The sequence below is a fragment of the Macaca mulatta genome, chromosome 6 (genome assembly GCF_049350105.2).
Source record: "Macaca mulatta isolate MMU2019108-1 chromosome 6, T2T-MMU8v2.0, whole genome shotgun sequence".
Taxonomy (NCBI): Eukaryota; Metazoa; Chordata; class Mammalia; order Primates; family Cercopithecidae; genus Macaca; species Macaca mulatta.
Genome location: NC_133411.1, coordinates 41,341,063 through 41,485,241, shown reverse-complemented (window position 1 = coordinate 41,485,241; position 144,179 = coordinate 41,341,063). Strand labels below are relative to the sequence as shown.

At 38.3% G+C, this 144,179-nt stretch overlaps 1 protein-coding gene and 1 long non-coding RNA gene across 2 annotated transcripts; one reads left to right on the top strand and one right to left on the bottom strand.

Moving 5' to 3' along the window:
* Positions 1-41,813: 41,813 nt before the first annotated feature.
* On the top strand, positions 41,814-132,514 carry LOC144341313 (uncharacterized). The gene is made up of 3 exons (XR_013418170.1): positions 41,814-41,883; positions 105,354-105,442; positions 132,029-132,514. It is a non-coding gene; the product is annotated as an uncharacterized LOC144341313 (long non-coding RNA).
* On the bottom strand, positions 105,978-113,993 carry LOC144341343 (uncharacterized). Its single transcript, XM_078004526.1, has 3 exons — positions 113,940-113,993; positions 113,626-113,856; positions 105,978-108,249 (listed from the first exon to the last, which is right to left on the bottom strand). The coding sequence occupies exons 1-3, from the start codon at positions 113,991-113,993 to the stop codon at positions 107,404-107,406; spliced, it is 1,131 nt and encodes a 376-aa protein (XP_077860652.1). The 3' UTR covers positions 105,978-107,403.
* Positions 132,515-144,179: the final 11,665 nt, after the last annotated feature.

The window sequence follows — 144,179 nt, the reverse complement described above, 5'->3', positions numbered from 1 at the left end:
AAGGAGGCATGTCTTACATGGCCAGAGTAGGAGGAAGAGAGCAAAGTGGGAGGTGCAACACACTATTAAACAAGCAGATGCTGTGGCTGGGCATGGTGGGTAATGCCTGTAATCTCAGCACTTTGGGAGGCAGACGTGGGCAGATTACGAGTTCAGGAGTTCAAGACCAGCCTGGCCAACACAGCGAAACCCAGTCTCTACTAAAAACTCAAAAAGTTAGCCAGGTGTGGTGGCAGGCGCCTGTAATCCCAGCTACTGAGGAGACTGAGGCAGTAGAATCATTTGAACTTGGGAGGCAGAGGTTGCAGTGAGCCAAGATCATGGCATTGCACTCCAGTGGGGGGGAAGTGCGAGACTCTGTCTCAAAACAAACAAACAAACAAAAACACAACCAAGCAGACCTTGTAAGAACTCACTCACTGTCATGAGAACAGCAAGGGGGAAGTCTGTTCCCATGATCCAATCATATCTCACCAGGCCCTTTTTCCAACACCGGAGGATGCGACATGAGGTTTGGGTGAGGACACAGATCCAAACTATATGAGGCTCTTACTGTTGTTCTTTCCTCAATGCATTAAAAGACTTGAGTTACAAATCCAAGCTAAGATTTTCCCTCAGAAAATTTGTGCATACTCAGACATGTGGACTATGTTTTTTCTCATTGTACCAGTCTATCCAGGGGTAGCTTAACCCCCCATCCCCCCCGGTTTGTATAAGTCCTAGTTTTGGGTATTTACAGTATCCTGTCAGTTTAGCAAAATATTATTTTTTCCTAATATGGTTTCTTCTTTGCCTACAAAATTCTCAACTGCTCTAAATCAATTGCAACCAGTCTTAGTCTGGTAGGAATGAAAAACCATTGCTTACCTTTAAACACCCAGAAAAAACAAAAAACCAAAACAAAAAACCCCCCGCCTTCTTCTTTTGTTTAGCTAATTCTCCTTCTCATTTTTAAAAAAATCTATTACCCATTAAATCCTATTTCTTAACCCTTTCTTCACCACTCACTTTAAAGATCTCCACATATACCTTAATGCAGAGATTTAGGCTGAATTTCAAACTCCTAACATCTTACGTCTTACAGTGGCAAGATTACACATGTGAGCTGCCTTTTCCTGGCCTTATTGTTCATTGACCCACAGAAGTGGTCTCCCGTGTCTGATACTCCTTTGACCGTCATCTGTAAACAAGGCAATCACCTTTGGGATTCATCAGTTCCCTAATGTTGCAGAATTTGACTTTAGGTCCAGGATCTTTGCCATCTCTGGGGAAGAATACTGAAAAAGGCATTTTACATCAGGGGTCTACTAAAATTGTCAGCTTTCTCAACCTCAATTCATCTCTTCAGGTTTGTAATTCAGTTGCTTTAACAAACAGCAACACAAAAACAAAAGCAAGACAAAAAAAGAAACAAGCTCCCTACCTTCTTACAAATAGACACCCTTGTGAAATCTGGTCTGGTCTCTGCACGGGCAGCACTATGTTTGTGAGCCATTATCTCTTACCAGTCTTTCAATCTCAATATGATTAATTTTATTCTTAAGAATAGAAAACTACAGCTATATGTATATGTGTGCATGTATACTATGTGTATTTTATATATATATATTATATATGTGTGTATATTTTTTCCACAACACAATTTTAAAAATTGATTCTTCCCACGACATTGTTATCATTATCATCCTCATTAAATACTTGTGAAATATCTACCATATGCATTGTGATAGGCATTTAGGCATGATGGTGAGTGCAAGGAATTATGTAAATTTATATGCACTCAGGGCCTTGAATTTAGGTTGCTCAGGCAGATGTATTATTCACAAAGAGATGAATGACTATCCAGATAGGACACTGTGAGTGCCCAAGTATCTGGAGAAGACTGGAGTTCATTCCATGCCTGTGGATGTGCTGATGCTCTGAAGGGGTCTTAGCTTCTCTGAAGTGAAGTGATTGAGGGGTAGGGTAGATTTGTGGTAGAGAACAGAACTGAAGCACAGGGGTCTGAGGCAGATGGGGGGATGGGGAGATGACTGCTTGACAGATTCTGTTTTTTTTCAGAGAAGCAAAGAAAAGATGAATCACCCCGCCATAACGCAAGTAGCCTAGGAGGAGTTCTGTCTGTGGCCATGAATTGTGTAGCCTCAGGCAAGTCATTTAATGTCTTGGAGTCTTAGTTGCTATCTTTGTAAAATGAGGGTTGGTTTACTCTTTGAAATGGGGACAAGTTCTGAGGTGGAAGCTTAGCGGGAAAAGTCTAAGCAATTAATTTGTGAGACAGAAACTATACAGATTGCTTCCTGCTCAGCAATAAAACTATCAAAAAATCATCATTCTAAGGTACTGCCAGTTTGTAATCATGATTGGAGGAGAGTCTTGGTGAGAGGCTGTAACATATGTGCTAAGAAACACAGTGAAATGGAATTAATGAAACAGGTAAGATTAATAATGGCAGGTCTTAGGTAGTTGGGGAAATGTCTGAGAGCTTAATCAGTGAAGTGATAGAATCTAAAGTTTAAATTTATGATTTAGTTATCTTCTGAATGTTCTCATTATGATACAGTGAGTCTCCCAGACTGTGGCTTTTACGCTAAGCAATGTTATGCGTTATTAAGGGACACGAGGGATTTGACTGTGTCAGGTTTCAGTAATGATGATTCTGAGAGCTCCATTAAACATCTCTGCTTTCCCCACCAGTGAGCTAAAGGCAAATGAGGCAGCGGTGAGTGAGGCTTGAAGGAAATAGAAATGAGCAGCAATGGTCACAGCAAAAGTGAGATGAGGCCGTGCACACGCAGGCTTACAGGGAATGAGAAGTCATTTGAAAATGTGACTGGGAGGAAATGCATTGTGAGAGGAGCCTTGGAGGAGAGAGATGTGTGCCTCATGGCCAAAAATCAGCTCAGTGGGAACCTAAAAATACATGACGTACGAAACTCAAGGAGCTCAATTCTGCTTCAGCATTACCTGGAGGAGAAGATTTGAAATGTTCCCAACACAAAGAAATGATAAGTGTTTGAGGTGATGGATATACTAACTACACTGACTTGATCACTATACATTGCACCACATACATATGTACTTTTTTTTAAAACTCTACATAAAACTGTATAATACATAATGATACATATATGTACACAATATATAATGATATGTATATGATACATATGTATAATGACACGTGTATATACTGTACCCCATACATATGTACAGTTTTAAAAAAAAAAAAAAGGTAAAGGAAAGTCTAACAAGGATTCTGGCCATGAAAATGCTATAACTAAATCTTTAATTCTCACCTTTAATTCACCTGGAAGAGTTTACCCTGCTCCCCCATTCCATCCCATCCCATTCCAATACACACCTATTTTAGGTAAACTGAGTGAAATTTTTTTTCTATTATGGAAGTTGGTTGTCTCAGGCCAAGAAAATAACCTACCCTAAAACTGTATTTAAATGCTTGAAAACTTGAGTCTCAAAAAGGGATGCAAATATGAAGTTAGGTCCTAAATTCCCACTAACTAGAGAATGTAAATGAAAACAACATTGAGATAGCAACATTTTGCTGATCAGATTGGGGACAGATAATCACGTATAGATGGTATTGGCATGCCTACCTCCAGATCCTTTTGGCCAATCCCAGAGTTTGTCTGCAGACATTTCTCAGACATGACAACAAATTCCTGCACCTTTCCTCCAGTGGGCTATCTTGGGACACAGGACAATGCTTTGTCCCTGCACAGGTCAGATGGGAAATAACTGAGCCAGAATGCCTTGGAGTATCTCCCAACCACTAAGGGCTGGTGAATAAATACTTCACATCTTTGCCTTTGGTTGGAACAATCCTAAATTGCGTTCCATATGGCCTCTCCAAGGGTCTCTGGAATAATTGAGCCCAATAGCCCACACAGTAGGGTAACCAACTTACCTCTGTTTTACTAGAACTGTCCCGGTTTTAGCATTGGAAATTCTGTGTCCTGGGTCACCCCATTGATTCCATGCAAACTGTGAGAGTTGACCACACTACCAGTAGAGGTAACTGGTTCGTCAGTGTTCTGTCTATTGGTTCCCCACTTCTTGTCTTACTTCCTTACAACCTCATAGTGATTCCTGGAATTATCTTCAAAATAAACTACAGATGCTCCCCAATTCACAATGAGGTTATGTCCTGATAAAGCATTGTAAATTGAAAATGTGATTAAGTCAAAAATGCATTTAATATACTTAACCTACCAAATACCATAACTTAACTTAGCCCACCTTAAACGTGCTTGCAACACTTACATTGGCCTATAGTTGGGCAAAATCATCTGGCAACACAATGTACTGTACAGTATTGGTGTTTTTACCCTTGTGTGGCTGAGTGAGAGCTGCAGCTCACTGCCATGGCCCAGCATCATGTGAGAGAATCACACTGTTTTCTACTGAATGTCTATAGTATGTGTACCATCGTAAAGTTGAAAAAGTATAAGTGGAATCATTGGAAGTCAGTGACCATCTGTATTGCATTCACATTTTTGTCTCGACCTGCTTTCAGGGGAATTCAAGTGAAGCCAGTTGATGATATTCACGCTTGTGAGGGTGTAGAGAAATAAGGCGACTCATACATTGTGTGGAAAGCAGAAATTTTCATAGCCCTTTGGAGGGTGATTGAACAGGCTTATGAAGTAGGAAAGTAATATTAACTTCTGTCAGTGTGACTCCAAAGCCCATGACTTGCATTTCAAAATTGCATACACTTTGAATCAGGAATTCTTTGTTTAAGACTTTCTTCAGTAGTAATGCCCAAATGAGCACAAAGATGTAAACATGAAGATGCTCTCTGTGGATTGTCACACAATAAAAAAAATTAAAAATATCTGTCAATGTCTGTCAAAATATCACTGATAGGGGAATGATTTAGCAAATTTGTAGTATAAGCATTCTATAAAACACTATGAAGCTATTAAAAAGCATGAGGTCATAAACGTCTATGATATACTGGTAAGCAAAGAAAATCAAATTAAAAATGTGTATCATGCTCTCTATATATCTGCATTTTTTCTCTCTCTTCCTGGAAACACATGTATACACGCATGCACACACACACGCACAAACACACAAATTATTAACATAATACCACTGGAGAGAGAGTTGGGTTGGGGGTGAAGGTGGAACAGAAGAGGTTATGAAGGAAATTGCCTCTATTTATTTAATGATGATGATGATGATGAAGTTTTTTTTTTATAATGGGTGCATATTATTTTTAAAATGGAAAAAATAAAAAGAAATGCATTGTGTTTAGAAATGAACACCTGAAGCATTCTTCACCATTTTAATTTTTCATAAACTCCATCAATATTGGCAGCAAGGGAACTCGAGATTTGAGCTGCTTGTTCTTCTGTCTTACATATAAGAGTGTAAAAGTGTGTTGTAACCAAATTTAAGTATGTAGGTGACCTAAAAGATAATTCATTAGAGAAATTGTCATATTGGATAATTGGTAGATATCTAATGGCTGTTGACACCATTGTTTTACAATGAATTTCTTGCTCTTTTAAAGATGAGAAAGACTACATAGACAGAAAATATATTCGGCTGGTGCAAAAGTAATTGCAGTTTTTGCAATTGAAAGTAATTGTAATACTTCAAACACTCATTATAGTTTTCAAAAGCAAAGAAGAAAAACCGTAATTACAAGGGCAAACAGGAAATTAAAATCAACTCTAGCTGTATACCTAAACCTCTTCCATTTTTTTGTTTCTTTATTCAGGAAATTAAACAATGTTGAATGACAAAGATCTGCAATCTCTCAAGTGGTTGAGAGGAAGTATGACATTGACTTAGGAGAAGACTATGGCAAATGATGCTGTAGTCAGGAAGAATAAATAGATTTGAAAAAAAAATACAGAGAAAAACTAACCACAGAGAGAGCCAACTCATTGTTGCTTTTGGGTGTTTTTGTCTCCAGTTTGTTTTCCATAGACTTCAATGAGTGTGGATGGATTTGAGAGATTACATACTCCCTAGTTACAGTGAATCTAACAATGAAGTAAGAAAGACATGTGGTTGCTGTTGAGAAACATGGTCTCTGCTTGGCCATGTGACTATGAGCAAAGCATCCTCAGCTTAACTTTCTGTAGACTGGGAATAATTATGTTAACTACAAGTTGCTCTGAAGATTAAATGAGGACATGTACACCAAATCACTTGGTTTAGATAGCATTACTCATGTGTTGATTTTTATTATTATTCTCTTTCTATTTTTTAAAATTCTTGTGTTGGGGTGAATAATAAGATAACCAAAAGATTTGTAAAAAGCTTTAGTAATACAAGATTTTTGTAAAACTACTCCTCATAACCTTTAACATGATCAATGTGGCTTGTGGATATCCATGGATACTCAAGAGGAACAATTAAGTGACATTGATAAGCAGCAGCAAATAGTGTCTACTAAACCTGCTTGGTTAATAACATAGGGTTCATTCATTCAACTGATATTTCTTAAGTATGAACTATGGTTCATGCACTGTTTTAGATGCTATGGACAGACAATATTGAGTACAACAGGGATTCCACCTCAACAACTTAGAATCTAGTGTAATCTAAAGACATTAAACATACTAATCATAATTCCAAGTAGAATACCAACAGCTGGAATCAGCCAGTCCTTTTTCCTACTAAAATCTCTTTAATCATGCCTCCAAAACATGGACTTTAACTACAAAAAGATAGAGATTTTGTCCAGTTCTAAAGTTCTATGAGTGATTACCCTCAACTTGGGTTTAGCAGTGAAGGCTTCACAGAAAACTACTTTTGAATTGATCTTTGAAGAATGGGTAAGATTTCCCTAGAGAGGGGAGAGGAACATGGCTTTTCAGGCTGTGGGAAGTATGCAATTTATCCAGCAAGTAGTCAAACGTGGAAGGATGGAATGGGGGTTGAAAGTGGAAATTTGTAATCACATGTTGTCACTAGCCAAATCCTCTGTCTCAATTGTCTTTATCCTTTCTCCACCCAGCACTAACTGAAGTTGGAGATGCTGGAAGAGCTGATTCTTCTTACTCTTAGGTGACATCTCACAAGCTAATGTGAATGGAGGACCATTGAAAGATCCTCCTAACCTCCAAATTCTGGGACCTCAAATCTGCTGAAATGTTCAAAATTTCCATCATGAGGATTAGGGCTCCAAGTTAATTCATCGAGGGCATTCTTTTAAAGATATTCATAAAATTGGTAGTGGTGGCTTGGTTAGTGACCAAGATGATAACACTTTTCTATGAAATCACTCATCAAAGTTAGAAGGACATAGGGATTTCCTAGATATGAAAGAGAAGAAGAGGAATGGGCTGGGGCAGTGGTCCTTGCCTTGAAATTCCTGAATTCACTGGGGTTTAAGAAACTTAACATCAATTGGTATAATGATAATAATGCCAATAATTACCATAGCAGCAAAAGCAACAGCAAAAACAATAAAAAATTTGTTTTCATTGGGTGCTTATGTTGTACCTGTGTTTTACACACTTTCTTTATTGTCTCCATACCCTATGGGCTTGATTTATTATTATCACCTTCTAGATAAAGGAACTGAGAATTGAAGAGGTTAAATAATTTATTAAAAATCACAGAACCAGTTAGTGGCATAACTAGAACATGAACTTCTGTCAGTGCGACTCCAAAGCCCATGACTTAAGAACATCAAGTCACCAAGGGGACAATCAAAACAAACACTGTTTACACCATACCTTTATGTACATTCAGACCTGGGTACATAAGAGGATCATGCCAAATAAGGGATAGGTAGTGGTAGAGCCATGGCTCCAGTCCCCTTCTTTGGTCACCCTTGGTTATGGATACATTATGGATACTAGGAAGCACTTTGAATCAATTCCAGTGTGTTTTCACTCTGAGGTTTCTGTGGTAGATTGTGATTGTGGTCGTCTTCTCCTGCTCGTGTGTACCCTCTTTATGACAGCTACTAATAGCTTGCCTTTCTTTGTCTGAGTATTGCTATGTTTAAACAACAGTATAGGGAGAGCAATATGGTACTAATTAGGGTATTCCAGGAATGGGTAAATTCCACTCTATACTGGGCTACTTTAAAGCAGGTTATGTGATTACCACCATGGACTATTATTCTAACCAGAGGTCATTTTGCCGTCATGGACAATGTCTGGAGGCATTTTTGATCATCACGTTGAGGATGGGAATGCTTTTGTCATGCTGTGTGCAGAGGCTAAAGATGCTGCTAAACATCTGACAATGCACAGAACAGCCCCCAAAGCAATTATCTGGCCTGGAATGTCAGTGGTGCCAAGGTTGAGAAACCCTGTACTAATAAGACACATTGGAAATTAATGTCATTTTTACAAAAATTTCTACATGGCAGTTAGAGGAAAATGAGCATATTTTTATTCCTCCTTCCAAAGTTATTGTTCTTCTTTCACAACAGTCATGCTATTGTATGTGAAATGGGGTTTACTCACATTGAAGGTATTGTTATTGTTATGTTTTTCGTTTTTTGGAACTTGCTGGGGCTGCATGTGTTTCCTGGAAACAGAAGTATAAGATTCTGTATCTTCGTTATCGTGGTTTAAGAACATCAAGAATAGCTGATTCTTGTCTTGTTATAATGGCAAATATACACTGGTAATGCAAATGTATGCTTTATGATGTTTCAATAGACACATATGTGCTTTATTTTAATTCTTACTGTGGCAACTCTTAAAAGATACACTTTATTGTAAAGTATTTGCTTCAAGTCAATCCTCTTTTAGGCATGATGTCCTTACAGCAATTTCCAGCATCATTAGGCCTAGAAATATAAAGTACAGTTGCTTGGTGTGTGTGGAAGAAATAGGACAGATTCATAAACCATCAAATTGTCCTTCAGCTCTCTGCATAAGAGGAACTGAAGAGAGTGCCTCAGGATAGAGAGACAATTGGGACAATTTCACCATGTTTTTATAATGCTACGCAGTCTTGATTTAGAGAGACCGAGACTTTGACATTTTCTAATTCTACATTCCAGGCACCCGTAACTCAAGCTACAATAATGGCCCTGGGATCTGTATCTAAACTTGGTATAAGATTTCAAGATCTTGGTGTATTGAGATTCAGGGCTGAACAGATGAAATGTTCTGATAAAAAAGGACCCAAGGACGGGAGAGATGTTTCTGCTTCTCATTAATGTTTTGCTCTTACTTGAAGTACCTTTTTGGTTGCTTTTACTTTTTCAAAGTAAATTTTCAAATTATCAAACTATCTTTGTCTTGATAATTTGAAGACCTAATTAATTATTGTACATTGAACATAATGTATGCATTGTGAGCACACATAAAGGAATGTTAAGGAGAATTCTATGTTGTCTAGGCACTGATATGTATAGAAGGAAACTGACTTAACCACGGCCCCCAGGATCACCTTGGGTCTAGAAGCCATCACTGCTCCTGGAACTTTGCCCCCGCCTGGCTGAACAGGGTAATGCCCTGAAGACACACACTGTCCTAATCCCTACTGAATGATGTTGAAAGTGAGAATTCAGTCATGGAATCTGCCTTCCTTGAACATCAAATGAAGTCTGAAATGGGAACTGACTTTCCGAGAGCCTAACTCATGGAGAATACAGAGGCACAATCCTTCTAGGTATTAGTATTAGTTCAGTGGGGATAAGGATATTTGGAAAGACCCTGAAGGACCACTCAGGGCCGGCTGGTATAGATGAGCTAGATAGTACATATTAGTCAGTATTTGAATGCATTTAGCAAGGAGACCAGTAAGAATGACAATAAATATTAAAAATGCCACACTGACTGCTTCCTGATGGCCACTGGCACCACCCTCACCATTGCCGAGGATACTGTACGCTAATCATGAAGAAGGTAACTGAACTTTTATCATGTGGTAACTTTTTTCAAGCCTCACAGAAATCCTTGTTAGTTTTCTACTAACTTCCCCCTTTAAAACATGAAGAAATTGAGGTTGAGCGATGTTAACTCTTCTAAGATCACACAGAATCAGGCTGGGCCCGATTCTGACCCAGGCTGTCCAATTTCAGTTTGTGCTCCTACTGCAATGTTTGATGCTGTCTTAGGGAGACGATCTGCAGAAACTGGCAAGCACAGAAATGGGAATGAGCTGTTCTAATTGTGTTTGTGGGATTAAGAAAGAGTTGACTGTCATTATTTAGGAACTGGCAACCGGGAGTTCAGGACCCTAAAATCTTCCCCAAAACTTCTAGAATCTTTTATTTGCAGCTAGAGAAGGCAAGTTGCATTGTGAAACACTCTATTCCTTCACTATTCCAGAGCTAAACACACAGGTAATGTTTATTCATTTGATTCTCAGATGGCTAGAATGATCCCAATAACTTTCTGATATTCTATTATTTGGCATTTTGCCATGTCCTGCCTGATCTGTTGCATATTTCTGTGTGGGGCCTGTCTGGGTCCTGTCTACTGGGTAAGAAATGCAATGGGAATAAACTTATCTTATATCAGAGATGTCCTGATCCTTATGCAGGAGAGTGCTCATCTACGATAATGCCATGGCTGACTTCTCCAGTGGATGCTCCAATACACTTCAGACTCAGGCTGGCATTTATCCATTTCCTCACATTCTACCTACTTGTCATTTGTTCTAGACAGAAGCTTGCCTTTCCTTGATTATCTATTTCCTGCTTAGCCATAAGGAAATTACTGCTTGTATTTCCTATTCAATCCCTGAAACTTAGATTTAGTGTTTTAAAACAATGTTTACATTTCCTGTTTGTTTATTTTCCTCCTAAATCAGCCCTGTATAATTATATATTTAGCCTTTGCCTGACTGTGAGGGCTGTGGGACATCTGCCCCAGCTAAACATGGATGTTTTTATTTTCATTTCCTAATCTACCCATCGCTTTGAGAACAAACTCTGTCTAGACTTTCTTCCCTAAGTTCTAAACTGGGTTTGGAATATGTAAAAACATTATTTATCTCTGAATTCCTGATGTTTCAAACCCTACGTGGGAGATTCTTAATACATATTTATGAAAAAAAAATGAGCTTAAAATGGATTAGAAGATTAGATTCTTCAGGTAAAGAACTTCATAATCAACTACCCATGGGGACTTTCATATTACTCAGTGTTTTGCTCTGTCTTGGAGGTCTACTATGGTGCTGCATTCCATGTATTGTTTCATGATGTTGATTTGCACAGGCTTGTACTGTGCAGTGGAGTCTGAGTGGTAATGTTTGGCAAATAGGAGGGATCTTTAATTTGCTTTCAGTGATTCAAACATATTTCCATAACAACTGTTTTGTTTGCTTCCTCATTTTATTTTTAGTAATTCAGGCTTGCTTAATCACAGACTGGCCTGTTATATCTTGCATATTTGAATTTTTGTACAGCTTCTCTTTTAGTGTATGTTATTTGGTCATTTGACTGTAGAAGTGGAAGAACCAACTTTGTAATTACTTACATATATCTAAATCCCATAGATTTTACTTTTCTGACAATTTTTTTTTTTTTTTTTTGAGACGGAGTCTGGCTCTGTCGCCCGGGCTGGAGTGCAGTGGCCAGATCTCAGCTCACTGCAAGCTCCGCCTCCCGGGTTTACGCCATTCTCCTGCCTCAGCCTCCCGAGTAGCTGGGACTACAGGCGCCCGCCACCTCGCCCGGCTAATTTTTTGTATTTTTAGTAGAGACAGGGTTTCACCGTGTTAGCCAGGATGGTCTCGATCTCCTGACCTCGTGATCCTCCCATCTCAGCCTCCCAAAGTGCTGGGATTACAGGCTTGAGCCACCGCGCCCGGCCTTCTGACACTTTTAAACAACATTCTGGGAAAAAAAATCAGCCAAGATGGTTGACAACATTCGTTAACAAATTTCAATCCAAATATGCAATTATAGGTATAGCCTATAATATCTAAAATCACTATCCTAAGTTTGAAAAATCTCTGCAACAATTCCTTGATGGACTTACCTTTGCTCGTTTTGGATCTTCTATATAACTTTATAAAGGACTTTAGTGTTCTTACAGGGTATAAGCAGGGTTTATATAAGGTTTATTTGTGTGCAGATCATTAATTATGAATTACATCGATGATGGGCATGTTTTGGCAGAGGCTACTGAATGCTGGAGAGGCACCCTGGGTCCCTCGCAGACATGATCTCAATTATCTTCTACTTCTCTATGCTAACTTTGTATAGGGTGAAAACTTTGGAACTTTTTACAACAGTTTCCATGCTGAATGAAGTGGAAAGAATGTTGGCCTGGGAATCTAAAAGCCTGGATTTCAGGTTCTACTCTACACTAACAAGCGATGTGACTTTTAATCTCTTTGCCTCAGGCCTTCCTTACCTGTTAAAGTAATATAAAGGTTCAGCTAAATGACCTCGCACAATGCTTTTAGCACAGACATGCTGTGAGGTAAATGTGTTTTATTCATATCCCTGAGTTTGGGACAATATTATCTTCTGGGGTAATGGAAAATTGAGCTGGCCTGGGAATCTAAAAGCCTGGATTTCAGGTTCTACTCTACACTAACAAGCAATGTGACTTTTAATCTCTTTGCCTCAGGCCTTCCTTACCTGTTAAAGTAATATAAAGTTTCAACTAAATGACCTCTCACAATGTTTTTGGCACAGACATGCTGTGAGGTAAATGTGTTTTATTCATATCTCTGAGTTTGGAACGATATTATCTTCTTGAGCAATGGAAAATTGAGCTAGTCTTTATGCAGCCAAAGAGAACCTGGGGCTGCCTGTTGCCTTTAATCCAATCAGGAAGCAGTTGGACACCAATTGCTGGGAGCACCAAAGATAAAGGAGCTAATAATGATGTGACAACCATAGTGAATGACCAATTACTAAGTGCCAGGTGATATACGGTGTTCAGATATTATCTTATTTATTCTCATCACAACCCTGTGAAGCAGATTTTACATGTGAAAAAATTGAGGTCTAGAGAGTTTAATAACTTGCCAAAGATCACGAACCTGGTAATTGTCTGAACCAGAATTCAAACTCAGGTTTGGCCTGAGTCTAACAGCCAACTTTGATCTCTTAAACTCCACTGCCTCTACCTTCAAAACTCTCTTCTTCAATTAAAAAATATTTATTGTGGATGTATAATGTATCAGGCATTGCTCTGGAGTAGATGCTTGGGATAGATCAGAGAACAAATAAGAAGTCTTTCCTCATGGAGCTTCTATTTTAGCCAGGGGGGAGTATAGTATCAGTAGATATAATAAATAAATAAGTTATATGGTTGTTTAGCAGGTTGTAAGTAATACGGAAAAAGCAAAGCAAAGCTAGGTGAAGGGAGTTGGGAATGTGGTGAACGCAGTGAGGTGGATTATAATTTTCAGTAGATTGTTCAGGTGGGCATCATTGGGATGGCAAATCTTGATAAAAGTCTTGAAGGAGGAGCAGGAATTAATTACATGGCTACCTGGTGGAAGAGCATTTGGGGCAGAGAGAACAGCGGGGCACTAAGTAGGGGAGTGTGCCTGGTTTTAGCAAGTCAGTTACGTATGACAAAGAAAAAGTCACAATGAAGAGGACATTGAGATCCAGATTTAGACCCTGATATTCCTTCTCATGGTGTGTTTATTTGTTTTAGAAGCAGGTTGACTCTTCTTTCTTCTTGTCATTTCTTTCTTCTCATCAGTACATTCCATCCTGCTTACCCAAAAGCCTACTCAAAAAGTTTCTTGTTTCCCGCAAGAGGCTTCATTTTACTTTGATCTAATGTGGCAGTTCTCAAGCTTTCTGATCCGTGGACACTTTTATGCTCTTAGCCAAGGATAGAAGTCACTGCCATAGGCAGTGGGTCAACATGTAGTCCAGACTATGGAAAGAAAGAATTTTCTCATCCAATCCTCCCCAATATTGTCCTTGCAGAGCTATAAGTGAGGGGCTCAATCAATATTCTATACCTTAGGACAGTGCTGCTTCATCTTTAACCTGGAGATCTTGTTAAAATGCAGATTCCAGTTTGGTAAGTCTGGCATGGGGCCTGGGATTCTGCATGTCTTATGAACCCACAGACAACACTTCAGTTAGTGAGGATCTAGGGGTGAAATTTAGCACCCCGAAGATGGTTTGACCCTACACTTCTAGCTAGTGCTCTACTATCGAGCACAACCAAGCTTGTTAAATTATTCATCATCAGGAGATGAGGGACATTGAATTAAAAAAAAATGAACAATGGACAATGCCACCCTCAGAGCAATCCAGTGGGCCTTATCAACCATATTCTATGATGCTCAGTGTCTTCATCTACCTCCACCTAAAACTTTCAGTAGCTTCCTAATTACCTGAAAACATAATTCAGACTCCTTGCCCTGGCTCACAGGACCCTCAGTAGCCTGATTTCTGTGTATTTTTTTTGACCTTCACTGTAATCATTTCACCTCATTCACCACAATGCAGCTACTGGGACATCATTTGAGTTCCAGAAGCTGCTTGAATCCTCAGTGTAATTGGCTATGGCTGTCAAATAGGCATTCTAATCACTTGCTCAGTGTATAGCAAAGATACTTTAAAAGAACTCTAAAAATAATTTTGCGAAGAATTTATTTAACAAATGCAATAAACTTGTGAGAAAAAGGAAAGATTTTTAGATTTTTAAAAACACCTATTCAATTAGAAATTTTTTGTTACAGACCTGAGTGCCAGGTGTCCTGTTAGACATTTGAGAAATGTAAATGAACAAAAAGATTGCTAGGATTCCAGCATGGGAGAAAGACAGTAAACAATAAACAGAATAAGTAAATCAGGTGGTACTTTAAAAATATAGTAAGTACTATGAAAAAACCAGTGAGGCAGAGAGAAGAAGGTTGAGAAAGAGGAACCCAGATGGGAGGGAGCAGATAACATCTGGGCAAAGACCAGGGGAGACAAGAGTGAGGAAGTTATACATTCAGATGATGTTGGGGAAAGGGTCTTAGTGTGAAGGGCCTAAGGCTGTCAGCTGGACTGGAGCAAAGTAGGTGATGCGTTCATGAAGATAATAGTGTGTGTGTGCACGTGTGTGTGAGAGAGAGATCATGTAGGGCCAACTATTTTAGATTTACGTAGATATATATTTTTCAAAAGTTAACTATGAAGGCAGAGGCACTGTAAAATATTTAAAGCCCAAATTTCTCTGGTTTCTACTTTCTTAGGGGATTAGTTTTAGGGAGAACTTATTTTACTTTTGAGTTGGAGTCTAGCCCTGTTGCCCAGGCTGGAGTGCAATGGTGCCATCTTGCCTCATTGCAAACTCTACCTCCTGGTTTCAAATGGTTTTCCTGCCTCAGCCTCCTGAGTAGCTGGGATTACAGGCGCGCACCACCACACCCAGCTAATTTTTGTATTTTTAGTAGAGACAAGGTTTCACCATGTTGACCAGGCTGGTCTTGAACTCCTGATCTCGTGATCTGCTTGCCTCGGCCTCCCGAAGTGCTGGGATAACAGGCATGAGCCACCGTGCCTGGCTGAGAAGTTGTCTTAATCTATGCCATTTTATAATCTGTACAAATTTATTTTAAAGTGATTTAAGTTATATATTGGTAAAAATTAAATGGTTGAATGAAACAGATTTCCCTAAGATGATCCAGTAACAGAAATGTTTGTTTCCTGCTTGGAGTGCAAACAGAAAGGACTTAGTGTGTGACTCCTTTAACCATCCCCCCATGCACTTGATAAAAGAGCTGCTTCTACCTCAGCTAAATGGGAAATCATTTTGATAGAGTCTGGAAGGGGAATCACTGGTGGGACTGTCTTCTCTTGAGTGGGAAACAACTGTCCAGGTCTGGTGAGGCTCCCTGGGCCATCTGGAGAGTTGAAGTGTGTAGCGTTATGTTGAATGGGATATAAAATTCTCCAGAGGAAACCAGAGCATCAGCTTCAGCATCACCTGGACACTTGTTGGAAATGCCAATTCCCAGGTATGCAGGTGATGAGTGTTGGCAGCACAGAGACGAACGAACGAGGGGCCTCTGTCCTTCCCCCTAGAAGAAGAGGTTCTTGACCCTAGAAGCACCTTATAATCCACAGGGAACTTAAAACAAAATGAACAACCAATGCCACGGCTTCTGTACCAGAGATTCCAATTTAATTAATCTGGGGATAAGCCAAGGGCATCAGTATTTTTAACTCTCCTGAAGTGTTTCTAATGAGCAGAATCAGTGTAATAGAACAGATTTCTTAACTTTGACACTATTGATACTTTGGACTGGAGAATCTTTTGTTGTAGCAAGCTGCCCTGTGCATTATAGGATGTTTAGCAGCAGCCTGGCCTTTACTTACAGAACCCCTGACTCCATCTGTAAAAATCAAAAAGGTCTTCAGATGTTGCCAAATGTCCCTTAGGGGGCAAAATTGCCACACTTGAAAATCATTGCTCTACAGCAATAATTCTGAAAGGTTAGTGTAACATTACCCAGTAGAAATATAATGCTAACCATTACGAGCATGTGTAATTAAAACATTTTTAGTAGCCACATTAAAATAGGCAAAATGAAACAGGTGAAACTCATCTTAATAATGTGATTTAACTTCTATCCAAGATAGTATTTCAACATGCATTTAATATAAAAAATATTATTATAAGGGATTTTTATATTTTCAAGTCCTTGAAATCTAGCATATCATTTATCCTAACAGCATATTTCAATTCAAACTAGCCACATTTTGAGTGCTCAGTTGCCACCTGTGGCTCATGACTACTATTGGATGAATGGGGTTTAGCAGGCATCATAATCACCTTTAGAGTTTGTTAAAATATAGATTGTTGGTGTCCTTGCCTCCCTGTCTCCCTCTCCAGCTTTTGATTCGGTAGGTCTGGGGTGAGGCTTGAGAATTTGCATTTCTAAGAAGTTTCCCAGTTACACTGTAGCTAGCTGGTCTGGTGACCACACTTAGAGAACTAGAACTGCAGATGTAGAGAAACCCTAGAGGCTTGTTATTAAAAAATGTGGTTTGTGGAGCAGCAGCAGCAGTGTCTGGGAGCCTGTAAAAAAATGCATAATACCAGACTCTCCCCAAGATATATCAAATCTGCATTTAGTATTTGGAATCTATTTTTTTTAAAACAGGATCCCCAAGTGATCGCATTAAAATTAGAACATAGGACCACCTTGAGTAAAACTTCCCCTGTTAGTGTCCATCCTAGTGTTTTCTTCTTAGGACTTTTCTCAGTTCTCTATTTTTCCCATGAGAATCAAGAATGTAGAATCTTGGTTGCTTTTTAATTTTTCTGCTAACCATTCTCTATCAAGGGCCTAGCACAGTGCATTCACATAAAAGGCACTTACATAACTATGGAATTAGTGATACTATAAAAGAAGAGAAGGCCGGGACAATGGTTAGATACCTTCTTTGGCTTTAAAGATTTAAACAAAAATGTGTTTCGAGATGAGTTGAATACGGGAGTTCAGGAGCTGATTGTGCAGCTCCTGCAGGCTGGAAGTGTGAATGGTCCATTCCTTGAGCTTCACCTGTACCCAGGGGATATGGGTGACTCACTTGGCAAGAATTGCCTTGTGTGCAGCTTGTTCTCAGCCTGCTTGTCAGATTCCTCTTCCTGGCAAGCTAGGGCCCCATTCTCTTTCCTTTTGAGGAGTGGAAATGGTCTGGTGATTGCGGATCACCAGCACCCAGGAAGTGCTCCCGGGATGGCCCTACTTCAGAACTGTGAGTGATGTTTAAAGTGTTGGTGACCACACAAGTTTCTTCACACTTCTGCAGCCAGCTGGCATTCCAAAGTCATCATGCTCAAAGTGACTCAGTCCTAAATAACCAAACACTGTGACAGGGTGGAAATTTGGTTTCCAAAGGGAGTTACTGAAGTTACAAATCCTAGCTAAAGAATATATTTTTCACATATAAAAACAGTGTCTGGGCTCTTGGATCAGTTTCATTTTTTTTTCTTATGCTTTTAATCATAGAAAATAGTCTCTCCATACTTCTTTTGGGAAACATAGTAAGTTTCTTTTTCCTCCTCTGTTGATATTTAGGGCTAAGAGTGAATTTACCAAAGGGTTTGTGAATTCTGTCTGTATATCTTAATGTGCACCCACGACTTCTTTGTAGACAGATGGAAAGAAGAAATAATTCAGAGGTTCAAAAGAAAAAAAAAAGCAGAAATGAGCAACATTTCACAATCTTCTTTGCAATTGACTTTATTGACCTTTCTCTTACTTAGCTTCCTTCCCTTCGTGGCAAGCTTTTGAAAAAAATGGGGACAATGTAAGAGTGAAATGACTATTCTATGTCTTACAGGAAGATTTAAATGAGAAATAACGGCATTGACTAAATTAATGAGCTAGATTGTAGTAGGGCAAAGGTTGCCTGGGGTGTATGCACGGGGAGGGCAGGAGGGACTCAGCTGAATGAAGTGACAGCCCTGTTTGTTAACTTCAGACCTGGAGGTGTGCTACAGTGTTTTGTCATTGAAGGGTGTATCATCTTAAGGGCATGTAATTTGCTATTTGTTCTCAGTTTCAAGCTATTTCCCTCTTAAATCTGAAAGAGTACCAATCTGGGGAGATTATGCCAGGTATATACTGAGTGAATGCTTCACAGGTGAGGCTCATCCAGCATTACGGTGAAAATTACTATTTAGTCGATATAAAATTATATCAGAAAGTGAGAAGTATAGATGAGATTTGCTCCAATTCACTCAATGAATCTGGCAGGTTGGAAATAAGCTATTATACTAGACTTCCTGATGGTTTAGTGGGAATTCCTTTGCTTATGAAGCATCCATTATTACCTGATGCATTGCTAGTGATTTGAAGGGAAATATTTCTGCTTCAACGCCTTTTGCTTCAGCAACCATAGTTTAGCCACTCACAGGGGAACCACCTTTGCTCTGGTTTCTTGTCCTAGTGTGAAAAGTCCCTGACCAGCAGCCTACCTCTCCCTTCTCCTCATATTTAATCAGTGAACACTGACGGGGTAGCTTCAAAAGTAAGTACTGTAGTAAAGCAAAGGCTGCTGGTTATGTTGGCAAAATAGAAAATGAAAATAAAGGAAATCCTACACAGTAAGTCCTCACTTAATGTTGTTGATAGGTTTTTGGAAACTGTGACTTGAAGCAAAACAACATAGAATGAAACCAATGGTTTATTCTTATCAAGGATGTTGAAAGAAATGATATTATTCAAAGACCTGTTGTATGTCATTTCACTTTAAGTCACAGTTTCCAAGAACCTATCAACAGCATTAAGTGGACTCATTGTACATCATAAACTGGAAAGTTTGAAGGGAAATATTTCTGCTCCAATGCCTTTTGCTTTGGCAACCATAGTTTAGCCACTCACGGGGGAATCACTTTTGCTCTGGTTTCTTGTCTCAGTGTGAAAGTCCCTGACCAGCAGCCTACCTCTCCCTTCTCCTCAAATTTAATCAGTGAACACAGTATTTACAAAGGGCAAGAGATGAGAAATATGAGTCTAAATTAAACAAGGGCTAAAATTTTAGATGCTATTTAGCAGAAAAGTTATGGTAAAGGAAATATGATTTGGGATTGTGCTTCTTCTATACATTACCTCATTCATCTCCATGGTAACCCTAAAGACACATTGCACAGGCATTCTTCCCAATGAATGCATGAGGAATCTGAGGCATAAGACATTTAGTTACATAACTGATTCTCCAGCTCAGTTAAGGCTGGAGATAAAGTGAGAGCCAGAACTCTGATTCTGAATTTTCTCTGAAAGCTTTTCTGGGATCTCTTCTAGCTGTGTGATTGTTATGTGTAGTGTTAAGCATTTATGAGCATCTTACCACCATTCCCAAGAAAATGATCCATGAAGAAAATTGTCTTAATCAGCTCAGGCTGCTACAACAAAATACCATAGACTATGACAAAATACTATGCAATTTGAAGGCTGGGAAGTCTAAGATGAGAGCACTGGTAGATCTGGTATATGGTGAGCGCACTCTTCCTAGTTTGCAGACAGCTGTTTTTTTCTTGTATCTTAACATGGCAGAGAGAAATGATCTCTTGTTTGCCTCTTATGACAGAGGCACTAATCTCATTCATGGTGGAGGATGAATGAAATTAGGGGACGGCTCCACCATCATGACCTAGTAACTTCCCAAAAGTCCAATCCCCCAATACCATCACATTGGGGATATAGGCTTTAATATGAATTTTGGGATGACACAAATATTCAGTCCATAGCAGTTGTGATGTACAACATCTCTTCATATCATTCTAAAAAGGAACAACAGATAGGCTTTTAAATTTATGTCTTAGCTGTCTTTCATCTAAAATTACCAGTTCTCAAGTACTCTGCAATTTAACTGCTTTGAGAATTTAACTGTCTATCTATTGATGGCATTTTAACTTTTTGGAGTCTGGAAGCCACAGTCACTTAACTAAAAACATATTTGTTTTATTAATGAAGTAGTTACCATTATTTATTATTCAATTTTCAAAATATGGTTGATAATGAATACTCATGTTGAAGCAGGTAAATTGGGAAGAAGATCAAGTCTGTCTGAGTTAAATCGACCTTATAATCAGCCTGAAAGCAAAATAAACAATATGGTGTTCAAGTGTTTGAAGGACATGCCATCATTTGCTAAGAAAACATTTAGGTTTTTGAAGATTTTGTAAAACAGTTTGAGCTCTATATTGCATATTGTGTTACACACATTTTTTTTCGCTCTAGTCACTAGTAGCGGGGGAGATGTTTATTGGGCTAAATGTAAGGAACTTCAATCACATTGGAAAAAGGAAATGAACAAATAGCAACAAATCCTCCACACAGGCTGATTGGCTTGGACACAGTCTCTTCAGTTTACTTGTGACAGTGTCACCATAGGTCATCCTGCAGGCATCTGTTTATCCTCCTTCTGTCAACCTTCAAGTAAAGGCTGTATCTGGAATGTCCTACATTTTCCCATTTATAACCTTTCAGCACAGATTTATCTTAAATCAACTGAGGTTTTCAGACTACATAACCTTTAGAGATAATAAGATCTGGAAGTTTGTCACCTTGTAACCAAAGTAGTACTTTATAATTTAATCAATAGACTTGATTGCTTTCTCTAAGCAATTCAGTCTGAATTTCATCTAGTTACAGAGTCATGAGTCTGTTTCTCTGAAGGAGGTACAAGAGGATTCATCCAGCCAGTTGTGACTCTCAGGTAAGAAATTTACTTAAGTAATCCACGTGTACTCTCCACCTGTGAGTCTTTAGGTGGCAGTTATAATTAGGTATGTAGATGACCTTTTAGTTTGTTTTAGTCATAGATACTTTACATAAATGTAAGTATAACAGAGGATATTTATTCATCATAAAGTAATGTTCTTCTGTTGGCCACACCTTTAAGGAACATAATAAAGCACAGCTTTAGAATGAAATAGTTACCAGATGACATCTGTAAGTGACTCATTGTTTTTTGAAGATCTTGGGACTAAAAGTTCAAATGATATAACTTTCAGGTAAGGGCAATTTCTTGATTATGAAAAGATTAAGAAAAATAAGTTATTGGATTGGAAGTCTCAAATTTTATCTTCTCACATATTTTTGTAGGTTGTATTGTGCATATTGTCAACTTAGTCTCTAATGTTTTACATAAACTTCCAGGAGGAAGGGAGCTACATGAGTGGGAAGGATTTGCTGTGAGTCATTTGTAGCAATGGTAATGATATAGACGTACTATCTGGCATAATGAAACTGGTGATGGGAGGTAGAGTTCTCTTGTGTGCACCAAATTCCATTGCTCAACGCGGAATTTCTCAATTTCTCACTATTTCATTCGCTCTTTGATTGCGCCTGTTTTTGGTCAAAACCTGAGGAGTTGTTGGTGGAGTTGGATCGATTAACAACATCATATCTGTAAAATGCAGGTGACACAATTATAAGGGTCATTTAGGGGTGCTTATTACATATATTGTACATACATATATAGTTCCCCCAGACTACTAAACCGAAATTCCCAATGATAGGACCCAAGAATATGTACGTTTTAATAAGAACCTTAGACTATTCGTATAATCACAAATTCAGAAACTGAACTGGATACTATAGGAAAAGCATCTACGTTCTTTTAATTACAGCTAGCACTTTCATCATATTTCAAGTTTTCAAAGCACATCTCATCTCAATTTGTTGTGTAAAGTAGGCAGGGCAAGCATTTTTACCTTGATTTTACAGATATGATATTGTTAACTGACCAAACTTAGCCAACAACTCTTCAGGTTTTAGTTGAAAACAGGAGCAATCAAAGAGTGAGTCGTTGAGGATTAGCCACTCCCCATAACTGCAAGGCCAGGTTGTAATGACAGCATATCTCAGATAATGGTCTATGATACATATGGACATTTATTAGAGGAGCAGGCACCAAATGAGTTTGTGAGCCTGATGAAGTTCAAGTGAACTATCGTTGGAGGTTCTTTAACAACACAGAAGAAACATTCACCCAAAGCACACATGTCGACCTTCAGAGGTTGGCTCTTGTGCCGTCCTAAACTATTGTCTGGACACTGACTGATTAGTGACTAAAGTCAGTGCTTTCACTAAGGAACTCAGGGTATAGGACTCAGTGGTTTCTTATGAAGACAAAGGTGGAAACTATTTCTAAAATATTTAGTTATTCCAAATGTCTCAAACACTATTAATTTCACCAGAGAGGAAGCCCAATTCTAACATTCTTCATGCTAATTTTCAAGTCACTAGAATTTGTTACTTCAAGACTGGTCCATGGATCAGCACCATTGATATAACTTGGGAGTTTGTTAGAAATGCAGATTCTCAGCCCTGCTCAAGACCTATGGAACCAGTGTCTTCATTTTAACAAGATTTTTTTGTGATTCAGAAGCATGATAAAGTTTGAGGAACACTGTTCTATAAGTCAGTTGCCCCTTGTTTATGCCTTCTAATATATGATAAAGCTGTGATCTGCCTCTACTAGAGCATTTACCATATTGAATTACAGAATTCACACATCTTGCCAGTTCTACTAGGTCAATTATTATATCTTACTCATTTCTGCATTTCTATCACATGGCATATATTAGATGCTCAATTCATGTTGAATGAATGAATAAGAAAACTTTCACATGTTAAATTTAGTTTTTCAGATCTAACTGCAGTTTTTTCAGATTTATAACTGGCTATGCATCCTCATACACTTGAAGTCAAAATGTGATTAGAAGACAGGGTAGTGGCCAGCTTTCCAGGGCTACCAGCGAGAAAGAAGCAGGTATTGGACCTAGGAACCAGAAAGTAATGGCATGATAGGAGATTCATGAGGGATGACTTTAGTCCATAGGTAAGTGGATATTGGGAGAGGGTAGAGTTACTTAAGGGGACTGCTATGGTTTAAATGTTTGTGTCCCTCCAAGATTCATGTTAGACCTTAAACCTCAAGGTAATGGCATTAAGAGGTAAAATCTGTGGGATGTGATTAGGCCATGAGCACTCTACCCTCATGAATGAGATTAATGTCCTTATAAAAGAGACTTCAAAGAGCTGTCCAGCCCTTCCATCCCATACACACTGCCAGGTGTAAACACGCAATTGTTCCTTTGGTTTTCTCTACCATTTGAGAACACCATGAGAAAATACCATCTACAGAAAAGGCCCTCACCAGACACAAAATCTGCTGGTGCTGTGCTTTTGGACTTCCCATCCTCCAGAACTGTGAGAAATAAATTTCTACTGTTTATAAATTACTCAGTCTGTGGTATTTTTTTATAGCAGCAAGAATGGACTAAAACAAGAATCATATATGGCAGGGATTCTGAATATGTTTTCTGTCTCAAGTCACCCAAGAGATCAGGCAGTTTTCCAGCAGTAAGAATAACTAACTATAACAGAGTTTTCACTGGAAGTTCTCCCTCAACCATATATCATTCTGCTACAGCTCACACCCATCTTTTCTGCTAGACTCAATGAGATATACTGTCGGCTCAGTGTCCGGTGTTTTGAATGGCGCAGGAGGGCACTGAGAGGTAACAGTTACCAAGAGCAAATACTGTGTTTGGAATCAAGTGTTCGTTATGGGTGGATGGATTCTGGTGTCTAACCTGGCAGATTAGGCCTAGGCGTCTAGGAATTCAACATCAGGAAAGAGCAGGTTACAAGAGGACTCATCAGATGAGGTTTAGTCCAAATCCAGGGACCCCAGTCATGTAACACCTGAGCTGTACCCATTTTATATTTTCTTTCTCTACTGAGTCTCCTTTGCGGTGAACAGTGTTAACTAAAGGCCTAATAATGGCTACAGGTGGAGAGAGAATTTGAGGCCACCACGGAAGTGTGAAACAGTATTGCCACCTACCCAGAATCCAGTGGTTAGAGAAAAAATAATGCCCACCCTGTAATTAGGAAGAAAATATTTCTCCTCCTTTACTTTGGATGGCCCTTAGGGGTAATCACAATCCTGGGCTAGGGGTGGGGCTGGTGTATAACTTTTAGAGAGTGGGGAAAGGGTTATGAAGCTGATTGACCTGAGGCTGGATATTTAAAATAGCACGCCAAGGAGGGCAGGCAGGCACTATTCAAAACCGAAACCGAGTGGAGGAGACAGTGGGAAAACGAAGGGCAGATTCCCTGTGTGAAGGGTCAGCTCCTACTGATAGTGCCAGGTGGGAATCTGTGCTTGTTTCTCAAACATAGAAAATAAAAATCTATATTTTAAAATAAAACGTCTCTACTTTTAAACCTTGGCAAATAATTTCAAAGATATATGAAAGGTATTGATGCTGTGAAGACTAGAGTCAGTCTGATGGCTGCCAGTTGGTGACATCTGGCCTTAGAAAACTTTTTGGATGTAGGAACTTCAGGACTTTGGTCTTGTGAGTGCTTTGGGGTCTCTCTCTCTCTGTGCCTTAGAGAACCACAAAGTGTTGACTAGAAACCAAAGAAAAGGAAATGAAGTTGGTTAGTTAATGCTAACTCACCAAAATAAAAAGCAACCCAATGTAAGTGAAACCAAATGAAAGCCAAAATCAACAGCCAAAAACCTCAGCTTCTTTCTCAGTGCCTCCATAGATGGCACCAATTATCTCCTTCGTTACCCTATTGGGAAATCTGATACTCTTTTTTTAAAAATTATTTTGACTTTTTTTTTCCTCCCTCAGGCTTGTCATCCTATCATTACTCAGGTCCAATAGATTTCACCCCCGAAACATCCACAATTCATCCTCTTCCTTCTTCCTCTCTATTGCCATCGTCCTATATTCAGTTCTACCATACTTTGCCTAGAATACTCCAAAGGTCTTCGTATTGCTATGTCTAACATATTTCAGGAGGAAATGAGATAAACAGATTCAATAAATTTTCTTCCAGGACACTATGTGGCCAGGGACTGTGGTGGAATCCATAGATAGGACTAAGTAGGTTCTTCTCACCTGGAATAGGCGAGACACAAGACCAGAATGTTTTTAGCAATGGATGGATCTGCTGGAGTAATTCCTGACTTCAGAATTAGAATAGAATACCACGCAGGTCAATTCTGTCTGGGAAGTTTCTCGTTCCCTTGTAATTATCTTAACACTGGCTATATTCATATATTTATGAAAATAAATCATAAAATAGATGAGTTTATGAAAAATATACAATAATGAGATGAACTAGGTCAAGTGATGATAGTTTTATATCATCTGTCTTGCCAATCCCAGTGGCCTGTTAGAAACTTACATGTTCATTGGTTAGGTGGCTTTGAGGTCCATAGATCAAATAATTTTAGGGAAAACATGAAACACAAAACATGGGGAAAGAGACCGTCCCTCAACATTAGTCCATCCTTTGGCCTGAGGGTTAACCTGGTGAGCATCCCTTGGAGCCTACTTGCTTCAGGTCTGATCTAGACCCATCCAAGCAAGATGACAGTCACCGAGGTAAATTTTCCTAACGCTAACTTGAAGGGCAATGAATGATACCAAAGCATTAATTGGCACCTATCAGTTAATGTCACAGAAAAGGAGGGCTCAGATTGGGAGATGTCTACTAACTTGGTTATATTTTCGAGGACCTATAGTTAGACTGTCTGGGTGATGGCAACATTTTATACCAGTTACTTACTAGCTGTGAAATCTCAGATAAGCTGCTTATCCATAATAAACATTAATTACCTTATTTGTACAATGGGGAAAAGGTCATTGCATACCCCATATTTTGTGGTGAGGATTAAATAAGAAAGCACCTAAATCTCTTAGCAAAATAGCTATCATGTAATAAGCAACTGATGAATTATGATATCATTATACTTATTCCTCAATAAAAGTTTATTCTAACCTCTATCTGTATCAATATAAACCATTTTAAGCATGTTCCCCTAAACCAAAATTCAGATATTCGGGGGAATTTCAAAAGGACAAAACACTCTTAATAACTATAGAATATATAATATATTCTTATGCTTTAAAATTCAAAAAGCAGACCGGGCACAGTGGCTCAGACCTGTAATCCTAGCACTTTGAGAGGCTGAGGCAGATGGATCACTTTGAACTTATGAGTTCAAGACCAGCATGGGCAACATGGTGAAATCCCGTCTCTACTAAATAAATAAATAATAAAATTCAAAAAGCAAAAAAAGGAAGTAACAGCTGAAAGTCTTTGTATCTCTCAGTTTTCTCAACTACAAAGTTTGCCTCTCACAGGTAACTAAAGTTACCATTTCCTCAAATATCTTAGAGAAAATTGATGTACCCACCAGCACAAGCAAAAAGACATTTCCCCCATATTGCACTTAAAAGTGTTTTTAAGTCTGAGTCTCTCTCATCTATACTGCTAAGAAGAATTATTATTTTTCACCAGGACCTGAGGTTCTGCCACTTTGATACATATATGTCTGTTGTTAGTTTCCTAAGACCGCAGCTAAAATTTGTCTTCCATCTAGGCTTAGTACTGTGAGACATATTTTATGGCTCTAGTATTTGTGCCAAACATTACCTTGTTACATATTAAATTTATATGGCAGTTCAATATGGTTAAACCTAGATGATAAAGAACTTGCTGTACTTAATGGAATTTATTGGGTATGTGCGTATCCTGATGCAAATATATTTTCCTTATAAAGTCTATTCTGCCCTTTGCAAGGCATAAAAAGTCTGAAATTAGCTCTGACTTTTTCTGTGAGTTTCAAAATGTGATCTTTAAAATAAGACAGCAAAATACTGTGGTGGAACTGCAGTTTTGGGAGGAGTCTTTAGAAACGTCTTCCTTTTTTCTCTATCCACTCCTTCTAGACTACATGTTATGTTTCCATACTATGAAGAGGGTATTGACTATTGAAAAGTTGACAGTAAACTCTAGGGCAAACGTGAGATTTGGAAAACCTAATTGTTCCTTTTAATATCATTCCCAGGGCCACATTCACCATGTAGACAGGGTTAATGTGCAGAGTTTGCAATGGGAATATGAAATCTGGAAACTCTAGTTAATTCTGTATGTCCCCATTTCGTCCTCATTACTAGCTATTGCATTTCCCCACTTTCACTCTAGATATTGTGAGTACTTCGTAAAAGCTTGCAGCTACCCTCTTCTCTGGGTAAGTGCCTCAACCAGCAGCCACATCATGGGAGGTTATAACCCCTGCCCCTAGGAGCAGTTTTCAGCCGACAACTGACTGACACAGGGTTTCTTAAAGCCAATCCCCACACCTCAAGGTGGAATAACTCTGTGAACAACTCAGGCCCCAGTGCTCCTTATGGGATCAGTCTGAAGCTAGATGGAGTCCAGTTGAGATCATGTCATTGTTTACATGTGCAGGGGGAAACAACAGGGGAGTAGGAGGGCAGATAGTAAGGACATCCTTTAGAATAGGATGGGGCCATGATAATTAAGACAGAGCTCTTCTGAGCAAGAGTGAAAGGGATGCTCCCTGGTCATTCTGCTTCTGCTTCAGCCTTTTAAATTAAAATGTGATGAACCAACTTCCAGTTTGATTCTACTGGGGTCCACCTTGTCAGCAATGTTCTGGCACTGCCCATGGAATTGCTAAAGGTGCTTCTCTCACCATTAGAATCTTGATATTTCCTGTTCATAAATAACTCAGGGTCAAGGATAGAGCTAAAATGCTATGCTTTGTCGTTTTCCCTTTACTTTTATCTAAAATTCAACAAGAGAAATTGAAAGAAGGGGCTGCCAGCAATAATAGGAAGATAGGGACTCCTGTTTTCTTCCTAATTTATTTCCTTTTAAAGTCCTCACTTCCTTTTCACAAGTTGATTAGATTGCCAAGATTTAGTCCTGTGCTATTCATGTGCATTTGTAAAGCAATAACTTCTACAACAGAGGAAAGGAAGTAAAGGTAAACAGGCTTTAAAGTGACTTGGTCAAATTCACATAACTTGGCACAGCTTTAGGAACAGACTGTTTCCTCATTCCCCAAATGTGTAGTCACCTCTAGACCCTAAAAGAGAGTGAGTGATTATTTTTAGCACTTAATAAAACCTTGGAAAACAAACAAAAAAGACATTCAATATGATACTGCAGAGTGATCTATTGGCTCACGCCTGTAATCCCAGCACTTTGGGAGGTCAAGGCAGGCGGATCATGAGGTCAGGAGATCGAGACCATCCTGGCCAACATGGTGAAATCCCGTTTCTACTAAAAATATGACGATTAGCTGGACGTGATGGCTCATGCCTGTAATCCCAGCTATTTGGGAGGCTGAGATCGGAGAATCACTTGAACCAGGGAGTCGAACATTGCGGTGAGCAAAGATCTCGACACTGTACTCCAGCCTGGAAACAGAGTGAGACTCCATCACCAAAAAAAAGAAGATAAGTCATCAATCATATGTTTAAAAAGCTCAGAGCTGCACCAAGTTGCGTTCCTCAGCTTGATAACCTTGAAGATGAGCAAGCTAAGACAGGCTAAGTGACTTGACTATAATTCCATAGCTCGATGGGGAAGAAGCTGAGACTGGAGTGTAGATCTCTTGATAATGTAACTTGCAGTCTGGGAACATGGCAAACAATTCCTGGAAACATCCCCACTTCAAATGCCTAGAAACATTGGATAAAATACAAGAAACAGTCTTGTAAATGCATGGCTGAACTTGCAAGAAGATAGGATCTGAAGGAATTATGAAAAACACACCACTAGAAGGCAAAGAATTTAACAATATTGTGCCTCCTCCAATCTATTCTGAAAGGGAAGTTCAGGAACATGGAGAAAACTAAAAGATCTAACATACATATACCAGGAAACTATAAGAGGGAATTGGAGGAATTGTAATATTTGAAGAGAAAGGCAGGGGGTAAATGGGAAAAAGCTGAAAGAATTAAAATACAGAATAAAATGGTAGAAATAATTTCAATCACATCAGTAATTGTAATAAATACAAATGTTCTAAATTCAACAGTTAACAATGATTGGCAGGCTGGATTTTAGGATGCAAAATATATGACCAACAAATATTAAATAAAAAAGCTGGTGTCAGTTATAAATCAATAGTATTTTCAGACAAAATAAACTTTAAGGCAAAGCGTGTTTAGAAATTAAAGGGGTTACTTCATAATACTGAAATATGTATTTCAACAGAAAGATCTAACAGTTCTAAATTCTAGACATCTAATAGCATAGTATTAAAATATGTGAAGTAAAAGTTTGCAAAATTGAAAGGAAAACTTGACAAGATTTTCATAAATGTCTCTCAGATCTGAGAAACGATGTACAAAAATTAGAGAGCATATGAACATTGGAACATTAAATTTTTATGAGTTCAATAAGATTTTGGTATAAAAAACAGACAAAATATGAGCAAGGAGAATTTATAAATCAATCTCACTCATGAACATAGATTTTAAAACCCTGAGAAAATAATAAATTAAATGTAGGAGTGTTTATTCTATGTTCGTATACATATATGTTCATATGCATACATATTATATAGAAATATAAAATTAATATATGAATACATAAACATATGCATCTTGACCAAGTTGGATTTATCCCATTTTTTTCCAAATTATCTGTGTGGATTTCTAAGTTGAAATACTAAAATGATTTATGTTAATTAGCACAACAGTAGATTAAAGGAAAAAATCTTGTGATTGCTTCAATAGATTCTGAAGTATTAGCATTCAATCATCACTCATGACAACAGACAAAACTCATAGCAGACCAAGAATAGCAAGAAACTTCCTTATTCTATTAAAAGCAATCCACTAAAAACCTATTATAAACATTATTCTTCTTGGTGATGTATTAAAAATCTTCCCTTGAAAATTAGGAATAAAGTAATAATGTTTGCTATCAGTGTATGAGTTCATCTGTAGGTACATCTATACAGATTCATATGATAGTAGGTACTATAGGGATAGTTGTACATCAGAAACAAAGTAGATACATAAGAATTGAAAAGAAACAAAACAACAATTTGCATGCCACATGATTCTCCACATAGAAAATTAGAGAGTTTTTTTTTTTTTATATGATTGTTGGATTAATATAAGAATATCAGGGTTCAGTGTGGTTGCTCACAGCTGTAATCCCAGCACTTTGGGAGGCTGAGGCAGAGGATCGCTTAAGCCTAGGAGTTTGAGACCACCCTGGGCAACATAGTGAGACTTCATCTTTACAAATAATAATAATAATAATAATCAGCCAGGAATGGTGGTGTGCACCTGTAGTCCCAATGACTGGGGAGGCTGGGGCAGGAGGATCACTTCAGCCCAGGACACTGAGGCTGCAGCGAGCTATGATTGTGCCACTGCACTCCAGGCTGGGTGACAGAGCAAGACTGTGTCTGAAATAAAGAAAAAGTAAAGAAAAAGAAAATAAAAAAATCATGTGCATACTTATACACCAACAATGTGTAGGTATAAATTTCTAGTTGGAGCTGATCAGTAGTCACTCTCTGGAGTTGGAGAGAGGCATCCCTTGCTACAGATCAAGGAAACTCTTTTTAGCTCCTGAACAAAGAAACAGGCTCATCTAATAAGGAATTGAGACAGACACTGCATTGGGCAGGCAAGAGGCAGCGCTTGCCATACTTTTCCAGAATAATCTATGTGAATGGTCAGGTTTTATACGTATTCTTTGTATGCTTGGAAAAAAAGGCTTAATGTCTAATTGTTGGATGCAAGTTTTCAAAAGAATGAACCATATTTAGCCATTAGATCAAATTCCTAACCTGTAGTGTCTATATTAATTTTTTGATTGCCATTCTCTCCAATTTTTCTAAGAGTTCGAGTTTATAACATTAAAATATACTACTAGGTTTGTGGGTTTGTCAGTTAAAACTGTTTGTGTTTATTGTGTAATGTGTTTACTGATATGCTTGGATATATTCCTACCATCATGTTTTCTTCTTATGACCCCCCTTTTTGTTGCTTTATACCTTCCTCCTTTCTTGTTTCATGTTGAATAAAGTTTTCTTTTCTCATCCTCTACATCTTGGGAAATTACACAGTCTACTAGATCAATGATTATCTGAAATGTTTGGCGTATGAACTTAACCAAAGTTTCAAGTTAATAAGTATATTTACCATCCTCCAAAATGATATAAAAATGTTAGAGAAATTATTTCTATTTATTTTCCTACAATCCATATAATATTTTTCTAGTACTTTACTTCCAACTTGTTTTTTTATATCTTGTTTCACATTAATCTTTTGCACCATTACTTTTTAGACTTACCTAATCTGTATTACTTTATTTTCCCACTGCTATTTTTTGCAGCTTACTCCCTTATTAGAGGTTTAATTTATTTTTAAACAGAAATATATCTTCCTCTGATTCTTTTAGTAAGAGTCTCAAAGAATAAGCTCAATCTTTCCTCATATCAACATGTTTTATTTCTCAACTTCTAAATGATAGTTCATCTGGGAATAGGGTTCTAGATTGACACTTATTTTCTCTTAGCACACTTTAGCAGATATCTCCTGTGTCTCTTTTTTTGAAAATTTTAACTTTTACTTTAGATACAGGAGTACATGCACAGATTTGTTATTAATACACGAGAATATTGTGTCATGCTGAAATTTGCGGTATGGATACTGTCACCCTGGTAGTGAGCATAGTTCCAGATAGGTAGTTTTTTAACCCACCCTACCTTTATCCTCTGGTAGTCTGCAGTGTCTGTTGTTCTAATATTTATGTCCATGTGTGCTCAATGCTTAGCTCCAACTTATAAGTGAGAATATGCGGTATTTGGTTTTCTTTTCCTGTGTTAATTTGCTTAGCATTATGGCTTCCAACTCCGTACGTATTGCTAAAGATGACATGATTTCATTCTTTTCATGGCTGTGTAATATATGTACCACATTTTCTTTATCCAGTCTACTGTTGATAGGTACCAGGGCTAATTCCATGTCTATGCTATTGCGAATAGCACAGCAATAAACATACAAGTGCATGTGCCTTTTTGGTAGAATTATTTATTTTCTATTGGATATATACCCAGTAATGGGATTGCTGGGTCAAATGGTAGCTCCGTTTTAAGTTCTTTGAGAAACCTCTAGACTCCTTTCCATAGTGGCTGAACTAATTTACATTCCCACCAGCAGTGTATAAGCATTCCCCTTTTCTTCATAGCCTTACCAATATCTGTTGTTTTTTGACTTTTTAATAATGGTCATTTTGACTGGTGTGAGATGTTATCTCATTGAGGTTTTTATTTGCGTTTCTCTGATAATTAGTGATGCTGGGCATTTCTTTGTTTGTTGGTCACTTGTCTGCCTTCTTTTGAGAAGTGTCTGTTCATGTACTTTGCCCATTTATTAATGGTATTATTTGGTTTTTGCTCATTGATTTGTTTAAGTTCCCTGTAGATTCTGGATATGAGGACTCTGTTGGATGCATAGTTTGTGAAAATCTTCTGTCATTTTGTAGGATGTCTGTTTACTCTGTTGATAGTTTCTTCTGCTGCACAGAAATTCTTTAGTTAAATTAGGTCCCATTTGTCTATTTTTGTTTTTGCTGCAATTGCTTTTGGGGACTCAGCCAAAAATTCCTTGCCAAGGCCAATGTTGAGAAGAGTATTTCCTAGGTTTTCTTCTATTATTTTTATAGTTTGGGGTCATACATTTAAAGCTTTAATCCATTTTGAGTTAATTTTTGCATATGGTGAAATTGTCCAGCTTTAGTCTTCTGCATATTTAAACAGTTGTTCTAGCAACATTTATTGAAATAGCAGTCCTTTCCCCATAGCTTGTTTTTGTTAGCCTTGTTGAGGATTAGATGGTTGTGTGTGACTTTATTTCTGAGTTTTGTATTCTGTTCCATCAGTCTATTTGTCTGTTTTTGTACCAGTACCAACCTGTTTTGGTTACTGTGGCTTTAAACTATAGTTTGAAGTCAGGTAGTATGATGTCTTTGTTCTCTTTGTTTAGGATTGCTTTGGCTATTCAGGGTCTTTTTCGGTTGCACATGAATTTTAGATTTTTTTTTTCTAATTCTGTGATGAATGACATCGGTAGTTTGATAGGAATAGCACTGAGTCTGTAAATTGCTTTGGGCAGTATGGCCGTTTTTACAATATTGATTCTTCTAATCCATGAGCGTAGAATGCTTTTCCATTTATTTGTGTGGTCTCTGATTTCTTACAGCAATGTTTTGCAGTTCTCTTTGTAGAGATATTTTACATGAATACCGAGCTGTATTTCTAGGTATTTCATTTTCTTTGTGGCTATTGTAAGTGGAATTGTATTCTTGATTTCACTCTCAGCCTGGATGTTGTTTGTGTATAGAAATGCTACTAATTTTTGTACATAGATTTTGTACCTTGAAATTTTACTAAAGTTGTTAATAAATTCTAGGAGCTTTTTGGCAGTCTTTAGGATTTTCTAGGTATAGAATCATGTCTCTTTCCGATGTAAAATCTCTTGTACATCTAATTGTTTTCTTTTTGTTTCCTTTAAGACTTCATTTACTATAGTTTCTTTCAGTATTTGATATTTGGTCTGATCGTGTCTTCCAGATCATGTATTTTAAACTCGATCCCCAGCACAGCAGTGTTGAGAGGCAGGGCCTTTCGGGAGGTGTTTAGGTGATGAGGGCTTCACCCTGATGAATGGATTAATGCTGCTATAGAAAGGGCTTGTGGGCATGGGTTCATTCTCTTTTGGCCTTCTGCCTTCTTCCATGTCAGGGCACCACAAGAAGGCCCTCACCAGCTGCTGGTGCCATGATCCTCAACTTCCCAGCCTCAAGAACTGTGAGAAATGAATTTTTGTTCTTTATAGATTACCCAGTCTCAAGTATTCTGTTATAGCAACACCAAACAAACTAAGGCAAAAATCGGAACCAGAATAGTGAGGCTTTGTTACAACCAATATCTAAAAATGTGGAATCAGCATTTAAACTATGTAGTGAGCAGAGGCTGAGACAGTTTTGAACTGAGTGCTGAAAAAGCCTGCATTTCCATAAATGGAGCCTTAAGGGCAATTCTTGTGAAGTCTTAAGAGAAGAACTGTAAGCCAACACCTCTATCTTCTTAGCGATTACTTAAGTGACTATGAACAGAATGTAGAAATATGGACAGTAAAGCCCATTTCAATGAGGTCTCAGATTGAAAGGAGGAACAAGGTAGTACGAACTAGAGAAAAGGTGATCCTTGCTATGAAGCGGCAAAGAACTTGACTGAATTGTGTTTTTGTCCTAAGACTTTGTGAAAGACAGGACTTAACAATGAACCAGGATATCTGGCAGAAGAAATCTCCAGGTAGCAAAAATGTAGGATGCTGTGTGGCATTTCTTAACTGCTTATAGTAAAATGTGAAAAGAGATAAAATATTTAAAGATAGAATTTATAATCAAAAGGGAAGCAGAATGTAAAGATTTGGAAAATTCTTAGCCTGGCCATGTCAAGAACAAAAAAGCATCTTTAGGAAAAACAACCAAGGGTGTGGCCAAGTAATTGTCTGATAAGGAAATTAGTACGAATAGATGGAAGTCAGGTGCTATTCATCAAGACAATGGGAAAGTAGCCGTAAAGTCATTTTGGAGATCTTTGAGCCTGCTTCTCTCATCACTGGCCCAGAGAGCAAGAGCTATGGAGGCATAGCTACCTCCACCTAGATTTCAATGGATGTCTCAGGCAGTCTTGGAGCGCAGGCAGAGACCTGCTGCAGAATTAGAGTGATCACAGAGAGCCTCCATTAGAGCAATATCCAGCAGAACTGTGGGGTGGGGGCTGCCATAGAGAGTCCCCACTAGGATAATGCCTAGGGCAGCCATGGGAGCAAGGCTCCTCCCAAGACCCCACAACTGCTGAGCTACCAGTATGCAGCACAAGCCTGAGAAAACCATAAGCTTTTGACTTAAATGTGTGAGGGCTGACACATGGGCTGCCTGAGGCCTTGAAACCCAACTCCAATCTTCAGTGTGCTAGAAGGCAGCACATGGAGTCCAAGAAGACTATTCTCAAGCCTTGAGATTCAATGTCATTTGCCCTGCTGGAATTTTTACTTACTTGAAACTCGTTATTCTTTTCTTTTCTATTTCTCTTTTTTGGAATGAGAATGTCTATCATTTGTGTGAGACACCATTATATTTTAAAAGTACATAACTTGTTTGATTTTATAGGCTCACAGCTGGAGAGCATTTTGTCTCAGTATGAATTACGACTTGAGTCTCACACATATTTGATGTAGATGAGACTCTGGACTTCAACTTTAAAGTTGGTGCTGGAGTGAGCTAAGACTTAGGGCTACTGGGTTGGAATTAATGTATTTTGCATGTGAGAAGGAAATGAAATTTGAGGACCCAGGGTGAAATGCTATCATCTGAATGTGTCCCCCAAATTTGTGTGTTGGCAACTTGATCCCCGTGCAACGGTGTTTAGAGGTAGGGCCTTGAGGGAGGTGTTTAAGTCATGAGGGATCTGCACTTATGAAAGGATTAATGATGCTCTAAAAAGGGCTTAAGGAAGTGAGTTCCTTTTTGATATGGTTTGACAGTGTCCAGACCCAAATCTCATCTTGAACTGTAGTTCCCGTAATCCACAGGTGTCATAGGACCCAGGGGGAGGTAAGTGAATCATGGGGGCAGTTACCTTTATGCTCTTCTCATGATTGTGAGTGAATTCTCATGAGATCTGCTGGTTTTATAAGGGGTTTTTCACCCTTTTGCTCAGCACTTCTCTTTGCTGCCACCATGTGAAGAAGGACATGTTTGCTTCCCCTTTCCACCGTGATTGTAAGTTTCTTGAGGCCTCTACAGCAATGCTAAACTGTGAGTCAATTAAACCTCTTTCCTGTATAAATTACCCAGTCTTAGGTATGTCTTTATTAGCAGCATAAGAACGGACTAATACAATTCTCTTTTGCCTTTCTGCCTTCTGCCATGTGGGAACAAGCAAGAAGGCCCACCAGATGCTAGTGCCATAATCATCACCTTCTCAGGCTCCAGAACTGTGAGACATACATTTCTGTTTTTTTGTAAATTACTCAGTCTTAAGTATTCTGTCATTGCAGCACCAAATAGAATGTTATTCTACATATATGTTTATTTGTATTTATTTTATTAATCCTGCTTCTTCTGCTTATTTTATATGAGCATCTATCAGTCATGATCTTCTTAAATATTTCCCCTTGGCCATTAATTATATGTTATCCTTTCATAATTCTTACTCGAGCTTGACTTTCTCATTCTCTTGTTTCTGTTTCTTAATCTCTCATATTTTACATTTGTTTATCTTCTGATATATTTTGGATAATTTTTTACACGTATGTTTTAGTTTGCTATTTTCATCTTCAGCTGGTAGTCTATTTTATACTTCCAGAGTTAAATTTGTGTGTGTGTACATGTGTGATATTCAGTATTCATTCAGAAAAATGTGTTAAACCTATATAGAGGTAATATAAAATGCATGTACCTCTACTTTGGTAACAAAATAGAATATTACCAATACCTAAGACTCCTTCTGTGTGTCTCTCTCAATCATACTTTCTTCCACTGGTAACCATTGTCCTGACTTTTTGTTAACCACTTGCATTAGCCAGCATTCTCCAGAGAAACGTCACCAATAGGATATGTGTAGGGATAGCTAGATAGAGATACAGACAGATAAATAGACAGATAGATAGTCCTTTGTTCTATGTAAGCCTTCAATTTATTGGATGAGGCCCACTCACATTATGGAGGGCAATATGCTTTACTCAAAATCCACTGATTTCAATGTTAATTTCATCTGGAAGACCCTCACCAAAACATTCAGAATAATGTTTGACCAAACATCTGGGCACTACAGCCCAGCCAAATTGACACATAAAATTAGCTATCACAATTCTACTCGTTATTAATCTGGCACCCATATGCATCTCTTTAAACTATCCTTAATCTCCAAATAAAGACAATAAAAAAGTCATAATTCAACCTAACATGATACAACTGTCTTAAGTGCAAGCAAAAACACACTAACCCTCTCCTCAGAAGAGGATACAAAGTCTCTGGGTGGTGTTTACCCTTTTCCTTGGTATTCCATAAGGTAAATACTATGATATAAAGTTACCAATACTTAAATACTTAAATAAACTTATCTTAAATGTAAAGTCAATACTTCTTATGTTACATTGTAATGGGCTAAGAAAGGGAAGAAAACAAAGACATTTGCTATGTATACACACACACAAACATACTCATAACAAAATAAGGAAGAAATACTCATGACAATGACAGTCCTTCTTTCATAACTGATCCTCTGAGCATAGTTGGTATTTATAACAAGCTTCTTTCACTACTCCTTTTGTATTGCCTTTGCCTTTAGCAAGCACCTAAGCTGGCATGGTTTTTTACCTGGTGGGGTAACCCAAACTTTCATTCTTGAAGAGTCTGGGTCATTAGTAGTCCTGTCTGAACTGAGATGTAATTTTTTATTGACCTTAATCACAGAGTATGGTAAGAGGCACCTGAGGGATCTCTTTTTGGACATGCTCTTCTCTATATCCATTGTAGAATAGCAGTTCATTTTCATCTTGGTAGCCTGAATGAATCACCCCAGCCAGTACAATAACTCTCTTCTCTGCCTGTTGATTTAGAGGCAGGAAGAGCCCAAAGTAGTTGTGTTAATATTAACTCCCAGTTCAATGAAATCCTTGTTGTGTGTCTTCCCTCTAGAACCCTCTAGAACTAAGACTTATAGGCAAGCAGAGCACAAGGTCATGAGAACAGGAAGCAGACATTAGCTAATGGGCCACCAGGAATTATAGTGAGTGGTGCTGCTCCTATTTCTATTTCTTGACTCCTGGATCCATGAATCCTGACTATAGGAGTAACAGCACCATATACTAGATGCTGACTCAGAACCTCCTGGAGAAACTTGTCTCAGCCTTGCAAGGTGTTGCCACCTACCTAGCAATGCAGCTGAGTCTTCAAAGGGCCATTCCATTGTCCCGCCAGGCTAGCTGTTTTAGCATAGTGGGAAACATGGCTAAGTCCATGGAATTCCATAAGCATGGGCCAATTGATGCACTTTATTTGCTGTTAAGTGAGTTCCTTGATCAGAAGCAATACTGTGTAAAATACTGGGACAGTAGGTAAGGCATTCTGTAACTCCATGGATGATAGTTTTGGAAGAAACATTGTGTGCAGGAATTGCAATATTATATGCAGAGTAAGTGTCTATTCCAGTAAGAACAAAACCATGGCTGAGTTTTCTCTTTCTCTGTCAACTGATGGTAGGAAACTTTCTATGAGGCTATAGGTGCAAGTTGGGAGAGTTGAGGTAGGCTAGTAGGGGATCATGGGCATTTGAACCACTTCTTCATGTAACTTACTTATGCCTTCCAGGCCTGCTCAGGCCTGATCATATCTATAATACTTCCATTTGATAATGGAGTGCTGCTGTGCATGCCCAACTTTGTGGGTTGGTTGGTCAGATAACACCCATTTCACAATGGGCAGCTCAGGTTGCATGCTGACTTGGTGAGCTGTAGTTAAATATTCAGTTTCTGCTAAGATACAATAGCAGGCTAAGAGTTGTTTCTTAAAAGGAAAGTAGTTATCTGCAGAGGATGGCAAGACTGCTCCAAAATCCCAGGGGCCTGCTCTTTGATTCACCTGTAGAGGTATGCCAAAGGCCACAAACAGCATCCCTGTTTGCCACTTAAACTTCAAGCACTATTGGATATGCTGGATCATATGGCCCAACCGGCAGAGCAGCTTACATGGATCTGCTGTAGAGTCTTCTCTTGTTCTGGGCCTCACTCAAAACTAGAAGTTTTTGAGTCATTCAGTAAATGGGAATGGAGTAGCACACCGAAATGAGGCATGTGTTGCCTCCAAAATCTCAAGAAGCCCACTAGGCATGGTACTGCTTTTTTTTTTTTTTTTTTTTTTTTTGGTTGTTGTATTTGATCGTTCTTGCATTGCTATAGAGAAATACCTGACACTGGGTAATTTAGAAAGAAAAGAGGTTTAATTGGCTCATAGTTCTGCAGGCTGCACAGGAAGCATGATACTGGCATCTGCTCTGCTTCTGGGGAGGCCTCAGGAAACTTACAATCATGGCAGAAGGTAAAGGGGGAGCAAGCATATCATATGGCCAGCACAGGAGTACTAGAGAGGCAAGAGTTGCTACACACTTTTAAATGGTCACAAGAACTCACTATTGTGAGGACAAGGATGGTATGAAACCATTCATGAGACACTGTGTTCACAAGCCAATCGCTTCCTATCAGGCCCCACCTCGAACACTGGGGGTTACATTTCAACATGAGATTTGGGTAAGACATCCAAACCATATCACTTGTAAAGGGGTCAAGGCAGCAATTTGTTCTTCACCTTAGAAGGGATACCTTGACATGGCTGACACCAGTGGTCCTCAGGAAATTTCACTGATAGAAGATCCCTCAATATTTATCAAATTTTCCACCTTCTGATAGGCAAATGTCTTACCAATAAGTCTAGAGTAGTTGCTAATTCTTACTCACTAGGTTCAATCAGCATAATTTCATCAAGAAGTAGACCAGCATGATATCTTATGAAAGGGAAAGGTGATCAAGATCTCTACAAACTAAATTACGAACATAGGGCTAGAGAATTGATATACCCCTAATGTGGGACAGTGGAGGTGTATTGGTGGCCTTGCCAGCTAAAAGTGAACTGCTTCTGATGGGCTTTATTTTATTTATTAAAGGGGATGGAGAATAAAGCATTTGCCTGATCGTTAACTGTATGTCCAGTATATAGGGATGTATTAATTTGGTCAAGGAATAAAACCACCTCTGATGTAGCAGCTGCAATTGGAGCCACCACCTTGTTAGGCTTATCATAATCCACTGTCATTCTCCAAGATCAACCTGTCTTTAATACAGGATAAATGGGAGAGTTGAATAGGTTTCATCACTCCAACATATTTCAAGTTCTTGAGGATGGCACTAATCTCTGCAATCCCTCCAGGAATGTGGTATCACTTTTGGCTTCCTTTTTTAGGTAGAGGCAGTTCTCATGGCTTCCACTTGGCCTTTCCCATCATAATAGTACCACTCCATAAGTCAGCACTATTCACAATAACAAAAACATGAAGTCAACCTAAATTCCCATAAATAGTAGACTGGATAAATAAAATGTGGTATGCATACACTGTGGAATACTACACAGCCATAAAAAAGAACAAGATTGTATCTTTGCAGCAGCATGGATGGAGCTGGAAGTCATTATCCTAAGCAAACCAAGGCAGGAACATAAAACCAAATGCCACATGTTCTCACTCATAAGTGGGAGCTAAACTTTGAGTACACATGAACACAAAGAAGGGAACAGCAGACATCAAGGGCCTGCTGGAGGGTGGAGGGTGGGAAGAGGGTAAGGATTGAAAAAGTACCTATTGACTATTATGCTTATTACCTGAGTGATGAAATAATCTGTGCACCAAACCCCTATTACATGTAATTTACCTATATAACAAACTAGCACATGTATCTCTGAACCTAAAATAAAAAGTGGAATTTTCTTTTCTTTTTCTTTTTTTTTTTTTTTTTGAGATGGAGTCTCACTCTGTCATCCAGGCTATAGTGCAGTGACATGATCTGGTTCACTGCAACCTCCGCCTGCCTCAGCCTCCCAAGTAGGTGGGACTACAGGCATGCGCCACCGTGCCCCACTAATTTTTGTATTTTGAGTAGAGACGGGGTTTCTCCGTGTTGGCCAGGCTGGTCTTGAACTCCTGACCTCAAGTGATCTGCCCACCTTGGCCTCCCAAAGTACTGGGATTATAAAAAGTGGAATTTTCTAAATGAACAACAACAACTATGACAAATCAGAGATAGTGCTCAGCACATAGTAAGTGTTCAATAAAATGTTTACTGAGAAAATAATAATAAATTAAGATACTTTTAATGAAAATATTTGAGCTGAAATAACCATATAATTCCATCAGGAAAAATTAAAATTGATCTGATATTATGAACTTCTTCACCATCTATAGGGAAAGTAGTATTTCAATGAAAAATATGGTCTACAAAGAAGAGCCAACCAAGAGGGTATTTTCTAATTTATTAACTATTAAATGTAGAAGATTGATGAAAATTTCATATAAATGATGAAAACCATATGACCACAATAAAAATAAACATTCTTGAAAAAAATACGAATGACATCTTAGTATTAATAGATAGCTAAAAACATATATAGAAATAGCTAAAAATGATTACTATAAATGAATATTGCCAAAACAATTATTCTGTTTATTATTTAATGTTCAGAAAATTTATATGAAGTTTTTTTTTTTTTGCTTCAATGCAACAGATATGTGCTATTTTTTTAGAAGCAATTTTATTTTTAAAAGAAGTTTTCGAATAGAACTATTTCATAGGCCTGCCAATGACATAAACCAATTGTCAGTCAAGAAATTTTAAAAAATTATCTAATTTTAAAGTGTTCTGGTTAGGATGATAGATTATGTGGTTACTTTATTTGTATCATAAGTTGTTCTTTTTTTTTCTCTTTAGATATTTGTGGCATCTTCTTTTTGTTTCCTGTGTTTTGACTTGTTGCGGTGATGCTGATGTGTTGATGTGGGTGAGAATCTAATTTCTTTCATTATTCTAGAACTCATGGAGCCCCTTTCAATCTGGAAATTTATAATTCTCATTTTGGGGTAATATTACTTGCAATATTTCATCTTTAATTTTTTCAACTGTTTTTTTTAAAATTTTTTTTTCTTTTTGTATTTCCTAATCCTTGATCTTAGAGTTTCTGGGATAGTCTTCTAACTTTCTTTTCTTTTCCATCTCTTTTTGCTCTACTTTCAGAAAAATTTGCTTGACTTTATCTACCAACTCTTTTATTGAGAGTTTCATTTTTACAATAATTAAAAAAAAACAGATTTCCACAAACCTTTTTCCCCGGTTGTCTGCATGTTTATATTGTTCCTATAGAATCTATTCTTTTTATGAATCCAAATATAGTCTTCTTTCTCTGGGGATATTAATAATGGTTTTACTTATTAATACTTATTAATTTAAAGTTTTCTTCACCCTGTTTTCTTCTTTGGTAATGTTTTTGTGTGGATCTTTTGGTCTCTATTGACTGGTTATTTGTGATTAATGGCTGGGGCCTTAAAAACTGATTGGAAGATCTGAGTGCGTGAGTGAGGCTGGTCAAATTTGAATATCTCTATGGGGTTATCAGTATCTGTGCGTTTTCCTTATGGGTGGGTTAGATACTCCAAAGTAAAGGTCTGAAGTGTTTGGTCTGAGAGCCCACCATTCAGCATTCAGTATTCATATGATCATTTCACTTTCCTTTTCTTGGTATTATTTCCCATACAGACTTTCAACTCTGACTGGCAATTAACAGTCCCTAAAACCTTTTGTTTTTACCCTTTCCAGGAAAAAGTCCTTTAAATTTATTGGGCAGAGGTAATAGTTCTGAAGAACAAACTGGGAACGGGAAAGCAGAAGGAATCTAGTAGAAATCCAGCTGCTTCAGAAACAGCTTTTCTCACTCTTTTTCACGGAGTCACTTTTCCCTAAATTACAAGTCTAGAGTTATTGGGCGTTGGTGGCTCCAGAATCTTTGGAAGATTCTGTAGTGGAATGGATTTTGTTATTAGTTTTTTTGCCAATTTTTGTTCATCTTTTACAGGTCTCATAAGTCACTGACACTGGTCATCTGCTTTTCAGGTTTCAAAAACCTGTCAACTCTTGTCTCCCCTGCTGCTCTCTTCATCTTTGTGGATTAAAAGGTTTTTCTGGGCTTGTAATTTTGGCAGGATTTCTGGAGTGAGTAAATTCTGGGTATGTGTTGAATCTGCCGTCATAATCTTTATAGATGTTCTACTACAGTCTTCTTTAAGTGTCTCTCACTTTTATGGTGGTTTTTCTTTCATTATGATTCGCATTCTCTATTACTTTCTTCAATCATTTTAAACATGCTGATTATATCACTTTATTCGTTTTTCAGATCATAGAATCATCCAGTCGTTGAAATGAGACTTTATCGATGTGAAACCATTTCTTTGTGTGGTCTGTAAGTTTTTGGACTGTGAGCTTCTGTCATTATCCAACACATCCTCTCCCTGCCCTCACTCCTGTGGGAGTTGTTTGTCTCGTTCATGGCAGACATTTTGTAGGGTAGTTTTGAATTTCCATCTGCGTCTCTCCCACTCAAGACAAGTTTTTTTAATGTTAATTTCTTAGCTTGAGGATTCTTGTTCTCAACAAGCATGTAAATTCTGATTTCACATGTGCATCTTTTGGAGACATGGGTCTCACTTTCCCATGGCAGCATTTTCTTTTTATTATTTCCATTCAGGGAACTTCTTTCTGTTTCCCTAGGCTAGTTGGACTTCTTGCAATGAAAAGACCATTATTTCAGCCTCCTACTTAATAGGCAGAGTAGCCAGTGCAACCCCTACTTGGTAGGGACTCAACACGATGTTGATTTCTTCAGAAGCAGGCATTGATGTGAAAGTTTATATGAAAGTAACTCAGTTAGTGTTCGCTGGAAAAATTGGGGTGTGAAGAAATGGGAGTGGAAAGAAAATTTGGCCAAGCAAGAGCATAGTATCAAAGTTCTGCTAAGAAAACTTTGGTTCCGTTTTGAAGTGCAGATATGAAGGTCACACTTAGATCCCTCCTCTATAGAGGGAGGGGAGTAGGGGTAGCTACAGATTAATCAGTAGTTAAAGGCTTCCCCAGGAGTGATATAAATACCCAAGAGATTCCAGCTTTACATCAGTTATCAAAGGGAATCTAGCAGTCTGAGGCCACCTTGCAAATTAGGAGATGCAGGTGCTGACTGTTGTAGGGGATGGTACACAGGGAAGGTGAGTGCAAAAGTTGGCAAAGAATCCAAAGAAATGTGGGTAGAACAATGGCATTACCTGTTGCCTCCTATCACCACTGACTGAAGCAATGTTCCAACTCTGCACCCTCACTATTGCTGCTGGCATGGGGGAGAATGTCCCCCTCTCTCTTTACAGGCTTTGTTTGAGAGAATTTGGGCATTGCCTTTCTTTTTTAAATTAAAAAATTACAACAAGAGTCGTGTTTTCCCTACTTTTATGAACATGAAATGTGTGTCCACTTTAGCACATTCTGTCATAAGATCTGTAGTATGTACCACTTAAGCAGGACCACATTTCACTGTGTGTAAACTGATGATGTAGGTGGAGTAAAGACATAATTTGGATTCTCTAAAATTACATGCTAAGAAAGCCCTACAAAGAATTGTGGAATAGAGTGATTTGGGCTTCAGGTAATGCATGTTTTCTCTCCAGGTTCACATAGTTCAAGGTTGATTTTAAATTAGGTGCTAGTTTTATAAAATTGCAAACCGGGAATTTTTATGAAAATGGACTTGCCAAACTTTACATTACATTTTATTAGAAACATTTTGAGAAACTAAAAAAGATGATTTACCACGTACAGTTTGCTCTAAAGAGTATCGTATACCTTCATAAGAGTAACAAGAATATATCTTAGGTTATAGCAGGTTTACATTCTTCCCTATTATCTATTCTTTTACTTGCTAAAGTGTAGTAGTAATCTGAGAGACACAGGCTAGATAGATAAGTAAAATAACACAGACATGAAATCCAGATTCTTATTATTATGTATGGCTCTTCTTTTCCAGGGTTTGATGTGATTTTTAAGGATGTGCAGGAAGAGACACACGCTGCGTGTGTGTGTGCATGTGAATGTGTGTTATACTCATAAATATATTTGAATAAATTATATGGTCCTTTAGAAGTTTGTCTTGGGGCCGGACACGGTGGCTCACGCCTGTAATCCCAGCACTTTGGGAGCCTGAGGGGGGCGTATCATGAGGTCAGGAGTTAAGACCAGCCTGACCAACATGGTGAAACCCCCTCTCTGCTAAAAATACAAAAATTAGCTGGGCATGGTGGCACATTCCTGTAATCCCAGCTACTCAGGAGGCTGAGGCAGGAGAATTACTTGAACCCAGGAGGTGGAGGTTGCAGTGAGCCGAGATTATGCCAGTACACTCCACAGCCTGGGTGACAGAGTAAGACTCCGTCTCAAAAAAAAAAAAAAAAAAAAAAATGTAGTGAGAACGAGGGCTTAGAACAAAAGATTATTTTCTTCAGTAAGCATTTTTAAGCATTTACCTTCTCCCCAAAAAGAATAACAAATGAAAACAGAAAAGCAAAAAACTAATACAATAAATGGATGAACATGTAATGAGTGTTAAACTCTAAAGTCGGACCTGAGAGGGCTTTTGCTTTGCACTTCTAATTCTGGTACCTTCCTTGAGCTCCATAACTCTCTTAAGCTGCAGGCTTTTTGTCTTTAAAATGTGTGTGTAATTCATATCCACTTGGGGATATGGTGAGGACCAGATGGTATAATGGATGATGCCTACAACAGTGCCCACCTCCTCGTCAGAAGTCAATAATGGTAGTGACTATAATTATTATTGCATCATTGGCATCAGACTAAAAATAATGTCCTACAGAATACATATTTCATAGCTACTTTAAATCCTTAACTTCACATTCACAAAGTATTGTAACAACAAATTTGAATAATATATCCTATCTTCCTTTCCTTTCTCTCCCTCCCTCCCTTTTTTCCTTCCCTCCCTCCCTCTCCTTTCTCTCTCATAAGACTGTGTGTTGCACTCAGATTCAGAGTCATATTAAAATGCTCCTTCACTGCAGTCATATGTATTATTAAATCAGGAAATACAATCTTTCTAAAACTCCATTAGAAATTCATGGAAGCCTCTCCAGGTTGAACATCAGTTTCAGCTTGACCTCTTTTAGAAAACACTGCATTGGTACTTTAAAGCAAAACTATTTCCTCGATTTCAACAAAAGCAAAGGCAAATTATTTTCTAATTCGAGACACCATGGCGCTCTGTGAATTTAGCCTATTATTTTGCTGTAAACCTAAGCTAAAGCACATACTTAGCTTGGCATCTTTAAGTGAATCATAAATATAAAGCAAGCAAGCCAACAAACACACAAACAAATATAACCAGAAGATTTGCATTACCAAGTAAAATTGCTAATTTTCTGATATAAACTGGGCTAACAACATTCTCTTCATATAAATCATGGACAAATTCTGCATGGGTTGAGTTATTATTCCTAATTAATTTTATTACGTAAAGGTTAACAACAGACAGGCCAGTGCTGTTCTATTGTTAAGCTTATATAGTGTTTAAAATCATATTTCTAAAGAATACTTGAAAATCATCCACTAGCCTTTTTCCTTGCAGATGGACATTTGTTGATGACTTTATTGTGAAAAACGATTCCTAAAATCTCATTTTTTTTGGGTGATGAGGGGGAAGAAGGAGTCTCACTTTGTTCCTCAGGCTGGAGTGCAGTGGCATGATCACAAAAATGTACCTTATAACAACATTTTCCTAAATAAACCAAGTATTAACATTTCTCTACTTTTCTGAAACCCTGCAGACTTGGAAAAAAAAAACCGATTAACAAGGGTTAACTGCATTTTGGATCAGGCTATACTAAATAAGAAGTAGACCTAGTCTTCTAAGAATTGGGAGAAGACATACCAGTGATATATGCAGTGTTTGAACACTTCTGCAATTTGTGATCTTATTGCAAAACACCCAGACTCTCAGTTTACTAGAGGTCAGTAAGCTTGAACTGTTGTTGATTGGGGATTGTTCTTGAATCGACCTCTTTTATTATATTATCAGAAGCATTTAAACCAGAACAACTCCATCTTGAATAGGGGCTGGGTAAAATTAGGCTGAGACCTACTGGGTTGTATTCCCAGGAGGTTAGGCACATGCTACAGGTCATTCTAAGTCACAGGATAAGATAGGAGGTCAGCACAAGATGTTGCTGATAAAACAAGTTACAGGAAAGATGCTGGCCAAAACCCACCAAAACCAAGATGGCAACAAGAGTAACCTCTAGTTGACCTCACTGCTCCTTATATGCTAATTATAATACATTAGCATGGTAGAAGACGCTCCCACCAGCACCATGACAGTTCACAAATGCCATGGGAAGGTCAGTAAGTAAGTTATCGTGTATGGGCTAAAAAGGGAAGGAACCCTGAGTTCTGGGAATTGCCCACCTTTTTCCCTGAAAACTCATGAATAATCCACCCCTTGTTTAGCATATAACCAAGAAATAACTGTAAAATGGGCAACCAGCAGCCCTTGGGGCTACTCTGTCTATGCAGTAGCCATTTTTTATTCCTTTACTTTCTTAATAAACTTGCTTTCACTTTACTCTGTGGACTCTCCCCGAATTCTTTCTTGCACAAGATCCAAGAACCCTCTCTTTCTGTTTAAATCGGGACTACTTTCTGGTAACAATATGGAGACATTGATCTCATGGGCTTTTGTGAAGATTAAATAAGATGATATATTTAAAGTTCCTATACAATGCTTTCAATTGAATAGGTACTCAATACATGAGGTTCCCTTTTCCCTTGACTCTTAGTCCATGTCAATGTTGGAAATTTAAATGAAAGCCTCACAGGATCCTTGGGGTGTTGCTTTCCCAGCCAGAAACTTCTGTGGCTGATGATACCTTTGCCCATGTTTTGCTCACACCTGCTGGGCTTGTTCCACCCACTTGGCCTGGCAGGCTGCACTTGGCTTGTGCTACCAGCCAGGATCCCCACGCCTGCCAAGAGCAAGCCAGACGCGAAGTGCTGAGGGGTGCGTGGGGTGTGTGAGTGAGTGAGCATGGGGTCCAGCCACTGTGCAAAACCAGGCACACCAGCTGTCCTGGGATGGGCAGCTCCAGGCACTGGCATGGGCGCCAACTCCCTGAAAGGCTGTGGCTGGACCATGCGTACTGGTCCATGTGGCACCGGGGAATGCAGTGTCACCCCTAAACTTGGAGATACTAGGAACCACAGAGCCTGAAGAGGGTGTCACAGCCTTCAGGGTGCCCCTTCGTCTGGGCTCTCTGAAGGGCCGCAGGTGTTGTCTCCTTCTCCCTTCTGTTCGTCTTGTCACCCACAACATGGCAAATAAGGGACGTGTTTCAGCCCTGTTTGTGTTACAGCTCTTTTAGCCCCACCATTTATTTGGTGGGTCCTGAGTTCTTGTATTGCATCCAGGAAGAATGAGGTATATGGACAAGTGGAGGGTTAGCGAGGTGAAAAGGTCTTTATTGAGTGACAGAACAGCTCAGAGGAGACCTGCAGTAGGTAGCTCCTGTCGGCAGGCAGATTGTCTTGACTAGTGTCCACCTCTCGGCAGAGGGGAGACCCACAGTCGGTAGCTCCTCTCCACAGGCAGGTTGTCATATCATCTGCCCAAGTCTGCCTGAATCTGGGGTTTTTATTGGCTTCAGAAGGTAGGAAATGCGTGCTGATTGATCCATGGGTGGCCGTGGGCAGGCTCGGAAAAAGCACTCTAAATTCTCATTCGGGTCTGTGGAACTGGCAAACCAGCTCCCAGGCCTCAGGCCATCCCTGGCCCAAAAGTGGGGTTTTAGTGAGGACCTGACCCTTTCTGCCCAGGAACCTGTCTGCCTCCTGCTGCCACTTACCTGCCCTCCATGGTGCCCGTGGCACCCAGGCTATTCATGCCAAGGGGTGCCTGAAGGCCCACGTTAAGTCACCCTTAGCACCCTCTTGGCCTCCCTCTTGTGCTTGTTGGCACCCAGAGTCCGGAGGGGGCCAAGGCGGCAGAGGGTTGACATGTCAGTGTGCCCTGAGTGTACACACACCCGGCCGGGTCATGGTAGTGCCTGGGCTCAGCCACAACTTTGCTTCAAAATCGGAGTGGGCACTGGGACTGGGGAGAGGGCAGGTAGCAGGAGCAGGCACTTTCAAGCCTTCCTGGGGAGGGGGCTTTCTGAGCCCCCGGGAGTGTAGAGATAGTTGGGTTTGCAGCGGGCGCTGGGCAGTCGCAACTGTGCCCAGGAAGGTGAGGCTCCCACCTCTCCAACTTGGAATGGGGTGGGGATTCCACGTGTTCCTGGCTCCCACTGGCTCCATGGAGTGAGCAACCCCGGCTGCAGCTTCCCCACTGCAGCTGGCATCATGGCAGTGGCCACTCCAGATGCGCTGCTGCTGCCGCCATCAAAATTATGTAAACTTGTGAATAATACAAGGTAGAAATTGATTACATGACTGATTCCTGATGCAGACAATAAAAACCTTGGAAGCCCTGAGAAGGCAGAGGTCACTGATGATGCCATAGTTATTTGATAATGAGACATGACCTGTCACTTTAGTGGAGCTCCACTGCTTTTAGAACAAAAGTCAAATCCTACTATGACCTACTACTCATGACTTCACCTGCCTCTACTCCTCCGTTAGTCTCACTTCACAACATTCTGTCCTTACCCTCTGTGTATCCTAGCCATACAAGTGAGAACATGAGATATTTGTCTTTTTGTGCCTAGTTTATTTCACTTAAGATAATGACCTCCAGTTCCATCCATGTTATTGCAAATGACACTATTTTTTATGACTGAATATTATTTCATTGTATATATAGAGTACATGTTCTTTATCCAATCATTTGTTGATGGACACTTAGGTTAATTCCATATCTTTGCTATTGTGAATCGTGCTTCAGTAGACATAGGAGTGCAGGTATCACTCTGATATGTTGATTTATTTTCCTTCGGGTAAATACCCAAAGGGAATCCTGTATCCTGGCCAATATTTGTTATTTTTGTATTTTTAATAATAGGCATTCTAACTGGGGTAAAATATTATCTAATTGGGATTTTTATTTGCATTTCTCTGATGATTAGTAAAGTTGAGGTTTTTTTTTTAATGTACCTATTAGTTATTTGTATGTCTTCTTTTGAGAAATGTCTCTTCATGTCCTTTGCATCCTTTTAAATGGGATTTATTTTTTCCTGTTGACTTGTTTGAATTCATTGTATATTCTGGATATTAGTCCCCTGTTGGTACTTTGTAAATACTTTCTCGCATTCAACAGGTTGTCTCTTCATTATTGATTGTGTCTTTGCACAAAAGCTTTTTAGTTTAATTAATTTCCATTGTTCTATTGTTTTGTTGTTGTTGCCTGTGCTTTGGAGATACTAGTCATGAATCCTTTGCCTAGACCAATGTCCAGGAGAATTTTCTTTAGATTTTTTTCCTGTTACTTTTATAGCTTCAGGTCTTACATTTAAGTCTTTAATCTGCCTTGGTTGATTTTTGTGTGTGGTGAAAGATAAATATCCAATTTCATTCTTCTGCATGTGGCTATTTAATTTTCCCAGCACGATTTATTGAAGAGAGTGTCTTTTGTCCAATGTAAGTTCTTTTCAGTTTTATCAAATATCAGTTGGCTGTAAATATGTGGCTTTATTTTTGGGTGCTCTATCCTCTTCCATTGATCTATGTGTCTATTTTTATACTAATAACATATTGCTTTTGTTACTATAGCCTTTTACTGTGATACCTCTAGCTTTGTTCTTTTTGCTCGGGATTACATTATTTATTTGGGCTTTTTGTTTCATATATTAACACATTTCAGAATTGTTTTTACTAAGTCTGTGAATCACATTGGTATTTTCATAGGGATTGTATTGAATATGTAGATTGCTTTGGGCAACATAGTCATGTTAACAATATAAATTCTTCCAATCCATAAAATTGGGATGTTTTTCCATTTGTTTGCAAATGACATTATTTGCAAATGTCATTGTTGCAAACGACTGAGACTGACAGAGTCTCAGTCTGTCACCCAGGCTGGAGTAAAGTGGTGTGATTATAGCTCACTGCAGCCTTGAATTCCCGAATTCAAGTGATCCTCCTGCCTCAGTCTCCTGAGTAGCTGGGACTACAGACACACATCATTCTACTCAGCTTATTTTTTTTTTTTTTTAATTTTAGTGTATATTTTTTGTAAAGACAGGGTCTTGATATGCTGCCCAGGCTGGACGTGAACTGGCTTCAGGTGATCCTTCTGTCTCGCTGTCCCAAATTGTTGAGGTTACAGACGTGAGCCACTGCACTCAGCCCAAGGATTGTTTTTTTGATTTTTTTCTCAGCTCAATTAATGTTAATATATAGAAATGCTAATTTTTGTGTATTGATTTTGTGGTCTGCAACTTTACTGAATTTATTTATCAGATCTAAGACTATTTTAATGGATTCTTTAGTTTTTTTTTTAGATATAAGATCCTTTCATCAACAGAGTGAGTTTGACTTCCTCTTTTCCAGTTTGTGTACCTTTTCTTTTCTTTTTCTTTTGCCTGATTTGTCTGGCCTGAACTTTCGGTAGTATGTTTATTAGGAGTGGTGAAAGTGGGCATCCGTGTCTTGTTCCAATTTTAGAGAAAATGCTTTCAACTTTTCCCCATTGAGTAGGATGTAAGCTGTGGGCTTGTCATATATGGTTTTTATTATAACAACTTTTATTAAATTTTTGTATGAGTCTATTGAGATGATCATATGGTTTTTGTCCTTCATTCTGTTCATGTGATATATTACATTTATTGAAAATTCTACCTCATTATAGTGTATTATCTTATTTATGTGCTGTTAGGTTCAGTTTGCTAGTATTTTGTTGAGGATTTTTGTGTCTATGTTCTTCAGGGATATTGACTTGCATGTTTTTGTTTTGGCATGTCCTAGTTTGGTTTTAGTATCAGGGTAATACTGGGCAAGTAAATTGAGTTAGGAAGAATTCTCTCTTTGCTGTTTTGGAATAGTTTGAGGAGGACTGACATTAGTTCTTCTTTGTACATTTGGTAAAATTTGGTTATCAATCCATCGGTCTTGGACTTTTCTTTGCTGGGAGACATTTTTTATTACTGATTCAATTTCACTTTTCATTATTGGTATGCTCTGGTTTTCTATTTCTTCCTGGTTCATCTTGGCAGGTTGTATGTTTCCAGTAATTTATTTCCTCTAGGTTTTCTGGTCTGCCAACGTGTAATTGTTCATAGTAGTCTTTGTTGATGATCTTTCATATATCTGTGGTATCAGTTGTAATGTCTCTTTTTTCATTTCTGATTTTGTGGGTTTTTTTGAGGGGGTCTTCTCTCTTCTTTTCTTGATTAGTCTAGCTACTGGTTTATTAATTTTGCTTATTTTCAAAGAACCAACTGTTAATTTCATTGATTCTTTGTATTTTTATTTTTAATTTCTATTTAATTTAGCTCTGCTCTGGTCTTTATTATTTCTTTTCTTCTGCTAATTTTGGGTTTGGTTTGTTCTTTCTTTTCTAGTCCCTTGAAATACACTGTTAGATTTTTAGTTTCTCATCTTTCTACTTTTTTTTTGAAATTGGTGTTTATTGCTATAAACTTCCCTTTTAGCACTGCTTTTGCTATGTCCCATAGGTTTTGGTATACTGTGTTTCCATTTTTATTTGTTTCAAGAAACTTTTTGATTTCCATTGTGAAATTTTTTTGTTGACCCCGTGGTCACTCAGGAACATGTTGTTTAATTCCCTGTATTTGTATAGTTTCAAGCTCCCCTTTGTATTGATTTCTGGTTTTATTACATTGTAGTGTGAGAGGATACTTGGTATAATTTTGACTTTTAAAAAGTAATTATGCCTTGTTTTGTGGCCTAACATATGGTCCATCCTGGAGAATGTGTTGATGAAAAGAATGTATATTTTGTAGCTTTTGGATAGAATGCTCTGTAAATGTCTGTTAGGTCCATTTGGTCTAAAGCCCTGTTTAAATCCATGTGATTTAAAAGCCCCGTCTGCTGGGGTTTTCTCTATAGGTTATTAGATAGTTTTATCTTGGTGTTTTTAGGATTTTCTCTTAAACTTTGACTTTAGTCATTCTGATTTTAATGTGCCCTGGGGAAAGTCTTCTTGTATTTATCCATCTGGGGATTGAGCCTCCTGAATATAAACGTCTAAATCTCTTGCTAGACCTGGGATGTTTTCATCCATTATTTTGTTAAATATGTTTTCTGATTCTTTCCTTGTTTCTTCATTCCCAGGGAGAGTAATAATTTGTATATTCAGTCACTTTATGTTGTCCCAAACGTTACAATGGCTTTGCTCATTCTTGTTTTTACTTTTTCCTTTTTTTCCAGTTTGGATTATTTTAAAAGATGTCTTCAAGTTATTAGGTTCTCTCTTCTGTGTAACCTAGTCTATTGTTGAAGCTTACAAATGTATTTTGGATTTCCTTCAATAAATTCTTCAGTTCAAGAATTTCTATTTGATTCTTTTTAAAATATCCATTTCTTCAGTATAATTCTCACTCATAACCTGAATTATATATCTGATTTTTTGTATTGTTTTTCAGAATTCCCTGGGATCTCACTGAGCTTATTTAAAATCAATATTTTTAATTCTTTATCTGGAATTTTGAAAATTTCATTTTGATTAAGATCTATTCCTGGAGAATTATTGTGTTCCTTTGAAGGTGTTATATTTCCTTGCTTTGTCATGCCTCCTTTGTTCATACATATGTTGACATTTACACATCTGTTGTAACAGTCAGTTCTCACTATTTTTGAATATACTTTTACCGAGGGAGGACGTTTTTCCGAAGATGTATCTATGGTGTTGGTTGGATAAGTGACTTTGGCGCTGATTCTGGACATATTCAGTAGTATAGTCTCTCTGTATGATTTCATTGATATTAGTGGTGTCTGTGATTTACTTGGTGGGTTAGGGTGTGGCTATTATGGAGGCTATGGTAAAGTTGTTCTGGAGACTAGGATACCAGGTGGGCTGGTCCTCAGGCCCCAGTAGTGGCAGCCATAGGCTGAGTGTGCCTACCTTGGTGCCCCAGTGGCACCTGTGTTGGCAGTTACTGGTGGGTCTATTCTTGGGTCTCTAGGTGGCATGCTCGAATGCTGATAATGACAGCAGTGGACTGGGCAGGCTGGTAAGTACTCAGGTCCCTGGCCGCTGGTGTGGATTGGGTGATAATAGTGGCAATGGTGGGAAAATTCTCTGGGTCTCAAGTGGTATGGCTATGGCTGTGATGAGTTGGGTGAGCCAGTCTCCAGGCCCACAGGTGGAACTTGCAGGTAGGTGCCAGGTGAGGTGGTAGCAACTGGGAGGTTAGGTCAGACCTTAGGCTCCCAGGAGGAGTGCTCAGGTACCCAAGGTGGTGGATTAGTGATCCCCAGAACCCCAGGCCATGTGCCCTGTCTTGAGGGGGCCAAAGCTGGGCTGCATGGGCTTGTGCTTAGGTGTACCCCCAACCCCCCACCATGGTGAAAGTGGGCACCAGATGTGGAGGGTCAGGGTGTGGTGATCCTCAGGTCCCAGGAGCAGTGCTTGGAATAAAGGGCAGTAGCAGAAAAGCTGAGGCACTGCCACGGCAGAGATTGGGGCCTCCCTCAGTGGTCTCAGCTGATATGTGGGCAACATGGATCTCCTTCACACCCCAGTCCCTTCAGAGCTTGTCTCTTTCTCTGGCTATTGGAGCCTATATCCAGTTTAGGACCAAGTCCCAGTGGCATTTCAAACCATACTCTCATCCCCATCTTAGATCCCAGCAGTTAAGCATTTGCTTCCCATGACTGGAAACTGCTGCTTACTCCTTGCTTGCTTTCTAGCCCTGGCTGTGGGAGTGCTCCAGGCTTGCTCTGCTGTCCCAGCAATGACAGCTTGGGTTTTAGTAATGCCTCATTCCCAGTGCCCCTGGGTCCCAGAACAGTGTGCAGTGCCAGAGCTGGTTTTGAAAATGACAACTTGCTGTAGCTGCATAGGTCTTAGAGTGTGAGACATAGTATGAGATCCCTCCCTGGAGGAGTTCCATCCCACAGTCTCCCAGCAGCTTCCTACGTTGTTTCAGGGGGTGATAGAAATGAGGGGCATCTCCGTAGGCCAGAATTGCATGATTGCATGGTGGGGATGTGGGCTGCTGGAAGTCTTTTACTCATTCCTTCCCTGTGTTGAGAAGTCACTCCAGGCTTGCAGCCAGTCCCAGCCAGGGAGGTTGCCTCTTCTCCCACCCGCCCCGTGACTCCCACTTTTGGTGTCTCCTGTCACTTCCCTTTGAATTCAGTGTTTTCTCTTGCAAAATAATCTCAAAGTATAACTATCTATGCACTACTCTAGTTCTTCTAAGTTTAGCAGCAAGCTTAAAATGCTTCTAGTCAGCCATCTTCAACCCCCACCTTCCCTGTCTCTAGTTTGCTCCTTCCTTCCTTCCTTCCTTCCTTCCTTCCTTCCTTCCTTCCTTCCTTCCTTCCTTCCTTCCTTCCTTCCTTCCTTCCTTCTTTTCTTTCTTTCCTTTTTTTTTGTTTCTGCCTCAGAGCCTATGCACATGCTGTTTTCTCATCTGAAATGTCTTTTGTTGACTTTTTCCTGTGTCCTCATTCGCAGCTTGACCTTGCCTAGGTCTGTTTGTCTGTCATATTTCAGAATATGTGCTATTTTTTCCTCAGAGGAATCTTTCAAAACCACCTCAGTTACATGCTATCAAAAATCTGTAGTTCTTCATAGCGCGTATTTAAATAAGCAATTCCGTAATTGGTTCTTTAATGTCTGTATTCACCTCTGTTAAGATAGAAGTGATCTTCTTTCGGTTTAGCAATATGTTCCTAGTGCCTAGAGGAGTGTTTTAACCCATAGTCAGCACTCAACAAATAGTGATTGAATGAATGAATGAATTAGTAAGTAATTAAATACAAATATGAGGTACATAGATGAAACGTCAATATTCTCTGATACTTCTGTAATTGAATTTAGAAAATTGGAGGCACTGCACTAGTTTTAAAAAATCTACTCATACTAAACTGCTGTCTACTTCTTGTGAAAAAGAAAATCTGTTTTAACATGGTTCAGGTATTTAGGTTTAGGTGTGATACACAGTATCTCCTCCTTTTTTGTGTGTGTCAGCCTGTAGAGGGGAACTCTATCCCGGATGAGGAAGAATAGTTAAACTTGGCTCATGATATAAAAAATTTGGTACAGTGAACTATGAGATAGTTGCAGGGGCTTGCCCACAAATATCTGCCAATTCCATGTATTCATATATTGCAATAAAATTACCTCCCCTCTGGGAGCTGGCTAAGAAAAAATTCAGTATTTAATGAAAAGTTGGCTCAATAAGTAATACTTTCCAAATCAGAAAATAAAACTTTAAGAGGAAGAAATGTGGATAACCATTCCATGTGACTGTAGACATTAGGACTTGGCTTGAAGGCAACTTTTATTACATAAGCCTGTTGGGAGTACAATTAGTGAAAAGGGATATAATATGAAATTTTAACAATTTTCTGTATTAACTTGTTTCTAGTTATTAGTATAATAATCAACACTTATCCATCTACTAAACTGTTTAAGTAAGATATAAACATATTATTTTTCTTTTTTTTTTCAATGAAAGTAGAGGAAGGGACATAGATAAAAAGAAAGCAGATGTTTTAATTTTTGTAAAAAAAAACAGCTATAATCTGGGGTTGGTTAGCTTCATGACTATCCATCTTAAGGACATGTTTTGCCAGTACAGTGTAAATGCTCTTGGAGCTCTTTGGAGAACTCTATGGAATATCATGTCATAACCTTATAATGCCTGGTTGCTATGTGCCTCTGTCTTTATCATAATCTAGGTGCTACTGGATCAACCGCACCATCAATACAGATGTGCAGTTTAGTATAGAAGCAATGCTTCCCCAGTAATTAATCTTTTAATTTTTCTGTGTCATGTGGAAAACAGAATACTTTGATGTGATACCTCAATAAATAAATGCCAATGTATGTTCTTTTATTTTTTTCATTGTAAAAATATCACAACATTAAAGATTGCCTCCCAAATAATATCCATAGTCTCACTATCCTAATAAAACTAATTTCCTGTTTACATTTAAAATTATGCTTCGTATGTCTATACTTAATTGAACATCATGTAATGATTTCATCCTGCTTCATCAAATCATTGTGTAGTAATTTAATTATTTCCCATTTATTTAGTGTGCAGGTGTTTTTTCTACTTTTTCCTGGTATAGATATAATGCCTACCTTCTGTTGATTACTTTCTTAAATTAATTTCTCAGATTATGATTTGAACAAAGGAGTATAACATTAGTATTAAATGCAGGTAAGAAAAAGACAGCCTTTCTACCTGTTACCTTAAGGCAGTAGAATGAGTCCTTGAGCTGAGAAATATCTATAGCAGTTTATCTGTACTTATGTTTTGCTGTTTGGCACGTTGTACTTTCAAGTACAGTGATAGTTTTTGTTCATGTCATATCTCTGGTTCTATATTATAAACTCTAGAGGGCAAGATCTTATCTTATTCATCTTCTTACCTTACACAGTTCTTGACATAGTACCTTCCATATCATATCCACTCAATAAATATTTGTGAAATAATCAAAGAGAGTTAGTAGTAATTACATTAATCTAGTGTTTAAAGTTAGATTTAAAAAATTTCTAACAGTATACTTTGATTTAATTATACTTATCTAACTACTTTTTCTAATGGCATCTATTAATATTTTTAAGGTCAATATTCAGTTTGGTGAATCATCTCTATATAAATGCCTCTAAATTACATCTTTTATTCACTTAACTATTGTTAGCATTTAATTTTTATTTTATCAGATTCTGTGTGACACTAAGAAAAGAAAAATATTTAGGGCACCACTAAAATAACAACTGGTGAATCAGGGAATAGGATTTTGGCATATTTCTTAGAAAAGAAATAATGCCCATATATATATTTCATATGAGCTAGTAGATATGTGCTATATCAGGAAATAAAGTAGAGTTCACGAACTTGGCATGGTCACAGAAAATTATTTATCATGATATTACATAATGTAATATGAACAAATTTCTAGTGCAAATTCAGTTAACAAATAGAATCAGCTGGAAGACGCTCTGAATATCCGTGGTAAGATTTAAAATGGAAACATAGATTGTTTGGAGAAAATTTCCAGCTGTTAAGTGTTATCTTCCTTGCATTTTACTAATAGAACCCTTTTTCCCATTAATAGTTACATTCTATATAACAAATTGTATGTTCTTCTCTAATAGCCTGACCTCCTGAGTTTCCTTCCTTCTTATAAGAATTATGGCATCTCTAATATTAAAATCATTGAGAAATTAGAAAAACAAAATCTGTTAGCTGTAATGAAAAAAGATGAGAAAAAACGGGCATCATTTTTCCATTGAGGATGTAACTCTTTGTGCATTATAGAAAAATACACATAAAAATTCAGGACATAATACTAATTCCTATCCCATCCCCTGTCTCCAATAGTAAGCTATTCTATGGAAAATAGAAAAGCAAAACAAGATAAATGAAAAACATTTTACACAAATAGGATCATACAGTATGTGTTTTTTGGTGCCTGGCTTTTATCATTTAACAGAATATTTTCCAGTTTCACCCATATTGTAGCACGTATCAGTACTTCATTTATATTTATTGCCAAACAATATTTCATTGGATGGAGATACACACACACACACACACACACATATATATTCATTGTATGGATATATATATTCATTGTGTTTTTTGTTTTTTTGTTTATCCATTTAAAAGTTGATAGATATTTGGTGGCTTCCAATTTTGAGCTATTATGAATGATGCTGCTATGAAAATTTACATGCATGTTTTTATATGCATTTCTTTGCCTATTTTCTCAGGATAGAAGTTTTAGCACAATTTTCATTTGAAGTAGTGAGAGTAGACATCTTTATCTTTTTCTTATTCTTGGCAGGAAATTATTTGGTTTTTCTACATTAAGTATGATATAAGCTGTGGATTTTTTTATGAACTTTCTTGTTCAAGTTGAGGAAGTTTTCCTTTATTTGAGATGTTTGTCATGACAATAGGATGTTTTAAAATGCTTTTTCTTCATCTATTGAGATATATTTTCTCTTCATTCATTAATATAGTGTATTACATTGACAAATTTTAGAATGTTAAACTAAGCCTTACAGTTCTGGGATAAAATTTCTTCTTGGTCATCGTGTATGGTATATAGTTTCTTAAATATGCTACTGGATTTGGTTTGCTAGTATTTTGTTAAGCATTTTTTGTATCTGTATATATAAAGAATATTGATCTGTAGCTTTTTTTAATGTCAATCTGATTTTGCTATCAGGATAATACTAGCCCTATAAAATAAATTAAGAAGTATTTATATCTATGCTATTTTTTTCTTTTAAATTCTTTTTTTTTTTTTAAATTATACTTTAAGTTCTAGGGTACATGTGCACAGCATGCAGGTTTGTTACATATGTATACATGGGCCATGTTGGTGTGCTGCACCCATTAACTCGTCATTTACATTAGGTATATCTCCTAATGCTATCCCTCCCCCAACCCTCCCCACAATAGGATCCAGTGTGTGATGATCCCCTTCCTGTGTCCAAGTGATCTCATTGATCAATTCCCACCTATAAGTGAGAACATGCAGTATTTGGTTTTCAGTTCCTGCGATAGTTTGCTGAGAATGATGGTTTCCAGCTGCATCCATGTCCGTACAAAGGACACGAACTCATCCTTTTTTATGGCTGCATAGTATTCCATGGTATATATGTGCCACATTTTCTTAATCCAGTCTGTCACTGATGGACATTTGGGTTGATTCCAAGTCTTTGCTATTGCGAATCATGCCACAATAAACATATGTGTGCATGTGTCTTTATAGAAGCATGACTTATAATCCTTTGGGTATATACGCAGTAATGGGATGGCTGAGTCAAATGTATTTCTAGTTCTAGATCCTTGAGGAATCACCACACTGTTTTCCACAATGGTTGAATTAGTTTACAGTCCCACCAACAGTGTAAAAGTGTTCCTATTTCTCCACGTCCTCTCCAGCACCTGTTGTTTCCTGATTTTTTAATGATTGCCATTCTAACTGGTGTCAGATGGTATCTCATTGTGGTTTTGATTTACATTTCTCTGATGGCCAGTGATGATGAGCATTTTTTCGTGTGTCTGTTGGCTGTAAGAATGTCTTCTTTTGAGAAGTGTCTGTTCATATCCTTTGCCCACTTTTTGATGGGGTTTTTTTTTCTTGTAAATTTGATTGAGTTCTTTATAGGTTCTGGATATTAGCCCTTTGTCAGATGAGTAGATTGCAAAAATTTTCTCCCATTCTGTAGGTTGCCTGTTCATTCTGATGGTAGTTTCTTTTGCTGTGCAGAAGCTCTTTAGTTGAATTAGATCCCACTTGTCAATTTTGGCTTTTGTTGCCGTTGCTTTTGGTGTTTTAGACATGAAGTCCTTGCCCATGCCTATATGCTGAATGGTATTGCCTAGGTTTTCTTCTAGGGTTTTTATGGTTTTAGGTCTAACATTTAAGTCTCTGATCCATGTTGAATTAATTTTCATATAAGGAGTAAGGAAAAGATGCAGTTTCAGCTTTCTACTTATGGCTAGCCAATTTTCCCAGCACCATTTATTAAATAGGGAATCCTTTCCGCATTTCTTGTTTTTGTCAGGTTTGTCAAAGATCAGATGGTTGTAGATGTGTGTTATTATTTCTGAGGGCTCTGTTCTGTTCCATTGGTCTATATATCTGTTTTGGTACAAGTACCATGCTGTTTTGGTTACTGTAACCTTGCAGTATAGTTTGAAGTCAGGTAGCGTGATGCCTCCAGCTTTATTCTGTTGGCTTAGGATTGTCTTGGCAATGCAGGGTCTTTTTTGGTTCCATATGAACTTTAAAGCAGTTTTTTCAATTCTTTGAAGAAAGTCATTGGTAACTTAATGGGGATGGCATTGAATCTATAAATTACCTTGGGCAATATGGCCATTTTCACAATATTGATTCTTTCTATCCATGAGCATGGTGTGTTCTTCCATTTGCTTGTGTCCTCTTTTATTTCACTGAGCAGTGGTTTGTAGTTCTCCTTGAAGAGGTCCTTTACATCCCTTGTAAGTTGGATTCCTAGGTATTTGATTCTCTTTGAAGCAATTGTGAATGGGAGTTCATTCATGATTTGGCTCTCTGTTTGTCTGTTACTGATGTATAAGAATGCTTGTGAGTTTTGCACATTGATTTTGTATCCTGAGACTTTGCTGAAGTTGCTTATCAGCTTAAGGAGATTTGGGGCTGAGACAATGGGGTTTTCTAAATATACAATCCTGTCATCTGCAAACAGGGACAATTTGACTTCTTCTTTTCCTAACTGAATACCCTTGATTTCTTTCTCTTGCCTGATTGCCCTAGCTAGAACTTCCAACACTATGTTGAATAGGAGTGGTGAGAGAGGGCATCCCAGTCTTGTGCCAGTTTTAAAAGGGAATGCTTCCAGTTTTTGCCCATTCAGTATGATATTGGCTGTGGCTTTGTCATAAATAGCTCTTATGATTTTGAGATACATTCCATCAATACCAAATTTATTGAGAGTTTTTAGCATGAAGGACTGTTGAATTTTGTCAAAGGCCTTTTCTGCATCTACTGAGATAATCATGCAGTTTTTGTCAATGGTTCTGTTTATATGCTGGATTATGTTTATTGATTTGCGAATGTTGAACCAGCCTTGCATCCCAGGGATGAGGCCCACTTGATCATGGTGGATAAGCTTTTTGATGTGCTGCTGGATTTGGTTTGCCAGTATTTTATTGAGGATTTTTGCATCGATGTTCATCAGGGATATTGGTCTAAAATTCTCTTTTTTTATTGTATCTCTCCCAGGCTTTGGTATCAGGATGATGTTGGCCTCATAAATTGAGTTAGGGAGAATTCCCTCTTTTTCTATTGATTGGAATAGTTTCAGAAGGAATTTTACCAGCTCCTCCTTGTACCTCTGGTAGAATTCAGCTGTGAATCCATCTGGTCCTGGACTTTTTTTGGTTGTTAGGCTATTAATGATTGCCTCAATTTCAGAGCCTGCTATTGGTCTATTCAGGGATTCAACTTCTTCCTGTTTTAGTCTTGGGGGGGTGTAAGTGTCCAGGAAACTATCCATTTCTTCTAGGTTTTCTAGTTTATTTGCAAAGAGGTGTTTATAGTATTCTCTGATGGTAGTTTGTATTTCTGTGGGATTGATAGTGATATCCCCTTTATCATTTTTTATTGCAACTCTTTGATTCTTCTCTCTTTTCTTCTTTATTAGTCCTGCTAGCAGTCTATCAATTTTGTTGAACTTTTCAAAAAACCAGCTCCTGGATTCATTGATTTTTTGGAAGGTTTTTGTGTCTCCATCTCCTTCAGGGGGAGATGCGCTCTGATTTTTTGAATTTCCAGCTTTTCTGCACTGCTTTTTCCCCATCTTTGTGGTTTTATCTGCCTTTGGTCTTTGATAATGGTGATGTACTGATGGGATTTTTGTGTGGGTGTCCTTTCCGTTTGTTAGTTTTCCTTCTAACAGTCAGGACCCTCAACTGTAGGTCTGTTGGAGTTTGCTTGAGGTCCACTCACGACCCTGTTTGCCTTGGCATCAGCAGCAGAGGCTGCAGAAGAGAGATTATTGTTGAACAGCGAGTGTTGCTGTCTGATTCTTGCTCTGGAAGCTTTGTCTCGTGTGTACCCCACCATGTGAGGTGTGAGGTGTCGGTCTGCACCTAGTGGGGGATGTTTCCAAGTTAGGCTACTCAGCAGTCAAGGACCCGCTTGAGCAGGCAGTCTGTCTGTCCTCAGATCTCAACCTCTGTGCTGGGAGATCCACTGCTCTCTTCAAAGCTGTCAGACAGGGACATTTACCTCTGCCAAGGTTTCTGCCGCTTTTTGTTTAGCTATGCCCTGTCCCCAGAGGAGAAGTTTACAGAGTCAGGCTGGCCTCCTTGGGCTGTGATGGGCTCCACCCCATTTGAACTTCCTGGTGGCTTTGTTTACCTACCTAAGTCTCAGCAATGGTGGGCACCCCTCCCCCAGCCTCTCTGCCACCTTGCAGTTAGATCTCAGACTGCTGTGCTAGCAATGAAGGAGGCTCCATGGGCATGGGACCCTTGGGCCAGATGTGGGATATAATCTCCTGGTGTGCCATTTGTTAAGACCCTTGGTAAAGCACAGCGTTAGGGTGGGAGTTACCCGATTTTCCAGGTGTTGTGTGTCTCAATTTCCTTTGGCTAGGAAAAGGAATTCCCTTCCCCCTTATGCTTCCTAGGTGAGGTGATGCCTTTCCCTTCTTCAGCTCTTGCTAGTTGGGCTGCACCTGCGAACCAGCGCCAGCTGTCTGACACAACCCAATGAGATGAACCCGGTACCTCAGTTGAAAGTGCAGATATCATCCATCTTCTGTGTCACTCACGCTGGGAGCTGGAGGCTGGAGCTGTTCCCATTTGGCCATCTTGGGTGTGCCCCCTATCTACGCTATTTTAAAAAAGAATTTGAGAAGGATTGGTGTTAATTCCTCTTTAAATGTTTAGTAGAATTCACTAGAGAAGCCATATGACCCTGGGCTTTTCTTTGTTGGAAATTTTTTGATTACTGATTCAATCCTTTTAATTGTTATAGGTCTGCTGAGATTTTTTGTTTCTTATTGAGTCAGCTTTGGTTATTTGTGTTTTTGTAGTAATATTCCCATTGCATATTAGTTATCTAATTTGTTGGCATACATTTATTTATGGCATTATCTTATACATTCTTTTTACTTCTGTAAGATTGGTGGTGACATTCCACCTTTCGTTCTTGATTTTAACAATTTGAATTATTTATATTTTTCCTCGGTAATTGTAAATAAAGGTTTGTCAATTTTGTTGATATTTTCAAAGAAAGAACTTTTGGTTTTATTGACTCTCTCTTATTTCTCTACTCTCAAATTTTAAAAACTCCACTTTAATTTTTATTGTTTCTTTCCTTTCTTATAGTTTTGGGTTTAGTTTGCTTTTTGCTAGGATCTTAAGTTGAGAGGTTATGGACACTAGTCTTTTACTGCATTTGTGATATGCAATAATTTTTCCCCAGTCTGAAACTGGCATTTTTATTGTCTTATAAGGCCTTACACACAAAAAGTTTTAATTTTGGTAAAATAAAATTTATTATATTTTCTTTATGAATCATGCTTTTTATGTTATACCTAAGGCATCTTAGTTGAGGATCTTTTTTTTCCTTATGTATGGATGTCTAATTTTTCCAACCTAATTTGTTGAAAAGATTATCCTTTTTGTATTGAGTTACCTTTTTACTTTTGTCAAAGCCCAGTTGATCCTATTCATGTGGGTCTTTTTCTGGACGCTCTGTTCTGTCCCATTGATGTATGTGTCTATCCTTTAATTAATACTGCCACACCTTTTTAATTATTGTAGCTCTTGTTAAAATTAGGTAGTGGGAGTCCTCCAATTCTGTTATTCTTTTTCTTTTTTATATTTCAATAGGTTCTTGGGGACCAGGTGGTGTTTGGTTACATGGATAAGTTCTTTAGCAGTGATTTCTGAGAGTTCGGTGCACCCATTACCCGAGCAGTGTACAATGTACCTGATGTGTAGTCTTTCGTCCCTCACTTCCTTCCACACTCTCTCCCCTCAAGTCCCCAAAGTGCATTTTATCATTCTTATGCCTTTGCGTACTTATAGCTTAGCTCCCACTTATAACAGAACATATGATGTTTGGTTTTCCATTCCTGAGTTACTTCACTTTGAATAATGGTCTTCAATTCCATCCAGGTTGCTGTGAAAGCCATTATTTCATTCCTTTTTAAGACTCAGTAGTAATTCATGTGACAGACAGACAGATAGATAGATAGATAGATAGATAGATAGATAGATCACATTTTCTTTACCCACTCATTGATTGATGGGCATTTGGGCTGGTTCCATATTTTTGCAATTGTGAATTGTGCTGCTGTAAACATGTGTCTCCACACTGTTTTTCATAGAGGTTGTATTAGTTTACATTCCCATAAACAGTGTAAAAGTGTTCTCTTTTCACTCAATCCACATCAACATCTATTTTTTTTTTTTTTTTTTGAGACGGAGTCTCGCTCTGTTGCCCTGGCCAGATCTCAGCTCACTGCAAGCTCCGCCTCCTGGGTTCATGCCATTCTCCTGCCTCAGTCTCCCGAGTAGCTGGGACTACAGGCGCCCGCCACCTCGCCCGGCTAGTTTTTTGTATTTTTTTAGTAGAGACGGGGTTTCACCATGTTAGCCAGGAAGGTCTCGATCTCCTGACCTCGTGATCCGCCCGTCTTGGCCTCCCAAAGTGCTGGGATTACAGGCTTGAGCCACCGCGCCCGGCCATCAACATCTATTTTTAAAAAAATTTTAAATTACCACCATTCTTTCAGGAGTAAGGTGGTATTGCATGGTGGTTTTGATTTGCTTTATCCTGATCATTAGTGATGTTGAGCATTTTTCCATATACTTGTTGGCCACTTATATATCTTCTTTTGAGAATTGTCTATTTATGACCTTAGGCCACTTTTTGATGGGATTGTTTGTTTTGTTCTTGATGATTTATTTGAGATTCTTGTAGGTTCTAGATACTAGTCCTTCATTGGTTGCATAGTTTGCAAAGATTTTAGCCCACTCTGTGGATTGTCTGTTTACTCTGATGATTATTTCTTTTGCTTTGCAGAAGCTTTTTAGCTTAATTAAGTTCATAAAGGTTTGTTTGTTTTGTTGTTGTTGTTGTTTTCCCTGTTTTTTTTTTTATTATTATACTTTAAGTTCTAGGGTACATGTGCACAACATGCAGGTTTGTTACACAGGTATACATGTGCCATGTTGGTTTGATGCACCCATCAACTCATCATTTACATTAGGTATTTTTCCTAATGCCATCCCTCCTGTAGCCCCCACCCTTTGACAGGCCCCAGTGTGTGATGTTCCCTACCCTGTGTCCATGTGTTCTCATTGTTCAACTCCCACCTATAAGTGAGAACATGCGATGTTTGGTTTTCTGTCCTTGTGATAGTTTGCTTAGAATGATGGTTCGCAGCTTTATCCATGTCATTGCAAAGGACATGAACTCATCCTTCTATGGCTGCATAGTATTCCATGGTGTATATGTGCCACAATTGCTTAATCCAGTCTATCACTGATGGGCATTTGGATTGGTTCCAAGACTTTGCTATTGTGAATAGTGTGGCAGTAAACATACGTGTGCATATGTCTTTATAGTAGCATGATTTTTAATCCTTTGGGTATATACCCAGTAATGGGATGGCTGGGTCAAATTGTATTTCTTGTTATAGATTCTTGAGGAATCGCCACACTGTCTTCCACAATGGTTGAACTAATTTACACTCACCAACAGTGTAAAACCATTCCTATTTCTCCACATCCTCTCCAGCATCTGTTGTTTCCTGACATTTTAATGATCGCCATTCTAACTGGCGTGAGATGGTATCTCATTGTGGTTTTGATTTGCCTTTCTCTGATGACCAGTGATTATGAGCATTTTTTCATATGTCTTCTGGGCTGCATAAATGTCTTCTTTTGAATCTGTTCATATCCTTTGCCCACTTTTTGATGGAGTTGTTTGTTTTTTTCTTGTAAATTTGTTCAAGTTCTTTGTAGATTCTGGATATTAGCCCTTTGTCAGATGGGTAGATGGCAAAAATTTTCTCCCATTCTGTAGGTTGCCTGTTCACTCCGATGATAGTTTCTTTTGCTGTGCAAAAGCTCTGTAGTTTAGTTAGATCCCACATTTCTATTTTGGTTTTTGTTGCCATTGCTTTTGGTGTTTTAGTCATGAAGTCTTTGCCCATGCCTATATGCTGAATAGTATTGCCTAGGTTTTCTTCTAGGGTTTTTATGGTGTTAGATCTTACATTCAAGTCTTTAATCCATCTTGAGTTAATTTTTGTATACGGTGTAAGGAAGGAACCCCATTTCAGCTTTCATACATTTGGCAAGCCAGTTTTCCCAGCACCATTGATTAAATAGGGAATCCTTTCCCCATTTCTTGTTTTTGTCAGGTTTGTCAAAGATCAGATGGTTGTAGATGTGTGGTGTTCTTTCTGAGGCCTCTGTTCTCTTCCATTGGTCTACATATCTGTTTTGGTACCAGTACCTTGCTGTTTTGGTTACTGTAGCCTTGTAGTATAGTTTGAAGTCAGGCAGCATGATGCTTCCAGCTTTGTTCTTTTTATTTAGGATTGTCTTGGCTAGGTGGGCTCTTTTTTGATTCCATATGAACTTTAAAGTAGTTTTTTCAATTATGTGAAGAAAGTCATTAGTAGCTTGATAGGGATAGCATTGAATCTATAAATTACCTTGTTCAAAATGGCCATTTTCATGATATTGATTCTTCCTATCCATGAGCATGGAATGTTCTTCCATTTGTTTGTGTCCTCTTTTATTTCATTGAGCAGTGGTTTGTAGTTGTCCTTGAAGAGGTCCTTCATATCCCTTGTAAGTTGGAATCCTAGGAATTTTATTTTCTTTGTAGTAATTGTGAATGGGAGTTCACTCATGATTTGGCTCTCTGTTTGTCTGTTATTGGTGTATAGGAATGCTTGTGAGGTTTGCATGTTGATTTTGTATCCTGAGACTTTGCTGAAGTTGCTTATCAGCTTAAGGAGATTTTGGGCTGAGATGATGGGGTTTTCTAAATATAGAAACATGTCATTTGCAAACAGAGGCAGCTTGATTTCCTCTTTTCCTAATTGAATAGCCTTTATTTCTTTCTCTTTCCTGATAGCCCTGACCAGAACTTCCAACACTATGGTTGAATAGGAGTGGTGAGAGAGGGCATCCTTATCTTGTGCCGGTTTTCAAAGGGAATGATTCCAGTTTTTGCCCATTCAGTATGATATTGGCTGTGGGTTTGTCACAAATAGTTCTTATTATTTTGAGATACATTCCATCGATATCTAGTTTATTGAGAGTTTTTAGTATTAAGGGCTGCTGAATTTTGTTGAAGGCTTTTTCTGCATCTATTGAGATAATCATGTGGTTTTTGTCATTGGTCCTTTTTATGTGATGGATTATGTTTATGGATTTGCATATGTTGAACCAGCCTTGCATCCCAGGGATGAAGCCAATCTGATCATGGTGGATAAGCTTTTTGATGTGCTGCTGGATTTGGTTTGTCAGTATTTTATTGAGGATATTGTATCAATGTTCTTCACGGATATTTGACTTAAAATTCTTCTTTTGTTGTGTCTCTGCCAGACTTTGGTTATCAGGATGATGCTGGCCTCCTAAAATGAGTTAGGGAGGAGTCCCTCTTTTTCTATTGATTGGAATAGTTTCAGAAGGAATGATACCAGCTCCTCTTTATACCTCTAGTGGAATTCAGCTGTCAATCTGTCTGGTCCTGGACTTTTTTTGGTTGGTAGGCTATTAATTAGTGCCTCAATTTCAGAACTTGTTATTGTCTATTCAGAGATTTGACTTCTTCCTGGATTAGTCTTGGAAGGGTGTATGTGTCCAGGAATTTATCCATTTCTTCTAGATTTTCTAGTTTATTTGTGTAGAGGTATTTATAGTATTCTCTGATGGTAGTTTGTATTTCTGTGGGATTGGTGGTGATATCCCCTTAATCAGTTTTTATTGCATCTGTTTGATTCTTCTCTTATTTTCCTCTTTATTAGTCTTGCTAGGGGTCTATTTTGTTGATCTTTTCAAAAAATCAGCTCTTGAATTCATTGATTTTTTGAAGGGTTTTTTTTGTGTGTCTATCTCCTTCAGTTCTGCTCTGATCTTAGTTATTTCTTGCCTTCTACTAGCTTTTCAATTTGTTTGCTCTTGCTTCCCCAGTTCTTTTAATTGTGATGTTAGGATGTCGATTTTAGATCTTTCTTGCTTTCTCTTGTGGGCATTTAGTGCTGTAAATTTCTGTCTACACACTGCCTTAAATGTGTCCCAGTGATTCTGGTATGCTGTGTCTTTGTTCTCATTGTTTTCAAAGAACACCTTTATTTCTGCCTTCATTTCGTTGTTTACCCAGTAGTCATTCAGGAACAGTTTGTTTAGTTTCCATATAGTTGTGTGGTTTTGAGTGAGTTTCTTGATCCTGAGTTCTAATTTGATTGCACTGTGGTTTGAGAGATAGTTTGTTGTGATTTCTGCTACATTTGCTGAGGAGTGTTTTACTACCAATTATGTGGTCAATTTTAGAATAAGTGTGACGTGTTGCTGAGAAGAATGTATATTCTGTTGATTTGGGGTGGAGAGTTCTGTAAATGTCTGTTAGGTCTGCTTGGTGCAGAGCTGAGTTCTAGTCCTGAACATCCTTGTTAACCTTCTGTCTCATTGATCTGTATAATATTGATGGTGGGAAGTTAAAGTCTCCCACTATTATTGTCTGGGAGTCTAAGTCTCCTTGTAGGTCTCTAAGGACTTGCTTTATGAATCTGGGTGCTCCTGTATTGGGTGCATATATATTTAGGACAAATAGCTCTTCCTTTTGAGTTGATCCCTTTACCATTATGTAATGGCCTTCTTTGTCTCTTTTGATCTTTGCTGTTTTAAAGTCTGTTTTATCAGAGACTAGGATTGCAACCACTGCTTGTTTTTTGCTTTCCATTTGCTTAGTAGATCTTCCTCCATCCCTTTATTTTAAGCCTATGTGTGTCTCCGCATGTGAGATGGGTCTGTTGAATACAGCACACCAATGGATCTTGACTCTTTATCTAATTTGCCATTCTGTGTCTTTTAATTGGGGCATTTAGCCCATTTACATTTAAGGTTAATATTGTTATGTGTGAATTTGATCCTGTCATTATGATGTTAGCTGGTTATTTTGCCCATTAATTGGTGCAGTTTCTTCATAGCATCGATGGTCTTTACCATTTGGCATGTTTTTGCAGTGGCTGGTATGGGTTGTTCCTTTCCATATTTAATACTTCCTTCAGGAGCTCTTGTATGGCAGGCCTGGTGGTGACAAAATCTCTAGACATTTGCTGGTCTGTAAAGAATGTTATTTCCCCTTCACTTGTGAAGCTTAGTTTGCCTGGATATGGGATTCTGGATTGAGCATTCTTTTCTTTAAGAATGTTGAATATTGACCCCCACTCTCTTCTGGCTTGTAGGGTTTCTGCTGAGAGATCTGCTGTTAGTCTGATGGGCTTCCCTTTGTGGGTAACCTGACCTTTCTCTCTGGCTGCCCTTAACATTTTTTCCTTTATTTAAACTTGGGTGAATCTGACAGTTATGTGTCTTGGGGTTGCTCTTCTCAAGGAGTTTCTTTGTGGTGTTCTCTGTATTTCCTGAATTTGAATGTTGGTTTGCCCTGCTAGGTTGGGGAAGTTCTCCTGGATAATGTCCTGAATAGTGTTTTCTAACTCCATGTCACTTTCAGGTACACCAGTGAAACATATATTTGGTCTTTTCACATAGTCCCATATTTCTTGGAGGCTTTGTTCATTATTTTTTTTCACACTTTTTTTCTCTAATCTTTTCTCCTCAGTTTATTTCATTAATTTGATCTTCAATCACTGATACCCTGTCTTCCACTTGATTGAATCTGCTACTGAAGCTTGTGCATGCATCACGAAGTTCATGTGCTTTGGTTTTGAGCTCCATCAGGACATTTCAAGTATTGTTTTCTCTACAATGTTTATTCTCGTTAACCATTCATCTAACCTTTCATCAAGGATTTTAGCTTCCTTGCAATGGGTTAGAACATGCTCCTTTAGCTTGGAGAAGTTTGTTATTACCGACCTTCTGAAGCTTACTTCTGTCAACTCGTCAAAGTCATTCTCCGTCCAGTTTTGTTCCCTTTTTGGCGAGGAGTTGCAATCCTTTGGAGGAGAAGAGGTGCTCTAGTTACTGGAATTTTCAGCCTTTCTGCTCTGTTTTCTCCCCGTCTTTGTGGTTTTATCTACCTTTGGTCTTGGATGTTGGTGACCAACAGATCGGGTTTTGGTGTGAATGTCCTTTTTGTTGATGTTGATGCTATTCCTTTCTGTTTATTAGTTTTCTTTCTACTACTCAGGCCCCTCAGTTGAGGGTATGTTGTAGTTTGTTGGAGGTCTACTCCAGACACTATTTTCCTGGGTATCACCAGTGGAGGCTGCAGTACAGCAAATATTGCTGCCTGATCCTTCCTCTGGAAGATTCATCCCAGAGGGTCACCCACCTGTGTGAGGTGTCTGTCAGCCCCTACTGGGAGTTGTCTCCCAGTCAGGCTAGAGGGGGTTCAGGGACCCACTTGAGGAGGTAGTCTGTCTGTTCTCAGAGCTCAAACACCATGCTGGGAGAACCACTGCTCTCTTCAGAGCTGTCAGAGAGGAAAGTTTAAGTGTGCAGAGGCTGTCTTTCTTTTGTTCAGCTATGCTCTGCCCACAGAGGTAGAATCTAGATAGGCAGTAGGTCTTGCTGAGCTGTGGTGGACTCTGCCTTGTGTGAGCTTCCTGGCCACTTTGTGAGCATGAAACTGACAACTCAAGCCTCAGCAATGTTGGACACCTCTCCCTTGCCAATCTGCAGCATTGCAGGTCAATTTCAGACTGCTGTGCCAGCAGTGAGAAAGGGTTTGTGGGCAGGAGACCTGCTGATCCAGGCACAGGAGGGAATCTCCTGGTCTGCCGGTTGCTAAGACCACTGGAAAAATGCAGTATTTGGGCAGAAGTGTATCATTCCTCCAGGTACAGTCTGTCACGGCTTCCCTTGGCTAGGAAAGGGAAATCCCCCAACCCCTTGTGCTTCCTGTGTGAGGACACACCCTACCCTGCTTCAGCTTGCCCTCTGTGGGCTGCACCCACAGCCCCAGTGAGATGAACCAGGTACCTCAGTTGGAAATCCAGAAATCACCCATCTGTGTCGATCTCTCTGGGAGCTGCAGAACAGAGCTGGTCCTATTCGGCCATCTTGGAAGCCTCCCTGTTATTCTTTTGTTTTTTTAGAGATGGGGTCTTATTATGTTGCCCAGGCTGAATTTTTACCCCTGGGTTCAGACAATCTTCCTGCCTCAGCCTCCTGAATAGCTGGGACTGGTAATTCACTACCACACTCAACTCAATTTTGGAAGTTTTTAAAATGCATTATCACTTTAAATATTTTTTCTGCATCAAACTTTCTTTCTTTTTGGGATTCTGATGATATGAATAGTAGGTCTTTTGATATATTGCCACAGTTCTCTAAGATCCTGCTTATGATATTTTTCTAGAATAAAACTCTGTTGTTCAGATAATTTCAACTTTACTGATTCTTTCCTCTGTTATGACCATCCTCTGTTGAGTCCATCCAGTGAGTTGCTATTTTGTATGTTGTATTTTTTAGTTCTAAAATTTTTATTTCATTATTTTTTTAATATTTAGGGTTTTTGCAAACATAAGGTATAATTAATTACATGTCCAAACCTATTCAAATCCTGCCCTGTTTGTGTCTGCAAGTTCTACTACTGCTGCTTTGGAAGTCCAACTACCATCACTATTGGTCTTGCCAGCAGAATTATGTGAAGCAGCAGAAGGGTGGCCTCCTTTTCATTCTGTTGTCCAAGTCTTAATTCCATTTGGATCTAAATCATATTTTAAAATTCACCTGCAAGAAGTCTGAGAAATATCATTTTTTGTAAGTTTCCTGTTTCTGCATTATAGAAAGGCATATGGAAAAGGGCTGTAAGGTTGTTGAGGTAGTTGCTCTGCAATGTCTGCCTTAGACATATAGGTCATAGAAAGATGAATGGAAATGCCAGAATTCTTCATGCTATGAATAATGATATTGTAAGTGTCATCAACTTCACATTTTATGTACTGTTTTTCTGATGATGTGTCTTTTTTGCATTACTGATTTAAACTTCTACCTTGAAATTGTTTCCAGAGCTTGTGTTTTCTCCTTTGAATAGTATTGATTATAGTAATATTGCAAAGATGAATGATCTGTTGAGCTTGAATAGTGGAAACAGTATTAAATACAATCATGTATTGCATTACACTGTTTTGGTCAACAATGAACTGCATATACTAAAGTGGTTGAATAAGATTATAGCAGCTGAATAATTGCTATCACCTAATGATATTGTAGCCGTTCCAATGTAGTAGGGCAAGGCACTACTCACATGTTTGTAGTGATGCTGGTGTAAAAAAACCTACTGTGCTGCTGGGAATATATAAGTGTAGCACATACATTTAAGCATAGTGCATAATACTTGGTAATGATAGTAAATAACTATGTTACTGGTTTATGTTTTATTATACTATAGTTTTTATTGTAATTTTAGAGTGTATTTCTTCTACTTATTAAAACCAAAAAAGCTACTATAAAACAGCCTCAGGCAACTCCTTCAAGAGGTATTCCAGAAGAAGGCACTGTTATCATAGGAGATGACAGCTCCATACATGTTACTACCTGTGAAGACCTTCCAATTGGACAAGATTTGGAAGTGGAAGACAGTGACATTAATGATCCTGATCGTCTGTAAGCCCAAGCTAATATGTGTGCTTGTGCCTTAGTTTTTAGCAAAAAAGTCTGAAAAGTAAAAGAAAATTCCTAAAAATAGAAAAACCTTATAGAATAAGTACATAAAGAAAAAAAGTGTTTGTGTTTTGAGCTAAGTGCACTTATGAGAGAGTTAAAAAGTTAAAAAATTACGAAGTCTGTAAAGAAAAAATTACAGTAAGCTAAAGTTAATTTGTTATTGAAGAAAACTAAAAAGAATAAGTTTAGTGTAGCCTAAGTGTGTACAGTTTAAACATTACTGACACTACTGTAGTGTACAGTATTGTCCTAAGCCTTTGCTCATTACTCACTCACAAACTCAACCAAGCCAATTCTAGTCCTGTAACCTCCATTCATGATAAGTGATCTATTCAGGTATATCATTTTTAATATTTTATAACATATATTTACTGTACTTTTTCTATATTGAGCTATGTGTAGATACACACAGATACCATTTTGTTACAATTACCTACAAAATTCAGTTCAGTCACATGCTGTACAGATTTGCAGCCTATGAGCAATAGCCTAGGAGCATAGTAGGATACACAGTCTAGGTTTATGTAGGTATAATCTGCGATGTTCACATGACAAAATAGCCTAACAACACATTTCTCAGAATGTGTCTCTGTGGTTAAATGACTCATGACTGTAATAGTGAATCCAGTAGGTTGTTAAGCTGAGTAAAACCGTTTAGATTGAAAACATTCACTCTCAGCTAGAGCATTGTCATAGTGAAGAAAATAGTCCTGTGTGGCAGTTCCTGCCAAATGCCTCACCCCAGACTTCCTGCAATGCCTCAATCATTAACTCAGCTATTTATTGAACATTTAACATGCACAATGGCTGTGCACAATGTTATAACATTTGAAATTTATATTTATGTATTGCTGTATTGCTCTTTTACTATGTGCCTTTCTGTTTATTTTATCTCATGTAATATTCACAACCAGTTTATTTTTCAAAAGAAACTGAGACCTAAAGACTTTACTGAGAATGCCCACCAAAGTGAATATGTTCCATTGGATATTTGATTTTGTCAAATGTATTCACTATGATCCGTGCCATTCATATTCTAAAACTTAATCAATTTTGTCTTTACTTGTTATTTTTTGATATACTTGGTATTTGAATTATGTGGAAATGACAACATTCTGATAAAGATCTTGTTACTTTCCTGTGACTCAGAGGGGAAATGCTGTATTTTATAAGTAGTGGCTATTATCCTCCAATATTGAACAGCTTCCTCTAAAATATTTCTATAAAAATGGTGCCTTACATTTCATCTTGCTCAAAATGCATTGAATAATATATTTCTCCCATTCAACAATGAGTCTACTTTGTAAGTCACACACAAAACAGTTCATTATTTAGTGTTACATTCATAAATTTAGTTATGACAAAGTTGTCAATGCTATATAATTTTATTTGGTTTAGATTATAAAGATTTTGTATGTCATTGAGTCCATCTATATTCTTTTGTTTTTTTGCATTTCTTTTACTCACATAATCAAAAGGGACAGAATATGATTGTTTATGTAATTCATAATTGTATATTTTGAAAAATTCTAACTTTTCCTAAGCAAATATTTAAAAATTAAATTTATTCACATACCAATCATCATATCTCTGAAACATTCTAATGGATTTTTCACAAAACAATTTTTAAACCTAAAAGTTGATATAGTTCTGATTAAATAGTTTGTTAGCTTTCTTTTCTTTTATTGTGTGTAAATCACCACAATAAAAAAAGATTCAAGGACAAATGTTTCTCTCTTTCCATCCATCCATCCACCCATCCATCCACCCATCCATCCATCCACCCATCCATCCATCCATCCATCCATCCATCCATCCATCCCTACCTCCCTCTCATTTAATCCATCACCTAGTTTTTACTTTTATGGTGATTTGTGGCATTCTAGATGTTATTGAGGAACAAATGGTTATAAAATAGAAGGTAGAGTTAAAGCAAGATAAATATGGCCTGAGAGAGACTCCATACTTCTATATTTGAGTCCTTGTGAATGAACTGTAACCTATCTTAATAGGCAGGCACAATTGAAAACCTAACTTAATAGTAGGCACCTGTAACAATGACTGAGTGTTGGCCAATCCCAGTGGCTATGCTTCAACCACTCATAGACTGCTAAATGTTCATTCTGAAAAACTGAGGTCCTTCTGGCTTATACATTAGGCCTGGGAGGCAACCAAGTCTTACAGAAACACCAAAATATTACTAAAGATAACTTACAGTGGAACGTCCGAATGAACAACAATGCATTGAAGTACACTTAAGAAATGAGGGCTCTCAGTGAAGTTCCTTTTGGCTAAGAATGGGCTTGGCACTACAGCATGTCAACTGTTATTCTCTTTGGAATAATCTGCCTTGTACTCTTTCCTGATAGCTGTAGGTGACAGAATTAGGCATAGGATTGTGGGATATAGGTAGCTTTTTCCTCCCTAAAAGGGGAAACTTGAGAGATGATGGGACTGCTGGAAAAGATCCCTTTGCTATAAAAAAGCAGCCGCCTGAACTTTTCAGTGTTTCTGGAATGTGGAGGGCGGGCGGGGCGGGGGTGGGGGGGGCTTCTCTGGCCTTTTTGCCTTCCCCACCCTGCCACAGGCAATGCTTTTCTCTCTCTCCTTTCCCTTTCTTACCTTGCCTATTACTCAGGGCAACCATCCTGCCCAGAGATCACATGTTGAAACTCATGGTCAGAGGTTGGATTAATGATGATGGGGCCCAACCCGGGGCAAATTTAAGCCTTGCCAGTTTGATATTGTGTGCTAAGCAGAGGGGCTAGTGTCTATGTTTTATCACATGTATTTTACTCTGGCCAGAACAAAAAAAAAAATAATTTTCCTTTATCATGCAACTTTGCCCCAGTGCAATGGTACAGCAAGCTGAGTCACTAGGGCCACTCAGGGAAAGGGAACCCAGAAACCTGGCATGCTGGCAAAAGGGTAAGAATTTCTTACCAGTCAGATGTTTGGCTTCTCTCTCTCGGTACAGTTGAATGAATGGTAAAAATCACTGTTTATCTCTTCTGTAAAGTGTTGATTAATATGAAAAAGAATTCTGAGGCTAGTCTTAAACTGATGTATGTGTGCTATGAATTTGTTTTCCTGGTTTGAGGGGTACCTTAGGATAAAACATAGACTTAGGCCCTCATAAGCTTGCTGCTCAAGACGGCCCAGCAAGCTGGTCAATAACAAACTTTCCTGCAGGTCCCTAAAACAAAAAAAAAAAAACTGGATAGGGTCTCCGTCTTGTTTTATGTCCTTGGGAACTTGACCTTGTGACCACATGACAGTATTTTCTCTTGGATTCTGCCTTCCAGGGAACAGGAATTTTAGGGTTTATGTCATAGTTAACTCTAAAAATTGTCTCGAGTAGTTAAAAGCCTTTGTAATTTCAAAATGAACTAGTCTTTAGACTCCTGGGAAGGACAGTTGAGACTGCTCTGTGCTGTAGCTCAGTGTCTAAGATTTTGGCCTTTCCCACTGGTGGTCTGGGTTTGATTTTCTGCTTAGGAAGTAAGCCCTTTTTTGGTTTAATATCTGCATAACCTTGTGTCTCTTCTCCACTATAAACTATCTTAAATTGTCTTTTCTCTGATCCCCTGGGAGGTTACCTTTGAAATTTTCTTTTGAAAATTCACTGACCTGCCTGGCTAAAATTGGGTGGTAAGAAATCTTAAAAGGACTTTATTAAAGAGTGCTATGGTTAAAAGTCAGCTTAGTTAAAAGTGGATATTCAAGCTCTAACAGCCCGGACTCCTTGGGAAAAACAGGAGGCACCTGAAACCCCTTTCCTGGCCCTATTCTTCCAAGGGCTCCACCCTAAAGCCAATAATCCATTAAGAAACTTAAAAACTGGCAAATGGAACATTTTACAACTACTGAAGTAATCTTCTTCTGTCTGTCTGTGTAATTATACCTGTGTTGTGTGTAATGTTTATATAAAAGGGCTCTAATTAATTAATTGGCTTAAACAAAAATAAGCACTTAAATCAAATATCTTGGAAGCAAAATAAAAACTGTAATTCCTTTTAGTTTATGTAACTTTAGTAATCTTTGGGGAAAAACAGCTTTTAAGATTATTGATAAAATAAATACATTTTTGTCTAAATTATGCAGGTCAGATATTAGGTTTGCTAAATGCTTTAAGGTCATAAACTACTTTGACTTTTGAAAATTGTTCAATTTATTTTGGGGGCACTAAGTTCTAAATAAGATGAGGAGATATATGGAATTAGCCATGCCCCCTAGCTATGCAAAGAATGTTATAAGGATATTTTATATAAGAAAGGATGTTATACGGTAAATTCTTGTCCTAAAGTAAAATGACTAGTTGTTTAAAAAGGGACATGTTTAAGGCAAGTCAGAATATCTAAACATGTTGTACATGGGCTATGTAAGTTGTGAAAGAATTTATGAAAAGTTCATGCCAGAAACATTGTTCAATTTAAAGGTGATGAGGCCTCCCAAATGCTTCGTAAAAGGCCACTATGACTCTTAACTGTACAGCTTGCCTGTTTTACAGCTAGGCAAGACATGGGACACATGATGTTAGATGCTGGAAAGAGTCATACCTTATCTGCATTTCTGTCTGGGTCCTAGGCTCCATACCTAGTACATAATTAAAATCCATTACTTACCAAGGCTTTCACCAAAAGTAAAAGTTTCTAAGAGTCAACATTGTAACAATGTAATTGAGATTACTGAAAAAATAGGTTTACATGCAAGGTGTGTAAGGAGAATGAAATGTGTTTTTTGTAAGATTATAAGAAAGTGTAGGAATGTAAACTTTTGCCTAGGTTAGAGGGTTAAAGGACTGTTTTAAATTAAATGAAGTTTGAAAAAGTTGTAGAAGGTTTATAACAGCTAATTATAATAGATTATACGTGTGAACATATTGGCTAAAACTAAAATGGCATTATTCAGGTTTTTTTTCATAAATTGGACATTGGAATAGAAGCACAACAGAGTTTTCGTAGAGCATTGTGCTACTCTGAGAAAAAAATTGTAAAGGGCTATAAAAGATTTATAAAAATCTTACCTTATGGTCAAACTAATTAAAACTGAATAGATTTATAAAATGTTATGAAAAACTAGCTTTAACATTAAAAATACACTAATGGAAACATAAAATGTGGTCTTCTAAAGAGGATTTTTATGTAATATTAAAAGATAACAAAAGGTTTTTGTTTACCTTTTAAGTGAACTACAAAAAAAAAAGGGGGAGCTGGGAAAGAAAAGAGGCAGAGTCAGTTGGCTTCATGCTATCTTCACTGGGTCTTGTTTGGAAAGCTGAGTCTCCTCTCTATCAGAATAATGTTTTTTACTTAAAAAAAGTTTTGAGTTATCATTTTGCTTAATGAATGATTTATAGTCCTAAGATTCTATTTTGTAATATCCAATGTTTTTAAACTTTTGGTATTTAACAAACCTTTCAAAATCAAGCTCGAGATTATCATGCCACATAAGCCAATATTAAAATTATTTAAATATACAATTTGAGTGAACTCCATGATCTAACTCAAATTACCTGTGATAAACCATTAGTTATCAGTGCTATGCACCTAAATTGGAGAAACAAATGATATTCAAGAGGACATAAGTTCAATGTTAAGCGTGGACTCTTGAAGAACCAGGACAGCCACCCTTGTCCTTTCTGATTCCTTAGAGCTTTTGTTATTAAAGGTTCTGCATTCCATGACTCATCATGGAAAAGATAAAATAATCCAAACTGAACATATTGATGTGGTGACTTATAAATTGCAGAAATAGTTTAAAACCAATGTTCGGTTCTATATTCCTGGGAAGACAATCAAAGCTTCAGATACATTTCGCTACCTGATTGGCCATTTAAACATTTATAAAGGGATTTCATTCAATTGTCTTTTTCAATGCCTGCTTTCTGGTTGTATAAAAGCTTTCCCATGCAAGAAGACTGATGTTATAATAGTAGGTTATTATGCCACAGTGTATTTTTGCCAGGTAAAGTTCACTGAGGACAATCCCTTCACAATTCAGAATAGGAAGATTGGATTTTCTGAAAACATCAGAGAAAGACTGTCCTTGCCATCCACACTACAGCAAATCTTTGGAGCCATGAACCTTGGGTTCATAATCTCACAACTGACAAGGGGCCCACCATATTTCTGGAACTGTACACCCATTAGAAACCTTAAGGTAAAACTAACCAGGAAAGTTTCTCCCCAGAAAAAGCTGGACACCCTTGATGTGAACAGCTTTTCCCAAAATCGCAGATCAAGACTTCTTTTATCATCAGACTCTTATCTTTGAATATTTTGTCTCTGTTTATGCCTCTATGACCAACAGAAATAAAATGGGGGTCTATTATTTGAACTTATAGGGCATACTTTTATTTGTGAAGGAATTTGCAGCCAGTCTTATATGTGAATAAACTTAGACTTTAATAGATAAAAGATGAAGGCCCCATGTAGGTAAGAAACTTTTGGGGTCAAAACTCCTCTTAATCCATATCATGGATTCAAGAGAACATTGCCGGGAGTTTTTCACTCTTCTAGAGGAACATAGGCCCTTTCTCCATGATTTAGAATGAAAGAGGCAACACTTAGATATGTCACCCTCACAATAGGCTCTACAGCAAATTCTACTTTAAAGGCTGTCATTACACAACAGACTTTAATTCCTCTTGTGAAAGTTATGCTAAATAAATCAATTGGCTAAACAGAAAAGTACCTGTGCAGATGCTGACACTTGTGGCTGATGGAGAAATACATCAAATGTAGATTATAAAAATTCAATTGTAGGGTTTTAATGAAAAAAACACTTAGTCAAGTGAGTAGACTCTTCATCTAGCTCATTCTTTAATCTATTTAATTTTATGTGGTTTGGTTTATGGGAATTCTGGGTAAGGAGCATACTCCAAACTCTTAGTATTATCCTCCTGATAGTCATAGTAATAGTCTCCCTGGTGCACTGTATTCTCTCAAAGGTTTTAAGTGTTTCCATCCAGCCATCTCTAGAATGTCAAACGGTCTCTCTTCAACTAGAATGATAAAAGCTGAAAGAAACGTGTGACCATGAGGACACTGTAACCTATCAATGACATGTTGAGACTAGAAACCCAAAATGATGGTAACTGAGAGTAGTGCTGAGGCCCTAAGTTTTGGTCACACTCTCACCTAAGTGAGAACCTAGCTAAAAAGGAGGAGGTTTTTTTTTTTTTTTTTTTTAATTTATTTATTTTTATTATACTTTAAGTTGTAGGGTACATGTGCATAACGTGCAGGTTTGTTACATATGTATACTTGTGCCATGTTGCTGTGCTGCACCCATCAACTCGTCATTTACATCAGGTATAACTCCCAATGCAATCCCTCCCCCCTCCCCTCTCCCCATGATAGGCCCCGGTGTGTGATGTTCCCCTTCCTGAGTCTGAGTGATCTCATTGTTCAGTTCCCACCTATGAGTGAGAACATGCGGTGTTTGGTTTTCTGTTCTTGTGATAGTTTGCTAAGAATGATGGATTCCAGCTGCATCCAAGTCCCTACAAGGGACTCAAACTCATCCTTTTTTATGGCTGCATAGTATTCCATGGTGTATATGTGCCACATTTTCTTAATCCAGTCTGTCACTGATGGACATTTGGGTTGATTCCAAGCCTTTGCTATTATGAAGATTGCTGCAATAAACATACGTGTGCATGTGTCTTTATAGCAGCATAATTTATAATCCTTTGGGTATATACCCAGTAATGGGATGGCTGGGTCATATGGTACATCTAGTTCTAGATCCTTGAGGAATCGCCATACTTTTTTCCATAATGGTTGAACTAGTTTACAATCCCACCAACAGTGTAAAACTGTTCCTATTTCTCCAGCACCTGTTGTTTCCTGACTTTTTAATGATCGCCATTCTAACTGGTGTGAGATGGTATCTCATTGTGGTTTTGATTTGCATTTCTCTGATGGCCAGTGATGATGAGCATTTTTTCATGTGTCTGTTGGCTGTATGAATGTCTTCGTTTGAGAAATGTCTGTTCATATCCTTTGCCCACTTTTTGATGGGGTTGTTTGTTTTTTTCTTTTAATTTGTTTGAGTTCTTTGTAGGTTCTGGATATTAGCCCTTTGTCAGATGAGTAGATTGCAAAAATTTTCTCCCATTCTGTAGGTTGCCTGTTCACTCTGATGGTAGTTTCTTTTGCTGTGCAGAAGCTCTTTAGTTTAATGAGATCCCATTTGTCAATTTTGGCTTTTGCTGCCGTTGGTTTTGGTGTTTTAGACATGAAGTCTTTGCCCATGCCTATGTCCTGAATGGTACTACCTAGGTTTTCCTCTAGGATTTTTATGGTATTAGGTCTAACATTTAAGCCTCTAATCCATCTTGAATTAATTTTCGTATAAGGAGTAAGGAAAGGATCCAGTTTCAGCTTTCTACTTATGGCTAGCCAATTTTCCCAGCACCATTTATTAAATAGGGAATCCTTTCCCCATTTCTTGTTTCTCTCAGGTTTGTCAAAGATCAAATGGCTGTAGATGTGTGGTATTATTTCTGAGGACTCTGTTCTGTTCCGTTGGTCTATATCTCTGTTTTGGTACCAGTACCATGCTGTTTTGGTTACTGTAGCCTTGTAGTAGAGTTTGAAGTCAGGTAGCGTGATGCCTCCAGCTTTGTTCTTTTGACTTAGGATTGTCTTGGAGATGCGGGCTCTTTTTTGATTCCATATGAACTTTAAAGCAGTTTTTTCCAATTCTGTGAAGAAACTCATTGGTAGCTTGATGGGGATGGCATTGAATCTATAAATAACCTTGGGCAGTATGGCCATTTTCACGATATTGATTCTTCCTATCCATGAGCATGGTATGTTCTTCCATTTGTTTGTGTCCTCTTTTATTTCACTGAGCGGTGGTTTGTAGTTCTCCTTGAAGAGGTCCTTTACATCCCTTGTAAGTTGGATTCCTAGGTATTTGATTCTCTTTGAAGCAATTGTGAATGGAAGTTCATTCCTGATTTGGCTCTCTGTTTGTCTGTTACTGGTGTATAAGAATGCTTGTGATTTTTGCACATTGATTTTGTATCCTGAGACTTTGCTGAAGTTGCTTATCAGCTTAAGGAGATTTTGGGCTGAGACAATGGGGTTTTCTAAATATACAATCATGTCATCTGCAAACAGGGACAATTTGACTTCTTCTTTTCCTAACTGAATACCCTTGATTTCTTTCTCTTGCCTGAATGCCCTAGCCAGAACTTCCAACACTATGTTGAATAGGAGTGGTGAGAGAGGGCATCCCTGTCTTGTGCCAGTTTTCAAAGGGAATTTTTCCAGTTTTTGCCCATTCAGTATGATATTGGCTGTGGGTTTGTCATAAATAGCTCTTATGATTTTGAGGTACGTTCCATCAATACCGAATTTATTGAGCGTTTTTAGCATGAAGGGCTGTTGAATTTTGTCAAAAGCCTTTTCTGCATCTATTGAGATAATCATGTGGTTCTTGTCTTTGGTTCTGTTTATATGCTGGATTATGTTTATTGATTTGTGAATGTTGAACCATCCTTGCATCCCACGGATGAAGCCCACTTGATCATGGTGGATAAGCTTTTTGATGTGTTGCTGAATCCGGTTTGCCAATATTTTATTGAGGATTTCTGCATCGATGTTCATCAGGGATATTGGTCTAAAATTCTCTTTTTTTGTTGTGTCTCTGCCAGGCTTTGGTATCAGGATGATGTTGGCCTCATAAAATGAGTTAGGGAGGATTCCCTCTTTTTCTATTGATTGGAATAGTTTCAGAAGGAATGGTACCAACTCCTCCTTGTACCTCTGGTAGAATTCAGCTGTGAATCCATCTGGTCCTGGACTTTTTTTGGTTGGTAGGCTATTAATTGTTGCCTCAATTTCAGAGCCTGCTATTGGTCTATTCAGGGATTCAACTTCTTCCTGGTTTAGTCTTGGAAGAGTGTAAGTGTCCAGGAAATTATCCATTTCTTCTAGATTTTCCAGTTTATTTGCGTAGAGGTGTTTATAGTATTCTCTGATGGTAGTTTGTATTTCTGTGGGGTCGGTGGTGATATCCCCTTTATCATTTTTAATTGCATCGATTTGATTCTTCTCTCTTTTCTTCTTTATTAGTCTGGCTAGTGGGCTGTCAATTTTGTTGATCTTTTCAAAAAACCAACTCCTGGATTCATTGATTTTTTGGAGGGTTTTTTGTGTCTCTATCTCCTTCAGTTCTGCTCTGATCTTAGTTATTTCTTGCCTTCTGCTAGCTTTCGAATGTGTTTGCTCTTGCTTCTCTAGTTCTTTTAATTGCAATGTAGAGTGTCAATTTTAGATCTTTCCTGCTTTCTCTTGTGGGCATTTAGTGCTATAAATTTCCCTCTACACACTGCTTTAAATGTGTCCCAGAGATTCTGGTATGTTGTATCTTTGTTCTCATTGGTTTCAAAGAACATCTTTATTTCTGCCTTCATTTCGTTATGTACCCAGTAGTCATTCAGGAGCAGGTTGTTCAGTTTCCATGTAGTTGAGCGGTTTTGATTGAGTTTCTTAGTCCTGAGTTCTAGTTTGATTGCACTGTGGTCTGAGAGACAGTTTGTTATAATTTCTGTTCTTGTACATTTGCTGAGGAGTGCTTTACTTCCAATTACGTGGTCAATTTTGGAGTAAGTATGATGTGGTGCTGAGAAGAATGTATATTCTGTTGATTTGGGGTGGAGAGTTCTATAGATGTCTATTAGGTCTGCTTGCTGCAGAGATGAGTTCAATTCCTGGATATCCTTTTAACTTTCTGCCTCGTTGATCTGTCTAATGTTGACAGTGGAGTGTTGAAGTCTCCCATTATTATTGTATGGGAGTCTAAGTCTCTTTGTAAGTCTCTAAGGACTTGCTTGATGAATCTGGGTGCTCCTGTATTGGGTGCATATATATTTAGGATAGTTAGCTCTTCCTGTTCAATTGATCCCTTTACCATTATGTAATGGCCTTCTTTGTCTCTTTTGATCTTTGATGGTTTAAAGTCTGTTTTATTAGGGACTAGTATTGCAACCCCTGCTTTTTTTTGTTCTCCATTTGCTTGGTAAATCTTCCTCCATCCCTTTATTTTGAGCCTATGTATGTCTCTGCGTGTGAGATAGGTCTCCTGAATACAGCAGACTGATGGGTCTTGACTCTTTATCCAGTTTGCCAGTCTGTGTCTTTTAATTGGAGCATTTAGTCCATTTACATTTAAGGTTAACATTGTTATGTGTGAACTTGATCCTGCCATTATGATATTAACTGGTTATTTTGCTCGTTAGTTGATGCAGTTTCTTCCTAGCCTCGATGGTCTTTACATTTTGGCATGTTTTTGCAATGGCTGGTACCGGTTGTTCCTTTCCATGTTTAGTGCTTCCTTCAGGGTCTCTTGTAAGGCAGGCCTAGTGGTGACAAAATCTCTAAGCATTTGCTTATCTGTAAAGGATTTTATTTTTCCTTCACTTATGAAACTTAGTTTGGCTGGATATGAAATTCTGGGTTTAAAATTCTTTTCTTTAAGAACGTTGAATATTGGCCCCCACTCTCTTCTGGCTTGTAGAGTTTCTGCTGAGAGATCTGCTGTTAGTCTGATGGGCTTCCCTTTGTGGGTAACCCGACCTTTCTCTCTGGCTGCCCTTAAGATTTTTTCCTTCATTTCAACTTTGTTGAATCTGGCAATTATGTGTCTTGGAGTTGCTCTTCTCGAGGAGTATCTTTGTGGCGTTCTCTGTATTTCCTGGATTTGAATATTGGCCTGCCCTACTAGGTTGGGGAAGTTCTCCTGGATGATATCCTGAAGAGTGTTTTCCAACTTGGTTCCATTTTCCCCCTCACTTTCAGGCACCCCAATCAGACGTAGATTTGGTCTTTTTACATAATCCCATACTTCTTGCAGGCTTTGTTCATTTCTTTTTGTTCTTTTTTCTTTTGGTTTCTCTTCTCGCTTCATTTCATTCATTTGATCCTCAATCGCTGATACTCTTTCTTCCAGTTGATCGAGTCGGTTACTGAAGCTTGTGCATTTGTCACGTATTTCTCGTGTCATGGTTTTCATCTCTTTCATTTCGTTTAGGACCTTCTCTGCATTAATTACTCTAGCCATCAATTCTTCCACTTTTTTTTCAAGATTTTTAGTTTCTTTGCGCTGGGTACATAATTCCTCCTTTAGCTCTGAGAAATTTGATGGACTGAAGCCTTCTTCTCTCATCTCGTCAAAGTCATTCTCTGTCCAGCTTTGATCCGTTGCTGGTGATGAGCTGCGCTCCTTTGCCAGGGGAGATGCGCTCTTATTTTTTGAATTTCCAGCTTTTCTGCCCTGCTTTTTCCCCATCTTTGTGGTTTTATCTGCCTCTGGTCTTTGATGATGGTGATGTACTGATGGGGTTTTGGTGTAGGTGTCCTTCTTGTTTGATAGTTTTCCTTCTAACAGTCAGGACCCTCAGCTGTAGGTCTGTTGGAGATTGCTTGAGGTCCACTCCAGACCCTGTTTGCCTGGGTATCAGCAGCAGAGGCTGCAGAAGATAGAATATTTCTGAACAGCGAGTGTACCTGTCTGATTCTTGCTTTGGAAGCTTCCTCTCAGGGGTGTACTCCTCCCTGTGAGGTGTGGGGTGTCAGACTGCCCCTAGTGGGGGATGTCTCCCAGTTAGGCTACTCAGGGGTCAGGGACCCACTTGAGCAGGGAGTCTGTCCCTTCTCAGATCTCAACCTCCGTGTTGGGAGATCCACTGCTCTCTTCAAAGCTGTCAGACAGAGTCGTTTGCGTCTGCAGAGGTGTCTGCTGCGTTTGTTTAGTTTACTGTGCCCTGTCCCCAGAGGTGGAGTCTACAGAGACAGGCAGGTTTCCTTGAGCTGCTGTGAGCTCCACCCAGTTCGAGCTTCCCAGCAGCTTTGTTTACCTACTTAAGCCTCAGCAATGGCGGGCGCCCCTCCCCCAGCCTCGCTGCTGCCTTGCCGGTAGATCACAGACTGCTGTGCTAGCAATGAGGGAGGCTCCGTGGGTGTGGGACCCTCCCGGCCAGGTGTGGGATATGATCTCCTGGTGTGCCTGTTTGCTTAAAGCGCAGTATTGAGGTGGGAGCTACCCGATTTTCCAGGTGTTGTGTGTCTCAGTTCCCCTGGCTAGGAAAAGGGACTCCCTTCCCTCTTGCGCTTCCCAGGTGAGGCAATGCCTCGCCCTGCTTCAGCTCTCGCTGGTTGGGCTGCAGCAGCTGACCAGCACCAATCATCTGGCATTCCCCAGTGAGATGAACCCAGTACCTCAGTTGAAAATGCAGAAATCACCGGTCTTCTGTGTCGCTCACGCTGGGAGTTGGAGACTGGAGCTGCTCCTATTCGGCCATCTTGCTCCGCCCCCAGGAGGTGTTTTTTTAAACAAAATTATGGGAGGCCATTATTTTGTACTGAGCTTATGCAGTAGGCCCCAACAAACCAAACCAAACTAAAATGGAGTCCCATGTGCTAAATGTGACATAACCAAACTAATGCTTTAAGAAACACATAGATCCTAGAACAGATCAGGTTTTGTTTTTCTCCTGTGAACAGGATGTTCCAGCACAAGGAGGTACCCTCTACTCAATTCTTATTCTCTCCTTGCAAAACCTACTATTCTACTGTTTCCCAGTGAGTTTCAAAACCATATAAGTACATTTACAATAGTGATAGTAACATCAATGACTAAGATTTTGGTCAGTTTCTCAAAATTGAGAAAATGACTGAAAGTGAGGAATTGTTAAAACAAACTAAATATGACCTGAGAAGGACTCCATACTTTTCTATTTGAGTCCTTGTGGATGAACTGTAACATAGCTTAATAGTCAGACAAAATTGAAAACCTAACTTAATAGTATGCACCTGTAACAATGGTTGAGTGTTGGCCAATCCCAGCGGCCATACTTCAACCACTCATAGACTGCTGAATGTTCAAACTGCATTCCAATAAGGCAAACGTCAAGCTTAACCAGTCTCACTGTTTCTGTACCTCACTTCCAATTCCTGTAAGTCACTTCACCTTTTTGTCTATAAATTTGTTCTGACCACGAGGACCACGAGGCACCTCTGTAGTCTCTGTGAATCTGCTGTGATTCTCAGGGCTGCCTGATTCAAGAATCTTTCATTGCTCAATTAAACTTCTTTAAATTAATTCAGCTGAAGTTTTTCTTTTATCAATAGAAATATGTTATGTAAATGGAAACCAGTGAACCTAAAACAAAACCAGAAAACCAAGGGCCTTGTACAACTGGTATACAATGCATAAGAAAAATGTATACCTTTACTTTGATACCAAATGTGAAAATAAGGAAAACAAGATTAGTGGAGATGATAAAACTGACTCTACATACTTTTTTCAGTTGGTCAACAGAGATAATGACCAGGGTCTATCTAGTTTCCTAAACAAATTAATTTGCTTTCTTATGTGCAAATATGTGATTAGAATGTAGTAATGGGGTGGAAAAGTTAACTTTTTCTGTCCATTTCTCACATGAATTAAAATCTGAGCTGTGGTCAATGTGGAGTAGCTTTCTGATGGTTTATGCAATTACCTGCCTAGATGCCTGCATGGGGGTGCCTCTAATTCTTCATATCTGGAGTCACAAACCCAATCCTACAGTTTGTGATCAGTCCAGTTTCCAGTGACGAAGGAGTTAAACAACTTAGTGTTGCCAGCATGATAATACTAGCAAAACACTTGTATAATATATACTATGTGCCTGGTATCATGTTGAACACTAATACATATATATACTCAAACTCATGAAGTTAACGCTATTATCTGAATTTTATAGATTTGGAAACTGAAGCACAGATAGCATAAGTAACTTGCCCTCAGTCATATATTTACTACATTGCAGAGCCGGGATTAAAATCTAGACAGGCTGGTTTCAAAGTCTAGGTTCTCAATTGCTGTACCATTTGTTCTTCTATATTATAGTGCTTCTGTATTATGTCAGCTCTTTTGGTCTTGCTCTTAACTTTTGGTCTATGATATACTGCTCTTTCCTAGTTACTGCTACCAGTATTGATAACATTGTGCTACAATTATTAAAATGAAAAATTTATACATGAAAAATCATTTTATTTTAAATATATAGATTCATTGATCATTATAACATTCATATGGAGAGGTCAAAGTGATCATTGTTATCTCATGCTTCACAGATGAGAAACTGCAATTCAATGCTTTACCCAAAGTCATCCAAATAGGAACATGTAAAGCCAAGACTTGAACACAAATCTTCTGATTGCAAGCCCAGGGCTCATTGACCACACTGTACCTCTTTCTTACAATGTGGCTTTCTTAGTGCTGGCTTTCTCTCTGAGGACCTGCTTCTTCCTTCAGCTAGCTACACAGAGACTGCTCACTCCTTCATGTGGTATCTGCCCTCACCCATGGCAGGCATATCAAAGATAATCACCTCAGAATTAAATACAACGTTTGTGCACGAGATGTGCCCAGACAGCAGCAGGGGGTCATTTGATTTTATTTCCTGTTCATCTTTTTGTTCTTAGCCACGCTGTGCTCTTCCTGTTTATTCTGCCGTTTCATGGTTTGTAAGGAATTTGATTGATTAGTTTTAATTAGTGTTCTTGTTACTTAGAAAAGGCCCCAACCTTCTTTCATTGCAAAATTAATAAATACTAGGAATGAGAGGCCTCAAATAGCCTTTGAGCCCTGCAAAATTGTTACTGGGTCTCATAATCCATTAGCTTTTTCCTAACAGGAACCTCCTTCATCAAAAGTTGCTAATAAAATTGATTTATTTTGTTGTTTCTAAAAATCCAAGTCTTAGCAATTAACTTTTATTTCAAAGCAAAATATAACTATGATAAACATTATCAGATTTTAAAATTTGGTTTAACCTCGACAAGACAGTCAGCTTATAGTTGATATGTTTCTTATGTTTTAGTAAAATCCCTCAACTGCTTATTCTGGCTAAATAATTTGGTGACAATGCAAAAGAGGATAAATGGCTATTAAATGTTGCATAAAACAAAGAAGTCAGGCAAAGAATGGGCAGAAAAGTGTGATTGGTCAGTGGTTGCAAAAAAACCCAGTTGCAATTACTACAGACATTTGGCTTTGAAGACCTCAGCATGTCTCGAGTACTTAAAGGACCCTGACCTTTGATGGCCAGCTTTGTGAGTTACCTCTTTCCACTACATATTTAATGTAATTTAGTATCTCCTTAACAATGTCTTTCTCAGACCATATATGGTATGGTTTGGCTCTGTGTCCCATCCAAATCTCATGTCGAATTGTAATTCCCATGTGTCAGGGGAGGAACTTGGTGGGAAGTGATTGGATCACAGGGGTGGATTTGCCCCATGTTGTTCTCATGATAGTGAGTTCTTACAAGATCTGATGGTTTAAAGGTGTGGCACTTTCCCTTTTGCTCTCTTTCTCCTGCTGCCATGTAAGACATGCCTTGCTTCCCCTTCTCCTTCAGCCATGATTGTAAGTCTCCTGAGGCCTCCCCAGCCATGCAGAACTGTGAGTCAATTAAACTTCTTTTCTTTGTAAATTACCCAGTCTTGGGTATTTCCTTATAGCAGTGTGAAAATGGACTAATACAATATGTGACAAGTTTTAATAACTTGTCAGGAGCCCAGAAAGAACCACAAAAGTTTAAGAACTCCGAGAAAGAAGAAAATTAAACAATAAGTAAAAGTAATTCCTGCAGTGCACAGAGGCATAAATTAATAACAACAAATATAGATCAGATAGTATTCTTTTGACAACTTAACTGTCTTCACATCACTTCAGAGAAGCCAGTCTGATATCTAAAATTATTTAACTTATGCTTGTAATCCAAGTGCATTTGAAGGCCAATGTAGGAGGATGCCTGGAGGCCAGGAGCTTGAAATTAGATTGAGCAACACAGTAAGACCTCATCTCTACAAAAAATAAAGAAAGTTAGCCGGGTGTGGTGGGGCACATCAGTGGTCCCAACTATTTGGAAGGCTAAGGCAGGAGGATCACTTCAGCTCAGGAGTTTGAGGCTGCAGTGAACTGTGGTCATACCACTGTACTCCAGCCTGGGCAACAGAGTGAGATTCTGCCTCAAAAAATCCCCACAATTATTTAAGAGATTGTAATTGTTTCCTCCAGGGTGTACTCTGAAGCTGATAATAAAATACCATGGCTTTCACTCAGTATGTCATAATCAGAAAGCTCTGTAAAAATACGGATCTTAAAATATTATGTTTATGACCAGTGGGGTATAGAAGCCAGGGCATAGACATGTAGATAGATACTGTGTTGGTTCCTTGAAAGACTACTGTAGTTCTTCACTTATACATTCATATCTTGCACAAATGGAGTCAGTTTTTATTGTGTTTTAGATTATGTAATTTATGTTCTGTTGCGTAATGTTATTTCCTTATATCATTTGTAAATCTAGTATTTTGACTGACCTGTCTTTTTGTCTTTTTTAAGTTGGTTGTCTACCTATCTACAAAGCTATTCTTCCATCTTTAGTTCTTATCAAATCAGTCTTTTCTATTTGATGCTGTTTTTAATGATTCTTTCCTAGTTTTCTCCAGCTTTTCTCTGTGCCAATAAGTATCTGATCTAAAATTCAATGAATGTTCCAACATAAATTGGTGATATTCTTAAATACACTTAATTTTCTGGAAGTTAATTCAATAGTTAACTCTTTATTTACATATTATTATCTCAGACAAATGCTTTTCCCACCTAGTCTCCTTAGGTGGTGCCAACAAATTTTTCCTCACTCAAAATCCTGTAGAGTGATTGTCTTCTTTTCTGGTTGCTGACTTTCTTTGTAACTGAGATTCTCTGTGAAATGTCTACTAACCATTACTAGAAAACTAGTGATTTTTGTTACTTAACATAATTAACTGTTCAGAGACTTCAGTTTACTTCAATTGATGAAAGATGACCATACCATAACCTCTGTGGGATAGCACTCAGAATGTGAGTATGACCATTCTATGACTATTGTAGGGTAGCGCTGAGAGTGTGAGTTTACTAATTCCAGTTTTATTCTAAACTGAGTCTCTGTATGATTTCATGTCTTCAAACAATCAGTTGCTAAGATACTGTTTGTCAAACAATCCAACAATTCAATAGGGGAAAAAATAGTCTTGTTTTTGTCAAGTCACTGCAGTCAAAACAGGTGAACTGTTCCAAATAAAAATATAGAAGATTATGGATCCATGAACTCTTAACCCCTAAAATAATGTGGAAAATTGTGATCTGTGAATGTATGCATTTTCCAGGGAGAGGATTTTTTACTCTTATTAGATTGTCAGCACCTTGCACAGTGCTTGACACATTGTTAAGTCTGAATAAATATGAGTTGACTGAAGTATGACTAAGTAATGCTAAAAATGATTCCTTCATTATTAAAAAAGAGTCTAGGAATGACCAGGATTACTTTTTTTTTCTTTCAGTTTTCCCATCTAAAATTCTTAGTTTCTCCTTCTTGATTTCCTGAGGAGGTGACTACTGGAAGTTCTGAATCTTTCATGTTTCTTGGCTTTTCTGTCATACTTTCTAATTCTTTATCTGTTTATGATATATTCTCGAAAATTCCTTTACAATATTTGCTGGCAAATTCATCAATTCAGCCTCCTAGCTCACCAATCCACCTTCAGTTGTATTTTTTCCCCTGATATTCATACTATTTAAATGTTTTAATTTTGATTTCAGTACTGTTTTCTCATGGTATTTTTTTTCCCACTAGCCTGATTTTATTCCTTAGATTAGATGACCTCTTTTTGCTTATCGCTCATCCAGGTATTCCTAATGGTTTTTGGTCCATGGAGGTCCCTTTTCTTGATTTTGAATGTAGTTATCAATTGAAAAGACAATTTGATGTCATTTTTAGAAATCCAAGATGGTCAGGCCTGAGGGAAATGATACATGTGTGCCTCTCCTCTTTAGGTAGAAGTCCTTACTTTTTTCTCCAAGTGTCTTTTGAAGCCAGTGATCGCTCATTTAAAAAAAAAGTATTTCTCATTATATTTTCAAAATATTATAGAAACGTGGTTAGGTCTAAAAGAATAAATGAAACCCATAAAAACTAAATCACACTATTAAATATTGCTATTAGTGTTTTTGATAAATATCTTTTTATTGCATGAGACTTTTCTATTTCTTGTATATTCAACTCATGGGATAGAAGCAGGAGATATCCAGGAGCTGAGAAAAACACACTTAAGATTAAATTCATGGAGGAGGACATTGTAATGTGATTTGAAAGGACACAAGATTCTCTTTAGCAAATTGATATCTGAAACTTATGCTCTTAGAGCTGGGAAGAGGTCGCATAGCACCGGAGACAGCTATTAGAAGGTAGCTGACATTCTCAGTGTGTAGTGTCTGTGATTATTACTATTTTTGTTGTTGTTATTATTAGTGAGACAAAGTCTGGCTCTATTGCCCAGGCTGGTGTGCAGTGGCATAATCTCGGCTCACTGCAACCTCCACCTCCCAGGCTGAAGCCATCCTCCCACCTCAACCTCCCGAGCAGCTGGGACTATAGGCATGTGCCACCATGACCAACTAATATTTTTATTTTTAGTGGAGACAGCATTTTGCCATGTTGCCCAGGCTGGTCTCAAACTCCTGACCTCATGTGATCCGCCTGCCTCAATCTCCCAAAGTGCTGGGATTACAGGCATGAGCCACTGCACCAGGCCTTGTTATTATTATTATATTTTTTCAGTTAGCCAAAGAAAAGACTGTCAGGAAACTGGCACAAGTCCACCCCAATGCCCTTTCTTCCCTTTCTACTCAAACTTTCTGTTTCTCTATCCTATGCCAGAGTGAGAGTTAGAAAGAATAGCTGTGACCCACAGCTCAGAAAGCTAGAAACATTTCTAAGGAACAGGAAAACTTGGAGCTTGCTACCCACTAGGTAAATAATCAAACTCTGTTTAAAAAAGGGAAGGTATAAGGATTTCGATCTAGAAGAGGATGCTAAAAGATGTGGGACATTGGAGAAAGGAGTTAGTAGGATGAAATGTGTGTGTGTGTGTGTGGAATATTGTCAACTAACTAGAAAACAATCACATGGGGTGCCATAGAAGGGCTGGGCAGTGGGCCTCCATCCAGTGGGAGGAATTAGACTGTTATGAAAAATCCTTCTTGATTTCATCCCTTTCCCAAGCTCTCTGTAGTTGAAATGTACACTGGAAACCACTGTCAATAGCTGACTGAAGCTTATTTGGGTATGTGTTAACATTGCAAAAAGAGAAGAATAAACCACATCTTCCTCCGACACCTGGGCAACAGCACACATCTAAGACATTTTCAGTGTGTTCATTGATGAGGGTGGAGCCAGCAGGAGAACTGTTTTACATTATTATGGGGCTAAAAAAAACCAGAGTCTTCTCTCTCCCTGTGGCACTTTCATCCTCAATTGTTTGCTTAGTTAACTTCTACCCTTACTTCATGTCCCAGCTGAGGAGCCTCTCCCTTCAAAAAGGCTTCTTTCAGCTTAGGTAATGTTTCCTCCATTTTCTCACTTTTCCTTTCCTACATTTAGCATGGCGTTCTGTACTACCTCCATCCCAGCACTGATTACTTTGCCTTGCAATTGTCTGTTTATGGTACTTATCCCCAGAGTGAAGCAAGAGGGCAAGAACTATGCATTTCCACTCTATGTACAATTGTACTTGAGACATCTAGCTCTGTGCCTGCAATATAGCAAGCACTCAATTTGCATTGCTGGTTGCATCTGCCATGAATGTGCTACATAATAATAATAGATAATACTTGTATAGTGACTACCATGTGCCAGGCCGAGTTCTAGAAACTTCACATATTTAATCCACATGACAAATAAGTATTATTTAATACATTTTTAAATAGACAGTTTGGTGTAATTTAGTCCATATCATAAGTAGTTAGGTACTATTGTGAAAGGTTTTGCTTTTAAAAATGAACAGACTGAGATGCAGAGAAATTAAATAACTTGTCCAAGGTCATACAGCTAGAAAATGGTAAAGCTGAGATTTTAAACCAGTAGATCTAGTCCCTGAGTGTGCATTTTTAGCTGTAATATTAGTTTCAACTTAAGGCATTTTCTACCCTCAATGATTAAAAAAACACATATATATGTGTGTACATATATACATATATATGTGTGTGTATATATATACATATACACATATATATGTGTGCATATATAGATATGTTTTGTTTGCTTAGTTAACTTCTACTCTAAATGAATATGTGCATATATATATAATCATTTAAAGAACACCTAAGGCTCTGAAACAACTCTGATATAAGCATAAATAAACATCCTCCCAAGAATGACTTCAGAGAACAGAAAGGAGCCAGGTTTATGAGAACTATACTTGCATGTCAAAGCACAATTGTTTTCCTGTAATGAGGTCAAAAGAAATCATTTGCCAAATAAGATGCAAGAAGTGAAACAGGCTTAGGTTTTCTAAAATGTTACTGACAAAGAGGGTGGATGTTATAGCTTAATTGTTCACCTGACAGAAAGATACAACCAAAAGGTCAATGTATCTGTAGAATCATATTTCTAATTGACAGTTTCCGTCTGCGTTACTAGAATAACCATTGGCACGCAAAATATTTATCTTCCAGGTATAATTGAATTCCGCTAAATCTTTGAACTTTCTCTGCCCTTCTTTCAGTTACACAATGCATCTGGGAGTATGAATACAGCTAGGTTTGACCTGGGCATGGGCAATGCCTTGTAACAGAAGGTGAGAAATTTGTCTTATAATATCAGCTCGCCATCAACTAACATGGTGAGCTTGGCCAAATCTCTTGACTTCTTTTTACCTCAGTGCATCACTTTATATGTCGCTGAATACAGCTAGGTTTAACCTAGGCATGGGCAATGTCTTGTAACAGAAGGTGAAGAACTTGTCTTGTGGTCTCAGTTTGCCTATCAACTAATATGGTGACCTTGGCCAAATCACTTAACTTCTTTATGCCTCAATGCACCACTTTGTATGTCGTCCTCCATGACAAAACTAGAGCTTGATTTTTGGCCTGAACTCTTCCACCCCTACTTTCAACTGCTTTGTGAGAAAAATCAAAAGTTCCACCTTAAGTTATTTTAGTGGCAGATTTGTAACCAATCCAATCTCAGAAACTATGAGCTCCAAATTTTTGTCAATATTTAAACAGTGGAGATAAAGATATATCCATTTAAGTGATTTTTGGAGGTTGGGCTACTTCTCAGGTGAAAAGGGGGTGATGTATTATTAGGATGTTTTCAGTTAGAGCTACAGAAAATCAACTTTTCTTATATCATCGATACACTTTTAATAAGTTTCACATAACTTTCATGGGTAAGGTAGGCATTAAGCTTGGTATACAATGTCTCCAACTTCTCTGAGATTCTATTGGTTCTGTTCTCTTCCACGTGCTAGTTTCATCTTTGGGTTGGTTGAAAGATGGTGGTAGTAGTTTCAGGCATCTTATTTAAATATGAACATGTCTGGAGGAAGGAGAGTCTATTCCTCCTGTTTTTTCTCCACTCAGGAGTGGAGAACTGTTCTCAGAAGTACTCCAGGTAACTCATGTCTGATTGGCTGGAATTGTATCAAATGTCTATTCCTAAGCCAATCACTGGCAAGGAGAATGGATTGCCATGATTGGCTCAGATTCCGACAGTCTTTGCCAGTGTATTAGTTGGTTTCCCGACATGACAAAGTCTTAGAGTTCCCTATTCTGCCAATTTTGATGATGTCACCTTACCTTTCTGATTTGCTTAAATAAATCAAGACTTACCCTTGGAGCTGGGGATGCCCAGATTTACCTTCAGAAGAGAGAGATATACAGATAAATAAGATTTAGTGAGGAGGAAGGGCAACAGTGTTCACTGGAGTCACTGTGGAAGATGATTATAAAAACAAGATGCAGCATGGAGCAGAGATAGTGGTTATGGAGGGTTCTAGTGCCAGAGAAGCAAGCAGATCAATCCACCAGTGAGGAGGGCAGCAGAGTCCCTGGAGGTGAACAGTCTGAGGTTCCAAATGTTCTCTACCATTCTCTGGATATATGAACCTGGGGACATTAATTTTGCCATATCTCAGTCTTATAATCGCAATAAGATGGAGATAATTTCCCCACTTTGGAATTGATGCTAAAGTAAAATAAGAAATGTCAGAGGGAGCTTGGCACATCAGAGATGGTTGCCATTATTAAAATAATGTGACTGATTCTTCTGGAGTAGAGTGATTAGCAGAAGAGTCTAAGTAGGGAATTATTGGTAATTCAAAGGGTGTGGCTAAATTGCAATTCCTAACCTTTATTCATGTATAGAGCTTTATGACAGCACTAACCTTTATTGAGTGCTTCTCATATGCTAGGGATCATTTATGGATTCTATCAATAATTAGGTACAGGGTACCTACAATGTGTCAGACAGTGAAAGTACAACAGTAAATACAAACAAAACACTTCTGTTCTCAAGGAGTTTAAAGCCCAGTGTAGGGAGACAGACATAAGCAAATGTATGAAGCATATATTATGAGAGATAGCACTGAGTTCCAAGGGGAAGAGTAATTCAGGGAAGAAGGATGGTGGGGCAGGCCTGGACATGCAAGTTTAAACAGGTGGTTGAGGAAGGTCGTCTGAGGAAGATGACAATGTGAGCAAAGAATTGAAACAGGTGAGTGAATAAGGCACATGGCATTCTGGAGGAGGAGAGTTCCAGGCAGAGGGAACAGCCAGTGTGAAAGTTCTGGTACCGGGGCACGCCTGGAAAGTTTGGAGAAAAGAAATGAGGACAGTGTGACTGGAAACACAGAGCAAAGCAAAAATCAGAAGGTGAGGTCAGAAAGCTGGCAGGTGATAGTGGGTGTGGGAGCTCATAGACTTTGCACAGCATTTTCAGGACAAAAGATGTCACTCTCAGTGATATAGAAAGTTGTGAAGGATTTTGAGCAGAAGTAAAATGATTTTCACTACTTTTCCTTTGTCATTCTTTTGGCATTCTTCTGTCTGCATCCCTTCAGACAGATATTGGAGATATTTTATTCCACACCCTGTGTCCTAGCTGGTCTTTCAAAATTTTCATCTTTGTCGCTCTGGGTTGCATCTTGAGAAATTTCTCAGTGCTATCTTTTTATTCATTAATTCCTTCTTTGTCAAATTCTGGGTTCATCTAAATTTTGTTTGTGTGTGTTTCGTTATTTTTAAGAAGTTTGAATTGTTTTTTATGTACTCATTCTTTTTAGTTTCCTATTTTTCTATCATTATTATTCCCTTTAAATAAATTTTCTTCTTTTTTGTCTCTCTGATTATTCCAAATTATTTTATAAATTTTTAGGGAGAATATTATTTTAATATTACTCACTCAAAGGGGATTATTATCCCCATTGTGATTATTTTTTGGTGGCCGTACTTAGCACTCGTTTGCCTCCCATGGTATGTAGTCTCCCTCCAGAGTGGGATGATTTTAACTTCTGTCTTTTCTCCTTTGTGCTCATCGACTCTTTGTCCAGTGGTATTCTTTGTTGTCTTCCTCTAGCCCTCTGGATCTCTAGTCTGAAATCAGGTGTTTTGATGTGTTGTGGGCCCCTCCTTTGTTGTGATGCTGGAAATAATAAATATCCAGTCTGAGAGCCAGTTCCTGAGTGTGGGGTGATGCTCTGTAAACCAGCTTTGCTGATTCCACAGTGTATAAAGTCTTGGGTCTAGGACGAAAGCAGTTTTGTTAGCCTTTTCCTAAGAGCAATGAGGAGGGGAAACTACCTCCATCCCAGCATCTGGCTTCAAGCAGTGAGACTGGATCCTGTCCCTTGTCTAGCATAGAGTTTTCAATCTTCCTTATTTGCTGTCACTCTTTCCTGTTTTCTAATCATAGATTCTGCAGGTTGTGGGATTTAGCCATGTTCCCTGCTTTGTGTTTCTATTCCAATTACAGTCCATAATGATGTTTTTGTTTTTAAACCTATATATATAGTTGAATTTTATTTTTTAGAGTTCTCAATAATTATTTTGTAGGAAAAATAAGACGTCAGAGTATGAAGTTAATTCACCCTCTTGACTGGACTTTTCAAATCAATTTTCAGGTCAAAATTTAGAATGCTATTTGTGTCAGTAGGTTTTGTAACCATAGCCAAATCAATTCACTAGTCAGAATTTTCTTACCTGGATATCATAGCCTGCTTGGACTGCCATAACAATATACCATAAACTGGGTGGCTTGAAGCACAGATGTTTATTTCTAACAGTTCTGGGCACTGGGAAGTCAAGTTTCAGGTGCTGGCAGATTTGGCTCTTCCTTGCTTGCAGATGGCCACTTGCAGAAGGCACTGTGGTTCATATGACCTCCTCTTTGTGACAGGGCAGAGAGAGAGAAAGAGAGAAAGAGAGTGAGAGAGAGAAAAAACTCTCTAATGCCTCTTCTTCTTATAAGGACATTAATCCCATCATCAGGGCACCACCCTCATGATGTCATTCAAACCTAATTAATTCCCAAAGGTTCCAACCCAAATACCATCATACTGAGAGTTAGGGCTTCAGTCAATACATGAATTTTGGGGTGACACAAATATGCAGTCCCTCACGCTGGACAAGTACTACATTATTGTTTCCCAGTTTGCTTCATAATCATGGTTTGTGCAATTTCAATAGAATATTGATAAAGAATGCTTCACTTAGGTAAGTTTGGAAACTCTAAGTTAAACCAGATCAAACAGATTTTTTCCATTGAAGGTCTTCTCAATGAGATGCCTTAAACATGCACATGTATATTGTGAATTACCTAAGGGAGATTAAATATGCATAATCTCTTAAAATCATTTGCATATGGCATTTTTTTGATGCCATGCTTACTAATATCTCCTAGAAAAGTATTTCAAGGAAGACAATATAGAGAATGCTAATACTAAAAAATATATATGTAAATATGCATGAAATTATAAATTTATATATATATACACAAATTTGCACATATATGTAATTATATATATATATTCTGAATACCTAGAAAAATATTGTTTTATACAGACTGTCCTTGACTTATGATTGCTTGACTTGTGAGTTTTTGACTTTGCAGTGGTGCAAAAGTGATACACACTTAGTAGAAACAGTACTTCAGGTACCCAAACAACCTTTCTATTTTTCATTTTCAGTACAGTAGTCAATAAATTACATGAGATTTTCAACACTTTATTACAAAATTGGCATTGCATTACATGATTTTGCTCAACTGTAGGCTAATTAAGCATTCTGAGCACATTTGAGGCGGCTAGGCTAAGCTATGATGTTTGATAGACTAGGTGTATTAAAGGCATTTTCCACTTACAATATTTTTAACTTATGATGAGTTTATCAGAATGTAACCCATTTTAAGTCAAGGAATACCTGTATATACATACATACATACATACATACATATATGTGTGTGTGTTATATTATTGTGTCATATAGGTCATCAGCACCAACAAATAGCATAATACTATGAATAAGAAAGTCATTAAAAAGTATTTTGTTTTGGTTTTTAACCAATGGAAAGTAGGAATTATAGAGCAATGGATTATTAGAATGAAAGAGTTTTTTCATATAGAATTGGGTGCTTTTCAATTTTTCAAAGCTTTTCTCAAACTAAATTTTATATAAAATTTCTCTCTATGTATCTATATAATAGAGTGGTGCTGTTTGCAGTGGCTGAGGAAATGGAACCTCCACCCTTCCTTCTCAGGGTAAATCCTAAGGACCTCTCAGGAACCTCTAAGGAACTGTATGGCCTGGCTTGAGTTCCACCATTTGGTGACTCATTTTAACGGAGGAGGAGTCAGACACTACAAAGTTGAAGTTATTTCTCAATGTCTATTAGCTAATTGCGGCTAGTAGCAGGACTAGAATCCAGATTTTCTACATTCAGTGTTCATTCCCCCTCATGCTGGTTTTCCATCTTTTCCAAACCTCCAAATCATTTTGTCAAATGACTTCTTGTGCAGAAATTCAACATGTGAAACAGAGGTAAAGTAGAGCTTCTCTGGTTGAAGGAGGAGGATTAAAGGTATCAAGAGGAAGGGTTGAGGGCCACCTGCCAGCCCCCACTCATTGGCTCTTAGTGGGTCAGGGACATATTGTTTTAAAATGATACATTAAACCAGGCAGAAAAAATACAGAGGGAGGACACCATTAACACACCTCGTGACAGGGGATATTCTGATCCTCTTACCCCTCAGCAGAGATCATGGCTCAACAGCTAGAAGAAGAATTACATTTTTTTTTTTTTCATTTAGCAAAGAGATTGTTCTTTGTGAAAGAACAAAATGGCAAAGTTGGCTTTTATTTTAGAAGAAGAGACTCAAGAATTCCTCTAAACCTTACAAAATGAATGAATGGGCATCAGTTGCCAAATCAGAAGCAGAAAGAATCCGGTCTCAGGCCCCAGGGCACAAACTTCTAGAACTTTGGCCATCATGTGAGTGATTCAGTTTGGTGAATAATCCCCTTTCTCTGATTTCAGTTAATGACAACAGGCTTTCAGGAGAAAGGCAGTGGCATTGTTCAGAACAATGCCTCTCATTTGGGTGCTCAGCTGTGTGATGAAAGCACACGTAAATATTTCTCATCAGTAGCAAAATCATGCTTTTGTCCTTATCAAGTTCTGCCAAATTATTCACACTAAGTTGAAAATGAGTAACATATAACATTCTGCTGATTTTCTGCCTTTCGTTACTTCTATTTGGAGAGAGAATATGACTTAGAAATCTAATTACACTGTGTTGACCAAGTGAGATGAGATACGCCAGAGCAGGGGACTTTTCCTTCAAACTCAGCTCCAAGATGAGCAATGGGACTCTTAACTCCTGCTGGAGGATAGATCTTGCCCTGGCCTGATGAGGGGTTTCATGGCTGTTTTTAAGAATCTTTTCTCCTAAGAAGACCAAACAGTAAACATTAAGCTTTGGCTAGTAGAAGTTACCTTCAGAGAGAGAGACAGAGAGAGAGAGAGAGAGGCTAAGAATAATTAAGTATCTGGAGAACCTGCTCTCAATGTTTAACGTGGGTTCTTTTCTATTTCCTAAGTGTCTCGGCTGGGTTGAGAAATAATGGGAAAGAGCACGAGAGAGAGAAATTTAAAGCTGGGTGTCTGGGGGAGACATCACATGTCGGCAGGATCCGTGATGTTCCCCGAGCCATAAAACCAGCTAGTTTTTATTAGTGATTTTCAAAAGGGGAGGGAGTGCATGAATAGGGTGTGGGTCACAGAGATCACATGCTTCACAAGGTAATAAAGTATCACAAAGCAAATGGAGGCAGGGCGAGATCACAGGATCACCAGATGAGGCGAAATTAAAATTGCTAATGAAGTTTTCTGCACGCGTTGTCTTTGATAACATCTTATCAGGAAACAGGGTTTGAGAGCAGACAACCTGTCTGACCAAAATTTATTAGGCAGGAATTTTCCTTGTCCTAATAAGCCTGGGAGCACTACAGAAGACCGGGGTTTATTTCATCCCTTCCGCTTCGACCATAAAAGACGGCACATGCTTCCAAAGGGTCTGTTTATAGGCCTACCTTCAGGGTACATTCTCTTTCTTAGGGATGTTCCTTGCTGAGAAAAAGAATTCATCGATGTTTCTCCTATTTGCTTATGAAAGAGGAGAAATAGAGCTCTGTTCTGTCCGGCTCACCGGTGGCCAGTTCAAAGTTACCTCTCTTGTTCCCTGACCATCACTGTTATCCTGTTCTTTTTTTAAAGATGCCCAGATTTCGTATTGTTCAAACACACATGGTCTACAAACAATTTGTGCAGTTGATACAATCACAGGGTCCTGAGGCGGCATTCATCCTCCTCAGTTTATGAAGAAGATGATGGGATTAAGAGATTAAAGTAAAGACAGCCATGGGAAAACACAAGGGTATTGATTGGGGAAGTGATAAGTGTCCATGAAATCTTCACAATTTATGTTCAGAGATTACAGTAAAGACAAGTATAAAAAAGTATTAATTTGGGGGACTAATACATGTCCATGAAATCTTCACAATTTATGTTTTCTGCCACGGCTTCAGCCGGTCCTTCCGTTTGGGATCCCTGACTTCCCGCAACAATTAAGTACCTCTGCAAGGTTTTGTTTTACTCTTGCTTTTATCTAGGAACTCATTTTTAATTAGAAGATCTGCATTTAAATATTCCACTTCTCGTTTAATATTCTACTAAGTTATTCTGTAGAACCTAGAGGTACTCTTTGATATTTACAAAAATGACTCTCACTAGACTCTCATCTCCATATTTCCCATGTTTAGAAGTTGTGGGCAAGTAGATATGGTAGTCATGAATTGATTGATTGATTATTTATTTTGAAAAATATATTGAACACATACTATGTATCAGACATTGCACTAATGTCTGGGACAGAGCAGTGAACAAGAGAGACATAGCAGTGAACAAGAGAGACAACGAGTTTTAAGTCGATTTATAATACTATATTCTATTAATACACATTTAATAAGTACATACTACTTTAACCTCTTTAGTACTTTGAAGCAAAGATATGTTGTTCCACAAATTCTTGAAACCTGCAAGATGCAAAACATGCAACTGAAGCATTAGGAGTTGAGTAATAATGCCTTTGGAGGTATCAATTACAGCAGGAGAGTATGCCACTCAAAGGAAGAGTGATGAGGATAGAGAATACCACCCAATAATCAAAGACTCATTTGTATTTATTTTTGGAATGCATACGAAACTTTTTGAAAGTTGGCAACTTGTTCTCATTAGAGACATGTGCTTTACTTTATTGAATATTAATTATATTTTGATTAGGTTATATGTAGTCACTCCAGAAACCAGTGTTGAGTGTTAGGAAAATCTACCTAAAACCCAGAAGGTGAAATTTTACTTTTTTTTTTTTTTTTTTAAGAGGGAGCATGATAGGAGAACTGGACCCTTTCTTATTACATGGGTGAAGTAGAGGACTGTATGTTAGTCCCAGCAGTGTTGGTACCAGGCCCTGTGCCCCTCCTAAGTGAAAATTCTTTGTTCACAGCTTATAGGGCAGGTTTACTGTGTGGCCCAATAGTCTTCCCTACCCAAATCCAGAGATTAGCCAATTATCTACAATGAGTCCTGGTAAAAAAAAAAAAAAAGATGTACAGGCCAATCAGACTTTTTTCATATAAACCAAATTAGGAAATGCAGAGAGAAATTGGAGGTATGTCAAAGGAAATATAGAGAGCATTCATAATATATGCTTGAGGTCATAAGTCAAGGCCAAGCTGGAGTTATGTTTCTAAAGCAGAAAATATTAAAGAAGAAAGAAGAAAATATATGAAGGTAAAAAGAAAAAGAATAAAAAACTGGTGATGGCACAGAAAATGCCAAGCAGAAATATTACAGGGCAGCCATAAAGTCTGGAAACAGATAATACTTTATTGTGCATTGTAATGCAGTATCAGTGAAGCGTTTATTATTTGTTTGGCTACATTTACAGACTTGAAATTCAGCCTGTAAGTAGAAATTCTGTGGCATGTCTCTGCTGTGGATCCCACTCCAGTTGTCTGACTTTTCCTGTATTCCACGGCATTTGTATTCACTGTATACCATCTTGCCATCCCCCATATTTCTGGGGATAACTAAAGTAAATCTTTCTTTGCATGCAACAAGAAGATGCTAACTGAACTAGACTCTTTGAGGGGAAGCACATTTCCTAACATAGGTTTATATACTATTTTTGGTTGGGGAGATTTTTCGTGTGTGTGTCTTACCTTTCCTGTAATCTATGCTCCCGAGACTTCTAAAAACTTACATTTGTCTTAAGTGCTGTGCATCTATCAGTGCTTCTCTTTGTGTAAATATTTCTACCATGATATAAACTGCAGTGTTTGATTAAAACCATTGATTTGTACTTGCAGAGCAGAAAACAAACCATTCAGTTTACTTCAGTTGAATCTAATATTAACTCTAATACCATGCTTGCCAAAACTTCCATTAAAGACATACGCCTTGACTCATTGATTCCAATAATAAGGAAAAGCACCATTTCCCAGCAGCTGGAGATTTGATGTTGCTTTTGAGGAAAAAAAATGATCCCGCCAAAATATTTATATAGCTTGAGAACTCTAGAAGCCCCTTAGTAGCAGGCAGAATTCTATGATCTCTAGTAGCACAGAAATCGCTAGTTTTTGAGGAGGTCTAAATTGGCTCATAGTGAGCACATGGATGAGACAAGTAACATAGAATATAAGTTAAAGTAATAATGTTGGGAAGGACAGACATCTAGAAGAGAAGCAAAATTAAAACAAATCTCAGACTAAGAATAGTATCATCATTAAACCCAAACTTAATACTCAGATTCTCAGTAGCTCAGGCAAGAGGGAAACTAGATGATGATGTAGTTCTTATTGTCAACTGTGAGATGTACATATTTTAGCTCATTAAACAAAACCCAAACCTTTTCCTGGTCCTTTAATTAGAGGTGAATGTATTATGATGTCTTTATATGTTATGACAGCATTGAATAACATTGTGAGCCTCAACCTGCAGGTTGGTAACCATATCTATAAATGTAGTCAAGCACAAAATTATGTACTAAATGGCTTTTTTCTTTTTACTAAAAACTCTTACAGATTACACATTCGGTGTTTTTATTTTGATTTTTTTTTTTTACCATAGCTGTTGGTGATAGTCAAAACCTTTAAATGATAATTATGTAAAGACAAGTTTACAGGGCCCTGGAGTAGACATTGAGTGATATGTTCAAGATACATACCTGTCATGCATGTCCTGGATAAAACATTGGCCCCAGGCCTTGCTTGCACTTCCAGATTTATTTTGACATTCTCATGTAAGCGTTTACCATCCATTTCTCTTGAATCATCTGCAGCTGCCGTGAATATGTCATGCTGCCATTTGCCTTCTTGCCCTTTCATTTGGCCTGCCTTTATCTGGAACACTTCTCCATAGCCATCCAATTTTGCCTTTTTCTTATGTTAACTCTAGCACTGCCTACTGTCAAGGAGAAGAAGGGGCATGGTGCTGGGTACCTACAGGCACCAGAACATTCCTGAGGACTCACACCACAGGGAAAGGTAAGCTATTCACTTCTTGTGCCATCTACTCACAATTTTGGGGAAAGGTATATAAATTAATGGATTCAGTAAATGTTAAACTAAATGGAACATTTTGTTTCTTTCTTTTGCTAACCAGTATCTTGTGCTTAAGTGAAAGATATTTAAAGAAAATTAAGAAATTAAATTTTCTATGTATTTCTGAGTGGTAGCATGACAAATTTTGTGACTTTCTATATGCCCAGTAAGGAAAAAAATTTTTTTTAAACACACTGTAGTTATAGAAGATATTTGCCAGAATATATGCCTAAAAAAGGTTCATAAACCTTGGATGCCAGGCCACAGACAATCTTCTAACAAGTACTTTTTCCTTCTCAGGGCTTTGTACTCATTGTTCTTCATCCCACTGCTGTGTGCTATTGTCTTTGTGATGTTCATGATTAGATTTTGCTTCTTCAAGGAATATCCCGGCCCGCGGGATAGTCAGTGTAGGCCCTGGAGGAGGGGGTGGGAATTTGGGGAACAAGAGACACGAGAAATGGAGACAAGACAGTGCTCTGATCAAGTCTCGTTTAATGGTGGTAATGCAATGCCTTATATACATTTGGAGGGGAAGGGGTTGGGCTAAGGCGGAAATGACCTCATTGCAGAAGGCGTGGCCAGATAGGCTTCAGTTTCTCCGGTCGGACGTCATGTTGCACCTGCACTGTCAGGTAGTCTTTTCGCAGGCGCAGGAAAAATGAATGAAGAAGAAGCGGGAAGAGCGCCATCTTTTAATGGCGGTATTAATACAGGGAAGAAGGTAAATCTAGGGAGAAGGTGTGGGGTGGAAATGAATATAGCTCAGGCGTTTAATCTTTAATTATTATTCGCTATGGCCGGGGCGTGCAGCTCTGGACAGGTCCCCCTTTTTATATTTTTATGATAAGAAAACCCCTCGGGAACTGCGCCTGTCTTAGGTTGGGTCAACTCACCCCCACCTTCTAGGCCCGTCATGGGATAAGGCAGCAGCAAGGGCGGCCCTCCTGTCTTAGGCTCCGATGGAGATAGTGTCCTCTTACCCGTCATTGACTGTCCAGTTCAGCACACAGGGGAGGTGGTCTTATTAAGGTAAATAAGACTCACCATTTTCAGTCATCTCAAGGCGATGATAATGAACCTGTATAGGTTTGGCCTGGAAGGCCTTGATTTGTTGTCTGACAAATGCCATAAGCTTATTAAGGATTATAGGCCCGAGAGTGAGGAAGAGTAGAAGAGTGAGTAAAGGACCAAGAAATGGCAGGAGATAGGGGAGAAGTCCATCGAGTCCAGTCCATAGTGGATTGGCGGCCAGGCCTTTTCTGCGCTTTTCTAGTTCTTCTTGCAAAGTTTTTATCTTATCTCTGACGATTCCGGATTTGTTGGCGTAAAAACAGCACTTTTCCTGTAAAGCCAAACATATCCCTCCCTGTTCTGCCGTTAACAAATCTAGACCTCTTCTATTTTGGAGAACTACTTCAGCTAACGGTCTACTTGGTCTTGTAAATCTTGTATAGTACTGGATAAGGTCCGTACATCTGAGATTAATTGATTGGATAATTTAGTATATTGGGTTAGTGAGACTCCTAGGCCTGTGGCTCCTGTAGTAAAAGCAGTGGTGATTCCTAGTCCAGCCAACAAGGGAATAAATTGTATGGCTCGTTTCGGTCTATAAATAAAATGTTCAATAGCGGGGATGGGGATAGGTTCATCTCCAGGGATGATATCAATGTCGGGGAGAAGAGTGGCCAGAACACAAAGCCCTGTCCAATTTGTAGGTAGATACGTATATGCCATGTTGTTTCCACAAACGAAAACCGAGCCATTTATAGCACACAAAGGGTTGGTGGCATTGATTATGGAAGTACAGTTGCCAAACACAACATAGCCTAAATCAATTTCTTTAGTGTTATTATATGATGGTGAAAAGAGGCAAGAGGAATTAGAAAACGTCATCGGTTGAACTAAGGGGGGGGGGTAATAGGACAGGAATTATTTACTAAGGACTCATTTGAGTAATTGACATAGGGCAATGAAAGGTTAGGTATGGCTAGAGGAATAGGGGGGCCCATTTTAAGACAAAGCCAACAATCGTGGGCCAGGCTTGTATTGGACATTTGAAGTAAATTGTAAGTAGCATTGAGGATATCAAAGGTTTGGGCATCGAGCCTAAAATTATCTCTAAGCTCAGGCAGGGCTAAAGGGTGATATTGAAGTTCAGGATATGGAGCTTTATGAATTTCTTCTAATTTTTTCTGGACGGTTTTAATTCTTGCAATATCTAATGGGCCTCCTCCATCAGAAATGTGAATGGGGGCGGTAGTGCTCCAACAAACAGGCTTTCCTTTTTGGCCGTTACAAGGAGATTGTACAAGTTTATTAGTGGATCCTAATACTTGTACGTCATTGATGCCTCCAGTTTGTGTTTTTAGTAACGTGGCCGTATAATATGTTCTATTGCCTGATTTGCATTGTTGATAGGAGGTATAACAGGAACTATGTACAGAAGATTGGAAAGAGCTACAAGGGCATTCTAGGAGCGGCCCGCTAGGTGAGGTATCTCTTGGGGTAGACTTACATTTCCATAACTGGTTTGGCATTAGGTAAGCTGTCTTGCCCGTGCAGGTCACCTGGGTGATTCTATCTGACGGAGGTTCAGATATTTGTCCCCCTCTGCAGTCACAAGGCTGGCCGTATTGTTTTCGTAATAATTCTTTTGCCTTACGAGGGTCACCAAAACCTGCATAGACTGTCACTATGTTATATAGAGCGATTATTCTCCAAAGGAATTTCATGTTAGGCTTCATTTTCTGAAAAACAAGAAGGAAAGAACTTCTCAGGGAGATTTATCTTCCCTGGACTGACAATGGTTATGATTTATTTGTCTTACCAATCTTTCAGGCAGCCATCTGGCTGCATCATTTTTTTGTGAGAAGATGCATACTGAGCCTCTTCCCCAAATTAAAACTGGATCGGGGCCATGCCATGAACTATCAAGTGCATCTTTCCATTTTACCATTGCAAACTGTTTTTGAGATTCAGGATGCCAGAAACGGTCGGCAGCCGATTTTCCATGACTGTCCAAATTTAAAAACTTAAGGATAAACAGGGCATGATTGAGTATGTTTCTGGGGGTACCCTTCACGGGGTACCAGCTCCCCCCTTTTAATTTTGTGATAATAGTTTTTAATGACAGATGAGCTCTTTCTACTATACCTTGTCCTTGGGGATTATAGGGAATGCCTGTGGTATGTTTAATTTGTAGGGTATTACAAAATTGTAAGAAGGTTTTGGCTATATAACCGGGGCCATTATCTGTTTTGATTTGTTTGGGTATTCCTAAAATAGAAAAGCAGTGTAATAAATGAGCTATGACATGTTTGGTGGCCTCTCCTGTTTGGAGAGTTGCACTGATGAATCCACTATAGGTGTCTATGCATACATGGATATATTTTAGTTGACCGAGTTCTAAGTGGTGAGTAACGTCCATTTGCCAAATTTCGTTGGGGATGAGTCCTCGGGGGTTAACTCCTAGATGGGGAACAGGTAAATATGTTATGCAGTTGGCGCATTGTTTAACTATTTGTCGAGCTTGTTCTCTGGTAAGTTTAAACATAAGTCTTAAGGTTTGGGCGTTTAAATGATGTAAGGCATGTGCTTTTTGCCCTTGTTGCAAATTGTCTGTAGTGACTGTGGCTATGGTTTTTGTTGCCGTGTCAGCTGTTGCGTTACCTTGTGTTAGAGGTCCCGGTAATCCTGAATGTGCTCTAATATGCCCAAGAAAAAAGGGAGTAGTCCTTTTTTGGATAAGTTGTTGACATTGTAAAAATAGGTTAGCTGTGTCTGAAATATGTTTAATTTGAGACACGGTCTCTAAGAGGGGTATTGAATGGGCCAGGTAGGCGCTGTCTGTATAAATGTTAAGTGGCTGACAAGGAAAAGCTGATAGTGCTGCAATTATAGCTTGCAATTCGACCAGCTGAGCTGATGTATAAGTGGTCTGGAATTTAATGACTACATTATTGTAAGTATAAGCGGCAAGTCCTGTGGAAGATCCATCAGTGAAAATTAGTAATGCGTCATTGAGAGGTTCTTTACTGGTAATATGGGGAAATACAAACGCATGAAGTTTACAAAATTGAATAAGTTTGTTAGGTGGGTAATGGTTGTCAATCGCGCCAGTATAAGAAGCGCAAGCAATTGGCCAGGCTTCCGTATTTTGTAACAGCCAATGGATGCGTGATTGAGTGCAGGGCTGTATAATGGTAGAGGGTTCTATTCCAAAGTATTTTCTACTGTTTTCTCTTCCCAAGATAATTAGATCAGCTATGGCATCATAATAAGGCAACAAAACCTTTTTAGGGGAGGAGGGCAGGTGTACCCACATAATGGGATTGTTCTGCCAAAATAGGCCAGTAGGGGTTATTGTTGTGTTAAAAATAAGGAATATTAATGGCTGAGAATAATCAATACCGGTAACAAATTGTGTTGCAATGGCATGTTCTACCTGTTGGAGTGTTATTAATGCTTCTTTAGTAATGGACCTGGGGGATTTTGGATTAGAGTCTCCTTTTAATATATCGAAAAGAGGTTTTAACTCTCCTGTGGTGAGCTTTAAGTACGGTCGAAGCCAATTTATGTCTCCCAGTAATTTTTGGAAATCATTTAAAGTTTTTAGATGATCACGATGTATAACGGCCTTTTGATTAATGATTTTGGGTCCATTAATCTGGAAACCAAGATAAGTGTATGGATCTTGTAATTGTACCTTTTCTGGGGCTATCTGTAGTCCGGCTGCTGTTAACTCTTGTTTGAGTTGGGCGAAGCACTGTAAGACTTGTTCGCCAATTTCTCCTGCTATTAAAATATCATCCATATAATGTATAATATACATTTGTGCCCATGTTTTTCTGACTGGCTCTATAGCGGCAGCTACATATTTTTGACACAAGGTAGGACTATTGGCCATACCCTGAGGTAAGACTTTCCATTGATAGCGCTTCATTGGTTGTTTAAAATTTGTAGATGGAAGACTAAAGGCAAATCTTTTCTGGTCAGCAGGGTGAAGGGGAATTGTAAAAAAGCAATCTTTAAGGTCAACAATGATTTTAAAATATTTTTGAGGAATCGCAACCGGTGAAGGCAATCCTGGTTGTAAGGCACCCATAAGGATCATAGTGATATTTACTGCTCTTAAATCTTGTAAGAGTCTCCATTTACCAGACTTCTTTTTAATAACAAAAATAGGTGTATTCCAAGGGGAATTACTTTCCTCAATATGTCCTGCTGCTAGTTGTTCCTGCACTAACTGTTGGGCAGCACTTAGTTTATCATTGAGTAAAGGCCACTGATCAACCCAAACGGGCTCATCTGACTTCCAAGTAATGGGGTCAGCACACCTTTGGGGTGCAGGTATGTCAGTGGCCTGAGCTAAAAATTTCCAAACCCCTTTTTATCAAGTTGTCCTGAAACCAGTATAGGCTGTGGGATACCGTTCTCTCCTTTTCCAAGACCTTTACCAGGGGTGTATCCTTGAGTTAACATTTGTGCAGTAACTATATCATTTGGACTACACATTATAATTTTCATTTGAGAGAGTAGATCTCGCCCCCAAAGGTTAACAGGTAGGTAAGGGATGACAAATGGCTTAATGAGGCCTGAATTGTTTTCTTTATCTGTCCATGTTAGGTATTTAGAACTTTGTTTAGGATTACTGCTTTGTCCAATTCCTCTCAAGTGAGTTAAAGTTTCTGTGGTAGACCAATGAGAGGGCCAATCTTCCTGTTTAATGATAGTTACATCAGCCCCTGTGTCTATTGGTCCAGTGAATGCCTTCCCGTCTAACCATAAGGTTAGAGAGGGTTTTTGATTTGTAATTTGTTGCACCCAATATATATCTGATGATCCGAAACCTTTTATATTTCTATTAGAGTATTGGATATTATTATCTGTTTTAACCAAAGGTAGCAGGAGTAACTGAGCTATTCTAACTCCTTGAGGGACAGTAATAATACTATCAATAGCTCTGGCCATAATTTTAATTTCTCCTTCATAATCATTATCGATAACTCCAGGGAGGACTTGTAAGCCTCTCATGGTGACACTACTTCTTCCTAAAAGTAGCCCAAAAGTGTTAGGTGGTAAGGGTCCATATATTCCGGTATTTAAGGTTTGCGGTCCCATTTCAGGTGTTAGTATTGTGTGGGAGGTGGAACTGAGGTCCAATCCTGCACTCCCTGGGGTTGCTCTACTAAGTTTTGAAATGGATTACTGTTGCTGGCTGGAACAAAGCTGACTGCCCCATATGCTTGTTTCAGGGCCTGAGGCTGGCCCCTCATCCCGTTTCCCTGCCTGGGGGGTAAAGGATTTCCTTGACTGTCAGTTTTAGATTTACATTCATTTGCCCAGTGCCTTCCTCTTTTACACCTTGGGCAAAGGCCTGGGATTTTTGCTTCTGGACTCTTATTTTGGTTTTCACAGCAATCTTTTGCAAAGTGTCCCCTTTTACCGCATCTAAAACATCCTCCTTTATCTTTACCTTTGTTAATGAGGAAATCTCTTACTGTTTGGCCACTAAAAGCGGTGGCCATTGCTAGGCCTTGTTGATATGAGGGCCCAATATCTGAACAAAGGCGAATGTATCCTGTTAAATCTGTTTTCTTTCGATAAGGTCTGATTGCCGCTTGGCAGGCGGGGTTAGCATTTTCATAAGCTAACTGTTTAACATAATCTACACCCGTTTCTGCATTTCCAAAGATTCTACCTGCCGTGGTCATAAGTCTATGCACAAAGTCTGAAAATGGCTCATCGGGTCCTTGTTTAACCGCTGTGAGCGAGGCCCCTGGATCTCCTTTAACGGGAAGTTTTCTCCAGGCCTTTGTAGCAGCAGCCTGGATTTGTGAGAACAGTCCAGGGTCATATTGCATTTGGGCCTGAGTGTCTGCATAATTACCTGAACCAGTTAACATATCAAAATCCCAACCGTTTCCTGCCTGTTGATTTCTTTTAGCTGTATCTCTACAATTTTCAAAGAACTCTGACTTCCAAATTAAGTGGTCTCCCCCAGAAAGAACTGCCCTGACTAAGGTATTCCAGTCTGTAGGAGTGAGCCAATTCTCAGCTACAGATTCCACTATAGCAAGAGTATATGGAGCAGTAGCCCCATACTGAGAGGCAGCAGTCTTTAACTCTTTTATAATAGTAAAATCAAATCCAGTATGATGCCTCCAAGCCTGTCCCTGTTCATCTATGGTTTCAGTGACCGGAAAAACGTCTTTGGGGGAGGAGTCTTCTCTATGTCGGCTAGCAACTAACCCCCCCCTTGGAACATGTTGTCCAGCCACTGAAGTGGGCGCAAGGAACCCTCCATAGCGTCTGAGTTAGGTATTTTTTCATTTCCTGTTTTTAGCTTTTGGAGCCTAATTATCAATGATTGATGTAACTCTTCAAGTTTAATCTGTTCTTCTAGTTGAGCAATTTTTTGCTTTAATTCTTCTTTGGGATCTATTGCTGCCATAACAATGGGCGCAGAAGCCTCATTATGTGTCTTATTATATGGGGGTGGGTATGAAGAACAGGGAGGCAAATCAGGGTTGTGATATTTAGCCGCCTCTTCCTCTAAATCATCCCAATTTATATCCGATTGATTAGGCTTATTAATTTCCTCCTCCTTTTGAAGCATCTGTAAAATTGGGTATTTTTTTTGGTTTGTTTTCCTGTGGTATTTATTTATCTGTTACAGAAGGAGACTTGATTTCCTCATGATCACTTTCGAGGGAAATGAGATCTTCTTCCGTATCTTGCGGAGGCTTTGTGAGGTTAGAGCGGGAGCTAACCTTTAAAATATGCTCTGTCTGAGCGACCGCAGCCATGACTTGCGGATTGGCCTCCTTCTTATCTATTAAATCTCTAATGAGGTTCCAGTAAGAGAAGGCGGTTACAGGAATTTTTTCTGGCCCAAAAGTATTATAATAGTCCTGAAAACAATCCCCTACTCTACGCCATCTTTTAATATCAATAGTTCCTTCCTGTGGGAACCAAGGGCAAGTGTCTTTTACAAAATCAAAAAATTTAAACAAATCATTACCTTTAACCTTTACTCCTCGTATCTTTAAAGCCTCTTTTAATTGTCCTACATATATTTGATGTTGGCTTAATTCTTGTCCCATTTCGGACGCATCACTTACCTTCGATTCTGACGCGGCAGGTTCCTGCGGTGATCGGAAGAGTTTGACTCCTTTTGTCTTCGTTAGCGGTCGACCATCCTTTGGCGTCCTCTTCCTCACGGAGTCCCTCGTTTCCAGGTCCCTGTTCGGGCGCCACGTATCCCGGCCCGCGGGATAGTCAGTGTAGGCCCTGGAGGAGGGGGTGGGAATTTGGGGAACAAGAGACACGAGAAATGGAGACAAGACAGTGCTCTGATCAAGTCTCGTTTAATGGTGGTAATGCAATGCCTTATATACATTTGGAGGGGAAGGGGTTGGGCTAAGGCGGAAATGACCTCATTGCGGAAGGCGTGGCCAGATAGGCTTCGGTTTCTCCGGTCGGACGTCATGTTGCACCTGCGCTGTCAGGTAGTCTTTTCGCGGGCGCGGGAAAAATGAATGAAGAAGAAGCGGGAAGAGCGCCATCTTTTAATGGCGGTATTAATACAGGGAAGAAGGTAAATCTAGGGAGAAGGTGTGGGGTGGAAATGAATATAGCTCAGGCGTTTAATCTTTAATTATTATTCGCTATGGCCGGGGCGTGCAGCTCCGGACAAAGGAAGATATAACAGAGCCCAAGTAATTCTGGAAACCAGCATTTTACCCTTGACCTCCTGCTTTTCATACTACTGGTCCTTGCCAGAAGTCGCTGGTTGCCTGGTATAAGAAAACAATCATAATTATCTCATTAATAATTGGACCTTGCCTCCCTGCTAATCAGGTTTGTACTGCTGAGATTTCAAAGAAGGAGAACAGAAATCTACTAAGAAGAAATAAATTTGTTCTCAGGCTATAAATAGTTCTAGGAGGCTGCCCAGGGACAAAAATTTGCCTGCTGGTGAAATAAAAGACCATGTAAACTGTAGATTTATTTGGAGAATGTAGTTCCATGAATTTAACTGCTCTAGACGCTGGGCCTCTGGAAGGCAGAGACCATGCTCTCACCCTTGCCTTTAGTACCTTGTCTGTAACAGGCTATCAGATACGTTGATTGTGTCAAAGATAAGCAAATTCTGAAATGAGTTATTTTTTTCATTCTCTATCCTCTCTGAATTCACTTAGTGCTTCTCAGAATGTGTCTGAGTGGAAAGGGATTTTCACAGGATATGTCCAAACAGATTATTGTAACTTTGGAGGTAAAAATTATTCCAGGTTATATATGAGACTATAATAGATAAAAATGATTTAGATAATAAAGTGATCTGTAATTGAAGTAAGTGAGAACTGGGTGCTGTGGCTAATGCCTTGTACTCCCAGCATTTTGGAAGGCCGAGGCAGTAGGATCCCTTAGGCCCAGGAGTTTGAGACTAGCATGGCAACATAGTTAGACCCTGTATCTACAAAAAATAAAAAATTAACCAAGCATGGTGATGCGCACCTGCAGTTCCAGCTACATGGGAGACTGAGGTGGGAGGATCACTTGAGCTCCAGATGTTGAGGCTGAAGTGAGCCATAATCATCCTACTGCGCTCCAGTCTGGGTGACAGAGAAAGACAATGTCTCAAAAAAAAAAAAAAAAAAAAAAAAAAAAAAAAAGAGAAATAAATGAAAACTTAGAGATATAGTAGTTGCAGCTTCCAAACCAAACCCTGTAATTCTGGTCACTATGTCTTGGAAATATTTTCTAGAACAACTGTGACTCTTGCCATTGCTCTATAAAATACAAGCCAGGTCCAAAAGGGAATTTCCCCTCCACTGTGTATAGTATTATTAGACAGATGGTATTGTATAGATGTTCATAAAGATAATTTTTAAAAATGAACACAGCAAATATTAACTGAGCATGATCTTCATGTCCTATTCCACACAGGCTGTATTTGTTGATGTGGTCTCTAATAAAACTCAAAGTTCTTCTACTAATGAATACAAAACCATCTCATTGCTTACATTCTTTCTAGAATTTGCATATGCAAAGATACAAATTCCAGAAATAGCACACAAGAGAACACTCTGTAGAAATCTTGTCTAACAACTCTAAATTTTCAATCAGAATTGAATCAGAATTATAGCCATATTTCTCTGAATTATTCATGATAAATAGATGACTGGCTACCCATGGGACTCTGATACAGTGTTTTCAATGTGGTAAAATAATTAGAATTGTCATATCCACTCTTTGTAAAATTATGAGAGCTGTTATTTATTAATAGCAAATGTCATAACATAATCCAACTGTTATTTTCCTATCTAATTAAATAATATGTGTTCTGATTCTGAGACTTAATTGTTTGTTTACCAGCTGGAAGCAAGCAACGTAAGGAATCATTTTTTGTGTGTGTTCTTAATTGCCAGATCATCCCCAGTGTGCCGTGGTTACAGAGGGCATGGTCACTTGGTAGAGTAGCTAGCGTTGGAGATGAATTTCTCAGGGAATGCCTTTGAACCATCCTTTGTTTTCTTAGGAAAAAAGTAGACAATACCATAAGTAAATGTGCACTTTTTTGGTTTTCCAGAAAACCTGGAAATGTCAGAGCTGATGAAGAGCAATTAGGAATGAAAATACAATCCATTGAATCAGATAAGAAACAAACTCAGCAGGATGCTTCTTGTTGCTGTTATTCCATTCATAAGAAAATGTCATCCACTCAAAATCATTTGATTTTCTGCAGCAAATTCCTTGATACAAAAAAGATCCTGGGGTTTATATAGGGCATTACCACATTTAGTGAAAAATTCACCCATTTTTTTCCGCCATAAATGTGTAATTTTTAGATCAATTTAGATCAAGGAAGCTATTCTCTGATATAATAAAGAGAAAAGAATCTTGAACCTGGTTAAGAGTGGTCTCAAGCCAAAACAGATAATTTCTACAGAACGCAATAAATACTCTTTGGTTCTGTGTGGTGATATTGCCTCCCAGACATTTTAAGGCTTAACACCTAAAGAATGGGTTGATTTTAAATTAATAAATGACTAGAAAAGGAATAAAATCTTCTGTCTTTGTTAATGTCAGACTTTCCTAACCTTTTTCTAATCATCTTATCAATATTTTGTACTTTTTTCCTGTTCCTTTTAATTCTTTTGGCATTTACTCAAGGTCTGTCTTTTGGCCTTTTGTTGCTCTGTGTTCTCTCTCTAGGCCTTCTCAACCACTCTCATCACTTCAACCATCTTGAATGATTTGGAAACCTGTATTGGGTCCCAACATTTTCTTGTGGTCCAAAGTGATAACAACAACAGGCTGAGCATGGTGGCTCACACCTGTAATCCCAGCAGTTTGGGAGGCCTAGGTGGGTGGATCACCTGAGGTCGGGAGTTTGAGAGCAGCCTGGCCAATGTGGCAAAACCCCATCTCTACTAAAAATAAAAAAATTAGCCAAATGTGATGGCATGCACCTGTAGTCCCACCTACTTGGGAGGCTGAGGCAGGAGGATTGCTTGAACCTGGAAGGCAGAGGTTGCAGTGAGCTGAGATCATGCCACTGCACTCCAGCCGGGGCAACAGAATAAGATTCCATCTCAAACAAAACAAAACAAAACAAAAAAACTCACAAAGTGATAACAACAATAATGGCAACATTCATTGTATACTTACTATGTGCTGGGCACTGGGTTAACAAGTGAACATGCATAATATCATTTAATTCTTACAGCCACCTGTAAGATAGATGCCATTATTGTCTTCGTTTTGCAGGAAAAAAAACTAAAGTTGAGTGATATCACACACTTCCCCTAGAGTCATACAGATAATAAACAACTAAACTGGGTTTTAAACCCGGACAGTTTCACTCTAAAGTGAGTGTTTTGTTTTCAGCCACCTGCTAAGCATCTGCCCTTGAATCTCCTATAGGCCTCTTAAAGCCAATCTACATAAAACACATTTCCAATTATTCCTGCTTCCCTTTTGGCAATTAATTCATGTGTTCCACAAATAAGAATTAATCAAGCATCATGAAGAGTCAGATGGAAGCCTATGCACTGAGGATGAAATGTTGAACAAAATAGTAGTGATTCCTGCATGTATAGAGTTTACTTTTTAGAGAGGGGAGACTCTCATTAATTATATTATTTTGCAAACAGATAATTATTCCAAGCTGGAATAAGTGCTAAGATGGGAAAGTAAAATATGCTGTGGGAGCATCTAATAGGAGACCTGCTTTCTTTGAGGGGAAGATAGGGAAGGGGGAATGTGAGAAGGGCTTCCCCTATAAATTGCTATTTAAGTTGAGATCAAAAAGATGAGTAGTAGTTAACTAGGCAAGGGATGACTTCCAGGCAGCGATTCCAATACCTACAAAGGCCCTGAGATGAGAGGGAGCTTAGCATATTAGAGAGACTGAGAAAAAAATTGGTATATCTGGGACAGTGGTCAAAGTTACAAGGGTAGCAAGGACAAGACCATGTAGGCCCTCCTAAGATGTGCTAAATATTTTCCTCTTGTTCTAAGACCACTGAAAAGTCCTTAGGAGTGTTTAATTATTGTAGTAAAGGAATAAAATCTATGTCTTGAAGATGCCATTCTGGCTGCTGTTGGGAGGCTGGTTTGGAGGGGGAAGAGTAGATTCAGGGAAACCAGTGAGGAGGATATTTCATAATCTCTCTAAGTGAGAGATTATGGTCTTATCTCTCATTATTTCTGTTTAAAGAAGGATTGTAGTCTTGGAGATAGAGATGAAAGATATTCAAATATGCCTTTCCATTCAAATCAGAAATCTTGGACTTATCTCAACTTCATCCTTTTTCCTACTCATTTTATCCAATTAGACTCCTGTTGATTTTACCTCAACATGTCTTGTGTCTTTTCCCCTTTCTTCATTTTTATGGCTACTACCTGAGTTCTAAATTACTTTATAAATAGTACTAATGCAATAGTCTGTTTAATTCATTCTCTATACTATTGCCAGGCTGTTTATTTTGAAATATAAATACAATAATATTTCTTTTCTGTTTATAACCATTCCATGGTTATGGGATAAAGTCTAAACTTTAGAACATAAGAATCCTATGTTAGCCATATTGAAATATTAGCAGATTTATATGAAATAAATAAATATAAGGCATTTTCATTATACAAATCATTATAATATAGTTGATCCCCGTTAGGTGGAATGGCTGTCTATAATGCTAGAGGTAGAAGAAGTACCAATGATTTTATATGAACAACTCATTTGGTCACCTCAATTTCTGCAAGCTCTTTCTGCAGCAAAAGCTTACTCATATGCACATGTATATATATTTTTTCTGCTATGAGGTGTCCCTGATGGCACAGGTGAAATGCTTTCAGAAACCTCCGCAGTAATTCTGTGCAAACTGGAAGTAGAAATTAATGCCAGTAGGAAACCTGTGCCCAGTGAGAATTGGAATTGGTGGCTATATACCCCCTTACCCATCTTTTGGAAGAAAAACTCTGTACAGCTTCCATAGAACATTCTCCACAGCTTCTCAAAGGGTCCCAATAGGATCAAGCTCCCGTTGCCAATTCAATAGATTCTTCAAATGGCCATCTCTCCTTCACTCCTCTTCCCTGGAGTTCTCAAAATAAACCGATTGTGTATAACCCTTGTCATAAGCTCTGCTTTTGGGTGGGAACACAGGCTAGGACATCCATGTTGACTCTGGTAGATGCAATGGTGACTAGAGATTATGATGAAGTAGTTAATGACTTAACAAAAAAAGGTGATGTTTAATTATACTTAAACAACAGCAATAATAAATGGTTCTTATTAATAACCATTCAGCAATTAAAGATCACAGGAAAATAATTAACAAGCACTATATATGTTAGCTCACTATTTTCAATGCACACAAAAAAGAGGCACTACCAAAAAAAATTGCAAAAAACATTTGATAAGAAAAGTAAAAATGTTTTGGCATTGAATGATCACAACCTTGGGATTTGTAGTGCTAGGAAAAAGTTATCAACTCTAACATAAACTGGAAAGAAAAAGGCACAACAGAGCTTTTATAAGAAGCTGTGCTGTGAAGAACACATAGCATACTGGCAAAAGGGTACAATATCTCACCAAAATTCCAGTATGTGTGTGTCTTTTGTAGCACTCTTGGTACATTAGCTTCCAAGATCTATTCCTTGAGTGGTAAGGATAGAAAACTGAAAAACGGCAACTCTTCAGTGAAGATTGAGACTCATTTGGAAAATGTACTTGATTACATGTTAATAATATCATTGCCAATAAGATGAATCTCAACTTTGTTAGAGGACAATCATGAGTCAGTACCCAATTTTTTCAGCTCGTAAATAACAGATTGAAATAATACGGCACCCAAAGATGATGGAATTAATACAGAAACTTGTTTCATTGGTAAGGATCAGGTATTCCTGGTCCACCATTTCATCTGGAGAATCCAAAGTGATGAACCAGTTCATGTTCCTGATATGGAGGTGTTTTAACTAAGGAGATAAACCCAATTGTAAGTAAACTCCCTTTTTTCTAGGTTACCGTTTCCATTAAGTATTTTAATTTCAGATTTCTGTGCACATTTTCACTGGTCATGAATACTTGCAGAATTTCTGAGCCTACACTTTCAGAAAGTCATCTTGTGGGAAATAACGATCACAGGAGACAAAATGAAAAGATCAGCTTCTATGTTCCCCTACTATTGCCTTGAATAGTGAGGGCAGCAATAACTTTCTGCTCAACTGTGTCTCACCATATGTAAGTGTGTCCATGGGTGTGATGTGTGTGTATGTACATGTGCATCAGTGGTTTTTGAAGCTTCTCCAGATATTTAAAAATCCCTGGTCTCTCCTTGTCTTGTGCTTGGTTACTGACCAAAAATTCCCCAGGAGAAACACCTCCCAGTAGGGGCCAACAGACACCTCAAACAAGTGGGTGCCCCTCTGGGATGAAGCTTCCAGAGGAAGGATCAGGCAGCAATATTTGCTGTTCTGCAGCCTCTGCTGGTGATACCCAGGCAAACAGGGTGTGGAGTGAATCTCCAGCAAACTCCAACAGACCTGCAGTTGAGGGATCTGACTGTTAGAAGGAAAACTAATAAACAGAAAGAAATAGCATCAACATCAACAAAAAGGACATTCACATTAAAACCCCATCTGTAGGTCACCAACATCCAAGACCAAAGGTAGATAAAACCACAAAGATGGGGAGAAAGCAGAGCAGAGAAGCTGAAAATTCCAAAAACCAGTGCACCTTTTCTCCTCCAAAGGATTGCAGCTCCTCACTAAGAAGGGAACAAAACTGGATGGAGAATGACTTTGACGAGTTGACAGAAGTAGGCTTCAGAAGGTCAGTAATAACAAATTTCTCTGAGCTAATGGAGCATGTTCTAACCCATCACAAGGAAGCTAAAAACCTTGAAAAAAGGTTAGACGAATGGCTAACTAGAATAAAGAGTGTAGAGAAGACCTTAAAGGACCTGATGGAGCTGAAAACCATGGCACTGAGAACTTTGTGACACATGCACAAGGGTCTGTAGCTGATTTGATCAAGTGGAAGAAAGGATATCAGTGATTGAAGATCAAATGAATGAAATAAAGCAAAAAGACAAGATTAGAGAAAAAAAGTGAAAAGTCCAAGAAAAATGGGACTATGTGAAAAGACCAAATCTACGTTTGACTGGTGTACCTGAAAGTGACAGGGAGAATGGAACCAAATTAGAAAACATTCTTCAGGATATCTTCCAGGAGAACTTCCCCAACCTAGCAAGGCAGGCCAACATTCAAATTCAGGAAATACAGAGAATGCCACAAAGATAATCCTCAAGAAGAGCAAACCCAAGACACATAATTGTCAGATTTACCAAGGTTAAAATAAGGGAAAAAATGTTAAGGGCAGCCAGAGAAAAAGGTTGGGTTACCCACAAAGGTAAGCCCATCAGACCAACAGTGGCTCCCCTGGTAGAAACCCTACAAGCCAGAAGAGAGTGGGAGCCAATATTCTACATTCTGAAAGAAAAGAATTTTCAACCCAGAATCTCATATCCAGCCAAACTAAGTTTTATAAGTGAAGGAGAAATAAAACCCTTTACAGACAAGCAAATGCTGAGAGTTTTGTCACCACCAGGCCTGTCTTACAAGAGCTCCTGAAGGAAGCACTAAACATGGAAAGGAACACCCATACCAGCCACTGCAAAAACATGCCAAATGGTAAAGACCATCGATGCTATGAAGAAACTGTATCAATTAATGTGCAAAATAACCAGCTAACATCACAATGACAGGATCAAATCAAACATAACAATATTAACCTTAAATGTAAATGGGCTAAATGCCCCAATTAAAAGACACAGAATGGCACATTGGATAAAGAGTCAAGACTCATTGGTGTGCTGCATTCAGGAGACCCATCTCATGTGCAAAGACATACATACGCTCAAAATAAAGGGATAGAGGAAGATTTACCAAGCAAATGGAAAGCAAAAGAAAAAAAAAAAAAGAGGCAGGGGTTGCAATCCTAGTCTCTGATAAAACAGACTTTAAGCCAACAAAGATCAAAAGAGACAAAGAAAGCCATTACATAATGGTAAAGGGATCAATTCAACAAGAAGAGATAACTATCCTAAATATATATGTACCCAATACAGGAACACCCAGATTCATAAAGCAAGTCCTTGGAGACCTACAAGGAGACTTAGACTCCCACACAGTAATAGTGAGAGACTTAAACTCCTCACTGTCAATATCAGACAGATCAATGAGCTAGAAGTTTAACAAGGATGCCCAGGACTTGAACTCAGCTCTGGACCAACCAAACCTAATAGACATCTACAGAACTCTACACCCCAAATCAACAGAATATACATTCTTCTCAGCAACACATCACGCTTATTCCAAAATTGACCACATAATTGGCAGTAAAACACTCCTCAGCAAATGTAAAATAAGAGAAATCACAACAAACTGTCTCTCAGACCACAGTGCAATCAACTTAGAACTCAGGATTAAGAAACTCACTCAAAACCACAAAACTACATGAAAACTGAACAACTTGCTCCTGAATGACTACTGGGTACATAACGAAATGAAGACAGAAATAAAGATGTTCTTTGAAACCAATGAGAACAAAGACACAACATACCAGAATCTCTGGGACACATTTAAAGCAGTGTGTAGAGGGAAATTTATAGCACTAAATGCCCATAAGAGAAAGCAGGAAGGGTCTAAAATTGACATGCTAATATCACAATTAAAAGAACTAGAGAAGCAAGAGCAAACAAATTCAAAAGCTAGCAGAAGGCAGGAACTAATATCAGAGCAGAGCTGCAGGAGATAGAGACATAAAAAACCCTTCAAAAATCAATGACTCCAGGAGCTGGTTTTTTGAAAAGATCAACAAAATTGATAGACCACTAACAAGACTAATAAAGAAGAAAAGAGAGAAAAATCAAATAGATGCAATAAAAAATGATAAAGGGGTATTACCACTGATCCCACAGAAATACAAACTATCATCAGAGAATGATATAAACAACTCTATGCAAATAAACTAGAAAATCTAGAAGAAATGGATACATTCCTGTACACATAGACCCTCCCAAGACTATTCCAGGAGGAAGTCAAATCTCTGAATAGACCAACAACAAGTTCTGAAATTGAGGCACTAATCAATAGCCTACCAACCAAAAAAAGTCCATGACCAGATGGATTCACAACTGAATTCTACCAGAGGTACAACGAGGAGCTGGTACCATTCCTTCTGAAACTATTTCAATCAATAGAAAAAGAGTGAATTCTCCCTAACTCATTTTATGAGGCTAGCATCATCCTGATAACCAAAGTTTGGCAGAGACACAACAAAAAAAGAGAATTTTAGGCCAATATCCCTGATGAACATCGATGCGAAAATCCTCAATAAAATACTGGCAAACCGAATCCAGCAGCACATCAAAAAGGTTATCCACCATGATCCAGTTAGCTTCATCCCTGGGATGCAAGACTGGTTCAACATATGCAAATCAATAAATGTAATCCATCACTAAACAGAATCAACAACAAAAACCACATGATTATCTCAAAAGATGCAGAAAAGGCCTTTGACAAAATTCATCAGCCTTCACGCTAAAAACTCTCAGTAAACTAGGTATTGAAGGAATGTATCTCAAAATAATAAGAGCTATTTATGAAAAACCCACAGCCAATATCATATTGAATGGGCAAACCTGGAAGCATTCCCTTTGAAAACTGGCACAAGACAGGGATGCCCTCTCTCACCACTCCTATTCAACATAGTGGTGAAAGTTCTGACTAGGGCAATCAGGGAAGAGAAAGAAATAAATGGTATTCAATTAGGAAAAGAGGAAGTCAAATTGTCTCTGTTTGAGGATGACATGATTGTATATTTAGAAAACCCTGTCATCTCAGCCCAAAATCTCTTTAAGCTGATAAGCTACTTCTGCAAAGTCTCAGGATACAAAATCAACACGCAAAAATCATAAGCAATCCTGTAAACCAATAACAGACAAACAGAGAGCCAAATCATGGGTGAACTCCCATTCACAATTACTACAAAGAGAATAAAATACCTAGGAATCCAACTTACAAGGGATGTGAAGGACCTCTTCAAAGAGAACTACAAACTACTGCTCAACAGAATAAAAGAGGACAGAAACAAATGGAAGAACATTCCATGCTCATGGATAGGAAGAATCAATATTGTGAAAATGGCCATACTTCCCAAAGTATTTTATAGATTCAATGCTATCCCTATCAAACTACCACTGACCTCTTTCACAGAATTGGAAGAAACTACTTTAAAGTTCATATGCAACCAAAAAAGAGCCCGCATTGCCAAGACAATCCTAAGGAAAAAGGACAAAGCTAGAGGCATCACGCTACCTGACTTCAAACTATACTGCAAGGCTACAGTAACCAAAACAGCATCTTACTGGTACCAAAACAGATATATAGACCAATGGAACAGAACAAAGGCCTCAGAAATAACACCACACATCTACAGCCATCTGATCTTGGACAAATGTGACAAAAACAAGCAACGGGAAAAGGATTCCCTATTTAATAAATGCTGCTGGGTGAACCGACTAGCCATATGTAGAAAGCTGAAACAGGATCCCTTCCTTAAACTGTATACAAAAATTAACTCAAAATGGATTAAAGACTTAAATGTTACACCTAACACCATAAAACCCCTAGAAGAAAACTTAGGCAATACCATCCAGGACGTAGGCTTGGGGAAAAACTTCATGACTAAAACACCAAAAGCAATGGCAACAAAAGCCAAAATAGACACATGGAATCTAATTAAACTAAAGAACTTCTTCACAGCAAAAAGAAAAATAAGAAATCAAACAAACACACAAACAAAAAAAACTATCATCAGCGTGAACAGGTAACCTACAGAATGGGAGAAAAATTTTGCAATCTACCCATCTGACAAAGGGCTAATTTCCAGAATCTACAAAGAACTTAAACAAAATATACTAGAAAATACAAACAATCCCATCAAAAAGGGGGCAAGGATAAGAACAGACACTTCTCAAAAGAAGACATTTATGCAGCCAACAGACATGTGCAAAAATACTCATCATCACTGGTCATCAGAGAAATGCAAGTCAAAACCACAATGAGATAACATCTCACACCAGTTAGAACGGCGATCATTAAAAAGTCAGGAAAAAACAGATGCTGGAGAGGATGTGGAGATATAGGAATACTTTTACACTGTTGGTGGGATTGTAAACTAGTTCAACCATTGTGGAAGATGGTGTGGCAATTCATCAAGGATCTAGAACTAGAAATACCATTTGACCCAGTGATCCCATTACTGGGTATATATCCAAAGGATTATAAATCATGCTACATGCTACTATAGAGACACGTGCACACATATGTTTATTGCAGCACCATTCATAATAGTAAAGGCTTGGAATCAACCGAAATGTCCATCAGTAGTAGACTGGATTAAGCAGCTGTGGCACATATACACCATGGAATACTATGGAGCCATAAAAAAGGATGAGTTCATGTGCTTTGCAGGGACATGGATGAAGCTGGAAACCATAATTCTAATCAAACTCTCACAAGGACAGAAAACCAAACACTGCATGTTGTCACTCAAAAGTGGGAGTTGAACAATAAGAACACATGAACACAGGGCGGGAAACATCACACCAGGTCTGGTCAGGGGGTGGGGGGCTGGGGGAGGGATAGCATTAGGAGAAATATCTAATGTAAACGTCGAGTGGATGGGTGCAGCAAACCAACATGGCACATGTATACCTATGTAACAAACCTGCACGTTGTGCACGTGTACCCTAGAACTTAAAGTGTAATAATAATAATAATACAAAATTCCCTAGAAGATGGTGAGGTTTCACACGCATTTTTTAATGAACCCATGTCTAAGATACAAGAACCTCTCTGCTAGCTCTCAGAAGGGGTATCACTACTAGAGGGAAGCTATTAACAGTGACTCCACTGAACACAAATAGTTTTTTCATGAAACAGGAGATGGAAGCAACTTGATCAATGTCACCTTGAATTGCATTAGGAAGGCAAAACTGAAGCTCCATTGACTCTGTTTGTGTCATTTGTTGTAATTATCTCTAAGACTCTTTTCAGAGTATTGCAATATGGGTCTATTAATCCTTCCTGGAAATGTTCCAAATCAGATATCTGGGAAAATGGACAATGACTATTTCTATTTCTCTATTTTATTTAGTTCAAAGAAGACCAAGCACATATACAAAGTAAGTTTTATTTTCTCAGGAATAATATACAAAACAACTCTAACAGTACATGTAAATACATATAGTCAACTACACACAGAACTTGGGTTTTCTCATCAATATATTCTGTGCATGCTTTGCTGTGCATATGTTTTTATTATTCTTTGTAATTGAGACAGCCATCTACCTACAAAACAAGAGATTTTCATATGAAAACAAACAGAATTGGTTAGAGCATTTGGTAAAATAGATGGAGAAAAGAAAACTATGCAATATCAATAGTCTTTATTTTCTATTTAAGCAATAAGCCATTAGAAGTGGAATGGGAAAAACAGTCTATTCACAATATCAACAAAATCTCATAAAAGTCTTAGAAACAAGTTTAATTGGGATGGAATGGAAAATTATAAAACTTATTAGCATTCATAAAACAATATATACCAAATGAAAAGAAATATGTCTTCAAATTGTAAGATTTAATTAAGTTGAACTCCATGTATATCCCATATACAGATGACTTAGAGATTTGAGTATAAATATCTTAAAATTATAAAGCTATAAGCAAAAATCTGGGAAGCTGCATTTTAAATTAATTTTATATTTCTAGTAACAAGTACTAGAAACTCAGAGTCCGTAGGGAACAAAAAACCATAAATATTTGATTTTTTAAAAAACCTGTATTCAAAGCTACTCTAAGTAAAGTGAATTGACAGAAAAGAAACTAGGCAAAAATATTAGTACCACAGATGAAAAAAATGTTAATATCTATTTTATAAAATAGAATTTTTTCAAATTGGCAAGATAAAACTAAGCCAATATAAAATTAAGCAAAGAATGTGGATAAACAGATAACAAAAGAACAAATTAGAAAGATCTAGAAATATAAGAAGAAATGGTATTATTTTTTAATGATCAGGGAAATTCAAGTTAAATAGTTACAACTTTGTATAACTAAAAATTATTCAAATAATGGAATGCTTAACACTGTTAGGAAGATTAAAAGAGCCTTCTCATACATTGTTAGCAAAAGTGTGTATCATTGCAATTCTTTTGTGAAGCAATTTGGTAGCATCTGCTAAAATTTAAAATACATACATCTTTTAACCCAGTGATCACAGATTTCAGAATATATTCATTAGAAAAAAAGCACCACTACATAAGATATATATTTAAGGCCACAACAGCCTTATTCCTAAAGATAAAACAAACTAAAAGTCAATTTTTCAAACTAAACATAATGCCCATGAATAGAAGAAATAGTGGGAAAAAATATGGCTATTCACAACATGGAATATTATGCAGCTATTACAAAGAATGAATTACTCCTCTGGTTGACCTGGAGGGATTTCCATGAGATAGTGTTGAATGAGAAGAGTAAGATACAGAAAATCATGTGCTTATACATTTCCATTTTTTATATAATAAATGATACTTAAACATCCTATATATGTGTGAACCCATATCTGATTTACATGAGGCTGAAGTTGAAAAATATTAAAGAACAATACTAGGATGTTAATATGCTTGTCGGACAGGAACAGGGCAGGGTGCCCTGAAATGTGTTTGAAAAATAAAGGTAGGAGGAAAAGAAAACAAGTAAAAAAGCGGGGAAAAGAATGTTGAAAAATATATATGTTAAAAATCACATTTACATATTTAATAAAAATTGTATATCTGTATAAATATATAAGAAATTTCCTTCAAAAAAGAATACTATAAACTACATTTTTGCTTTGCAGATTTGAATATCTATAACTTTTATTTTGCTAGACTTCTGCATGTTCTCAGAACAGTTCAGTAGGCACGTGCTTCTCTTAACTCTTCTCCAGAAAACTGTGTTTGATTGGGAAAATAAGCTCATACTTCAAGAGAAGTTCTGACCTCTTTTTTTCCCTCCCACATAAAGATTTTTATAAGTAACCCCCTTTCAATTTTTCAGAAGTTTCTTGCTAAATCTTGTATTGTGCCTAGATAGCCTGAAAACATCTTGATCATCAGGTGTTCCAATAAAAATGTAACTAATTTATTGACATTAAGCCAAATGTATTGTTTGTTGTGGTGAGAAAAACAATTTTTCAAAAATGTTTAATCAAAAATAGATGTGTTCTATGAACACAGCAACTAAACTTCATAGTTTGACCATTAAGGATCTATCTTTTCCTCCTTTGTATGTTAGTTTCCTGAACATTTACTATGGATATGACCTTTTATCAGTTTTTAATCCTGGGTATACTCTAGTATCTATTATAAATGCTGAAACCATATGAAATAATTTGTTTCTAAATGATTTTATAATAAAAACTAACTTAGCAGAAGTTCTAAATGGTAGCTTCTTAATGCCTTTGTTTTCTCATCTATTAGGATGAGAAAAATAGGCCGTGTGCGGTGGATCATGCCTATAATCCCAGCACTTTGGGAGGCCGAGGCGGGCAGATCACCTGAGGTCAGGAGTTCAAGACTAGCCCGGCCAACATGGTGAAACCCCATCTCTACTAAAAATACAAAAATTAGCTGGGCATGGTGGCAGGCACCTGTAAACCCAGCTATTCGGGTGGCTGAGGCAGGAAAATTGCTTGAACCCGGGAGGTGGGGGTTGCAGTGAGCCGAGATTATGTTATTGCACTCCAATCTAGGGGACAAGAGCAAGACTTCGTCTCAAAAAAGAAAAGGAATGAGAAAAATAGATTTGTTTTAAAGATTAAGTAAAATAACACAGAGAAAGCATTCAGTGAAGGTTTCTAGCATTCACTCAACTCCTTCTCTTCTTTTCACTTTTTTTTTGATGATTATTGTTTGAGAATGTTGATAACAATGTAAGTACATATGACATACATGGAAAGGTGTAGTATACACTAACATTATATATGCTTTTTTGAACTGTTAAAAATAAATAATGTTCTCATTATTATTGCATTGGGATTTGCAGGTCTCAAGTTGGGAATGATTTGCCTTAACATGAATCAAATCTCCTTTTAATCCTCATATATAAGACCATGGTCCTTTCTGTCAACTGATTTTGGCTCCTTCTGCTGTCTCCTCTATCACTTGGTTTCCTAGGTGTCCTATAAGCCAGAACTCAAGTGCCACTTTCTTTATTGAATTCCTACATTGTTTTAATAAAAATTCAATGATCAATTCTTTTTCAACAAATAGTTATCAAGTGCATATGTATACAATGAACAAGACAGTGTCCCAGAATTCATGGCATTATGGGAAACATAAATAAATAATTAGCAACCAAAACACAGTGAATGCTTTTCCATTAATTTTTTTCATGCTCTAATCTCAGGTATCCAAATTCAACTTGAAGTCTGGAAGGCTTTCTAATCAAACAACTAATTAGGAATTAGTCTGACAAAACAGGAATGAGGAAGGTGAACTTCAGAAAGGGGAATGAGAGAAGCAATAGCTTGGGAAAAGGCTCAGAGATAACAAGCAGCAGAATATGTAAAGAACTCAACAACAAATTGAGGAAAACTAAACCCAAAATGTGGAAAAGAGACAGAATGTATGGACCACACAGTAGGTGAAGTATTTGTTGTTCATTTAATCTCCCTATGTAGATTTACATTCCATGTGAGCAATAACCAAGTCTTCTGACTTTTATTTACTATTTATAGATATAACATAAAACTGGGCTTCTAGTGGATGCTCAAAGAAAACTTATTGATGGATTTTGACCCAGCTTCTGTGTGAGTTTTGGCTAAAATTACTATTACATTTCCAATTTTAGCCAAAATTTCATGGGTATCATAATGATCTTAAGTGCCTCATTTGACTTCATAAATGTCTGTGATTCTGTCCTGAGTCTCTAGGGATGTATATTCCAAGCATAAATTTTTACTGAGATTTATCACATGGTCTTACTTGCTCTGGGATCAGTAAGGGCAAGCCCCTGCCAAAATAGTAAAGCAGAGACATTTGTTTTTGAGGCTGACCATCCTTCTTCCTGCACTTCCCTTCTCTTTCTTAATATCGTCATAGCCACTTTTCACCCCCAAGCTCTACCCACACCCCAAAACTCACACCTGCTACTAGAACATCCATGCAACCCCCTGGTTCTTTGTGACATTAACTTCACAGTTAATGCTAAGGATCTGTAGAGAATTACCCTTACTTTGATTTTTTTTTTTTTTTTGTCCACAATACTCAAATATAAACCACAAAGGGAAGAGAGGGTTTTGGCATTAGCCTAAGACGTACTTCAGCCTGTGATGGAAATGATAGTGACTAAGAGAGGGATAATCTGATTTCTGAGAAACTTGATAAATTCAGCTTTACAATATGTTGCATCTGAAGTGTTTATAAAATACAGATGGCAGACAATTGAAAATATGTGTTTGGAGCTTGTTGAAAAGTCTAGGCAAAAGATAAGAATTAGCCACAGAAGTGACTGTTGAAGTCATGAATTTATATGCATTCACCCAAGAGAGTGTAGAAATTGAAGCTAGGGCTGAGCCTGGAGTCCACTGGAACACTAACTTTTGAAAGAGGCGTGGAATACAAGAGCCCTGGAAGGATATTGAGGAAAAGCTGCCAGAGAGGAAAGAGAAGATCTGGAGAGCATAACGTCAAAGAAGCCACAGAAGGAAAGAGTTTCAAGAAAGATAGACAGGTCACCATGTAGATGATATTGATTGTGCTGTCTTTTCAGCATGGCCTTTTCTAATTGTGAGCCACCCCTCCATTATTCCTTGTATCTATAATGGTAATGCCATTCCCAGACTTCTGCCTACACTCTGGCACAAGGGTAGGTATAGAACTCAGAACTGATGAGTCATAGCATAGGATTTCCTTCTTTGTAAAGATTGGTCCAAATGAGTAGGAATGTGATGAAAATTTTTTCATGTCAGAGTGGTTTCCAAATTTTGTTGATACCGTTTCCTTAAAAAAGCAACAAAAGGCCAATGAGCATCTATGTCAACTGTGATGATTAATTTTACATCAACTTAAGGGGTCTATGAAATGTCCAGATAGCTGATAAAACATTATTTCTGGGTGTGTCTCTGAGAGTGTTTCTGGAAGAGGTTAGCATTTGAATTGGTAGACTGAAAAAGAATTCTGATGGGCATCATCCTATCCATTTAAAGGCCTGAATAGAACAGAAAATGCATAGGAAGAGAAAATTTGCTCTCTGCTTGAGCTTGAACATTCATCACTTCCTGCTCTTGGACATCAGTACTCCTGCTTCTTGGGGCTTTGGACACAGGTTGGAACTTACACAATCAGTTCTTTAGCTTGCAAATGGCAGATCATGGAATTTTCCAGTCCCTGAGCCAATTCCTAGGATGGGTGTGGTTGTTCATGTCTGTAATCCCAGCACTTTGGGAGGCCAAGGTAGATGGATCAGTAGAGGCCAGGAGTTCAGGACCAGCTTGGGCAATATGGGGAAATCCTATCTCCACTAAAAATACAAATATAAGCTGGGCATGGTGGCACACACCTGTATTCCCAGCTACTCGGGAGGCTGAGGCAAGAGAATTGCTTGAACTCGGGAGGTGAAGGTTACAGTGAGCTAAGACTGCACCACTGCACTACAGCCTGGGTGACAGAGTGAGACTCTGTCTCAAAAATAAATAAGTAAATAAATAAAAATAAATAAATGAATAATTTCTTTTTATGTATACTTCTCTCTGTATATTCTATTGGTTCTGTTTCTTTGGATAACACTAATATACCAGCTATAAGTGTGTAACAGAGTGATAGGATCCAGATCCTAGTGAAATTGTTCCCCATAGAGTTAAATAAACCAATAACTGAACATAAATTCTTGAATTTACAGGACAGAAGATAAGAAAAGAAAGAACTTGCTGAAATTCTGAAATGTTCTCTGCTTGTGAGATAACAAAATTCGCAGAAATTGCTTGGAATCTACATGGCCAACTGGAGTTCACATAGAACGAAATTGCTGATGCCACAGCCTGAGTTTCCATTGCACGTTTTACACCAATTCCCCGAAATTTGCACACATGATCTATGAGATAGCATGATGGAATAGCTGTGCATGGCCAAGGACTTCCCACACCTCCCCTTTCTTTCCACCGATCACCTACTAATCCTAGAATCCACCCCCGGTGTCGGGTGGAGCTTGAAAGGAAGGCGGGTAATAGGTCTTTTGATTTATCCTCTTGCTATTGTCTCTTGATCAAATGGTGACCTTTTCAGATAAAATTGCTGCCTTAAAGTCAGCACAGTGAGACAGATTTGAGCTGGACTCCTGTCTCCTTGTTAGTTGACTTGCAATAAAAAGCTTTTTTTTTTTCAAAAACCCAGTGTTGCAGTATTGGTTTCTAGTTCATCAGTCAGTAAGCCCCTTTACTAAAATCTACTGTTTGAAAATCGACCATATTTTCCTGGCTAGATCTTAGTATGAAACTTAGGAGGTAGTAAAACAAATCCAGCATTTTAAAGATGTTCTTACACATGAAGCTCATGGATGACATTGATTTGGATGATTCTTTTGTTTGGGAAAACATTTGCAAGAGAGATATATTATAGCAATATTAACACTTTGAAATGAGACCATTGTCATAGGAAAAAGAAAAAACTGGAAAATTTCAATTGGAAGAAAAAAACCTCCAATCTAAAGAAAACCTGCAAAATTATGGTATCAAGTCACAGGGTGTCTCTCAATTTAGACTGCTAACTAATCTGAAAGGCAAAGAGGATCTTAGACTTTTAGATTGGGAGGGCCTTTAGAGATTATCTAGTATTCGAATCCCATCCTTTTATAGAGAAGAAAATGAGGCTAATTTCCCACACCATTCAACTGGAGGCATATCAGAAACTTGCACCAATTCTCAGCTCAGTGATATTTCCCCTTTGCCATACTGGGCCGGGATTATCCTTTCTTAAACATCAATGGGAGCACAACCAGCCTCTGACTTAAAACAACTCAAATGTTTTTATTATGAAATGCTTGAAGCTATAAGGTTAAGTAGGGGTTCACATAAATAATGTGATTAATATTTTCTGTGACCATGTGCTTTGTCTTTTCATAATTGGGATGTGAACATAGTTCACAGAAGCTAAGAAGACCCTATTCTTTATAAATGCTATGCAACAGCTAGACAGTGTCACCTTGGCTCCTGAAAGTTTATGAAGTAAAGCAAACTACTGAAATAGTATTAACTTTATTTGGTTTATGAGAGGTATTTTTGACTAATTGCATATCCTGACCAAGATTAGTAACATTTCATAGTTTAGATTTCTGACCTGAGTCCACTTTTTTCAATGACCACTGTCATGAATGGTGGTGCCCTGTCCTATCAGTGGCACATTAATAATAGTATTATGGACAACTGTTGGATACATCCAGCTTAATTCCATGTACTCCCACAGTTTTCCTCAAGGAGGCACCAGCAGGAACCCTGGAGCATGCATTAAAGTGTGCTTTCAGATGCCTAATAGTTGCTTCTAGCTGGATAGACTTCATGAAAAAGTCCACAAGATTTTTTTTAAGGAGCTTTAGCATGCTTGTTTCTGTAAACAGCAATCTTGTTTCTGTAAATACCATGACCAGAGTTGGCAGTGAACCTACAATATCATTACCCGATGTACTTGCAAAGGATTATTATGTTCCAAATTTAAGTGATGTGAATTTAGGTGATGCAAAGTCCAGATCCCCCTTAATGAAGGACTTGTTGGTAGTGCTGTCAGCAGATATCCTTCCCTTGTCAACCCTCCAGGGCTTGCCTTCATTGTGGACAGCCATCTTGCCCAAGGTCAGATCCTTTCCTAGATGACCCATGTCCAATAATAGATGGCAAATAAAAGTCTAGCTATCTTGGTTTAACTTAGGACAACGCTAATGTTCAATTTTACCTCCAAGGGTCCTCACAGGATTCGCCAATCTCTTTCGGGGCCATCACTGCAGTTTTGCCTTTAATTTTTCCCCTTTTCTGATTCCTTCCACTGCTCCCCCCAAATATTAATTCCAAGAACACTCCTTATGAAACATCTTTCATGTAAAACTTTATGTCAGAGTCTGATATACAGACCAAAATTTGATTTATTACCTGGGGTCCAACATAATCATTTACCTGATGGTTGGGCAATGCTAGGCATTGAAAAATGCATTAAAAAGTCAATCTGTTTTTCAGGAGAATGGAAAGCAGTGTGCATCATCAATATGACACCAAATTCTCTTCAACAATGATTAGAATATTCTTTTTTGTGTGTGTGGAATGTGGGCCAACCTCAGACCTCATCTATGTATTCTTAAGCAGTTTCCACTGAGTCATATCTAGGCAACCCTGCTGAGACAACTGGCCACAGAATCATCGATACCAGGCCCTGGGGAGGAGTCAGGACCCAACAGAGAAGTGAATGTGCTGTGGTGTCGGGTGGAGCTTGAAAGGAAGGCGGGTAATAGGTCTTTTTATTTATCCTCTTGCTATTGTCTCTCGATCAATTGGTGAGCACCTCAAAGCAGGTGCAATTTTTTTATTTATCACTGTCATTTTAGTGCTTATCTATGTCTGCCAAACTGTAGACAGTTTTCTTAACTTGAAATCATCTAGACAGACTCTGAGACAAGGACCTGAGAAAAGTAGTTTGGAAGGTTCAGGAAACACTGATGTAGAAGAGGGAAAGTGAAAAGAGAAGGAAGTCAGGACTACAAGGTGTGTATTATCAAGAAAATGTGACTGTGTATGTGCTGGGCTGTTGGAGATTAATTTCACAAAAATACCCTGGGAAACTTTAAGCACAGGTACCTCAAAGTTACTCCACCTTAGGGCCAAGGGAGGTGGGATATTTATGCCTCAATTCCTGTGGTTATCTGGTGAAGGCTTTTACTGAGGAGTGATAAATTTCAGATTTTATAACTGCTCTGTTTGGGAAGAAAGGCCATTCCGGGTTTTGGAGAAAGTCCTCAGGTAAAGAGGGGCAGGTGTTGGCAGTTAGAAGTTAGGTCAGTGCATACTGAAGAGAGTCATTGATTGCGTCTGCTATGATAGCTAAAAATATATTTCTTGGCCGGGCGCGGTGGCTCAAGCCTGTAATCCCAGCACTTTGGGAGGCCGAGATGGGCGGATCACGAGGTCAGGAGATCGAGACCATCCTGGCTAACACGGTGAAACCCCGTCTCTGCTAAGAAATACAAAAAAAAATAGCCGGGCGAGGTGGCAGCGCCTGTAGTCCCAGCTACTGGGGAGGCTGAGGCCGGAGAATGGCGTGAACCCGGGAGGCGGAGCTTGCAGTGAGCTGAGATCTGGCCACTGCACTCCAGCCTGCGCTACAGAGCCAGACTCCGTCTCAAAAAAAAAAAAAAAAAAAAAAAAAAAAAAAATATATATATATATATATATATATATATATATATATTTCTTAAACTCAATAGCTATAAATGAACCTCAGTACTCGTAAAAATATCACCCTCAATTGTGTAGGTATTTCAGGAATATTCAGAAAGACTAATTGGCCCCATGTTCAAACATAATTGCCAGATATGAAAATGATGACTATTCAAAATATCTCAAGAACAGACTGAACAGAAGCAGACTCAATTTACTGTTTGCTGGTAGAAGAAAATTCTGGATAAAACCCATATTTGCAATAAAATAGGAATAAAGAAAACTTCAGTATAAAGAAACGACCACAAAACCGAGGCAAAGCTCAGGGGAGAAATAGACTGAGCAACAGAAGAGACCAGAAGCAGGAAGGACAGAGAAAACAGGTGCCATGGTTCTGCATGTTTTTTAATGCTAAGTATTCCCACCACACAAGGTCTGGTTAGGGGAGCATCTTGGCCTGCCTGCAGCTGGTTACAGGCTCCCTGAAGGGTCAAGGGACTCTAAATAGTTATGAATGGAAGTGATTTGTGCAAGTTTGTTCCCGCTTGCTATAGGGAAAGTCAGATGGCTACAGGGAGTACAAGTACAGAAGGAGTTCTGTGGTCATGGTCTACCTGGTATTGCCACTTGAATGCTTTGATCAATGGTTCTAAATGAAGGATTAAAATTTACGCTTTCTAAATTTCCGGTTTTCTTGCCCATTTAATGTTCCTAATCAATGGGCATATTTATCTTGGCTACACTTGTTGGCGTAAAGTGCTAGGTGTTTAGGAAAGACTAAAGGTGAGGAGGAGACAGAAGTCTCCAAGGGACCCCAGACACAGACATTTTGGGAAGTCATTTCATTTGAAATTAGCCCCCCCCACCCCGCATTAAGTACCTTGCTCACTGTGGGAACAGAATAAATAATGAACTAAAATTATTCTATGAACTATTTTGGATCTGTGAAGGTATTGGAATTTAACCCAAAGCTTCAATTAATCACGATAGTTTTTCAGGTGTGACACTTTTCAAAAGAAACAGAAAACAGTGGCAAAATTAGCTGTGAAATGTAGTCATTTAAAAGTACCAATTTCTCACTTTATCTTAGAACCAGTCTATAAGGTGTCAAGTGTGATGACTTTGAAGAGTTTGCTTCCACATGGTCAATGCTGTAAAATGAACTGAGTTTACAGTTTTTCCCCAACTTCTAGAATGTAAAAATCTCTATGTAAAATGACAGCCCTGAGTCAAGTAAGAGTTTCATACAGTAAAGACTGATTTAACTATGTTTACAAGAGAGATCAGCTTATTAGAAACATGAATAGTTGAAACAAAAAAAAATTCTGATTTATTCTCTTGTTAACTAGACAATTCAATGAACAAACAAAAGCCTGCACCCTAAGGGGTCTTAAACTTTCATTAACCAGAGAGTAAAGGGGTCTTTGAAAGAGCTCACCCCTCGGGAGTCACTTCTAAATTTAACAGAAAATACTGAGAAAATCTCCTTCTGAGGGACAAAATTTTTTCTTCTTTGGATGAATGACTTAAGGAAAGGTTGGAAATAGAAATAGTGAAATATCAATTAGTGGCAGAGAAAAAGAGACAAGTGCTTTAATTATGAAGTAGACTTTTTGAAAACGATTGAGCCAAGTATGAGGAAAGGCATTCAACTTTGGAAGTAAATGGTTTATTATTTAGTGTTGGGAATTATATATGTATACATGTCTCTCTAACACAGAAATCAGGTATGTTCCATTAATTTTACTTATACAGGATAGATAATAGAACTACAGTATTTAGCACATATTTTAAATAATTTTTAAAATGTGTATAAATATTATTTAATTCTGTGACTTCCCACAATTTTAGAATTATTTTTATTTTACAGATGACAAAACTAGAGGGCCCAAAAGCTAACATTTACCCAAGGTCACATTTTTTAATTGGTAAAGGAGTTGTGGAATGTAGTCTTTGTTCTTCTGACCCCAAAGCCTTTTCCTGTCACCATACTTATAAGTGTGAATTGTTCTGGTAATTTGTAACAAGCCTGAAGAGCTGAGAGCCAAGGTACCTTGCTATTGCTGTTCTTTCCCTTCTGCAGATGTGGAATTGAGGAAGATAAATTCCTGGAATTGCTTCAGCTCACAGAGCAGTTCAGCAAAACAACTGGAATCAGGACAAACTGTCCTTGCATTCTCCCTTTCTCCTTCCTGAAGGGGAACGGATTTCTCACACATGTTCAGAGCTTGATTGGATTGGGCATGCCAGGGGGTGGTTAAGCACACTTTTTCCCAGGTATGACGTATATCCGCAGCTACTCAATACTAATGTTCTTTCTGAGAATTTCCTTCATGCTCCGTAACTTCAGGTCCAAGTAGTTAACATCTCCTTTTACCTTCTTGAGTTTACCTTAGCACACAGTCATAACCATTAAGCTCTTAAATAACAAGAAACTTTAGGAGACGGAAATACAGATTAAAGGTGTTTGCCGGAATTTCATGTGTCTTTGGGCAAGAGGCTCTAAGTTCTTTAGTTATGGTGCCTAGGAAAGGAGTATCCTGTGGACATAATTATTCAGCTTTCACAATTATAAGAACCATTTACTGTGGATTCTTTAGCAGCATCTTTGCTATTGTTCTTATCCCCCAGTGTGTGACACATCACGGGGCATGGCATGGTCTAACTGTGCCATGTGCTGGAGTGCTCTGCTAGACATTGCATTTTGATTGGTAGCAACATTTTGTGAAACAATTGCAAATAGTTTACCTGAATTTCTATTACTGCTTTTGAAATAACTTTCGCAGATATTTATGTTTATTATATGAATATCTTCAAATGTTGATACCCTGACACCTGGCACCTAACTAACCCAAACCTACACTAATTCCCACCCAAAAATCTGTTCTCATAAACCTGCTAATTATGGTATAGTCTATTTTCTTAGTCAGGGCGGCTAAAATCTTTACATCATCTTTGAATTCTCTTCTTTCTCAGGCAATCAAATACTGTTTTTTTGTTTCTGCCTTCTCAATGTTTCTATAATGCTGCGATTCCCAAATTCAGGTGCATGGAATACTAGTATACAGTGAGATGTTAACAGGCTTTCCATATGATCAAATGAATTTGGAAAATGGTGCATTAAATAATGTTAAATATGCTTCTCTATGGCAAGATTTCTCACGTCTTCAATATGTTTGTATGCATCTCAAATGTTTAACAGGATAATGTAATAGATAATATTTCTAAAATTTGATCAAACACAATCCCTCCAACTTGCCATAATATAAATATTAATAATAATGTTGACTCTAATAAATATTTAAAGACGTTTATTGGTAAACAATAGTGTTCTACTGAATATAGTTTGGGAAATAGTGCTGAATCCAATCTTTATTTTCTTGGCACTTTTCTATTTGAACTCAGTCACCTTGCTATAGGTTTCTGGAGTGGACACTTAAGAGTTACCCTTATTTCTAACTTCTCGTCTCTAAATCTAGTGTTTTTGCTGGTAATACCTTTTCTCTTTCCAATAAATAGGTCAAATTATTTTATCCTTTTCCTGAAAACTATTTAATTTTTTCTAACGTCTCTAGAATAAATTATTTATATAATAAACTGTTTGGTACACATTCAAAGTCATTGCTGATCAAGCCGTAGTACATTTTCTATTTAATCTCTAAACAAATCTATATGCTTTGCTGATGGTACCCATTAACCTGAAGCAAACTTCTCTTCCTTTTTAAGATTCTTCTAGTGCGTCTGTAACCCAAGTATTACCTGGACTAAACTACTCCAGTATGACTTGCTTTCTCCACTTCTAAACATAGAAGATGATGGCACTAATTTTGAGCATTCTGCCTCACTGATACACGTTTCAAAGGAAATATAAAAATCAAGTGCAAGAAAATAGGAATCACACCCAATCCTGTCACTTAGTAATAACTGTAGTTATAACTTGCCATATAGATTTAGAGTAATATATATTTATATATCCATGTCTGTCTGTATATTTATATCTATATTTATATCTATACCTATATTTATCTATAACCATCTTCACACACATGAACACACACTGACACACATACACACATGGAGGTCATGCTGTACTGTTTTTTTTCAGTTAATGAACATATTAGATGACAAAAACAAAATCCCATAGGGAGTTTGGAGCATTGTGTTGAATTTAACAAAATGCATTTAAAAATTGGTATATAAAAATGCATGCAAGTGGGTTGAAAATACACAAAAGAGGGGGTGGCTTTGTAACAATATGTGTAGAAAAGACTTAAAGGTTTTAGTCCAGAGGAGGTAATGTGTATCCAAAAGGGTAAAGTGTTAAGTGACTATCAAAAAGTTGATGGGACCTTAGCATTACTGAAAATTTTGTATCGAATAAGAGACAAATGTCAGTCTCACTCTAGTTTTCTTTGTCAAAATGTACAGACAGTGATGTGTTTTATTCTGGGCCCCAACAGTTAAAGAAGTATAAACCATATAAGAATCTGTTCATAGGAAAGTGATCAAGGTGGTGCAGAAACACAGATGAAGGCACTACCCAGGGCAGAGAAGTCCCAAAAAGATGTGAAAACAAACTCTCTTCTAATTTCTGAGGAGCTGTCATGTGAAGGAGACATTCGACTTACTCCGAGTGTTCAAAAAAAAAAAAATAGTGTTTTGGTCAAGTACACGAAATACTATCAAAATTTAACACACTTAATTTGCATTAATTCAAAGATTCTCACATTTTGCTCTATATTGAACACCAGAATCAAATAACACATTTCTTCCCCTAACATATTGAATACATGATATTTCAAAGTATTGTTTTGTCTTATTGGTTTTTTAATAATACCTTAGCATTATATATATATTTTTAAAATGATTATTACCAATTTACCCTTTATAAACACATCCCTGTTGCTTTGTATCATTGCCAAACTTTGATATAGATACTCTTTTTGCTTTTGGCCATTCAGAAAGGTATCAGTTGGTGTCTGAAAGTGGTTATAATTTGCATTTCTTTGAATATATTTTAATATGTTTACTGCCTACTTGAATGTCCTCTTTTGTGAAGGGCCTGTTAAATCTTGTCCATTTTAAAAAATAGCCTTTTTCTTATTAATTTTAAGGAGTCACTTGTATGTTCTTGATACAGACAAAAGGTAGATAACAACTTCAGAAAGTACCTAAGATTTGACTTTTCTAAAAGCAAGAGGCTGTCTCTGGAAGAGTTGAATGGTTTGCTGGTACCTGAGAACCTCTGTGCCACTGGGAGTGCCTTTTGTCTATGTGGCTGTGTGTGACCCTCCTGGTACTTATGACTCTATGTAGTCAGTAGGGTGTCCTAGAGGAAGACCTGGAGAGACTTCTTAGTGCCATTGCTCATTTCACTTGGGGGTCTGGGACACCTGACCATGCCTCATCTCTCAGAATCTAATCTCCCAGCTAAGATTTTGGGATGTGAAAGGGAGAAGAGATAGGGCTAGAGTTCAACAAAAACAGTATTTCCCTCTGTTTTTGGCTGATGTGTATCTCTACCAAATTCATATGTTGAAGCCCTAACCCCCATTACCTCAGAATGTGAGTATATTTGGAGACAGGGCCTTTAAAGAGGTGATTACATTAACACGAGGTCATTAGGATGGGCCCTAATCGAGCATAATCTGCGTCTTTAGAAAAACGGGAATTTTGGATGCATGGAAAGACACCAGGAGTGTGTGAGGGCAGAAGAAAGACCATGTGAGGAAAAAAACAAGAAGATGGCCATCTGCAAGCCAAAGAGAGGGTTCTCAGGAGAAACCAATTCTTCTGACACCTTGATCTTGGACTTCCAGCCTCCAGAACTGGGAAAAAATTAATTTCTGTTGTTTAGCCACCCAGTTTGTGGCATTTTCCTATGTCAGCTCTGGCAAACTAATATATCCTCTGATCATATTCCATATATATTTTACTACTCTCCATTACCACCTTTTCCTCCATTTCTCCTCTCTCCCTTCCTTCCGGAGATGTTGGAAAAGCACCTTACTCTGTGCATGCCCTATCCTAGGTACTGGGATCAGAGCAATGCCTGCACATTCCTGATGCCTGCACTGTGGGACGCTACACCACAGCTATGAACAACTATGTGCTATGGCCAGAGACATTACTGTGGATGGCCATTGCTTCCTCCTCATGTGAAAACTGGTCTTGTCTCTCACCTGTTGGAGATTTACAACTGGGTTCTATCATTTTTTTCTCACCTATTGTGGATGACAAAATTCACCCCAAGTATACCAGTGGATCAGGGGTACTTAGAATGAAGATGTCAACATCAAAGAATTTACCTTTCCCACTATTGCGATTTTACTCCCACTTTCTTCTTCAAAGACATCACGGGAAAATACTAAGCCCACATCTATTCAGGTCTAAAGAAACCAACAGCAAGCTATCCTATTTTTCAGCTACTGAGAGAACTGGGTAAATTTGAGGGTAGGGAGTGGTAGGTGGAGGGTGGGTGATCACTGCTTAGTGAGCAATTTTCAGTACCAGCCTATAACCTTCAAGTCACCCAGTTTGCTGGGAACCTGAAAAAAATCCCATTTCTTTGACACTTACCAGTAACCCAGGCCACACTTCCAGTGTCGTAGGAGCCACTAAATCATGTCCTACAGCTCTCAGGCTCCTAACACAGGAAAAAAACCATAGATCACTTGAGTGGTTCTGGGTGGATGGAGATGACACTTTGCTACGGCTAATACAAAATATTATCCAAAGGCTTGTTTGACATTTGTTTCCATCAGGCGTTTACCTTAGGATCCAGGGTTCTTAGCATGGATTTTATAAATTGACTTCACAAGTTCTGAAGCCTCCAGAATTCTATGCATGTGTAGGTCTATTTTTTTTCTCTGGAAAAAGATTCTCTGGAAAAATCTTCTTCTCTGGAAGAAGATTGTGATCCTTAAAGGGGTTCAGAGACTACCACAATAGTAAGAGTTGTTAATTTTTGATACCTACATAGAATTGACTTAAGCAGAAAATTTTGTACCTGTTTCTGTCCTTTTTCTAGGAGCATGGGGTAGAGAGTCTGTTTTTACAGTTATTCTTGGTAAAACACATGTGGAGTTGCCACATTTGAGTTAAATATTTTGGTATTACCACATATGTTTCAAATCATTAACATAACAAATTAAGGACTATAATTTTTTGGCATTTGTTATTTTAAAATAGTTCCCATAGATCTCCAAATTATCCCTTGATGAATTTCAGTTTCATAATATAAAAAAAGAGAGTGTTTTCTTAACAGCGTTGTTTGATATGATTCCAGGCCCATTACCAAAAAGAAGAGCTTGTCTGAGTCATTCCAGGGGAGGCTGACCAATTTTTTTCATAAGAGTTTTTAAGGTATTTTTAAATTTTCAATTTTATATTTAGCTTTTCTTTTCGTGCTCTGCTTTTACAACAACTGACTCCAATTAGATTTTATAGAGATTTATAAAGCAGACACATATTTTTCATTTTTTGTCTTCTCATATGTATTATCCACTATATACTTCAAATTGTTTTTTAACCAAACAAAACACCGACTGCAGATTCCTGCCAATTATTTCATTTTCTCATAATGATTCAGAGCACATACAGAATATTTAAATAAAATTAAAAGTAGCAATTTATGTATTTATTTGAGACAGAGTCTTGCTCTGTTGTCCAGGCTGAAGTACAGTGGCACCATCTTGGCTCACTGCAACCTCTGCCTCCTGGGTTCAAGTGATTTTAGTGCCTTGGCCTCCCAAAACCCTGGAATTACAGGTGTGAGTCATTATACCCTGCCAGAAGTAGCAATTTAGTTGCAACAAGACATTGAAAAAATTTCAGATGGTGGTTAGGACTTTGTGTAGCTTTCATAAAAAAAAGAAATCTTCAAACTGTTAAAGGCAGCTTCAAATTAAACACTAGATTATTTAACCAAGTTTTGTATTAAAACTACTAGCATCTTTTATGGACCTAAAGTAACCTTTTGACATATTATACTAACTTTTGTTTTTTTGGTTTGATTTCAAGAGTACATAATTACATTAATGTGGGTAATAAATTATGTGAGAAATATAAAGGAGATTGGAATACAATTTCAACCTGAGTCATCTTTCAAATTTAGTTTTCTTCATTAAATACGACTTTTGCTTTCCTGTTCTTATATAAAGGAGGAAAAAGTTGGGTTGTGTCAGGCAACTAGAGTGGAGAATTTAGCGTGGTTGGATGTTCAGTGGGTTTTCTTAATAACTTCTTCTTTCCCAATTTACGAGTATCCATTAGTTCAGGGATTGAGCAATCTCTCAGGGGAAGAAAGTCGGGGGAATTATTAAAAGTGATGATCCCTTCTCCTTCCCTTGGCATGACACTCATTTCCTTTCCACACAGTGTGTTCAAATGACCAACCATGGAAAGTATGTTTAAATGACCAACTGTTCCCTGTTCAGTCCTGTAGAAAGGGAGAAAGTGTTATCTAAATGGAGCATTTCTTTATTTAACTGTCTATTATGGATGGCAAGTGGATAGAGAGAGAGGCAGGGGTAACGACTGTGGAGAAAGTGCTCTGCTAGGTTCTTGTAACCCAAACCAGCAGTGCTGCAGGCGTCCAGCATGCTGCCCTCCTCCCTCAGCCTGGACAGCCACAGC

What these genes read in the sequence shown, in the direction of transcription:
- LOC144341343 (XM_078004526.1), bottom strand. Translation starts at nt 113,993, where the DNA reads ATGACGTCCGACCGGAGAAACCGAAGCCTATCTGGCCACGCCTTCCGC. An exon ending in GCCACGCCTTCCGCAATGAG is followed by an intron (nt 113,857 to 113,939) that starts GTCATTTCCGCC and finishes AGACTTGATCAG; the next exon opens with AGCACTGTCTTGTCTCCATT. An exon ending in CTGCCGCGTCAGAATCGAAG is followed by an intron (nt 108,250 to 113,625) that starts GTAAGTGATGCG and finishes CTTGTTTTTCAG; the next exon opens with AAAATGAAGCCTAACATGAA.